This window comes from Loxodonta africana, chromosome 7 (assembly GCF_030014295.1).
Source record: "Loxodonta africana isolate mLoxAfr1 chromosome 7, mLoxAfr1.hap2, whole genome shotgun sequence".
In the NCBI taxonomy this organism is placed as follows: Eukaryota; Metazoa; Chordata; class Mammalia; order Proboscidea; family Elephantidae; genus Loxodonta; species Loxodonta africana.
The window spans coordinates 1,561,667-1,694,124 of NC_087348.1; the positions used below are offsets into that span (position 1 = coordinate 1,561,667).

At 56.1% G+C, this 132,458-nt stretch overlaps 2 protein-coding genes across 7 annotated transcripts; one reads left to right on the forward strand and one right to left on the reverse strand.

Moving 5' to 3' along the window:
• The first annotated feature begins 1,490 nt into the window (after positions 1–1,490).
• Positions 1,491–36,606, forward strand: BRSK2 (BR serine/threonine kinase 2). 4 transcript variants are annotated; one of them, XM_064287559.1, is made up of 20 exons: positions 1,491–1,996; positions 5,973–6,067; positions 9,181–9,266; positions 12,326–12,466; positions 13,369–13,485; positions 14,726–14,759; positions 14,919–14,987; positions 15,528–15,674; positions 17,473–17,504; positions 17,857–18,021; positions 18,606–18,703; positions 18,801–18,951; positions 22,788–22,848; positions 23,649–23,856; positions 24,422–24,470; positions 29,336–29,459; positions 30,884–31,064; positions 31,150–31,239; positions 34,153–34,200; positions 35,207–35,466. In XM_064287559.1, the coding sequence occupies exons 1-20, from the start codon at positions 1,858–1,860 to the stop codon at positions 35,464–35,466; spliced, it is 2,295 nt and encodes a 764-aa protein (XP_064143629.1). In that variant the 5' UTR covers positions 1,491–1,857. The 4 variants fall into 4 exon arrangements, with proteins under 4 accessions (XP_064143629.1, XP_064143626.1, XP_064143627.1 ...); XM_064287556.1 differs by lacking the exons at positions 1,491–1,996; positions 5,973–6,067; positions 9,181–9,266; ... (1 more) ...; positions 34,153–34,200; positions 35,207–35,466 and adding exons at positions 31,401–31,495; positions 35,685–36,606 and having other exon boundaries at positions 13,211–13,485; XM_064287557.1 differs by lacking the exons at positions 1,491–1,996; positions 5,973–6,067; positions 9,181–9,266; positions 12,326–12,466; positions 35,207–35,466 and adding an exon at positions 31,401–31,495 and having other exon boundaries at positions 13,211–13,485; positions 34,153–34,210.
• Positions 36,607–45,333: 8,727 nt separating this feature from the next.
• On the reverse strand, positions 45,334–104,943 carry MOB2 (MOB kinase activator 2). Of its 3 annotated transcripts, none has more exons than XM_010601667.3 (5): positions 104,869–104,943; positions 49,783–49,943; positions 48,446–48,539; positions 47,151–47,275; positions 45,334–46,403 (listed from the first exon to the last, which is right to left on the reverse strand). In XM_010601667.3, exons 1-5 carry the CDS (start codon positions 104,883–104,885, stop codon positions 46,090–46,092), a joined length of 711 nt encoding a protein of 236 aa, XP_010599969.1. In that variant the 5' UTR covers positions 104,886–104,943; the 3' UTR covers positions 45,334–46,089. The 3 variants fall into 3 exon arrangements, with proteins under 3 accessions (XP_010599969.1, XP_010599968.1, XP_064143630.1); XM_010601666.3 differs by having other exon boundaries at positions 49,783–49,982; positions 104,869–104,900; XM_064287560.1 differs by lacking the exon at positions 104,869–104,943 and adding an exon at positions 57,644–67,566.
• Between the last annotated feature and the right edge of the window lie 27,515 nt (positions 104,944–132,458).

Consider the following 132,458-nt stretch of genomic DNA (forward strand, 5'->3'; position numbering starts at 1 on the left):
TGTGTGTGTGCAGGTGTGGAGCCTCTGTGTAGGTATACACGTGTGTACATGTTGGTGTGTTTTACCCTTCTAGAGTGGCTGCGGGCTCTGTAGCCACTGTTCCCCGCTGCCGTCCGGCAGGCACACTCCTTCCTGGGCCTGCGTTCAGGTCGCCCAGTTGTTGAACTGGCTGCATGGACCCTTTGCCATAATTACTTGTCGAGCCTCCTGTTTGGGGACACGCAGGCTATTCCCTGCATCACACTGAAATGATCAACCATGCAGCATGGGGCTGCAGGTCATGTGCGCCTGTCCCCCAGCTGCACAGCCCAGGTCCCCAAGGGCATTGACCCAACACCCCATGTCCTGTCACCAGCCTGCCTGTGGCTGCAGCCTGGGGACAGTGGCAGCGCTTGTTCTTTGAGAGCCTCGCTCTGGACGGTGGTCTGGGGGTCGTGAATGTCCTTCCTTTGTGACCTGTTCCATGCTCTTGGCATTCGTCTTTTTGGCCCCTGTGGAATGTCATGAACTTGTCCCCCTTCAAGGGAGGAACCTTTCATCACTTCCCACAGCTGTTCCCCGGATTTCTCACTCGCCGTTCAGCCTTGTTTTGGAGGCTCTTTGCTGGATGGAGGTTTTGCTTCTAAATTGGTCTTGCCCTTCTCCATCTCTGGACCCAGCGTCCTGCTGGGCAGGTACCTCCTGACCTGGGGTATACTGAGCCCCTGTGCCTGGGGGGGACGGGGTGGCAGCTGGCTAGCCAAAGTCCAGGCAGTGGGGAACCCTGAACAGGATACCCTCAAGGGGGTGTCAGGAGCAGGGAGGGTGCCAGCCTCCCTCCTGGAGTTAGGGGGAGAGTTGCTGGCTCACGGCCCTTCCTGCACCCTCAATTATAGATGACAGCACTGTCTGTCTCCCTCTCTGTCTTCCCTCTCTGACCTGGATCACAGGGCTCCCGCGCGGGATCAAAGGCAGCCAGCGAGGGGTGGCCCTTCCCGGGCAGGAGCAGCTGGGAGTGTGGCTGGCATGGTGCACCCTGCTGAGACCTGGGCCCCATCTGTCCTTGCTGTCAGCACAGGGAGCTGCATAGAGACACCCTCCTCTTCCTGGGGTCCTCTGCTTCACCTCTCCTGCCTCAAGAAGGCACAGCTTTGTCCCCCGGGGTCCCAGGCCTCAGGACAGCCTTCCTGTGCCCAAGCCTTGCGTCCAACCCCTGAGCTACAGCAGAGCTGCTGTGTCTGCCCCGCTAGCAGAGCTTGAACCCCAAGTAGGTCTCTACCCACGTGCAGCTTCCTGGTGGGTGCTCATCCTCTCCCAGGGCCTGTGTGGGGCTGGTCCCAGTAGACTACCAAGACCCTTCTAGGCACACCACTGTCAGACCCCTTCAGCAGGAGTGAGTCCACAGTCCAAGGGAAATCAAATTTGGCCACTGGGTCTTTATGATGGCCCCTCTGAGAAGGTGGTCAGGGCTAACCTCGAGAAGACTGGCCACAGCAGGTGGGTGAGGGCCTCGGAACCTTGCAGGCAGCAGGGTCAGGAGGGTGGCCGATGGAGTGGGGGGCGTGGAGGTCCAGGCAGGGACGCGTGGGTCAGGATGTCATGCAGAGGCAGGCTGGCGGGAGGGTAAAGCTGTCCGTCCCCGGAACGCTGTGGGTCATCTGGGCACTGTGCCCAGATTCATAGCAATCCCATTTGACAGAGTAGAACTGCCCCATAGGGTGTCCTAGGCTGTAATCTTTACAGGAAGGAGCCCTGGTGGCACAGTGGTTAAGCGCTCAGCTGCTCACCAAAAGCTTGGTGGTTTGGACCCACCAGCCGCTCTGCTGGAGAAAGGTGTGGCATCCTGCTTCCATAAAGATTTACAGCCTTGGAAACCTTATGGGGCAGTTCACCTCTGTTCTGCAGGGGAGCTATGAGTCGGAGTCGACTGGACGGCAATGGGGTTTTTTGTTTTTTGTTTTTGTTTTTAATTTTTACAGGAGCAGATCGTCAGGTCTTTCTCTGGTCGAGCCGCCAGGTAGGTTGGAACCATCGACCTTTTGGTTGGCAGCCCAGCGCGTCATCATTGTTCCGCCAGGGCTCCTTCACATAGCCAATGAGTATCTGAAAGGATGTTCAGTGTCATGAGTAAGGAAATGCCAGCTGGTTTAGCAGCGGGGCCCGGGCCACAGCTGATGGGGGGCAGAATCCTGCGGCTGACAGGACCCTGAGCAGAAGTGTTCATGGCTTCGGTCAATAGGCACATCAGCCACGCTGTGAGTGACCACCGTACTGGCTAGATCTGGGTTGTGCTGCCTTGTCCTGGGGCACCCTGAGCTGCTATAATGGGACACGGGACACCAAGATGGAGTGGTTCACAAAAAACAGAAGGGAAGCAGGCGACCCAGAATCCCAGAATCGCGATGGAGCGAGCACTCCTGCAGATGACTGCTGCTCCGTCCTGCTGCTCTGTCCTTTGGCTGCCAGCTGCTGGGGGGTGGGCCGGGGCAGGTGGGGCAGCGTTCTGGTTCCTGACGGCAGGGGGCAGGGCCAGGATAGGTGGGGGTGGGGTTCCAACTCCTGAGGGCAGGGAGCGAGGGGCAAGTGGGGGCTGGGTCTGATTCCTGGAGGCAGAGGCAGGGGACCCGACTGAGGCCCATTTCTCTCCTTGGAGCTCGCTGTTCAGAGCGCGTTTGGCAGCCCCACAGTGTGCGTGTCCCTCCCCATCATTGTGAGCCTCCATTCATGATTGGGGTGTCTGCTGGACCCAGCAATGACCCAGCTCCAGGCTGTAGGAGGTAACTGTCCCCCACCTGGGGGTTCCTGGAACCCCCATGGAGGTCGCCCATCAGACAGCAGACACGTGTCGTCTTGAACGCTGGCTTCGGTGTTTAAGAGGATGTTGGGGTAACCCGGGTCCCTGCCACACTCGGCAGGTTTACAACACATTCTGTGCATGTGGTGCGCATATGAGAGCTTAGGGAGAGGAGCAAGCGGCAGCCACCCAGGTGGTCACCCAGGGTGTGAGTTCCCCATGGCTGCTGGAACAAAGCACCACAAAGCCGGTGGTTTACAAGGACAGAACTTGATTCTTTCACGGTTCTGGAGGCTGAGAGTCCAAATCAGGGTGCCGGCCATGTCATTTCCTTCTGGAGTCTCTGAGAATCTGTTCTCCGCCTCCCTTCCAGCTTCTGGTGGCCGCCAGCAAACCTTGGCGTTCCTTGGCTTGTAGACACATACCTCCCATCTCTGCCGCCATCTTCCCTCTGTCTGTGTCTCTGTGTCTGTTTTCTTATAAGAACACCTGTCATTGAATTAGGGCCCACCCTACCCTGGTAAGACCTTATCCTAACCAATTACATCTGCAAAGACCCTGTTTCCAAACAAGCTTACGTTCTGAGGAGATCTGTTGGCATAGTGGTTAAGCGCTCGGCTGTTGACCAAAAAGGTTGGTGGTTCAAACCAGCTGCTGTATGGGAGAAGCTGTGGGAGTCTGCTTCTGTACAGATTACAGCCTTGGAAACCCTAGGGGGCAGTTCTACTCTGTCCTGTAGGGTTGCTGAGAATTGGAGTCAACTCAATGAAGTGGGCTTGGTTTCTGATTTTATCCACCCCGCAACCTTCAGGCTCCTTTTGCAGCACTGCTTGCTGCAGCTTTGGTGTTGGTGTTTACGAGGCACAGGCGTTATCACACACCCACCCTCTGAGCCAGCCCTTGTGTCCTCCAGGAGGTCAGAGGCTCTAGCCATCCACACACGGACCATCAGCACTGCCATGGTGGATAGGAAGTGGGGAGGAGAGTGACGGGTCATGGAACAGCCCATAAAGTTGTGAGTGCAGCTGTGACCTGCCGTGCCTGGCGTGGCAGTGCAGGTGTGTGCACCTGTTTGTGGAAGAGCGGGGACAGGACTGGGGGGCACTGGTGACCCTGCACCACGATGGGGGGTGTTGCTGTTGGGACCACGGTGTTCTGAAAACAGAAATGGCTCTTGCGGGAGTTTGAGTGAAACCTTCTGTATCTATTAAAATCCAGCAAACTTGTTGCTCGGTCTCTGGGGTGCAGCGCTTAAGACGATCATTCCACCCATGTGCCTGGACACGGGGAGATTGAATTGCGTGGCCTGTCATCTGCATTTTGCCAGGCGCTGCCCCAAAATGTCAGAGGGGACCCCCACCACTGTGAAATCCAACCCCCAGCAAACTCCCAAATGCCCCGCCGGGAAGAAGGATGGCAAGCAAGTCTTGGAGCAGTCTGGTGTGGGGGCTCGGGTGGGAAGTGAGGCAGTCCAGCTCCAGGGCAGCTGCTGGCCCGAGTGGGTGACCGTCCTTGAGGGAAGGGCTCATGGACGCGAGGGTGAGCCCAGGTGCCAAGGTGGCGGCGACCAGCGCGGTGGATCTTTAAGGAGTTTGGCCGCAACCCTGTGTCTTGGTTATCTAGTGCTGCTATAATGGAAATACCACAAGTGGAGGGCTTTAACAAACAGAAACTTATTTTCGCACAGTTTAGGAGGCTAGAAGTCCATATTCAGGGTGCTGGCTCTAGAGAAAGGCTTTCTCTCTATATCGGCTCTGGAGAAGGTCCTTGTTCCTTGTCTCCTTGGAGATTTCCATGTGGCTTGGCATCTCTCTTCCCTCATCTCTGCTTGCTGGCTTGCTTGTTTAATCTCTCTTATATCTCAAAAGAGATGGGCTCAAGACACACCCTACGCTAATCCTATCTCATTAGCATAACAAAGACAACCGATTCCCAAACGGGATTATAACCGCAGGCATAGAAGCTAGGATTTACAACACATATTTTGGGGGAACACACCTCAACCCATAACACCCTAGGCGGTGGAGGCTGTGGGGCTGGCCAGGCAGTGGCCGTGGGGTTGCCCTGGTGTCCTGGGGAGCCATGTGTGCACGTGTGTGTGTGCGTGTGTGTGTGCATGTATATGTGCATGTCTGTGCACATGTGTGAATGCACGTGTGTGTGCGTGTACACGTGTGTGCACGCATATTTGTGAATGCACTGTGTGTGTGCCTGTGAATTCACATGTGTGCATGTGTGTATGCGTGTGTGTTCATGCATGTGTGTACGTAGTTGTGATGCACTGTGTGCATATGTGTGAATGCATGTGCGTGCCTGTGTGTGAATGCATGTGTGCCTGTGTGTGAGTTCACATGTGTGTGCATGTTTGTGTGCATGCATGTGTTCGTGTCTGTGTACATATGCATGAATGCACCTGTGTGTGCATGTGTGTGCATGTGTGAGTGCATATGTGTGTGCATATGTGTGTGCGTGCATGTGTTCGTGTGTGCGTGCACGTGTGAATGCACGTGTGTGCGTGCATGTGCATACATGTGTGTGCATTCGTGCATGTGTATACAGGGAGCCTCTGTCCTGGTCTGCATGGCTGGGGGGAGGAGGGTGGGTAGGAGAGGCCTAGCAAGTTGGGGCTGCTGGGTGGGCAGAGAGTTGCATCCTGGCCCCAAAGACACCCTGGCTCCCAAGCTGCAGACCTAGCGGAGGGCTCGAGTGCCCGAGAGACCACTGTGGGTGTCAAGGGCCACGTAGGCCTGGGACCCACGCCGGGAGGGCAAGAGCCCACCAGAGGCCCGAAGGGGCCAAAGGGGAGGTTTGTGGGAGGAAGAATGCTGCTGGGGTGGAGGCAGTTTAGAGTGACGCACAGCCACCCAGCTGCTCCGGGCAGTGACGGGGGAGGCAGACAGTGGCTGTGGGCAAGCGGCAGGCTTGGGCAGGCGGGCACGGAGGGGCATGGGGAAGGGGGTGCTGACGGGCGTAGCACCCAGGGAGGGGGAGTTGGAGCTGGACCCTTCCCTAGGGTTCTGAGCGAGGGGCCAGACCGGGAGCAGGTGGGGTCCCAGGGCTATGGGGAAGGAGGTCGCGGTTGCCCCAAGTCAGGAGAGCTCTATGCAGCTAGGGGGCTGCCTGAGGGTGGGGGGCTGCATCCTGGGGGCGGTGTCGGGTGCCCCATGGGGTCTGAGCCACCACCCTCTCTCCTCTGCAGGCCTTGTGAAGCTGGGGATTCACTGTGTCACGTGCCAAAAGGTCGCCATCAAAATTGTCAACCGGGAGAAGCTCAGCGAGTCTGTGCTGATGAAGGTGAGAGGGAGACCTGGCCAGGCTTGAGGACAGCACTGGTGGGGGTAGGGCCAGGGCTCAGGGGTAGGGCCTGGGGGTTTGTTAAGTGTTCCGCAAGTGGTTCTGCCCCTTTCTGCTGGACACCGACAGGGCTGCTTCCTGGGCTTTGCCCACTGCCCCTCCTCTGCTGGCGACCCCGCCAGGCCTCTGGTCAGCTGCAGCCAGGTCCCCCTATTTTCCTGTGGATATGAGCCAGGCACACCCTGGCATGGGGGTACAGGCCCACGAGGTGGGTGGCAGGAAGCCTGTGGCCCAGTGTTGGTGCTGCTTGGACCTACTGGGCAAGCTGGCTGGGCCTCAATTTCCCTAACCAAAGTCTGGAGGAGCGCCTTGCCTCTGAGGGTAGAAAAGAGGAAATGAAAAGACTGAAGGACTCCACTCAGCCTCCTCCCCCCTCCCTGATATCTCTCTCCTTCCTACTATTTTTGCCTCCCTCCTCTTCCCTCCCGCTAGAGGGCAGACTTGGCATCGAGGAGGCCCAGCCTGTCCCAACTCCTCCACTGGGGCCTGAACTCATGTGATGGGCAGACCACAGATGGGATGGGGACTCCTGGAGTCTGCCCAGACTCCATAGGGAGGGACCTTTAGGGCTTCTGGGGTTCCCAGTCGGCAGCCCTGCTCCCCTCACCCTGGCACCTGGGCTTGGGGTCAGCTGAGACCTCTACAGCCTGGGAAGCCCCCCTGCCCCGTCTCCTCCAGGGGCAAGGAGGCCGGAAGCTGGCCTGACCTAACCTGGCCCTCACTGCCTCCCTGGTGGCAGAGTGGAGGCTCTCCTGAGCCCCCTGCCCTTGGGGACAGTGCATCCCTGATTGTTCTCTCTCCCAGGCAAAACTGGGGAACCAGCTGGCTGCAGAGACTAGTGGGGGAGGGGGCTGTTGCTCTGTCTAAGGTGGGAATGATGTCCTCTGACTGCTGGGGACAGGGATAGACTTGGGTGTGCCAAAGATGGGAAGCTAGGCACCCGAGGGGAGACAGGCAGTTTTAAGAGGAGGTGACAGTAACTTGGATGGGGTGGGGGCTGTGTAGGTGTGAGGGGCAGGTGGGTTCCAACGTGGCCTTGAAGCTGAGGATGTGGTGCGAGAAGGGGGGGTCAGGGACAGTGCCTGGCTGGGGGGACAAAGGGAGGGTCTGCCAGGGGGTGGGGGACAGGGACTCAGTGTTCAGTGGGGGTGCCTCAGGTTCAAGATGCTGCGAGGGACCCAAATGGGGAGACAGGAGCTTGATGGGGGGCGGGGGGAGGTAGATACGATGGGAGTGCCCTGCGAAGGCCTAGAGGCATGAGGGGCTGCAGCCAAGACCCACGGTGTCCCTGTGTCCCTGTGTCCCTGCTAGGCTCCACCATGACTCACGGGGACTCCTGGGCCTGGCCCCTCTGCAGCGACTGGCAGGGCCACTGACCCAGTGATTAGATTGGGGGCTAGGGGCATGGTGGAGTCCTCTGACTGCTGGGGACAGGGATAGACTTGGGTCTATCAGCTGCCACAGTGGCCTGTTGAGAAGTAGGACAGTCATTTGGGTCTGAGTGTCCTTGGTCCAGGGTGCTCCCAGAGGCTGGGGAAGGGCAAGGAGGCTGTGCTTGGGGCCACTTCTGCCCCCCGAAAGGTCCTGGGACATGCTCTACCCTCCCCCCTCAGGAGCAATGCCAGCTGGAGGGCTGTGGATTTTGGGGGGGCACACACTGAAGGGTCTGCCCGTGCCCTCACACCCTACAGCACACTCGCACACATGTGCATATGGGGCCCCACATGGGCATATGCCCTCACACGTGTACACACGCACAGACACGGGCACACATATGTACACATACATGCATGTACACGTACATGAGCACACACATATATGGGCACACATAGGTACACATACACGGGCCCACACAGGCATACACACATACACAGGGACACACATATGCACACACATACGGGCAACCCACACCACACCAGCACACTGCATGCCTGCAGCTCTGCCTGAGGCCTGGCCTCGCCCACAGCTGCTCTGAGCCAGCCCCTTGGTCACCAGGCCAGGCCAGGCCAGGCCCCTGCCCTCCCTGGCTCTTGTACAAAGCGGCACTGTCCAGCATGGCCTCCTTGGCTGTCCTGCTTTATGGAGGGAGAATGCACCCCATGTCAGTTGGCAGAGGAGCTGCCCTGCCCTCTGGCGGGAAGCCCTTGGAGACCACCTCCCCAAATCTCTGGGCACAGGCGCTGAAGCCAAGACTCAGATGTGAGGGGCAGCTCAGGGTGGCTCAGGCCCAGGGTCTGGGGACGGGACAGGCCACCTGGCTAGCACCAGGCTTTCCTCATTTCCGGGCAGGTTAGTGTGGTGAGGGGCTGTGGCTTCAGGGGCTGCCCAGACCCCACCTGTGGATGGCCTGCCAGCTGGGCATGGAGCCCTCACCCAGGCCTCACCACTCTCTCGGTGGTAGAGGAAGGCTGCAGGCAGGCGTAGCCCTGGGGCCCTGGGGCCCTCCTCAACCTCAGCCCCTGCAGGGTTGCACTGCATCTCTGTCTCCTCCACCAAGTGAAGACCCTGTGAGGGCAGGACGAATGGCCCATGTCCCTCTCTGTTCCCTCACACCCCACACCCACATGAAAGTGCCCCACCTGTGGCCCTGGCAGCCATGCCCCTACACCCACACCCCTCCTGCTGCACCCCTGCACCTGTACCCTGGCTGCCACATCCCTGCACCTGCACCCTGTTGGCCATGATCCTGTACCCACACCCTGGCTGCCACGCCCCTGCACAGCACCCTGTTAGCCACGACCCTGCGCCCACACCCTGGCTGCCACGCCCCTGCACCCGCACCCTGTTGGCCATGATCCTGTACCCACACCCTGGCTGCCACATCCCTGCACCCGCACCCTGTTGGCCATGATCCTGTACCCACACCCTGCCTGCCACGCCCCTGCACAGCACCCTGTTAGCCACGACCCTGCGCCCACACCCTGGCTGCCACGCCCCTGCACCCGTGCACTGGGCCCCTGTACCTGCGTCCTAGCCGCGACACCCCTGCATCCCTGCCCTGTGCCGTGACACCTGTGTCGGGCTGCAGCCCTGAAGCTCTGCTCTCTCTGCAGGTGGAGCGGGAGATAGCCATCCTGAAGCTCATAGAGCACCCACACGTCCTAAAGCTGCACGACGTTTATGAAAATAAAAAATATTTGTAGGTATTGCTGGGTTTGGAGAGCTGGGGTGGCCGGAGGTGGGGCTGCTCAGATTGCTGGGTTTGGAGAGCTGGGTGGCCGGAGGTGGGGCTGCTCTGACGGGGGAGAGGGGCTGGGGCAGGCAGGCACTGGGTCAGGGACTGCAGCCCCCACTGGCAGGACCTGGGTCTTGGAGCACCCACTGCTGGGGGCAGGGCTGGTGAGTGGTATCCATGGAGGGCCGGGGCAGGGGTGGAGGGACTCAGCAAAGGGGACGGAGTCTGATGGGTGAGCACCAGTCTGCACCGGTCCCTGCTTCTTCACCAGACCCCTGGCCTGCTCTATTGAAGCCTTGTAGAGCCACCAAGGCTGGGAGCTCCCTCCCACCACTACTGGGTTGAGAGGCAGGGGCCACCTGGGCACACCTGGCCCCAGAGAGCCTTCTGGCCCTCCCCCCACTCTCCCCAGGGCTGGTACTGGAGGTCCTACAGACCTTCCCACACTTCCACTGAGCCTGTGCGCCCTCTGCCCTGTCTGTTCCTCTACCCTCTGGCTTGGGGTCCCTCACCCCTGTCTGAAGTCCTGCACACCTGCTGGTCCCACCTGGGGACACCCCTGCTTCTTGGCTTTCGCCCTGGGCTACTGAGCCAGCAGAGGCCAGTGGGACATATTGCCTGCCCCCTTCCTGGCAGGACTAGGGGTTCAGCAGGCATGGTTGAAACCCCAGCTCCACCCCCTGCTCCCTGTGTGTTTCCAGGCAAGTCACCTGATCCAGTGGCCTTGGTACTCACTCTCCTGGGAGTGGGGTGGCAGTGGGGGAGTGGGATCACAGAGCAGGAATGCACCCCAGCTCTGCCAGGACTGTGTGTGTGGCCTCAGCAAGGCCCTTGTGCCCTCTGTGTGTGTATGTGGGGGTGGGGGGGTGGGGAGGAGCGGATTCAGGGGTGACTGAGTGAGTGAGGAGAGGCACACAGAGTGCTGCCCTGGGAGGCCCTCCTGGTCCCCGACTCCAACTCCTGTCGCTCAGCAGGAAGCTTGGCCAAGGGTGGCATTCTTGATTTCTTCAGTGCCAGGGTTCTTGGGCCCTAGGGTCCTCTGTAGCTTGTGTCCTGAGCCCTTGAGTCTGTGAGTCCTTGAGTCCTGGGTCCTAGGATCCTTTGATCCTTAGGTCCTAAAGTCATGGAGTCCTTGGGTCCTTGGGCCCTAGAATCCTTTGTTCCTTGGGTCTTTGACTCCTTGAGTCCATGGGTCCTTGAGTCCTTGGACCCTAGGGCCCTTTGTTCCTTGAATCCTGGGGTCCTTGAGTTCTTGGGTCCTAGGGTCATTTGTTATTTGTGTTCTTGAGTCCCTGGGTCTTAGGGGCTTTAGGTTCTTGAGTCCTGGGTCTTAGGGTTCTTGGGTCCTGAGCCCTGGGTCCTAGAATCCTTTGTTCCTTGGGTCCTTGGACCCTAGAGTCCTTTGTTTCCTGGGTCCTTGAATCCTTGGGCCCTAGGGTTCTTTGTTTCTTGGGTCCTGGGATCCTTGAGCTCTTGGGCCCTGGGGTCCTTTTTTGTGTCCTTGAGTCCTTGGGTCTTAGGGTCCTTGAGGCCTTTAGTCTGTGGATCCTTGAGTTCTTGGGTCCTGGGCCTTAAAGCTTTGTTTCTTGGGTCCTAAAGTCCTTTGTTCTTTGGGTCCTTAGACACAAGGCTGAGCTGCCTGCCTTGCTCGGTATCAGTGGCCAACACCAATAAGGTGCCTGCTGTGCCACGCAGGATAATATTACCTCAGTGGGGATGAGGATGCATGCTAGCCTTGTCTTACAAACCAGGAAATGGGCAGGAGCATTAGGACTAGTAAAGGGCTGCGCAGCTGGTTGGCACTGAGCAGGGCAGATGCTCAGCCTGGGCTGCCTCTCAGAGACACCCCAGGGGAACCTGGCCCCCTCTCCCCTGCTGTTCCAGCTACACACAGCAGGGCTTTGCTCTCACCCTCTCCCCTCCCTGGATCCCTGGCAGACCTGCTCAAGTGTCACCTCCCAGGCCATTCTTGGCCCCCACCTCCTGAGCCCCCTGTCTTGAGCTGCTGGTTGGGGCTCCCTGAGGGCTGAGGGTGTGTCTGATTCAGCCGGTACCCAAGAGCACAGCCTGGGCTGGTGTGTTAGTCGCCCAGTGCTGCTATAACAGAAATACCACAAGTGGATGGCTTTAACAAAGAGAAGTTTATTTTCTCACAGTAAAGTAGGCTACAAGTCCAAATTCAGGGTGTCAGCTCCAGGGAAACAGTTTCTCTGTCGGTTGTGGAGGAAAGTCCTTGTCCTCAATCTTCCCCTGGTAGAGGAGCTTCTCAGGCACAGGGACTCCATGTCCAAAGGACGCGCTGTACTCCTGGTGCATCTTTCTGGGTGGTATGAGGTCCCCGCTCTCTACTTGCTTCCCTTTCCTTTTATCTCTTGAGAGTTAAAAGGTGGTGCAGGCCACACCCCAGGGAAACTCCCTTTACCTTGGATCAGGGAGGTGAGCTGGGTAAGGGTGGGGTTACAATCGCACCCTCATCCTCTTAACATAAAATTACAGTTGCAAAATGAAGGAAAACCATTCAGTATTGGGAATCATGGCCTAACCAAGTTGACACATATTTTGGGGGGTATACAATTCAATCCATGACAGCTGGCTAGGGAGGGGCTTGTAGGGCAGAGACAGGAGGTGGGCCAGTGACCTCACTTCTCCATCAGCAATGACAGGGCCTGGCACTTTCATCTTTTCGTCTTTGGACTGGCTGTTTCTTGCTCCCAGGCCCCGGGCACTCATAGGACTCCTCTGCCGCTGCCCTGCCCCATCCTCCCAGGACAAGTCCCAGGGACAGGAGGGTGCCAGGATGGGTGGGGTTAGGACACCTTACAGGCTGTGACAATGTGGAGGTGGGGCAATGGCTCTTTGTACTGGAGGCTGGTGGGTGCTGGGATGTGGTGACATGAGGTGTTGGGGTGGGGGATGGGGTAGTGGCCGTAGCCTCTGGCTGGCACTGTGCTGGCTGGTGGGACGACCTTGAGAAGCTGCGTACCCCGTGTGCACCAGCCTGATGTGCCTGCTGTCTGTCACAGATACCTGGTGCTAGAACACGTGTCTGGTGGGGAGCTCTTCGACTACCTTGTGAAAAAGGGGAGGCTGACCCCCAAAGAGGCCCGCAAGTTCTTTCGGCAAATCATCTCAGCGCTAGACTTCTGCCACAGTCACTCCATATGGTGCGTGCCCCCAGGTGCTCCCATCCCCTCTTGCCCCCTTACCTGCTAGGTGTTCCTTGTCCCCCACAGATGCCCCATCCCCTGATGGCCCCCAGGTGCCCCTGTCCTCCTAGGTGCCCACTATTTGTGAGATGCCCAGTGCCCCCTTCCAGGTACCCCCCATCCTCCCAAAGTGCCCCCTCCCTTCTCCAGTGTCCCCCCAGCCTTCCCGGGTGCTGTCTTCCCCCCAGGTGTGCCACCTGTCCTCCCCTCCCCACCCTGACCCTGTCCTCCAGCCTGCTTGGAGCAGTGCCCCTCCCCCCGACCCCTCTCCAGGTGCAGGAGCCCCCTCTCAGCTTTTACAGGAGGCCAGGCCAAGGAACCCACTCCCGAGTGTCTGGGGGCCTCAGCTGTCTTTTGGGGCAAGTCAGGTGTTCTGTGAGGCCCTGGGCCACAGCAGGGCAGGCGGGGGAGGCGGGCGGGGGGAGCGCAGAGAAGCCCTGCGTTTCAGGCTGAGGAGGGCAGGGTGCAGGCCCACCAGGCTGGGGAGAGAGCCGGAGCCACTGGGGAGGGCGCGGGAATGCAGGGCGAGCCAGGAGGCAGGAAAGCTCCTGCACCCGTTTCATCCCCAAAAGACCGAAAGTAGAGCCGGTCCACGCCGGCAGGCCACTTCTGATTGGCTGGCTGTGACATCATCAGGCTGGGCTGCTATTGGCCACTTCTTTGTGTATATGGAGTTGGGGGAAGGGGAGGCAAGCTCTCGCAATGGTGCGGGGAGGGAAGGGGGTCGCCCTGGGGCTGTTAGAGTCAGGCTTTGAGCCCAGGGCCCTTGGGGCAAGGGGCATCTCCGAGGCCCCGGGGCTGCGGAGGGAGAGGCCGACACGCCCACCCGTGACGCAGCTTCAACCCGCCTTCCTCCCCAGCCACAGGGACCTGAAACCAGAAAACCTTCTCCTGGACGAGAAGAACAACATCCGCATCGCCGACTTCGGCATGGCGTCGCTGCAGGTTGGCGACAGCCTGCTGGAGACCAGCTGCGGGTGCGTGGGTGCGCCCGCTCTCTGCCCGGGGCCAGCCGGCTGACCGCTGAGAACCTGCGGAGTCTGCCCGCGTGGATGGGCAGCCACCCGTGGCCTCCCCCTCCTGGCCGCTGCCGGTGCTGCAACCCGGGTCCAGCCGGGGAGGAGGAGGTGGACGTACGGTCCAGTGCTGCTGCTCCCGCGGATCGCCCGTCAAGGCCAGGGCTGCGGGGCTCGAAGCTCCCAGCCCAGCCCTGGGGATGCCTCTACGAGACGGGCGGGAGGTGTCCAAAGCCAGACTGAGAAAGCTGCTAGTGGCTTTTGCAGCCAGGGAGACCCTGGGGCCTTTACTGCCCGCCCAGTCATGGGGCCCTGAAGCCAAAGGCCACCTTCTAGCCAGCCTGACCTCACTGGGGTTGGAGCTGGGGCTTGGACCCCCTTCCAGCACACAGCCTGGGCTCTGAAGCTGGGGGAGGGAGATGGGCCCGGCGGATGCCCTTGCCAGCCCGGACACCCTCGATCTCTTCCCCAGTTCTGCAAGGCTACTCTGCCCAGGTCACTACTCGCCCTGCTAGGGAGTGAGAGCTGGCGTGTAGGCACCCGCTCCGTGCAGACTTCTCCCTTCCTGAAGGCCCATCCCCTCAGGGCAGGCCTCTCCTCCATGCATGCCCCAGCCCCTCACATAGGCTCCTCCCCTCCGTACAGGCCCCTCCCTTTGCAAAGCCCCCCACCCCATACAGGCCCTTCCTTCAGCAAAGCCCCCTCAGGTGTCTGCTCTCAGTAGTGCCTGCCCCTACCCAGTCCCCATGGGGTTAGGACCCAGGACAGCCCAAGAGAGGTCTGAGCAGAATGCGGACAGCCTTGAACCCTCCCGTCCCACTCCCCCCTCCCCAACTCCGGCATCCAGGACATGGTCTTCTACGAGCATGCAGGGGGTTTGGGTTGTGGTGAGTTTGGCCCAGAGTCCCTGAGTGCATCCTGGGCAGCCGGCCTTCTCGGGGTCAGCGGGCTCGACGTCAGCCCGCGGCCCCACACTGGCGCATCCGCCCGGGGGGAGCGTGTGGGGGAAGGTGGAGGCTGGGGAATGGGCAAGAGCAGCACAGGGCCAGGGAGGGGCTTCGGGAGGCTGTGGGGAGCAAGAGGCACCCTCTTGTCAGTCTCCGCCCAGGTGGTCCGGGGGGTGGGCCCGGAGGCCCAAGCTGGAGGGTGCTGGAGAACGAGTCCTGCGCCTCGGCCGCTGACCTGCTGCTTTTGTTTTCAGATCACCCCACTACGCCTGCCCCGAGGTTATCCGGGTGAGTAGCTGGCGGCCCCAGCCCTGCTCCGGCCAAAGGGGCCTCCCCGCCCCCGGCCTGGGCACTCACGGGCCCTGCCCCACCCGAGCCCACCGCACCCGCAAAGACCCCAGGCTGGGCCCTGGGCCCCAGCCAAGACTTGGCGGTTGCCGTCCGCAGGGCGAGAAGTATGACGGCCGGAAGGCGGACGTGTGGAGCTGTGGCGTGATCCTCTTCGCTCTGCTGGTGGTGAGGCTCCGCCCGGTGCCACCCGGTCCTTTTTTTCTCTTCCTCTTCCTCTCTGCACCTCACGCATTCCTTCTTCCCCCACCCTGCCCCGTGCCCGCCCCCTCCCCGCCCTCCACCCCCTCCCCGCCCTCCACCCCCTGGTCCTCTCTTCTATCGCACTTCTTCCCCGCCCACTCTTCCGCCCCGTTCCCCTTCTCCGCTCCTCCGCCCCCTTCTTCCCCTTCCCTACCTTTTCACTTCCTCCTGGCCCCTTTTTTCCTCTCCTTTCCCTTACCGCCTTCTCCCCATCCCCTACCCCCTCCCGTCTCTGTCCTCTCCCCGCCCGCCCCTCCCCCGGTGGCCCGCCCCTCCCCCGGTGGCCCGCCCCTCCCCCGGTGGCCCGCCCCTCCCCCGGTGGCCCGCCCCTCCCCCGGTGGCCCGCCCCTCCCCCGGTGGCCCGCCCCTCCCCCGGTGGCCCGCCGTGCGCGGAGCCGTGCGCGGAGCTGTCCGCGGTGCTGCCCGCAGGCCGGTCCGCGCTGACGCTCCCCTCGCCGCCCGCAGGGGGCGCTGCCCTTCGACGACGACAACCTGCGGCAGCTGCTGGAGAAGGTCAAGCGCGGCGTCTTCCACATGCCGCACTTCATCCCGCCCGACTGCCAGAGCCTGCTGCGCGGTATGATCGAGGTGGACGCGGCGCGGCGCCTCACGGTGCGTGGGGACCGCGCCGCCCCGGCCCGGCCTGCCTGGCCCTCGCCGGGGAGCCCCCTCCTGCGCCCCCGCGCACAGCCTGGGCCCGTCCGCGGTGGGCGCTCCTGCCTCGCCCTCCTCCCTGCCTGCCGCTCCCCTACACGACCCACCCAGCTCAGCCTTTCCCGGCGCTCCGAGGCCTCCCAGGGCCCCCCCCCCAGTGACAAGCGCAACTGCCACCGTCACCGGCGCCTTCGCCCAGGCACCCTCCTCGGGGGAAAGGACTTCCGTGCCTGCGGGCAAGGGGCGGGGAATGTTGGGGGTGTGAAAGTGTGTACCGCTGGGCGCAGGGCAGGCCTCTTCGTGCGGAACAGGGGGGATCATGATGTGTGCACGTGTTTGCAGTCGTATACACAGGTGTGTGTGCAGTTACGTGTGAGTACACAGGTGGGCGGCAGGGCAGACCTGTGCCTGAGTGTGGAAGAAGGAGAATCACGATAGGTGCACAAGTGTGTGTGCACATGTCTGTGCGCATAGGTATGTGTGCACGTGTGTGTATAGCTGCGTTGTACATGCAGAGGTGTGCGTACGTGTGTGTATACGTGTGTTGTACATGTACAGGTCTGTGCACATGTGTGTGTGAGTGCACATGTGTGTGAGTGCACAGGTGGGCAGAACAGGTCTGTCCCTGTGAGTGTGGAAGCAGGTGGATCATGATGTGTGCACGTGTGTGTGCACTCTGCATGCATAGTGTGTGCACAGAGCAGGTCTGTGCCAGTGGCTGTGGAACAGGGGTCATGATGTGTGCACTGGTGTGTATGTACAGGTGTGTGTGCGTGTGCACAGGAGGGTGATAGGCCCATGCCTGTCACTGCTACAGAGGAGGTCATGCACAGGTGGTGGCACAGGTATGCCCAGAGCTCTGCGTGTGCACGGGAGGCATGTGTCCACCATCCAAGGCCCAGGTGTGATGAGGCTGCCTGTGTGGTGTTCTGGTGCAAGCCCTCCATAGTCCCTACAGCCGTGAGCGGGGCATTGGGGGAGGGTTTGAGCGAAGCCACCAAGGCAGGGTTTACCCCACTCACACCCCGCCAGATAGGCTGGGGCCAGGATATTTGCCACAGGCTAAGGGCTCCCTGTGGGCTGGCCTTTCCGGGATGTGGGAGCTCACTTAGGGGCTGCCCTCTTCCCCCTCCCCAGCTGAGCTTGCCCTGTTCAGGGAGGAGAGGATGTGTCTGTGTGGCTGGGGCTGCCCTCCGAGCCTCCTGCTTGCACCTGCATTTTGGCCCCCGCCCTGCACACAGGTGGACCAGGCCCTCCTGCTCCCTGCCCTCCTCCCTCCAGGCCTCTCCCCCAGGACCACCAAGGGGGAGGCCAGGCCTGGCAGCACAGCAACCCCAGGGAGAGGTGCTCCTGCCTCCTGCTGCTTCCCTCCCCTCCTTCTGGCCCCTGCCCTGCCTGGAGCCCTGCCCCCAACCCCTTTCCTTCTCTAGGTTTGCTTTTCCTCTCCACTGGGGGATGCTGGCCTGGAGCCTCTGGGAGTGCAGCCACTCCCCAGCCTTCTCTCTCCCACCCCATCCCCTCTTCAGGCTTCTCCCTCTCACCCTCCTCCCTTCCCACCTTCTTCCCTCTCTTCTCCTCATTCTCCTCCCTCCTCCTCCCCACCCTCCTTCCCCTTCCCTCCTCTCCTCTCTGCCCTTCTCCTTCCTCCCCCTCTGGGGCCTCCTCCCCCCTTCCTGCCCCATCCTCCCCCTTACACCTTCTAATTTGGGCTCCTGTCCTTCCTCCGTACTAACTCCCTGTTTCTCTTTCCTTGTAGCTAGAGCACATTCAGAAACACATATGGTATATGTAAGTAGCTTTTCCACCCACTAATAGCTTGCTTTGCCTGTTGCTGTGGCCAGAGGACCTGCTAGGAAGGGGGGAGGGCACTGGCCCAGGGCAGGCCCTGTCCTGGCCCCCTGGGCTGCTGGCAGTGCTCAGAGGGACCCTCGCTGGCCTGCAGTGGTGCGGGCAGGACACAGGAAGCACGGGCAGGACACAGGAAGCACGCAGGGGCCGGGCACAGGGAGACCAGCAGGACCCCGGGTCCCAGGCCAGGGCCGGGCCAGGCCTCCCACCTTCCCCAGCCGCCTCAGGGTAGGGGTGGAGAAGTTGTGGGGGCCCGGGGGCAGTGACCATGGCGACACCCTGTCGTCCACAGAGGGGGCAAAAATGAGCCAGAGCCAGAGCAGCCCGTCCCCCGCAAGGTGCAGATCCGCTCACTGCCCAGCCTGGAGGACCTCGACCCGGACGTGCTGGACAGCATGCATTCCCTGGGCTGCTTCCGAGACCGCAACAAGCTGCTGCAGGACCTGTTGTCAGAGGAGTACGTGGGGGGGTGGGGGGGCAGGACCCGCTGTGGGGAGTGAATCTGCAGACGCAGGACCAGGACAGGACAGGCTGGGGTGGTGGGCAGGGCCTGCCATTGAGGAGTGTGTCTGTAGGTGAGGGGCCACAGTGGGTCAGGCTGGCCAGGAGGGGCTCGGGGGCAGGACCTGCTGTTGGGGAGTGTGTCTGCAGGTGAGGGGCCACAGCGGGTCAGGGTGGCCAGGGGTGGGGGGCAGGACCTGTTGTCCGGGAGTGCGTCTGCAGGTAAAGGGCCAGAGGGAGCCAGGAGGGCTGGGGCTGTGGGGCAGGACCTGCTGTCTGGGAGTGCATCTGCAGGCGAGGGGCCACAGCAGGTCAGGCTGGCCAGGAGGGCTGGTGCTTGGGGGTAGGTCCCGCTGTGGGGAATATGTCCAAGGATGACCCGAAAGCAATAGAGCAAGGGGGCCAAGCCGCATCTTCTGCCTGTGAGGACCCTCCAAGAGTCAGGAGGAAGAGGCCTGGAGAGCTGGGGTGTGGCCCTGGGAACTGGGAGCCCACCCACCACCACCACCCTCCTCCCTGGTGACTTTCTCTCTGCTGCAGGGAAAACCAGGAGAAGATGATCTACTTCCTTCTCCTGGACCGGAAGGAGCGGTACCCGAGCCACGAGGACGAGGACCTGCCCCCCAGGAACGAAATAGGTACGAGGTCCAGGGGCAGTCCGTGGCTGGCCCACTGCCTACACCCAGAGCCGGGTGCACAGGCTGAGGGTGCGGCCTGATCCCCATCTGTGCACAGACCCCCCCCGGAAGCGTGTGGACTCCCCCATGTTGAACCGGCACGGCAAGCGGCGGCCGGAGCGTAAGTCCATGGAGGTGCTCAGCGTGACGGATGGCGGCTCCCCCGTGCCTGCTCGGAGAGCCATTGAGATGGCCCAGCACGGTCAGAGGTACATGCTCCTGGGAGGCCTGGCTGGGTCTGCACTGGTACCACCCACGGCCAAGTTGGTCACCGGCTGGGCTGGGCTCCACTGGCTCGGGGTCTACTAAGGCCGGCGTGGAGGGGCATGGCTCTGGAGGGTTGGGCCGAGCTGAGCCGGGTGGGCTAGGCTAGGCTGGTCAGTGCTTGGCTTTGTTGGCCTGGTTGAGCTGGGCTGGGCTGGGCTGGGCTGGGCTAGGCTGGGGTATATAGGGTCAGGCTGAGCTGGGCTTGGCTGCACTGGGCTGGCCAGGCAGAGTGGGGCTAAGTTGGACTATCTTTGCTTTTTTGGCCTGGGTTGAGTTGAGCTGGGTTTAACTGAGCTGGCCTCGGCCATTCAGTGTAGCCTTGGGCTGGGCTAGTCTGGCTGTGGCTATTTTGTTGGGAGGCCTGGGCTGAGCTGGGCTGAGCTGGGAGGCCTGGGCTGAGCTGGGCTGAGCTGGGAGGCCTGGGCTGAGCGGGGCTGAGCTGGGAGGCCTGGGCTGAGCTGGGCTGAGCTGGGAGGCCTGGGCTGAGCTGGGCTGAGCTGGGAGGCCTGGGCTGAGCTGGGCCGGGTGGGTGGACTGGGCTGAGCTGGGCTGAGCTGGGAGGCCTGGGCTGAGCTGGGCCGGGTGGGTGGACTGGCTAGTTGGGCAGGCTGAGCTTCACTGAACTGGGCTGGACCAGTCCTGTTCTGCCTGGACCCCATGAGTGGCCTGTGTGTCCCTGGGATCCAGAGCAGCTGGCCAGGCAGGGCCACCCCCACCCCAATGCCATTCCTGCCTCTGGGTCACCTAACGTGGTGTGGGGCAGGTGGAACACAGCATGCTGGGGGAGTGATGACAGATCCACTGGGGAAGGCAGGGTGTTTGCCCCACAGAGCTTCCAGACGGATTCTGAGCAGGGCTGGGGACGGGTGAACCTGGGTGGGCACAGGCCCTCCTCCCTGGCCGGCGGCTTCAGTCACTCTGAGGACACAGTAGCCGCTACCTTACCCCCGTACCAGGGGCTGGGGTGCAGGATCAGGCTTGCCCCTAAGAAATTTGTTGGGAAACTCAGGGAGCCACAGGGCACTGACCACCCTCACAACAGCCAAGAGTGCTGGGTCCAGCTGCCTTGGGCTGGATCCTGATCCTCAGGCCTGTCCAGGTGGCCCCAGACCCTTCCCAGGGAACCAGGCCATGGCTCAGGCCACCCTCGGCTCCCAGAATGGGGCAGGGACACAAGGGGACCGGGAGGAGGTCCCTCCTGAAGCATTCTGGCTCGTGCCTGTCTTGGGCCCTATGGGCCCCAAGGAGGCACCCGCCCAGCAACCCAGGCCCATCCTGTAGTGGTCTGTAGACCCCAGCTCCATTTCCAGAGCCTTTTCTGGGGCTTCTCACTGGACCCCAGCAGTCAGGTCAAGTGCTGGTTCTGAGCCCCTCCCCACAAAGGCACCCCCTGCCACACCCACCTGCCGGGGGCTTCAGGGCAGGGGGACAGGAGACCACACTGCCCAGGCCCTGGCCCCCTGTGTGACCTCTAACCACCAGTCCCCTGGCTGCCCTGATCTAGTCTCCAGGCCCCATTGCTTCTAGGGTATGTGTACTGGTCTGGAGATGGGGTGTAGACCACAGGCTGCAGGCTGACCCTAGGCTACGGCCCACCCTGAAAACCTCTCTGTTTTGGTCCATCCCACCAGAGCTCCTCCCGAGTTGCTTTGCTTCCTCCTGGTTCGACAACATGCAGCTCTAGGTCCCCTGGCTGCCCATGGACGGCCACAAGGGGCCACCTACAGGGGCTGGGAGAGGCCCAGGGGCTGATGGTAGCGTTGATCATCTTCCAGGCCTGGCCAGCCACCCTGCCCGACAGGTCCCCCGTGCAATGCCCTCTCTCTACCCAGCTCCCTCTTGCCATTCACCGGCCTGGGGTCAGGTGGGCTCTGCCCCCCACCCCACTGCCCCTCTCAGCTGTCCCAGCCTCAAAGCCCTGGCCCATCCCAGACTGCCCGGCGTGGCTGCATTGTAACTCTGTTTTCTCGCTTTGTCCCTGCTGCAGTAAAGCAGTGTTCAGTAAAAGCCTGGATATCGCTGAGGCCCATCCCCAATTCAGCAAAGAAGACAGGTACACACCCTGCCCACCCGCCCCCACTCCCTGCCCACAGACGCTGTCCTGCTGCCCGGCATGGTGCAGCAGACGCGGATGGTGGGGGCTAGGCCCGGGGCCCCTTCCTGCCCCTCCCCCTCCCCCCTACAGCTTTGGGTCTGGGGTCAGGAGAGCTGAAGCCGAGGACCAGCCCGAGTGAGGGACACCCACCCCATGGCCCCCACAGCCCAGGGCTGGAGACCTGCACGGCTCTCCCTGCCCAGGACCCCACATGGCAGAGTACCCTTGGGGGCATGGCTGTGGTCTTGGGGTCATCTTGAAGGGCAGCCCAGGCAGTTCAGTGTGACCTGTGGCTCCTGAGAAGGGTGGGAGGAGGGGGGCCAAGGGTCTTACTTGGGCGATGGTGCTGATGCCTGCTCCTCCGGCCACTGGCAGGCCTCCCGCTGCTGGCAGTGGGGTCCTACCGAGCTCCCTCTACCTCCCATGCCTGCTGCCCCCCTCCCTCCCCTTCCCACCTGCGCCTACAGCGTAGAGTCCCAGGGCCACCAGGCAGACAGCGAGGGGGGGTTGTTTCCCACCCCCTCTTCATCCTGCTCCCCACATTGCCCTCCCTACCTGGGCCTACAGCTTAGAGTCCCAGGGCCACCAGGCAGATGGCAGAGGTGGGCGGGGGGGGCACTTCCTACCCCCTTTTCCTCCTTTCCTTTTCTGTTTCATGGAGGTCAGTGACAGGCTCCTGCCTCGGGCCCTGGGCGGCTGGGGGCTTCTTCTCAGGCCCCCACAGGAAAACCACAGGGCACTCAGCCACCCTCAAGACAACGCATGGGGTCCGGCTGCCCTGAGCTGGCTCCTGGCCTCCGGGTCTACATTGGGAGCTTGGCCGAGGGCTGAGGGCCCCTGTGATCTGCAGCAGGGTGGGCGGGGGTCACTGCCTCCTTCTCCAGCCTGCATGTTGGGTAGGGAGAGGTGTCACCTTGGGCAGCCCACAGGGGCCCAGGGTTCTGGCGTGGATTCGGGGGCCGGGACGCAGTGGGGGCGGCCCGTGGTGCCGATCACGCTCCTCTGTCCTCTTCTCTCCCACGGCTGCTGTGGCCCCTCCTGCTTCCTCTCTCAGGACAGCGGGTGCTGGCACCCAGGGGTGAGCAGACACTTGCTTCTGCTCCTCGCATGGCAGAGGGACAGCATGCCCAGGTCCGGTCTGGGTGTGCCTGGCCCCACCGTCCTGCCGGCGCCCACCAGCTTGCCCAGGCTCAGCCCAGGCTTTCATAGGACGGACTCAGGCGGCCATCGTTGGCAGCTTCGGGTGGGGGCGGGGTGCCGTGGACGTGGTCGGGCACCAGGATGCGAAGACTTGGGCCCTGGCCAGGCTCAGGGGCCAAGCTCGGGGCAGCAGGCTTGGGGAGAAAGGATTTGGCCTGCCTGGACTGGACAAGGCCCATGGGGGGGCGGGACCTGCCTGGGTCCAGTGCACAAGCAGCCCATGCCTCATCCTGGGTCCTTCTGTCCATCCTGGGCTTTTGAGTGGGGGAGGAGGGAGCCAAGACTGGCCATGCTTTGGGGGGGCTCTAATAGCTCCTGTATGCCCCGGGTGCTGGTGAGACTGGGGCATGGCCAGGGTTCTGGTTGGCCTCGGGGCTCTTGGTCAGGGTTGAGGCCTCCTGGAGGATCCATCTGGGAGGGGAGGAGGCAGGAGATGGCTGCCCCGCGCTCCCCCTGACATAGCCTCTCTGCCTATACCCCCAGGTCTCGGTCCATCAGTGGCGCTTCCTCCGGCCTCTCCACAAGTCCGCTCAGCAGCCCCCGGGTGAGTGACCCGACCCCCAGCAGCCCCTCAGCGTGCGGGGTGGGAAGGGACCCCAGGTGCCGTCACCCCATGACACTTCCCCTCGCCGGGGGATCCCTGGCCCAGCCCCCACGCACAGGCAGGCAGGGCCTCCACACCCCTTGCCCAGGCCTGGGACAGCCTGCGCGTGCTGCTGGGGGCCCCCCGGCTGCTGTTGCTGCACCCGCGTGGAGCTCTGCTAACTGCACGTTCTTTTGTTTTGTTTTCTCGTGTGTCTCGTGTTTTTTGTTGCACACCCGCCCCCGCCTGCCCTCCCCCCACCACTTGTCCCTGTGCTTGGGTTCCTCTGGTCTCCGGCTATGTGTTTGCATGCTGGTGCACGGGCATGCGGGCGCGCGCGGGCTGCTCGCGGCGTGGGCCCCCCTCGTGCCCCTTCGCGTGGTTCCCTTCCCCCGTAGCCTGTTAGGAAATTCCTCTTGCCCCTCCCGACCCCTGATCCGCCTCTCCTGGCTTGCCCCCTGGCCGCCTCCGCGGAGCCCGCAGCCTGTCGGAGCACCTCACGGCCCGGACGCGCCCCCCCAGCACCGACCCCGCGGCCTAACCCCCGGACTCAGACCCTGCCGTGCAAGGGCGCGCGTACCGACCGGCCGCTGCAGGGCGCCAGGTCCCACCCGCCCCCGGCCGGCGCCCAGGCTCGGCGCCCCATGGCCGCCGCGGGGCTCCTTGGGCCCCCGCCGGCCCCGCCCCCCGGCCCGCCGGCCCCCGCCCGGCTTCCGCCGCCCAGGACCGATCCAAACGCCAAATCTGTCCCTGCCATACAGGTGACCCCTCACCCCTCACCGAGGGGCAGTCCCCTCCCCACCCCCAAGGGGACGCCAGTCCACACGCCAAAGGAGAGCCCGGCGGGCACGCCCACCCCCACGCCACCGTCCAGCCCCAGCGTCGGGGGCGTGCCCTGGAGGACGCGGCTCAACTCCATTAAGAACAGCTTCCTGGGCTCGCCGCGCTTTCACCGCCGGAAACTGCAAGGTGGGCGGGGCTCGGGGCGGGGCGTGGGCGGGGCCCATGGCCGCGCACCTTCCCCAGGTCCTGGTTGTTGGCCCTGGGCCAGCTGTCGTCAGCGCCCTCGGTGCTTATGCGTCCCGGGGTCCGTGTGAGCGCACAGCAGAGCTGGTCTCCAGGGGCGCGGCGAGGCTCTCCCGGTCCCTTGACTCTTCTGCCCAGGCTCCCTCGGCTGCTGAGTCCGGGGGGTGGGGGGTGGTGTGGAGAGTCGGGAAGCCGCAAGGTCAGGGCAGCGGTGGCTAGGGGCCCACCGGCACCACAGCACGGCGGACTGGGCGCAGGGGACGCAGCGGGGCTTGTGCCTAGGGGCCAGAGAAGGCTTCAGCACCGGGGACGGGACAGCTCCATGGCCCCAGGCTCCTGCAACTGGGTCTCTCTGCCTGGACTGGGCGGGCTCTGCAGCAGGGACTGGAGGGAGCCTCTGGGCCAGTCAACCCCCAGCGTGCGGGGGTGGGGCCGGTGGGTGTTTTGGTCAGCCCCCGCAGGGTTGGCAGTCAGCACGCTTCTCTCTCCCTGCCGGTCCCACGTGCAGTCCCAACGCCAGAGGAGATGTCTAACCTGACCCCGGAGTCGTCCCCAGAGTAAGTGCCCCTGGTCCGCTGAGCCTGGGTGCCTCACTGGGGTAGGGGGGCATGTGGGCTTACACTGTGCGGGCTGAGTGATCAGCCGAGGGTTCTGAACAGGGGTGGCAGTGCCTCTTCACAGCCCCCTACCTGCCCTCCTGGGTCGCTCCCTGACACCTCCCCCCAAGGCCAGCTGCCCTGTTGCTTGGTGGGATGATGGGGGTGGGGGAGCAGCAGGGTACGCTGTGGGAGGGAGATGCTCAGGAGGGGAACGTCTGTGCTCCTGTCTCTGCTGAGAAGCCATGGTCCTGGTGGGGGTCCTGGTGGGATGCTTGGGGTCATCTGAAGGTGGGTGAGGGGAGTGCAAGAGGAGGTGCTGGGGGAGGGGAGGGAAGTGCGTGGCGTGGGGGGGTCCCTCACAGCCACACTTTCTGATGCTTGTCACACACACCCCTGCTGTGGACCCCGGAACCCCAGACCCCAGCTGGCAGAGCTGTGCTGACCTCCAGCTCTTCTGGCCAGGCCTTCTCATTTCCTTCTCGGGACACACACACAGCCAGGAGGTGGCACTGTCCAGACTCACTCGGCGTGAAGGGACCTGCCTCATAGGGCTGCTGCATTTGGCTTCCTGGAAGGGTTCTCTGGGCAGAAGCAGAGCCCCCCGGCTTCCTGAGCCTCGGGGGTCGGCAGTGGGCTGAGGGGAGGGAGTTCTCAAGGTGAAAACATAGTCCTGCCTGAGGAGGAAGAGCAAGTGGTGGACTGCCCAGGAAGCCCGGCACAGACAGACAGCCTGGCACGGAAGAGGAGCTGCCCAGGAAGCCCGGCACAGAACTGTTCAGGAAACCCAGCATCAGCAGGAGGGAGCCCAGGAAGCCTAGTACCAACACTGGCAGAGAGCTGCCTGGCATGGACACAGAACCACCAGCAAGCCCAGAACCAGCACAGAACCACCAAGCACTGGCACAGAGGAGCCCAGAGAGCCCAGCAGGGACAGTGTACAAGTGAGGGTGACCTCGGCAAAGACGGGTGCAGACGGAGCCATGGGCCAGGAGACAGTGCCGCCTTCTGACACCCTCAGCTCCCGAATGTGCAGGAGAATAGGAGGGCCACAGGAGACCTGCAGTGATGGGGACACAGGGCTGCTCTGGGGTCAGCATCTGCCATCTGGGGTCCCACACCCGGCCGCTCTAGGGCTGGGGGGGGTCTCATCCCCACAGGGGGCCGTCATGCGGATCAGAGTTCCCCATCCTGGAGAGACACTGCTGAGCACAGCCTCCCCCGCCCGTAGTGGCCTCTGTAGGTCAGTTGGTGTCCTGGAGGGTGATGATGCCAGGGCCAAAAGTCCAGTATGGACACGGGGCAGGGGGACAGGTGTGGATTGGGGAGCTGCAGGGTGGGGCTGCAGGGGCGAGGGCAGGCGGGGAGCTGCCACAGCCATAGCCAGCTGGCTCTCAGACGATGCTGAGACCCGTCTGCAGCTGAGAGAGAGAGAGCGGGCCAGGAGGTGGACCCAGCCCAGGTGCCTGTCCATAGGGGACGGACAAATGAGAGGTGGTCCATCGACACGATGGAGTGTTACTCGGGCATCAGAGAACTGAAGTGCCGACACACACCACGCTATACGTGGACCTTGAACATGTGCTGAGGGAAAAACCAGACGCAGAAGGACAGATGGTGTGAGATCCTGCTCGTGGGTAACGTCTGGAATAGACAAACGCATCCGGACCAGCATCACTAGTGGTTACCAGGGGCTGGGGGCAGCGGCAACGGAGATTCAAAAAAAGCTTTTTAGAGAGGAGTGTGTCGGAGCCACGCGGAAGCAGCCTGCTCCACACAAGCCCACCAAGCACGGCATCTACAGCCTGGAGCTTGCACGCTCAGGTTCTCCCCCGTGGCGATCCCACCCAGCAGAGCATGCCTGTTGCCTGCCCTGTGACCTAGGTTCAGGGAACTGTTTTAATCCTGCTCTCGCTGTTGCCGGCTGCCACCGAGTCCACCCCAACTCATGGGGACCCCATGCACAATAGAATGAGATGCCGCCCGGTCCTGCACCAGCCCCATGATTGGTTGTGGATTGGACCATTGTGATCCGTAGGGTTTTTGTTAGCTGATTTTCAGAAATAGATTGCCAGGTTTTTCTTCCTAGTCCGTCTTAGTCTGGAAGCTCTGCTGAAACCTGTTCAGCATCCTAGCAGCACGCCAGCCTCCGCTGACAGACGGGCAGTGGCTAGGCATGAGGTAGATTGGCCGGGAATCAAACCCGGGTCTCCTGTATGGAAGGCAAGACTTTACCGCTGAGCCACCACTGCCCCAATCCTATTTCGAATGTCCCTTGTTGTTGGGTGGTGTTGAGTCAGCTCCAACCCATAACGACATTACGTGACAGAGCAAAACTGCCTCATAGGGCTTTCTGGGCCATAATTTTTATGGAAGCAGATTGCCAGGTCTTTTCTCCTGTGGAGTTGCTGGTGGATTTGAACCGCTGATGTTTTGGTTAGCAGCCAAGCACTTAACCATCGTGCCATCAGGGCTCCTTGACGGTCCCTTAAATTGCAATTTTCTGCTATTACCGAAAGCTTTTGTGAATACAATTATTGTATTCTTCCAAAACGTTAAAAAACAAAAAAAACCTTGCAGTGGTAGAGGCCAGTGGGATTTGCCTGCAGCCTTTTCTCCTTTTGGTTCTGATCCTTGAGATCCTGCAAGAACTTGTTCTGCTCCTGAGGGGCCTGGCCAGCTCCTGTCCACAGGTGTGGGGTGGCCCAAGGCCTCCTCCTCACTTCAGTGTTGCTCCCATGGCCACTGGCAGCCCTGTGACTGCTCCCCATGGGCCTGTCTACTGGGGCCACCCAACCAGGGTCCCCAGCACGGAAGCCCCGCTCATCAAGCTCCGACTATTTCTGTCCTTCTCCAGGGAGGAGAAGCAGAAACACCTCATGGTTCTCAAAAGCACCTGACCACCCCACCACCTGTCAGCAGACATCCCTGAGCACCACCTGGGCTCCAGCTCCAATGTGGGCATGGGATGTGGGGAGCAGGTTGGGCGGGGCCTGCCCCCCAGAGTGTAAGACACAGGGCAGGTGCCTGGAGCGAAAGCTAGCAGGGCGCTGGGAGAGCATTGGTACGGTCAGGGTTCGGGGGGACCTCATTGGTGCTCCTCGGCCAGGATGCCAGGGCGTGTGAGATGTCGGCTGATCCGGGCAGAAGGGCTTGGTCGGAAGGCTGCGGGTGGCTCACGAACGGCCAAGGTGGCCAAGGAACCAGCCCAGGTGGTGGGCAGGAATCAAGGGACTTTACCAGCCAAGAAAACTGCCAGAACTATGCTTCAGAGAGGACACCCCGATCGTCAGACCCTGCAGCACCAGGCCCAGACGTCACATCGTGGCTACGCTCTCCTGTCCTCCACCATGAGGGCACATGTGCCTGGGGAGCTGGGGCATGTATCCACACCCTAGCTGCGAGGGAAGAAGACAGAGGCCGCCTGGTTGTACAAGTCATCTCCGCTGCTGCATAACAGATAGACCCAGTGACGGCTCACGTTTCTTTGGATCAGGGCCCAGTGGCGCACCTGGCCACTGCTCAGTCTCACGGATGGCCATCAGTGTTGGCCTGGCCCACCACCTCAAGGTCCAGTGTGACTGTTAGCCACGTCCGGGTCCCTGTGGCCCCCGCATGTCAGCTTCATCAAACCACAACAGAGAAGCTGCTCAGTGTAGTTGCTGTCAATAAGTTGTACACCTGTAAAAAGCTGAATAACAAAACTACCACTGAGAGAGTCCGCCAGCCAGACAGAAGCCACCACCTTTGGTAACGCAGACCCAGAAGTGACACCCTCACCACCACGTGCTCTGTGGGTTGGAAGTGAGTCGCAGGCCCCCACACTCAGGGTGGGGACCACACAGGGCATCAGTCCTGAGATGGGGACCAGGGTCATCTCAGGAGCCTGCCTCCCACGCTGGCGTCTCCAGCTTCTACAGGGCAGGAGGGCTCCCCTGGGGATGTACCAGGCTTGGGGAGGGCAGGAGGGCTCTCCGGGGGACATTCCGGGCTTGGGAAAGGCAGAAGGGCTTCCCTGGGGATGTACCAGGCTTGGGGAGGGCAGGAGGGCTCCCATGGGGGATGTACCAGGCTTGGGGAGGGCAGTGAGACCAGCAGCATGGCTGAAGTGGGCCTGCCATGGGGTGTGACCTAGAAGGAGGCGGTGTGCCCAGCCAGAGGGTAACAGAAGTGGGGTCAACAGGGGCGGCTCTTCTCTGAGAGCAGCCGGGGGCGCTGCTAGTACCTAGCAGCCTTGGGTGACATAAACACTGCTCTGCTGTGCTAAACGGAGAACAGGATGTCTGTCCCAGGAAGAAGGTAAATCCCTGGAGTTAGGGCTGAAACCAGCTCAGGCCCCATGCGGGGAACCCGCTGCCAGGTCATCAGGGAACATGGTCAGTCTGGGACCCCCCAGCAAGGTCTGACACAGCCGGGGCGGGGGGGATCTGTCTGCATCCACAGGTGATCTCTGCTGGGGCCGGTGGGCACAACGCAGCTCTGTGTTCCAAAGAGTGGGCCACCGCAGCCCACCTGCCCACCCAGGGCTCTCTGTGCCCTAGAGGTGGCGGGGCTGTGGGTCCTGGTCCTGCTCTCGGAAGCCGCAGCCTCTCTTATCTCTGCTGCCCAGAGAATCACCAAACGCAGCGGCTCCAGTGGAGGGGGTGGGGGGGGGCAAGAGGGCAGGGAGCCCCCACCCTTTGTTCTCGCCTTCCCCAGAGGGCACTGCCCAGGCACAGCTGTGGTGCGCAGGAGGAGGGGCCGGGCCCAGAGGGAGGCAGAGAGCTGGGCCTGGGCCCTGAGGACCGCCCTGAGCATAACCGGCCGCCCTCCCCGCGTGCCCCCAGGCTGGCCAAGAAGTCCTGGTTCGGGAACTTCATCAACCTGGAGAAGGAGGAACAGATCTTTGTGGTCATCAAGGACAAGCCGCTCAGCTCCATCAAGGCCGACATTGTGCACGCCTTCCTCTCGGTGAGCCCCGGCCCTGGGGACTCAGGACACCGCCAGGGCACAGGCGGGATGCTCAGGCCCATACCGTTCACGTATTTAACAAGCACACGACTGCCTGGCTGGGCAGCCCAGGAGGCCCCAGGCCCTGGAAGGAGATGCACTTGTGCTCGTTAACATTCGCTCACATTCACTCCCTTGCTACTTGTGGCTGGGAGCCCTGTTACCCTCCTCGAGGGTCCTCCTGCAGCCCTGGCTCCAGGCCCCCTCCCCACCCTCAAGCACACAGGCCAGGCTTGCTGCATGCTTCCGCTCATTCATGCAACCTCTGCTCCCTTGTGATCCCTCGAGCCACCACCACCCCTGCCCCCCACCTTTAGTCCCCAAGATGGAGCCTGTGCTGGGACTGGGGCAGAGCTTCATACCCCAGACACCTGCCCTGTGTCCCCTCGGCCACGCAGCCTTCCCTCGGCCACCTCCCCCGCCACAACAATCCCATGCTGGGCTCCCTCCCAACCAGGGCGCCCATGCCCCATGCGTAACCCCAGGGCATCTTTGCACTCTGGACTCCCCCACTGTGGTCCGCCCTGTACTGGGGCCTTGCTCAAGGCAGCGGCTGAGCCAGGGGCAGCGGCTTCTCAAGCAGCAGAGCCCCTCCTGGGGGTGATGCCCTCAAGGGCAGAAGCTGCTGCCAGCTGTGTGAAACTCCCCGCACAAGCCCCCATGTAACTGGAACACAGCAGGGCCCACACGGCACAGGCCTGAGCTGGCTGTTCAGACGCTTCTGTTAATCAGACCAGCCGGAAACGGGGTTCAGACAACTCCTGGGTCCACAGTATCCAGAACCCCCAAGCTGGCCTGCACTCCCTAACCCACAGAAAACGCCTGCCATCCCTGTTCCTCCACTGGCTCTCAGGGCCTATGTCCCCACAACCTGTTCTTGCTCCTCTATGCGCGCCCCTCCCTTCTCCGCCCTGATGTGTACGGGTCCTTGATCACAAGGAAACCCTGGTGGTGTAGTGGTTAAGGGCTACAGCTGCTAACCAAAAGGTGAGCAGTTCAAATCCACCAGGTGCTCCTTGAAAACTTTATAGGGCAGTTCTACTCTGTTCTATAGGGTCACTATGAGTCGGAACCAACTCAGCGAGAACAGGTTTGGTTGGTTTTGATCATGAGCCCCACCTGCACACCTCGTTCTCTGTCGAGAAGCCAACGAGTAGGGTTTCCCTCAGCTGGTGGGGGCCTTGGGTGGGGGGCTGAGTGCTCTTCTCTCCCACCTTGCTGGTTTTCATCTGGCTTGTGCCCATTTCTCAGATAGCAAGCTGAGGCTTGGGGCTTGCACTGCTGGTGCACGGCAGAGCCGGCCTGTCCTGGGCCACCTCTGGGGGGGTGTGGGGAGCCAGCCTGGAGCCAAGGCCATGACTCAGCCCGCCTGCCACTCCCACCAGATCCCCAGCCTCAGCCACAGTGTCATCTCCCAGACGAGTTTCCGGGCCGAGTACAAGTCGACGGGGGGACCAGCCGTGTTCCAGAAGCCGGTCAAGTTCCAGGTGGACATCACGTACACGGAGGGTGGGGAAGCACAAAAGGAGAATGGCATCTACTCCGTCACCTTCACACTCTTGTCAGGTGGGCCAGCGACGGGCGGGCGGGCCAGCGACGGCGGGTGGGGGCCCAGGCGGCCTGCGCGGTGTGACCTCCACTCTGTCCCCAGGCCCCAGCCGGCGCTTCAAGAGGGTGGTGGAGACCATCCAGGCCCAGCTGCTAAGCACACATGACCAGCCATCTGTCCAGCAGTTGTCAGGTGAGTGGGTGCGGCGTGGCATCTCTGTGGCCGGCGTGGCTCCGATGGGGGGGCGTGAGGACCTGGCCCCCTCAGGCTGCTTCGGGCCTGGTGGCCTCTGCACACCCAGGGGCGTGAGGCTCAGCTGCTCGAGACTGAAAAGAGCCTCTTGTCCACTGTAGAGACGCCCCCGCCAGCGCCAGGACTGAGCTGGGGCGCTGTGCTTAAGGGCCAGAAGGTGGCCACCAGCTACGAGAGTAGCCTCTGACGCTGGCAGGTAAGGTTCCAGCCCTGCCGCTGGGCGGGGAGGGCTGCGGGCAGGTCTCTGGCCCGAGAGGTGCCCTGTGCCTGCGCCACGTCCTGTGCTGGCTCCAGCCCTGCACAGGCTGAGCCCCAGACCGCCGTCTGCTGAGCCAGCCGCCCACAGGTGCAGCCTAGCCCGGCACCCTGCCTCAGAGCCCGCCTGCCGGCACTCAGGCGCCCCACGCGAAGCATCCCCAGGGGCTGTGGGCCGACGCCAACGCTAGCTCCACACTCTGATCGTCTTTTTCCTGATGCTGGAGCCCCACCTTGGGCAGGACAGAGGGGGCACTTGGGGCTGCCCGGCCTGAGCTGTGGGAGGCCCAGACCTAGAGCCTAGGGCTCGTGAAGTAGCTTCTGGGAGGAGAGGGCTGCACACATGTGTGGGCCCTATGTATTGAGGGGCACCAGGCTGTCGGGCCTGCGGGACCGCGCGTGCACGCCTTTTAGTGAGGGCCAGAAGGACAGGTGCCTATCTGTCTGCATGGGCATGGCTGGGTTTGGGGACACGAGATGGCGCCCAAGCCCAGTGTACCGAGCCTGCTGCCCAGGTTACAGGAGGCGGCTCGTCAGGGGCTCCCGGGTGCTGCTGTGTGGGGTCCTGGGGGCCAGAGTGGGCCCTGCCCTGTCCACCCTCTGCTTCAGCCATGCTCGTTCCATTGTGTGCGTCACCCACCCCACACTTCATGCTCCTCATCACCCCATCTGCAGGCAGGGGCTGGGGCCCACTCTCCTGGGAGTCTGGTGTGGGGACTGGGAGAGATGCACTCAGGTGGGCTCAGGTGCACTTAGGTGGGCTCAAGTACATTCAGGTGGACTCAAGTGTGCTCAGGTGTAGCACTTAACAGGGTAGGAGGAGCCCTGGGATAAGGACACACACAGGCCGGCTGCCACTGCCCTGAGTACTACAGGGGCTGTGGGCACCGGGGTGCCACTGTCAGGCCTTTGGCAGTCTCACAGGGCCCCGAGGCCTCCTAAGGCCTCCATTGACTGGCCAGGCCTCTCCCAGTCCCTGGGAAGAGCTGGGCAGCCTTGTCAGAAGCAAGGCTGGGCAGCCTTGTCAGAAGCAAGGCTGGGCAGCCTTGTCAGAAGCAAGGCTGGGCAGCCTTGTCAGAAGCAAGGCTGGGCAGCCTTGTCAGAAGCAAGGCTGGGCAGCCTTGTCAGAAGCAAGGCTGGGCAGCCTTGTCAGAAGCAAGGCTGGGCAGCCTTGTCAGAAGCAAGGCTGGGCAGCCTTGTCAGAAGCAAGGCTGGGCAGCCTTGTCAGAAGCAAGGCTGGGCAGCCTTGTCAGAAGCAAGGCTGGGCAGCCTTGTCAGAAGCAAGGCTGGGCAGCCTTGTCAGAAGCAAGGCTGGGCAGCCTTGTCAGAAGCAAGGCTGGGCAGCCTTGTCAGAAGCAAGGCTGGGCAGCCTTGTCAGAAGCAAGGCTGGGCAGCCTTGTCAGAAGCAAGGCTGGGCAGCCTTGTCAGAAGCAAGGCTGGGCAGCCTTGTCAGAAGCAAGGCTGGGCAGCCTTGTCAGAAGCAAGGCTGGGCAGCCTTGTCAGAAGCAAGGCTGGGCAGCCTTGTCAGAAGCAAGGCTGGGCAGCCTTGTCAGAAGCAAGGCTGGGCAGCCTTGTCAGAAGCAAGGCTGGGCAGCCTTGTCAGAAGCAAGGCTGGGCAGCCTTGTCAGAAGCAAGGCTGGGCAGCCTTGTCAGAAGCAAGGCTGGGCAGCCTTGTCAGAAGCAAGGCTGGGCAGCCTTGTCAGAAGCAAGGCTGGGCAGCCTTGTCAGAAGCAAGGCTGGGCAGGGATGGGGCTTGTCTAGGGAGGCCTGGACCTGGCGTCTACTCAGGAGGCTCTGGGTGAGGTGACCACCTGGCATGAGGCTCCTTTGCTCCTGGCCAGCTGTGGCCCCACTCCCAACCCGACCCCATGTGGTGTCTGGCCGTCCGTCCTTCAGCAAGGACCGCTGTCCCAAGTCTTGGGCCCCACAGTGACCAAGGTGGACATGGCCCTGTCCGCAGGGCTCCATCCTCCAGCCGTCTCTCTTCCCCAAAACAGGGGATGCCGTGCCGGCCCTGAGCCTGGTTTAGCCTGAACTGCTGTCCCTGGAGACCCTTGAGATCCACCCCGGCCTTGAGCCTGTCTCCCCAGCCTCCTTCCCTAGGAGTGCAGAGATGTGGGAGCCCAAGCCAGGGCCCCGCTCAGCCCAGCACCCTCCTCCTACAGCCCACAGCCCTCCAAGGGACTGGGGACCTCTCCCGACAGCACCCCCAGTCTGCCCAACAAGGGGAGGCTGAGAAGCCCCAAGCAGAAGGTGGAGAGCAGGAGAGGAGATACATCCCACACTGCGGAAGCCCCCACAAGGGCCTGGAGGGGCAGCTCCCACCCCCAGCAGGAGCCCTAGAGGGTAGGGGTGCCAGGGTGAGTCACAGAGACCCTGAGCAGGGAGTGAAGGGGCAGCACCCAGGTGAGGACTCGGCCAGGGCAGACCCCAGCTCAGCCTGTGTCCTGGGCCCAATGAGAGGGCCAGAGGGGAAGCAGGGCCAGGCCTTGTCCTGTGGACGGCCGGTAACAGAGACATCGCGCCTGCCGCCTGCCCCGCCCCCCCGCCCCTGAAGCCGTTCTCATGCTCTGCCCTCCTCTCTCCACCTGCGTCCAGACACCACGCACTGTACGGATATGCTGAAGGGGAGGCTTTCTAAGTGCGGTAAGAGCCCCACGCTCACCTCCCACACCAGCGCCCGCACCGTATTGCACCCCGCCCCCACACGCAGGCACACCACGCCTCACACGGCACCGGCAGCAATTCGCACTCGCCCGCTGGGTGGTGCCAAGGGCCACCCTGCCAGCCTAGGACCCTCCTTCCCCCCTCCAAGTCCTATCACCCCATCACGCACCCAACCCGCCCGCTGGGCTTGATGCTGGAGGTGTGCACATGCTCACATGCCCCAAGTCCGGTCTGGCCCCAGAGGGACCCCCAAGCCTCAGAGAGGAGGGGTCCCCACACCCTGAGGGCCCATCTGTGGCCCTGGCTGGTCAGGGCGAGTCCTGGTTGTAACCTCCCAGTGTGCCCTGCTCAGTGCTCAGGGGGGTCTGAGAGGAAGTAGAGCCAAGGAGCCACCTGCTGGCTCACCTGGGCAGTGAGCACAGCAGCAGCTGCCCCACCCGGGCTGTCCCCCCACCCTCAGGACGTTCCCTCTGGGACCAGGGCCACCCCCCACTGCCTCGCCCACCCTGCCTTCATGCCTGCTCACCCATTTGCCATCTTTGTCTGTGCTGACCTCTGTCCAAACTGCCTGCCTCGCTTCCCTGGGGGATTGAGGGGGCTAGCAGCCATGCCCTCTCCTGCCTCTGGGTGGGGCGAGGTCCCAACTGCCCCGTGGCTTGTGGCTGGCCCTGGTCTTGTTGCTCATCTTGGGGGTTGGAGTCAGCCTGGCTGTGGGGCTGGTATAGGGAGCCTGGCACGTGACTGGGGGGACAGGGCCTTCGGGGCCTGCCGGTGAGGGGCAGGGGGCCTCATCACGTGCCCATGTGGTCATCTCAGAGGCCTGGGGACCCCGAGCTTCCTGCTGCCCGCTACCCCACACACGCCCTCCACCTCCCTGGCCTCCCTGGTCCTTCTCACCAAGGCCTCTGTTCATTTCTGTGTTCTTTCTCTCCTTCCCTCCCTGCCTCTTTCTTTTTTCTTTTTGTCTTTTGTTCTGTGTACCCAGGCAGCCCATTGAGTAACTTCTTTGACGTAATTAAACAACTTTTTTCAGACGAGGAGAATGGGCAGGTGGCCCAGGCCCCCAGCACGCCCACCAAGCGCAGTGCCCATGGCCTGCTCGGTGACTCGGCGGCCGCTGGCCCCGGCCCCGGCCCCGGCCCTGGCCCCGGCCCCGGCCCCGGCCCCACAGGAGACGCCGAGCACCCGAAGGGCAAGGATGCGGCCAGGACGGGGCCGCCCGCCACCCGCCGCAAGCAGCCCTAGCCACACTAGCCCCCCGCACAGCACTGACCGCGCCGCCTGCCCGCCCACCGCTGCCGCCCCGTGGACCCGGCTGTGCCGGCTCTGTCCCTCTAGACTGCTGTCTCGGAGCCTGGGAGGAAGGAGAGGGGCGGGCGGCATGCCCTGCACCCTCTTCCTCTCTTGCTGTCTCTGTCTCTGTCTGTCTCTGACGCCGTCGCTTGTTTCCGCTCTGATACCAGGAATTATCCCGAAAAGTTAACATGTCACCTCCACGAAGCCACCCTCTGCTCCACGCTGGACACTTGTGACGGAAGGCAGCTGCTGCGGACCCTCCCTCCTCTCCTCTCCTGCTGCTGCCGGCTGTGTGGCGAGGCCCTGACCTGCCCTCCTGCCCACCTGCCTGGCTCTGCTTGACTCACATGGCAGCCCGGCTCTGGGACACCTCCATCCCACTGGCCCCAAGTCAGACTTCTGGCAGGACTGACGGCCCACAGTGCCGAAGCAGCAGAGACAGACCTGCCCCACCTCCACACCGTGCCGGAGCAGCAGACAGGCCCAGCCAACCGCCACACCATGCTGGAGCAGCAGAGACAGACCCTGCCCCACCTCCACACCGTGCCAGAGCAGCAGAGACAGACCCGGCCCGCCCCCACACCATGCCGGAGCCGCCTCGCCTCCGCGTTCACTGTTGCTTTGTTCCAGCGTGTGCCGGAGCCACCTGCCCCGTCTGGTCTGCGCCCCATCTTCCTGCTGCCTCGTTCTGGGGTTTGGAGGTGGCACCTGGTTTGACGATCTTCGTGGCAGAGGTGGAAAGAAAGAGACCTGGAGGTGCTAGAGCAGGAAGAGGGCGGCACCTGCCCACCAGGACCCCGCCAGCCAGACGCCCGTCCGTCACCCAGGGCCCGTATCCTCCTCCCTGGCGGCCGTGCTTCAGGCGGGCTTGACCAGTATTGCTCACTCTTGATCAGAGTTTCTTCCCTGTCAGGGAAGGGGCAGAGCAGCACCCTCCTGCCGTCTATCTGTCTGTCTCCATGTCACTGGCGGGTGGGGTCTCAGGCCGTGGGGCCTTGGCGGCCGGGCGGGCAGGGAGGCAGGCCGGTGAGCGCAGCGCCGGCAAGCTACTGTAAACTTTAAAGAATTCCTGCAAGATATTTTTATAGACTTTTTTTCTTGGTTGTTTTTGGAAAAGGGAGCGGGGGTGGGGAGCCGCTGAGCAGGACGGATTTGCGTTTCAGTTCCCCCCCGGTTATTTCTATACGCACATACATATATATATATTTAAAAGAACGACGCGGTTAGCTCTCTGGGGGTCCGTTTCGTTGCTGCGTAGACACTTCTCCAGCCCCCGCATAGGGGTGGGTAGGAATGGCACCGCCGGCCGCTCTGCCCAGGCACAGGCTGGGGACGCGCTTGGTTTCGTGTCCAAGAGCTGTGGGGAGGGATAGGGGGAGGCCAGGGCACCGCGGAGTTTTTTTTATTAAAATGACAAAAAAAGAAAGAAACTTGAGGCGCCCCTCTGCAGAGGTTTTTCTCTTGTACATAGCAGGCCACGGGCACTGCCTGCACACCTCCACCTCCGGCTTCTGTTCGCGTTCCTTTCTGTCGGCACCGCGGGCCCGGCTGGCCACCAGGTGCCCTGGTGCACACCTGGGGGTGGCTGGGGAGGCAGGGCTGCAGCTGGTGGTCTCACCTGCGTGCCCCTGCTGTCCTGCCCTGTTGCCCGCCGCATTTTAATGCTTCTGTTACATTGAACCTCCACCACAGGCTGGATCTCGATCCCAGAAAGTTCCACGCCTGCAACAGTGAGATCCACGCGGTGCAAGCAGGAGGGCTCACCCGCAGACAGGCGCTCCCGCCCGAAAGCAATACCTCCCTTTAGCCTTCCTCTTTTGTACTTCGGATACACACGGACACCACGAAGCAAACGGACAAGCCCCACCCAGTGTACCCTTGTCAATAACTGTGAGCAACCTGAGTTCCGGAACAATAAACCCCTTCATAAAGACGCCCCATGCACAGTCTGCGTCCGGGCGGGCGGGCTTGGGGGGACCACTGGGCCGGTCTCATCCCCAAGGGACTGTCCCTGCTGGGGTTGGACGTGCACCTTCTGCCCTGGCTGAAGAGGACCCCACACAGGGTCAGAATCCATTCTCAGTGTGTCGGAGCTGTCCCCCCAGGCAGCCCCAGCCTGAGCCAGGATCACATTTAGGGCTGGGGCTCGGGCCGGATGGCAAGGCCAGGGCGCACTGAGGCCCCAGAGTACTGCAGGGGACAGCAGGCAGGGCAGGACAGAGCCTCCTCACCACAGCTGCCGCCACCCTGAGATGTGCGTGGGATCACCCTGGCAGGGGTTTGTTCCTGAAGGACAAACCTGCTCTCTGCTCCTTTCTTGGGAAGAGGCTGATGGGCACCTGAGCCTGGCCCTGGAAGCAAGGGGCCAGGGTTTTGGCTGGGCAGCTGGAAGACAGCGAGGATGGCCTTGTTCGTGCCCCGTGCAGAGGAAGCCCATGGCCCTCAGGGCTCTGGATCCTCTGCTTCAGCCCCAAGAGCCACAGGGCCTCAGCCCCCCATTGTGTGAGAAGCAACCTTCCACGAGGGGTCTGAGAAAGACCCTCTCCGTGCCCACAAAGTCCACCCCTTGGCCCAGCTTGCTGTCATGCACAGACACAGGACCCCTTGGCTGGGCTCTCTCACACAAGCACAAGGGTCCTCATACACACAGACGCTGAGGCAGTGTGGTCCCACGGCCCGTGGCAGTGCCAGACTTTGCACCTGACCGTCCATCTCTGCGGTGGGGTTTCTGCCCCAGCTCCACTGGCAGTGGAGCTGATTTCTTGTGTTAGGGGCTGTCAAATGTCCCCGTGTGGAGAGCCTCTGCTCTGGAGCCAAAGGAGAGCCGAGTGCCCCACGCCTCTGGCTTCCTCACAAGCAGGAGGCTTCACCAGAAGGGCAGCTGCTCAGGTTCAAGACATGGAGGTCTGCTGAGGTGAGGCCAGGCTCCTCCTCTGCCCATCCTTGAATGTGGCCCTGCCCTCAGGAGGTGGATTCCCAGAGGTACTGTGGAGGGCCAGGGGACAAGGGACCACAGAGTTGCACCACAGTTTTCTAAAAATAGGTCGAAGGGTAGAATCTGGCTGCTACAGTCCAGCCAGGCACATGGTTCTCTGGTACTTGGGGTCCCAGGCTGATAGCCATGGGGAGAAAGAGCTCTTGACCTGCTTTACTGAATGAACACATGGCATACAGAGACCTCATCTTCCTCTATTTGGCCCTCTAAATATTTGGAGTCTAAAATGTCAGCTTTAATGGGCTCATGATTATAGTCCCACAAGAAAACAGAAATGGTTTGCCCAGTAGACCTGCCAGCTCCCTGCCTGTCCACCATCACTCCTCTTTGGCTCAGGAACTTCCATATGACGGACAATTTCTCACAATCCCACTTATGACACCAAGCTCTTGCTTGGCTATAAAGTAACAGAAACCAAAAACACACACACATAAGGGCTTACTATGTGCCAGATACTATTCTTAGCACTTCACAGGTATTGAGCCAATTGGTCCTTACACCATTCCTATGGAGTAGGAACTAAAATGGAGGCTTTAAAAAAAAGGATAAGGTAGTGGGTCCAGATGCCCAGTTAAGAGAACAAACCTCTCAGCCCCAATTTTCAGTCCTGCGTAGCTAAATGACTGGCCTATGAGCTGGGTCCTGGGGGACAGGTTGACCTTGGTGCACCCCCTGATGTAATCATGGGGATGGGTGGTGGAGGAAGACGATCTGACACACATTCCCACAAGGGCTCTGAATGGTGGCAGGTGATACAGGGCTGATTCAGGGCACACACTGGAGGGAAGAGACAGATCAGAAGCAGGCTGGCCTGAGCTCTGCTCTACCAGGAGCCTGCCCTGGGCCTTGTCCATGGCATCAGCTGATGGTGGAGGCAGAGGGTCCCACAGACTTGCAGGCTGTAAGATGGGGCAATTCCTGGAGTCATGAGGCTGCAGAGCTTGGGGGAAGGCCAACTCCAGGGTGGATGCTGCAGCAACCTTGCTTGCACACCTCTCGTACCAGGGAGCACGCCAGTAGAGAAGGCCCCATCCCTGCTGACGGTGCTGCCTCCTCGTCTTTCCCTCCCTTACTTCAGGCCCCCAGGGGTTGGATTACCAAGTCCAGCACTCACCCACCACCCCCACACTGCATTAACTTTTCCCCTACTCTTCACACCTTCCCTCTCCTGGTTCCACCTCACTCCCACAAGTCTCCTTCGCTGTGATTCAGCAAGGGGTGGAGTTTAGCAGGGAGCCACAGAGAGGATGGCCAGTGAAGGGATGAGGGAGAAACAGCTGTGAACTTCACGGCAGTGAGTGATGCCTGCTGGAGTTGGACTGTGGAGTCTGTGCATCAGTCTCTCTCACCAGGGCTGATGTCCGTTGCACCATCCTGGGTACCGGGTGAAGTACTCTCATGAATCATCTCATCATGGCCTTGAAACAACCCTGTGAGAGCACCACGGCCCATTGTACAGTTGTATTAGTTCCCTGTGGCTGCCATAACAAGTTGCCACAAACTTCACGGCTTTAAGTATGATAAATTTGTTATCTTACAGTTCTAGAGGTCAGAAGTCCAGAATGGGTTCCACTGGGTGAAAATTAAGCCATCAGCAGGGCTGTTTTCCTTCTGGAGGCTTTAGGGGAGAATCTGCTCCCCTGCCTTTCCCAGATCCTAAAGGCTGCCTGCATTCCTTGCCTCATGCCCCACCCACCCACCCCCCACCATGTTCAAGGCCAGCAAAATCAGGGAGGCCAAGTCTTCATGCTGCTATCTCTCTGGTTCTCCCTCTTCCACTCTTAAGGACTCTTCTAATTACAGTGGGCCAACCCCTCCTCAAGGTCAGCTGATTAGGAAACTTCACCTTAACTCCATCTGTAACGTTAATTCCCTTTGCTATGTAAGGTAACATATTCACAGATTTCAGGGATTAGGACATGGGCATCTTTGGGGGGCCATTACTCTGCCCACTACAGTCTCCCCTCTGGCCCTCAAACATTGACATCCATCCCACATGCAAAATACACTTACTCCATCCAAAGGTCTTCCAAAGTCTCAACCTGTCACAGCATCAACTCCCAAATCTCATTACCCTAAATTAGGTATGGGGCAGGCTCTGGGTATAAGCCATCCTGGGATAAAATTCCACTCTATCTGTGAACCTGCGAAACTAGAAAACAACTTATCTGCTTCCAAAATACAATGGTGAGACAGGTGTTGGATAACAGTCACAGACATTCCCATTCAAAAAGGGGGAAAGTGGAAGGAAAAGAGGAGTTACTGGTCCCAAGCAATTCCAAAATCCAGCTAGACATACTCCACTAGGTTTCAAGGCCTGGAAGTAACCCTCTGTGTTCAAGGCTCTGACCTCGACACTCATGGCTCCACCCTCTGAGTCATCCTTCCTTTTTCATAAAAAGTAGCACGTGTTTACAGCTGAATGGTTTCACCTGCCTATAGAATTTTGGGGTCAGCCTTTCATTTTGTTCTCTGTCCCTTTCAGCCCAAGCTGGTAGGGTTTCTGCTGGTTTAACATGCTCAAGAACCTTGTGGGTCCCCTGCGTATGTCATGGGAATTCATTCCATTACACAAGAGGCTTGTCCACAGATCCTGCCAAGATAATCTCTTCTCTATTTTCAGCTTTTGCTGAAATGACTGAGAGGGTCTATTAGTCATACACTTAATCTCTTCAAAGCATCTTTTGTGTGACTGAATACTCCTTTGGGATCTTTCTGAGGTGTTGGCATAGGACTGCCCATCCACGCCCTCAGCTGCTTTTCTAGAGCACACTTTCCTTAGTCTGTTAATTTTAGTGTCTTTTGCCATCTGGATAGTCCAAGAATTTCCCAAACCATCAAGTCCTGGTTCCTTTTTGTTTTAAGGTTCTTCCCTCAATTTATCTTGAATTTTACTATAAGCAAGGAAAAAAAAAAAAAAAAAAACAGGCTGCACCTTCAATACTTTGCTCAGAAATCTCCTCAGTTAAATATCCAAGTTAATTGTTCACAAGTTCTTCTTTCCACGTAACTGCAGGATATAATTCTGCTAGGCTTTCTATATAACAAGGATCCCCTTTCCTTCAGTTTCCAACAGCATATTCCTCATTTCCTTCTGAGCCTTCACTGGCAGTGCCTAATCCATAGTTCTACCAAAAGTCTGTTCACCACAAATATAAGTATTCTCTAAGGCATTGTAGGTTTTCTTCACCATGCTCCTTACTGCCTTGTGAGTCCTCATTAAACTCGTTGCCGTTGAGTTGATTTCAACTCATAGTGACCCTATGGGACAGGGAAGAACTGCCCCATAGGGTTTCCAAGGAGTGCCTGGTGCATCTGAACTGCTGACTTTTTGGTTAGCAGCCATAGCTCTTAACCACTTCACCACCAGGGTTTCCAAACTAGCAGTCATCATTCTTCCAGGCTCTGCCCATTGTCCAATCTCAAAGCAACATTCACATTTTTAGGTATTTGTCACAACAGCACCCCACTCCTGGTACCAAAATCTGTATTAGTTTCCTATTGCCACTGTCACAAGTTGCCACAAACTTCATGGCTCAAAGTAACATAAATTTGTTCTTACAATTCTGGAGGTCAGAAGTCCAGAGCAGGTCCCGGTGGACTAAAATCAAGCCATCACCAGGGTTGTTTTCCTTCTGGGGGCTTTAGGGGAGAATCTGCTCCCCTGCCTTCCCCAGCTCCTAGAGGCTGCCCACATTCCTTGCCTTATGGCCCCTCCATCTTCAAAGCCAGCAACACCTGGCCAAGTCTTTCTTACAATGCCATCTCTCTGGTTCTCCCTCTTCTGCTTCCCTCTGCACTTTTGGACTTTTAAGGACCCTTTTTTTTAGTGATGACACTGGGCCCACCTGGGTAACCCAGGATAATCTCCCCCTCTCAAGGTCAGCTGATTAATAACTTTCACCTTAATCCCATCTGCAACCTTAATTCCCCTTTGCTATGTTGACAAAGAATACTGATTAATGAATATACCGTGGACTGCCAGAAAACAAATCTGTTTTGAAAGAAGTACAGCCAGAGTACTCCATAAAAGCGAGGATGGCAAGACTTTGTCTTGCTTTCTTTGGACACGTTATCAGGAGGGACATTATGCTTGGTAAGGTAGAAGCTCATCAAAAGAGGAAGACCCTCAATGAGATGGACTGACAAGTGGCTGCAACAATGGGTTCAAACAGCAATGATTGTGAGGTTGGCACATGACCGGCAATGTTTCATTCTTTTGTACACAGGATCGCTATGAGTTGGAACTGACTTGACAGCACCTTATATCAACACGTAAGGTAACAAATTCATAGGTCCCCGCGATCAGAATGTGATCATCTTTGGAGGGACATCGTTTTGTCTAACACAATCAAGATAACAGAGACTGGCTGAAACCAAGCATGGGGAGGGGGTCCAGTAGGTGAGCAGATCATCAAGAGTAGAACCGGGACTCATCCCTAGGTCTGCTTGCCTTGAGCTGAGCCCTTGACACTGGCCTACCACCTCACTGTAAGTGGAACCCACTGAACACCACAGCCACCTCCATCTACAGGCTGGGAGACTGAAGCAGAGGCAGGAAGGCTTCAAGGCCCCTCAAGTTGGGCTCCCAGGACAGAACTCTGTGGGTCCTGTAGCAAGGGGACAGCCAATTGGTGGAGTGACTGCCATTCAGCATCTACCACTGAATTGCAACTCCCAGTGTCCTGGTACCTTAACTCCCCACCCACTGGCCAGCAAGTCTACACAGGGCCCTCAGCCTCTCCCTGTCGGCCACCTGAGTCTCCCAGCCAGTCCACAGGCCCTCAGCCCTCTCCCTGTCGGCCACCTCAGTCTTCCTACCCTAGGCCTCCACTCAGCAGCCCAAACACGTTCCTAAACACATGTCGGACATAGGCTGGGTGCCCAGTCTACTCCCTGCAGGCCCCAGAGCCCAGAGCTCTGAGTTCTGGCCAGAAAGGTCACCCTGCACGCTCCTCTTTCAGTCTCCCCCCCTCCCAACCCCCACCTCCCTAGGCCAGGGCAGGTCCCTAGGCCAGGGCAGGTCCCCGGGCCAGGGCAGGTCCCTACCTTCATCCATGCCCAGCCCCCCAGTGACCGCTTAGTCAAGTTTCCTCACGTGAAGGTTGGTGTCCCTGAAAGGTGGGAAGACACACAGGGGGTCAGCACCTCAGGCAGGGTCCACGGCAAGACCCAGATGACAGAGAGGAGGGGATGACAGGGATTGGGGGGTAACCCGGAAGCAGCTCCAGAGTGGGCCTTGCCTGGAAGAGGCTCAGCCTCCCCAGCCAGCCACAGAGCTCTTGGCTGAAGGGCTTGGGGACTATGCCAACACTAGCCTGGAGCTCACCCTCGTTCGAGAACGCCTGGTGGTGCAGGGCTGTGGAGGGGTTGCATGAAACATCCCCAAGGCCTTACCCTGTGGACAGTTCTGGAGCCCATGCTGGGGAATGGACAGAAAGTAAAGCACTGGGAGGGCCCCCAGCTGGCATGTAGTCAGGCCTGGACCCATACCCTTCCCTGGACACTGTCAGGCAAAGGTCAGGAACAATGAGCTCCGGCCCAGGTGGGGACAGGAGGCGACAGCCAGCTCTGAGGGCAGTGCAGGGCCCAGGGGCCTTCCTGGGGTGGGGGTAGGGGGATAGGGAGTGATATGTATGCCAAGTGCTGAGCACCAGTCAGAGATCACCAGATGACACAGGAGGAACCTTCTGGAGCAGTGCACATCCAGTCACCTGGGCAGCTCCTAAAGCTATTCTTATGCCAGAGATGGAGTCACTGGGCTTAGGACTGATCCCAGCACTGGGACCAATAAAGCCCCCACTGACCCCTCTACAGTTGGGGTGGAGCCTCTGGAGGAGGGAGGTGGGGGAGGGAGATGGGAGACGGCGTAGACCTTGGGAGGTGGGCAGGGCCAGGCGGCACACCGGGTTGTGTGGGGCACCCCCGAGGGTGTCGGGCAGGGTGGGCAGGTCAGAGGCTTGTCCACAAGACCTCTCCAGGTGGGTGTGCTGGAGGCTGCTGGAAAGGCCAGGGATGGGGAGCCAGAGGCCCCTGAGAAAGGCTGGGAAGGGTCGGGTCCTGGGTGGTGGGAGAGAAGGGCCTGCCATTTCCACTGGGCCACTGGGAAAGTGGGAGGAGCCGGGGAAGGCTCTGCGGGCACATCTGGGAGGGCCGTGTCTCAGGAGCTTCGAGGAGACCGCGAAGGCATCAGGGCACATAGCCCTGGGATGAGAGGGCAGGAGATACAGGATCCAGGGAGACCCTGGCAAGGGTGGGCATGAGCCGAGGGCACTAGAGGCAGAGAGCAGGGTACAGTTGCACAGGGGAGAGTCGGCATCACAAAATCCATGACTGGAACCAGCAGCAGCAGTCCTATGAGGGTGACTGCGGTCTCATGGCCCCAGGAGCAGAGCAGCCGTGCCGGCTGGCTGCAACTGCAGATAGAGCCCCCCAGAGAGAGCACCCCAGTGAGGCAGCACCAAGGGAGGGGCTGGGAAGCCTGGCCCACAGTGCTGAAGCCTCCTGTGACGTGACCCCAGGCATGACCTCCATAGCTGCCTGCTGTTGCCAGCCCCTCAAAAAGAAGGGGTGCTCTCTCTCTGCTGATGGTGCCTGCCCTACTCTACTACCACACCGGCTTGGCCTCGCACATCATGGCTGTGCAAAGGAAGCACCTACTCTGGCCCCAGTGGGTGCTCAAGGAGCCCTGTGGGACTAGGGGCAGATGGCGGCTGCAGAGGGGAGTCCTTGGCTGGACCCAACCTGGGGAGCCCTTCAGAGGCCCCATCCTCCCTCGGCATGGCCCGCCCAAGACACCAAGACACATACTGAGGCTCCTGCCTGAGAGAATGTGTTTTATTTGACTCGACAGACAAACTAAGAAGCGGAGGCTCTGCGCGACAGCAGTGGCGGCAGCGTCTCCTCTATGGGCTGCTCAGCCCTCCCGCGTGGCCCACCCGGGAAGCGGCAGCTCCTGACCCCACTGGTCTCAGGACTCCTCCCTGGGCATCTGGGAAGCAGGAAAGGGGACAGAAGCGACAGCTGGGACCCCTATGGGGTCACTTGGGGCCTTGTTCCACCTCCACTTGCCCCACCCACTCTGGGCCACCAACAGCCACCATCCAGGCGGGGCAGGAAGGGGGGGAATCTCTCTGTAAAAATAAGCCCCACCCCCAAAACCAAACCAAACCCAGAGTCTACAAAGGAAGCCTTTCAAGGGGGGAGGGTCGTTTCCTGTGTCTGTATTTCTTTAAAAATGGCAGAGCTGCCAGGGAGGGGGGCTGCACGGAAGACCAAAGAAGGGACCCCACAGGAGGGACCCCAACACCAGTCCAGAAACGCGTGCTGAGCGAGCGTGCACTCACACGTGGGTCCCTGCACACGTGATGCCATCGTCCACCAGGCGCCGAAGAGGGACAGCAGGTTCCACCACGCACCCAGCAGCATCTGCTCATCCCGCCCGGCACGCCTGGGCACCCTCGAGTCCAGGGCGGCTTGGCGTGCCCAGCCCTGTGCACACGCACACGCAGACGCACACGAGGCCCTGCGACGCCGCTCCTTCCTCCCCCGTGTGCGTGTCCATCCCGCCCTCGGGCTCATCTCTCCTTCACGTGGTTCTGTGCTCCGCCAGCCCCGCCCCCGCTGGCCCCATTGCCGCCGCCCCCACCGGCACAGGCACTGCTGCACAGGACACCCGTGAGGTCGTCCATGACGGCGGTCTCTTTGGAGTCGACCAGGTTGAACTCCCGGACGAAGAGGATGAAGTGGACGTAGAGAGTGTTCAAGTGGCCGTGCAGCTCGAGGGCCAGCGTCTCCTTGAAGTGTGACGAGTAGATGTGTGCCAGCACGTGGAACAGGTACCTGCAGACCTTCTTCACCAGCGCCTCGAAGGACGGCGGGAAGTCCCGGCCTGCGGGCCAGAGCGCGTGATGCCGGGGGGGCCTCTGTGACATGCGGTAGGGCCTGCTCGGGGCCCGGCTGCCACAGGGCCAGCCCGAGGGCTGGCCACGTCCTGGCCCCTCTCCCCACTGCAGCCCTCACTGGGTGGCCACCTTGAGGGCCCGCCATGTCCCAGCCTCTATGTCCTCCGCTTCCCACCACCGGGAGGAGTTGGGCACCATCCTGCTGGCTGGTGCACTGAGGCAGCTAGAGCCTCGTCCCATGCACGTAGAGAGAGCCTGATCCCCTCAGGTGACACTTCAGGCTCTCCTGGGCTGGGGCCGGAGAGGATAGGAGGCTGGATGCGTGCTGGCACTCTCCGGCCAGGTCCTGTCCCCATGATGGCTCACCTCCCCTTATGCCCTGCCCAGGTCTGCACACACCCACGGCTGCTCACCAGCCTGAGGCCTCTCTGTGCAAGGGTGGCCTGTTAGGCCACCACCCCAAGTTAGGGTGGGTGGGCACATACCCCAGGCCAGGCTGACTTGGAGTTCCCATGGGGCCAGACTGCCTTTTGGGGGGTGTCCAATCCACTCTGCCACTCAGGACAGGCACGGCCAGGGCCACCAGGGTGTGCCCGCCCACCACCCACATCCAGGCTCAGAGCCCTGGCCACCTGCACCCACTGCCAACCAGCTGGCCCATCAGCCCAGTCAGGCCTGCTCTCCTCCGCTGCCTAGCTGCCCAGGGCACAGTGCCCACTGCTGGGGGGACATACCATACTTGGTGGGGAAGACGTCCTCATCCGTGACCAGCTTCTGAACAGAGCTCATGACAAAGTCCACGTACTGTGGGGCCGTGCACTTGACCTTCTTGCCCCGCTCATCGTACCAGTAGTACTGTCTGTGGAGGCGGGAACATGCTGTCATCGAGGACACCAGGGGGCCCGTAGAGAGGGCAGCCACTCACTACCCAGGCACACGCCCCCTGGCAGCCCCCACTTCCAGCCTATGCGCAGCCTGCTCAGGTAGAAGGTGGGCTCACAGCTTCATGGAGGCCCAGCCCGGGACCTGCGGGGTCCGCCCAGCCCACCCACCACGCCTCAGCAGTCCTGAATCGCAGCACCGGTCATGACGATGTCCAGGAGGCACTACCCGGGACAGAGCATGGCCTGCATGTCTGAAAACACCTGCAGAAAACCCTCGAGTATGCCCCAGGCTGAACGCACACGCTCACAAGGGCACCTTCACCTCCCCCAAGGCGGCAGACCTGAGCTCTGGGCTTTCAGATGTGTGTACACTGGGTTACACTCCAGAGGTGCTGGAGGTGCATCCTCTTGCTGCAATGTCCCCACCCCTCCTGGGGGCAGTGCTGTGACTGTCAGCCTGGCCTCCACCCGCCCCACAGAGGCGGCCACACCTCTGGGGGCCACAGTGCCATTGCACCTGAGACAGCACCCCACCCAGCATCCCTCACTGCCTGGTGGACCCAGGAAAGCCCCTCACCAGCCCCTCCCTTCCTGAGACCTGAGAACTCCTCTCTGCAGGTCTGGAACATGCTCCGCCCCTTGCCCCACTCCACCCCTTACCCCACCCCTCACCCCACCCCTCACTCTGCTCCACCCTTCATCCCACCCCACTACCTACTGCCACCCTGGGCCCAGGGACAAGGGTGTGGCCATGACTGGGAAAGAAGCGCTTGGGTCAGAGGGCCACTGCACAGAGCAGACCAGCCCCCAGGCCACCAAGACCACAGCCCTGTGAAACCAGTAAACCCAGGACGCGGGCAGTCTTGGCCCTCCCACCCCCGTGCCAGTCTTTCTCCCTCTCACATCAAGGGCCGTTGCCAGACTGGAAAAAGAACTCAAACAGAAATGCCTCCCACCCACAGCCAGGCTGCCCTGAGACCCAGCTGGTGTGTCCTTAGGGGCATCCCCAGAGCAGAGCTCCAACAAGGGCCTGGACAGCAGGGCCAGCCCCCACCCACTGAAGCCCTAGGGTGGCCAGCCCTGGACAGCAGGGCCAGCCCCAACCCACCGAGGCCGTAGGGTGGCCAGCACGGGCAGCTACTCACGTGTTGCAGGCAGCCATGGTCTGGCATGTCTCTCCCGTGCAAAACTCCGAGATTGTGCTGTACTGCAGGTTGATGTGATGGAAGAACGTGGTGGCTGGAGGAAAGGGGTCAGCTGTGAGGGCTGCTCGCCACGGCTGTCCACACCCCACGCCCCACAGAGGAGAGGGGACCAGGCGTGAGGACCACCCGCCACAGCTGTCCACACCCCACACCCCGCAGAGGAGAGGGGGCCATCTGTGAGGACCGCTCGCCACAGCTGTCCGCACCCCACAGCCCGCAGAAGAGAGGAGACCAGGCGTGAAGACCACTCACCATGGCTAGCCATGCCCCATGCTCCGCCCAGCTGGGAGGAGGCAGCACAGGAAAGGGTCTCCACCCTCAGGCCCTGGGAACCCGCGCTGTCAGGACCAGACCACTGGCCCCCGGAGGCAGGCTGCCACCAATCACCACCCCAAAGGCCCAGGCAGTGCCCTGGCTGGCTGTCTGTCCAGACAGAGTCCCTTTCCGTGAGAGGATAGGGTCAGATGCCGCTTCCCCCCAGCCTGGACAGGCAGACAGCATCCCTCCCCTCAGCAGGACCCCAGGTACACCACTTACAGGAGGACCGTATCTATCTCATGCAAGTGTTAGGAAAGGCCCCACACCATGCGGGCTGGGCCCCTCAAGTCAAGGACCCTGAACGTACAACCTGAGGCACCTGCAGGGACCCGCTGAGGCATCATGGGTGCAAACAGTGACTCTGGGCCCGGGGCCACGACGCCCACAGCCTTCTCGAGGCTGGCTGTCCTGTGGAACTGCGCCACATGCCCACCCACCTTCCACATGGCCCAGGATGGAGGGGTGGGCAGGTGGTGCTTGGCAACAATCCCGCTCCTACCTGGTTGGCAGGGGAGAAGTGCTGGCCCTCCCGCAGGCAGCATCCAAGCTGTACCATGCCTGACCCCCCCAGCGTGACACCTGGCAGCCATGTGCCCGTCCCGTGCCCCCTCCTTAGCAATGGCATCACCTGCCAGCCCACCAGGGACTGTTGCAGAGTCCCCCGTGTCTGCAGGGACACTGAGCACACTGCTGAGACTGGCCCCCCCAATGTCTGACGCTGGCCACCACATGGGCCAAGTTGGAGCAGGGGGAGGCCTGTCTGCGGTGTCATTTAGAGACGCACGCACCCAGCCATGCACAGGGAAGCCTCTGAGGCATGGAGGGCTTCCAGAGGGAGGAGTGGGTGTCTGCAGGGGGAGGCCACGTTGCTGTCCTCAGCGTCCTTGTCAAGTGCAGCCGCCTGGCTCCCACCTCCTCCCAGGCATGAGTCCCGGCCTCAGCCCCTCAGCCGTACGTACTGTTGCTGGCCAGCCACTCATTGAGGTCGATCTCCCGGGGCAGCATCACCAGCTCCTTGAACTCAAAGTCGGTGATTCTGGACTTGGTGTACTCTGGCTCCAGGTAGATCTTCTTCTCCTCTGGCGCCGGCTTCTTCCCATTCGGCTTGGTTTTGGACTTCCTGCCCAGGAGGGGGGAGAGCAAGGTCACCCACGTGCACCTGAGACGGAGACGCGACCCAGGTCAGCCAGTGGGCGGAGCAGAGAGCGCAGCCTAACCCAGGAGGCCTCTGCAGAGACACCATCTCTGCTGCAGCCCCCCGCCCACACACACAGATGTGGAGGCTCCAGGGGTGGGAACAGGCCTGAGCCAGCACAGTGACCCATCCCCTGAGACAATGCCCACAGGCAGGCGCTGGATGCACAAGGTATCTCCTGGAGATGTGGCGGAGGATGCCCCCTCCCAGGACCCAGTGGGGGCAGGGGTGCCCTGGAGCAGTCTTTGAGGCCTTCCAACAGGAGTGCCAGCCTGCCGAGCCACCCCAGAGGGTGCTGTCATCGGGCACAGCAGGCGCAGTGTACCACATGGCTGTCCCCACGCCATGACAGGAGTACCATCCTGCCGAGGCACCGCAGAGGCTGCTGTCACGGGGCACAGCAGGCGCAGTGTACCACATGGCTGTCCCCACGCCATGACAGGAGTACCAGCCTGCCAAACCAGCCCAGAGGCCACTGTCACAGGGCACAGCAGGCACAATGTACCACACAGCTGTCCCCATGCCATGACAGGAACACCAGCCTGCCGAGCCACCCCAGAGGGTGCTGTCATCGGGCACTGCAGGTGCAATGCACCACGTGGCTGTCCCCACACCATGCCTGTGGTCTCCCACAGGACCGGACCTGCAGTCATCACTTCTGGCCATGTGTCCAGAGGCAGGACCACCCAGAAGGATGCACAGGGACGGGGTATCCCCCCAACTTAGAAGGCCTAAGCTGGAACGTGGTATGTCAGCCAAGGCTGGCAGCAAGGGGCTGCCCGCTGAGAGGGTACGTGTCAGGCAGACCTTGACCCTCCCCATCACTCCCTCAATTGCTGGTCTGATGGGTCAGAAGGCTGACAGCTCTATCCACCCTCCCGAGGGCAGGGCTTCATAGGCCCCCAGCCCGCACACACTAGCCCGCCACAACCACCGCCACCAGGCTTCAGGGTCTGACACAGCCCATGATGACAGTATGCTCATCTGCACAGGGTGGGCTGCTAGGACCTCATCCACCCCCACGCAGCTGCAGTGGCGTTCTGGTCTCCGTTGGACGGTGGAAATCAGGGCTGCTTCTACAGTGACACTGAGCAGTGAGGTGCCAGGGTGGGAGAAGGCCCGCCTGTGATGGGCCCTGTGCTGGAGCACTTGCCCCCAAGAGCCCAGAGCACAGGCGCACCACGCCACCCTGACTCTTCTACCCACTGTTTTCACTAGGTGGCTTTCTCCTCGTGGAAAACAGCTACCTGTTACCCACAGCTACCCGTTACCGATCCTGACTCACAGCAACCCTATAGGACAGAGCAGAACTGCCCCATAGGATCTCCAAGGAGTGCCTGGCGGATTCCAACTGACCACGTTTTGATAAACAGCTGAGTTCTTAACCACTGTGCCACCAGGACTCGGGGAAAACAGCTACTTTTCATAAAGCATGTTATTACTGTTGACATACAGTGTTACCATTTCAAATGGGCTGATACATGTATCCTGTATTTTAAATGTCTTAGTTTTAATACACTAAATATCAACTACTAAAACCCTCACAGACAAATGCTCCTTGGTCCTGAGACCCAAATCTGAGGCCTGCTGTGCCCGGACACAGGGGCCACAGGGTCTAGGGCTGCTGACACTGGAAGAGGTCACCCCAGTGCCAGGAGCGAAGCCAGGAGTATGTGAAGGTGTGAAGCCAGACGTGCTTGGGGCCTAGGGACAGCGTCTGCCGGGGCTGCTGGACAGCAAGTGCAGCCGGGCAGGGGGCTTAGGGTACCAGCTGTGGCCACTGCTCAGCACCCTCCACTCCTAGACCTGGTCTCCTGCTGCCCCAGGGAGGGCGATTTGAATGCAATGAGAGGGGCCCCTCAGCCTTGAGCCCCATTCCTCCCTGTGTGGTTGAGTCACGGGTCCTCACAGCCCATTCCCTCCTTGCATGCCTGCTCTGGGGAACCACCACCCTCCCTGACTCAGTTTCCCCACTGGCCACAGTAGGCTGGAGATACCTGCCTAATCTCCTCCCCTCAAAGCAAAGCCTCTGGCCTCTTGCAGCTACAGTCTCAAGAGGGGCCCCAGGGGGACAGAGAGGTGAGCAGACATCTGAGGCCCCCCTGCCCCTCCCGCCACAACTCACCTGCTGCAGGAGCCCCACCCCACAGGCCCAGCCCCACCCTGAAAGCAGCAGATGCCCAGGGTCCAGCAGGTGCTGGGGGCCCAGTGCCACCGCCTCTGCAGGACCCACCTAGGCAGGTCGTGAGGGCTGTGAGGCCAGGCCTGTGGGAGCCTGCTCCCTCCCAGACCCTGAACGCCGCCAGGCTGGGGGCAGCCAGACTCCGGGCAGGGGACGAGTGGGCGAGAGGTCTTTGCAGGGCCCGATCTTGTGTTTCTTTCTTTCCTCTGTTTTGAAAAGTTGGTAATGGTTTATTTAAGAGAAAGGGGAAGGAAAAACGTTCCCTGAATGCCAGGGAGATTCTTCCCTGCGGATTCTCCCAGCAAGCTTGGCCTTAAAAGGCGACGGACGTGCACTCAGACGTTGGTTGCCACTGGGAGTGCCTGGGCCAGGCAGGCTTTGCGTCCTGGGGATGGGGGCAAGGACAGAGTCCCAACCTAGGCCCTGGGACACAGGCACTGGGCACCCTCCAGAGACGGGGTACTTCAGAGGCCCAGGGTAGACTCAAGCCCGCTAGGAGGGGTCCTTGCCACCATCTGGGGAGAGGCCTGGTGGACAGGGCTTCCACTGCCCCAGCTCTTGGTGGCACAGTGAGCACTCACCCGGACAGCTGTGGCAGAAGGTAAGAGAACCCTGCCGGGACTCGTTCCACATCACGACACCTCACACAGATGCCCTGGACATCACCACTGCTGGTCTTGCCCCCTCACGTGACCGCAGGTGGCACGCGCCATGACTGGGAGGCTGACCAGCCTCCGGCCATCAGCCACTCTGAACCTTGCCCCCACCCAGCACTGAGGCTCTGAGGCAAAGACAGAGCCTCCTGGTCACAAAGGGCCTGTCCAGAGGGCAAAAGACGACAGCTTGTGTACACCAAGGAGCACACAGCCGCTGCCTCCCCATGCCGGGTCTGTCCTGCCGTTAACACAACTGGCAATAAAGGGGCCAACAGGTGCCCCTCTGTCCCCTACCCCATAACAGGCAGGGGAGAGCCCAGACAGCAAGGCTGCTGCAGAGGAAGTGCCTACAGCATCCTTTCTAGGGGCAGAGCCCAGGCTCCAGCCTCTCCACCTTGGTGGAAAACGGGGCCCCATGCCAGTTGCCTATGACGAGGGCTGCATACACAGGCAAACACGTCTCTTGCGGGGGAGGGGTGTCTCAGTGGGCTTGGTGTGGACGACAGCCACTTCTGCCCACGTTCCCCACTCGCCTGTCCTCTGCCCACAACCCACAGCCCTTGCTCCAGCCCAGGCAGATGCCAGTTACCCTGCCCAGCCCAGGCCCTCACGCCTGCTGTCCAACGTGGTCTCTGGCAGAGGAGTAGGTGTGAGCAGGATTGGGGCACACCAGGGAGGCCGACCCACACAGGAACAAGACCATTTTAGGTGTCACTCACAGCCCAGGAGAGAGTCAGGAGGGGTGAGGGGAGCCGAGAAGGGGGGCTGTTTACACCACGACCAGAAACAAAGACAGGAGCCGCGGGAAGGAGCCTGGGCCCACTGCCCTCACAAAGCTCTGCTCCCTGAGACTGTCCCCTCGTAGGTCCCAGAGCAGAGAGACGGGAAGAGCAGACAGGCCTGGGCCCCACCTGGCTCTAGGATGCTGGAACCATCCCTGCCCACTGCTCCCCCACATGTAGGGAAGCACCTGCAGCATGGCCCCCACCGACTGGCACAGCCTATCCAGGGCCACTCTGCCCCCGTGAGGGCATGGCAAGAGGCTGAGGCAGAAGGCTGGGAAACTCACCCACCCCAGGTCCCGCCACTCTCAGCCCTGGCATAAGGTCTGTGGAGTGGAGGAAGCCTCTGGTTAAAGGAGTGCTCCCCCTCTGTGCAGCGGTCACCCTGGCCAAGCGGGCTGGCTACTTGGCCCTCAAGGCTGGTGCCCCTGCCTCTGCCTGCACCTGGGTACCCCCATGCCTGCTCGCCCCCAGCCCTGCCTATGCTCAGGCACTGCCCCCCGCCCGCTCCCTACCCCCATCCCCTGCTGCCATAAAAGGGGCAGGGAGGAGCTTGGGCAAGTGCTGGGAGTCCAAAAAAGCCCTGAAAGCAAAGAAAACACAACTGAATGTTAAGCACTGATGCGACAGCATTTAACTCCATCACCATCGTCGTCAAGAAAGTAACTCGGTGGACCCCACTGCACAGCCCCAGGCAGCTGTCCCTCCCCAGGCACGGAAACCCCCGCTTGCCCAGTGCACAATCGCTCTGCAAGCCCACCGTGCCCGCTCTCTGGCTTCTGTGCCCGTGACCCCCACTCTTAAAGTAGGCTGAGCTCCCACGATGCCAACAGTGTGGAGCATGGGGAACGAGGAGAGCCCGAGAGACGAATGCTGGGACCACACCTGGCCCACAGAAGGGTTTTGGAAAATCAACTGAGAGCCTGGAGGGGGAGGGGCTGCTGCCACCCCCCTGCCCCCACCGGCCCAGACTGACCCGCTGCCATGGATTACATTGTGTCTTCCCAAAATATGTGTCAACTTGGCTAGGCCATGATTCCCACTATTGTGTGACGGTCCACCATTTTGTCATCCGATGTGATTTCCCTATGTGTTGTAAATCCTACCTCTAAGATGTTAATAAGGTAGGATTAGAAGCAGTTATGCTAATGAGGCAAGACTCAATGTACAAGATTAGGTTGTGTCTTAAGCCAATCTCTTTGGAGATATAAAAGAGAGAAGACAGCAGAGAGACAGGGGGGACCTCATGCCACCAAGAAAGCAGTGCCTGGAGTAGAGTTTGTCCTTTGGACCCAGGGCTCCTGCGCTGAGAAGCTCCTAGACCAGGGGAAGATGGATGACAAGGACCTTCCTCCAGAGCCAACAGAAAAAACCTTCCCCTGGAGCTGGCATCCTAAATTCGGACTTCCAGCCTACCAGGCTGTGAGGAAATAAACTTCTGTTGACGCCATCCAATTGTGGTATTTGTTACCGCAGCACTAGATAGCTAAGACACCTGCCATCCTGCCGAGGCTCGGGTTGGGATGCTCCCGGAGGTGGTGTGGCCCCCACCACACCCACACCCCTGATTCAGCAGATCAGGGTGGGGCCTGAAAAATGATTTCTAGCAAATTCCAGGCGCTGCTGCTGTTGGTCTTGGCCACTCTGAGAACTCAGCTAGTCGGCGTCTGTGCTGTCCTACCTGGGCCTGGCCACCTTGCACCCCCTTCCTACCTCAAAGACACGGAAGCCAGGAGTGGGGAGCACCCAGGAACCCAGCCCATGCCCCCCAGCACTGCCCACACCTGGGCCCAGGCTTCAAGCAGCAAATAGCAGCTTCAGACAGGGGCACACACAGTGTTTCTCTCCCTGTGTGACCCTGTCTGGGTCAGCATCCCCAAACAAAGCATGCTTTCATCAGCTCTTGTGTCTTCTACAAAATAAGAGAGCGTTGAAATGGAAAAAGCCAGGGCAGGAGGGGACAGTTACACAGACACCTCAGAGCCGACGTCACCATGGTCCAAGGGTGTGAGGCTGCAGGGCCGAGAACTCCCACTGCACGCTGCCATCACTCAGAGCAGTTTTTACTTTCACAATGCAACCTGTTAATGATCTCACTTTCACACTTGCCTAACACATCCCCTCCTCCAGGAAGCCTTCCCAGATCCCTAACAAAACCAGCATTCAGCTCTTTCCCACCGTGTATATACGTTCATACATGCACACATACACACAGCAGGGTGCACACGCCATGTACACATGTGCACAGAGTGCCTGCACACTTACATGCATGCACACACACACTTGTGTGTGCACACACTGTCGAAGGCAGTCCTGGGTGCTGATCTGAACCAACAACCTGGCAGAGCGTGGCACTGCCAACTTTCCCACAGGTTTTCAAAATCTTACATCCAAACATGAAAAGGGGTGATGTTGGCAAGCTCACCAGCCAGCCCCCAGAAACCCTCCCATGGACTGCATGGAATGACCGGTGGGGGAGAAAGCGTGTCACAGATGGACCGCACGACAGGGACCCAAAACAGCCAGAGCCCAGAGGTACTCACACATTCCAGAACCTGCAGGGCATCTGAGGATAAGCACAGCCCCGGGGCCTGCCCACAGCCCAGACCCTCACCGGGAGACCACTTGATCTGGCTGCAGTTACAGGCAGCGCTGGGAAAGCAAGAGAGGGTACCTTTCTATGACAAACCTGGGACCTGGGGAAACCGCATGCCAACGTGAGATTACTAAATGAGGGGACACTGAAGCGACACTCCATTGGACGTGTTTGGAGAGGCAACTCTGCAAGCCTTGCGGACTCCAGCGACCATGCTCGCTGACCTCTGTCCTCACGGCCGGAGTGCAGGCAGGGGCCAGCTCCGTTCCGCCAAATGTTGCATCCCAGGTCCCCAGGAACCATGGCCAACCAGGGCTTCCCTGAAGGGACCATGGTACCGCTGCCTCTGAGGGCAAGAACCCACCTCCCTCCTACACTCACACGTGCACACACACTCACAGAGACATACATTCACACACACTCGTGTACACACACATGCACTCACAGATACTCAGACACGTGCACACACACATTCACACTCACACGTGTACACACATGCACTCAAACATACACTCATACAGAGACACACATGCACACACACTAACAGACACATACCCACACACATAGTACCACATACACAGGTGCATACTTGAATGCCTACTCACACAATACTAACACACTAATGTAAACACTCATACCCTCAAGACTCTCACACATGCATACGTATACCCACATACACACCCACGCAATCACAAACTCACTGACACGTGCACACACACTGCACAGTTACACGCTCTCACAAGCTTGCCAACTCTCCAAAGTGAGTTTCTGTGAGTCCCTGTTTTTGTACACAGGGGTCGCAGGAGGGAGGGACCTGGTAGCAGGTGAGAATAAGGGGCAAGGAAACTTCTAGAAAGGGCTTCTCTGCGAGCAGACACTGAGGTGCCCAGCCTGCTTCTCTCAAGGACGCCTGGACCCCTGGAGACAAGCAGCCACTGACCAGTGACAACAGCTGGATACACCTGGTGTTGAAGAGCAGACCAGTGGGCTTGGAGGCGGGGGGCAGGACAGAACCCCATGGTCAAGGGATCAGGTAGCTCCAAAAAGCAGGACAGTCACTCATTCAGGGCTCAGTCTTCAGCTTGTCCCTCTACCCCGCCGCCCCCATGTGTATGAAGCTGCCCACTGAGCAGCTGCCCACAGTCCAGCTCTGGATGAAATCCACGGGCTCTCTGGGAACAGGGAACACGGGGAACGAGATGCCGGCCAGGCTGGGGCACACACAGCTGCCGCCTCCCTATCCTGCCGGAGGTCCACCAGGGCCTGGCACTGCTTAGCCACCAGCTAGCTACTGGGCCTCGGGCAACACAGTCAATGCCCCCAGACTGACTGCCTGGGGAGAGGGACAAGAGCCAAAGGAGCCCTGCCCCACCCCCGCCCCTCCAACTCGCAGGTCAGGGGGCTGGTACCTGAGAACTTTGCCGACGGCCCGGAGGACCATTTTGCAGCTGAGTCCTGTTTTGGGGGCAGGGCTGTACAGACCTCGGTCTGCAGGCAGAGTCCCGTGGTCGCCAAGCATGGTCAGGAGACTGTGGGGCTGGGAGTGGGGGACGGGACACTGGAGCCAGTCGCTCTGGCTCCCCCCCTGCGGAGCTGACAAGTGGCCCCAGTGCTGGGCCATCCCCTCCCTCTGCCCCCAGCCAATGAGGACATGGCAGAGGGAGGGGCTCTGGCTGAGGGCACACGGACAGCTGTGCCTTCCTCAGCAGGAGGCAGGGCTGGGCTGTTGAAATAAGGGCGTGTCCCAGCCAGCCTTTCAGGCCAGGTGGGTGGGAGGATAGAGCTGGCTGCAAGCCCTAGCCAGCCAGCACCGGGAGGGTGCTGGCTGAGCCCACCAAGGCCCTCTGAGCACAGCAGCCCCTGATGCAGGCTCCAGCGAGGACAGGGAAGCTCTGTGAAGAGGACAGGCTGGTGGGTGAGGAGATGGATGCACTGCTCAAGGCAGGCCCCGGGGAAACCGGCGACTATGTCTGCACTCAGTCCCTCAGCCTTTCTTCAGGGCCTGCACCTCCCAGAGTTCACACCCACCACAAAGTCCATCGCGGTTCCAGGGGGCCCAGCCATGCCGATGGTGAAGTGACAATGCACTCAAGTCTGTGTGAGGCTCTTGTGCAAGCCCAGGACACCGGCTCTCGAGGGTGGCAGGGGGTCTTCTCTGCAGCTGAGCGCACAGGAGCAGGAAGCACCGACAGTCAGGACAGTGCCCCTCATCCTGCCCAGCTCTGACCCCACTGTTTGCAGGAGCTGTTGACCTGGGGTGAGCTCCCCTATGTGCCAGTCACCATCGGACACCACTGGACCAGGCGCCTCATGCATCTATGTCGTGGGGGTGTGCCTGCTGCCCCTGTTGATGCTGCAGGCATAGAACCCAGATCCCGGCAGCACGGTGGGCAAGAATGACCAGCAGAGAAGTGAGAGGGGGTGGGGAGGGGGCGACAAAACACCCCAAGTGCTCTGCTCATCCCCCACAGCAGGGTGTCCATCTTACAGGTGCACACACGCAGAGCAAGCAGTCACAGGAGACAGACAATGGGCCTGACTTCCAAGTAGGTGCTTCCCAGGACACCTTTTCACACCCCACGACATTCAATACGTGATCTCTGAAGTCAGAGGAACCCATCCAGGCTTGGAAAGGGCTCTGGGCCCAGACAAGGTGCTAACCGCTGGCCAGAAGGGATGCAGGTATCGGGAAGGTGGTGTCCACCCTGGAGCTTCCTGTCCTGAGGGCCTGGCCTGGGTGGACACGTGTGTGGCCACCAGCCGGCAGAGACCAGTGGGTAAGATAGGTTGGGTAAGCCAGGATGGGGCTGCAGCCTAGCACTTCTGACAAGAGCACACCCACCCCGGGTGGCTCTGCTCAGCCCTCCCACCACACAGGTGCCAAGAGACTCAGGCAGGAGTCAACGGCCTTGGGTGCGAACAGGTGGAGAGCCGACCTGCCAGGTGCTCCACAACACACAGGCGTGGGCAGGGCTGTGGGGCCCACAGAGCAGCCATCTAAGATCAGGGCCTCCATCCTGTCTATGCAAGCACGCCGAGGGAACAAGGAAGGTAGCGAGGCCTCCTTCATCACTGAGTTACGTTTACAGAAAATGATTTCTCACGCTAAAATAAGGCCCTACCAACACAGCCACTGAGCACTATTCTTAGAATACTCTGCAGCTAAAACAGCACCAGGCACTGTGCCCTGAGACACGGCAAGCCCTGCCCCGCTCTTCTGACAGCAGCACAGATCTCGGGACCCACCCAGCACACCACGTCACATCTAGTTGGATCTCGGGACCCACCCAGCACACCACGTCACATCTAGTCAGATCTCGGGACCCACCCAGCACACCACGTCACATCTAGTCGGATCTCGGGACCCACCCAGCACACCACGTCACATCTAGTCGGATCTCGGGACCCACCCAGCACACCACGTCACATCTAGTTGTCGTGTCTCCTTCGGCTCCTCTGGGCTCGGATGGCTGCTTGAATTCTCCTTGTTTTTGATGCTCCTGACTGTGCTGAGAAGGGGTCAGGTATCTTGCAGACTCTGCCTGCAGTAGGGTTGGTCTGAACCTTTTCTCACGGTTAGACTGAAGTTACGGGTGTGCTGGAGGATGACCCCAGAGGTAAATGTCCTCTCATCACATGTGAAGGGCACAGGCCAACCACATAACCTCACTGTGGGTGCTCACCTTGATCACCTGGCTGAGGGAGTGTCTGCCAGGCTTCTCCACCATAAAGTTACCCCCACCCTTATCCACTGGCCTCTTTGGAAGTCACTCTGTGCAGCCCAGACTCGAGGACTGAGGACTTGCCCTCCCCCTCCTTAGGGTGGATTATCCATATAAATGACCTGGGATCCTTCTGCAGGGGAGATTTGTCTCTTCTCCCTTGAGTATTTATTTATTCAAACATTTGTTTATGTCAGTATGGGTTCTCAGACATTCATTTTATACTTTGGGTTATAACCCAGTACTACATCATGTATTTTGTTAATCAAATTGTCCCAGTTTTGGCCACTGGGGGCTCTTTCAACTGGCTCCTGTGTCCCTTTGACATATCCCATCATTGTGGGGTTTGTTTGGGGGTTTTATGTCTGTCTGCTGTTTGTCTGTCTGTCTTTCGCTGTCTCTTTCTTTGCACTTTCTTGCATTCTCACATTTCACGAGGTTCCAGGCTCCTCTTGTGAGTTTCCTGCCCCAGCCCCCAGTACAGCTATTTCTTCAAGGTGCCCTGGTTCCTTTACTGGAGAACAGTGCAGAGATCAAGACCTGGGCGCTGGGTGTGCTCGTTGCCACTGGAGTGTCACTGCTTCTAGGTCCTCTCAGCTGACAGGGCAAGGTGATACGTGTGTACACTAACCCCATGATATACACGTATTTATAAATTTTCCATATGTAATCGTCTGTATCGATATCAGGCTAGTGTCTCACTGCCACATAGATGGTTCCAGTCTCCTCCCCCAGCTTATCCGTAAACTCCCATGCCAACAGTCAGAAGCATGGAGGGGCCACCTATCTTTTCATCGCTTTGTGAAAACAACCGAGGTACTCCAGAGCTGCGAAGTCAGCACAGTGATCCCCAACCAGCATCCCTCCAAAGGGTGCAGGGAAACTCACTTCACTTGAGAGCAAGCATGGCGGAATCCCTTAAGGAGTTACTACAAGAGAAGAGAAGAAAGAGAACACTCCAGTGACAACAACTCCAGAAAGACACGTGCATAAAAGAGGTGAAAACCAACCTGATAAAGAAGAATTAAAAAATCTCAGGAATAAAGTGATTTAAGAAAAGCTTTGAATAGAGAGGCAAAAGAACACAAAATGGAATAAGATATAACAGATAAACTGTTATTGAAACGAAGTCTGGACTCGAAGGAGCACAACAAGCTCAGTGGAGAAACAGACGTGACAAAGGAGGAACTTTCTTTGGTAAAAACGGAACAAAGAGATTTCCACTTCAGCTCACGACAGAACCACCATCTACACCTATGAACTGGCCAAAAGGCTTGAGCAACTGCTCTCAGACGCTGGGCGGGACCTAAGGGGGGCGTATGAGCGATCAGCACTGCCCTGGCCTTCCAGACCGCGGTGCCGGATGGGGAGATGCACCCAGAGCACCGTGGTCTTCCTAAGCAGAGGAAGCCAAAGTGGACGCCCAGGGCTGCTGACTGCAGAAGCGTGCAGGCAAGGTACCCAAAAGGATGGAGCTGCACAGAAAAAAAAACCTGCAACACGACCATGGATTCACTCATGCCGGCCACCGAGCTGAGCATGTGCAGAGTGAATTGCCACACAACCTGGCAAAGAGGAGCTACACAGGAGCCGCGAGCTGAAGGGAAATTCTGGAGGCTACGTAAGACAAGAGGACATGGGCACTCCAACTGTCAGGGCGGAGAGCCGTGGGACATTCAGGAACACTCCACAAAAGCCATGCCGGGGGAGTAGGGCTACTGCAGCCCCAGAGCTAGGGTTTCCCTAGACCTGCCCCACTAAAGCTTAAACCAACCCACCGAACCAACAGTAAATCCACCTTCTGCCAGAACGAACAGTGCTCTTTAAAGGAGGACAACAACACTGAGAATTTCAACAACATGGTCTCCACAGTATCTGGCATACCAAAAAAAAAAAAAACAAGCTTGATGTGTGAAGAAGCAGAAAAATGTAACCCATAACCCACAAAACTCTAAGAGTCAACAGAAACAGACCCAGAGATGACAGAGATGCTGGAAGTGACTGTCAAGGACTTTAAAACAACTGCTATAAATATATGAAAGGATTTCCAGGAAAAGATGGCCACAATGAGCAACAAGATTAGTACCCTCAAAAAAGACATGGAAACTACAAAAAAGAACAGAAAATTCTAGAACTTAAAAAATACAGTATCTGAAATGAAAGTTTTATGGGATAGCCTTAACAAAAGATGAAACCAAGCAAAGAAAAGGTGAAAATAAAAACATAACTTATCAAAATTTGTGGGATGCAGGTAAAGCAAAGCTCAGAGAGGGAAATTTATATCTATAAATGTTTATATTGTCAGAGAAGATTTAAAATCAATGAGCTATACTTCCATCTTAAAACGCTAGAAAAAAGGGGTGCATATCAAACCTGAATTAAGTAGAAGGAAGAAAATAAAAAACGGAAATCAATGAAATAGAAATGGGTAAATAATAAAGAAAAATTCATCACAAAGTTAGCTCTGAAAAGGTCAGGAAAATTGACAAATTCCACAGCTAGATTAGACTGATGGGCAGGGAAGACGGAAAGACATAAAATGACCAATATCAGAGATGACAGAGGGGACACAAAACTAAGATCCTACAGACATTGAGAGGATAACACAGGGCTATAACGAAAACTATATGCCAACAGAAAATTTAGATGAGGTAGACAAGTTCTTTGAAAAACACAAGTTACCAAAGCTGACCTTCTTAGAATAAAGAGAAAATATGAATAGCCCCTATCTGCCAATAAACTGAATTTATAATTAAAAACCTTCCTACAAGAAAATGCCACATGCAGGTAGCTTTACAGGTGAATTCTATCAGATACATAAGAACGGGAGCCCTGGTGGCACAGTGGTTAAGAGATTGGCTGCTCACCAAAAGGTGAGCAATTTGAATCCACCAGCTGCTCCTTGGAAACCCTTTGGGGCAGTTCTAGTCTGTCCTATAGGGTTGCTATGAGTCAGAATCGATTCGAAGGCAACTTTTTCTTTTTTTAAATATATAAAAGAAAGATAAAGTACCAACCTTACACATTTCTTTCAGAAAATAGAGAAAGAAGCATTTTCCAACTAATTCCAGGTGGCTAGCAGAGCCCTAATGCCAAAATAAGACAGGGATACTAACTAAAAAGAAAATTTATAGACTAACATCCTTTATGAACATAGATGCAAAAATCCATAACAAAATACTTGCAATTCAAATCTATGTTGTTGTTGCTGTTAGGTGCCGTCAGAGTCGGTTCCCATCACAGCGACCTCATGTACAACAGAAAAAAATACCGCCCAGTCCTGCGTCATCCTCACAATCTCGTTGCTGTATCTGAGGCCATTACTACAGCTACTGTGTCAATCCATCTTGTTGAAGGTCTTCTTTTTTGCTGACCCTATACCTTACCAAACATGAGTCCTTCTCTGGGGACTGGTCCCTTCTGATAACATGTCCAAAGTACGTGATAGAAGTCTTGCCACCATGACTTCCAAGGAGCACTCTGGCTGTACTTCTTCCAAGACAGACTTGTTTATTCTTCTGGCCGTCCACAGTATATTCAATATCCTTCGCCAATACTATAATTCAAAGCCATCAATTCTTCAGTCTTCCTTATTCACTGACCAGCTTTCACATGCATATGAGGTGACTGAACACATCACAGCTTAGGTCAGGCACACCTTAGTCCTCAAAGTGACATCTTTGTTTTTCAGTACTTTAAAGAGGTCTCCAATGCAATAAACCATTGGATTTCTTGACTGTTGTTTCCATGGGCATTGATTGTGGATCCAAGTAAAATGAAATATTTGACAACTTCGACTGTTTCTCCATTTATCATGATGTTGCTTATTGGTCCAGTTGTGAGGATTTTTGATTCATGTTGACGTGTGATCCATACTGAAAGGTTGTATTCCTTGATCTTCATCAGTAAGTGCTTCAGGTTCTCTTTGCTTTCCGCAAGCAACGTTATGTCATCTGCATATTGCAGACTGTTAAGAGTCTTCCTCCAATCCTGATGCCCTGTTCTTCTTCATATAGTCCAGCTTCTCAGCTTATGTGCTCAGCATACGGATTGAATAGGCATGGTGAAAGGATACAACCCTGACGCACACCATTCCTAACTTTAAGCCATGCAGTATCACCTTGTTCTGTCCAAACAACTGCCCCTTGGTCTATGTACAGGTTCTTTATGAGCACAATGAAGTGTTCTGGAATTCCCACTCTTCTCAATGTTATCCATAATTTGTTATGATCCACACGGTCGAATATCTTTGCACAGTCATTAAAACACAGGTAAACATCCTTCTGGTATTCTCTGCTTTCAGTCAAGATCCATCTATCAGCAATGATAACTCTCATTCCATGTCCTCTTCTGAATCTGGCTTGAATTTTTGGCAGTTCCCTATCGATGTACTGCTGCAACCACTTTTGAATAATTTTCATCAAAATTTTACTTGCCTGTGATAATAATGATATGTTCGATAATTTATGCATTCTGTTGGATCACATTTCTTTGGAACGGGCACAAATATGGATCTTTTCCAGTCGGTTGGCCAGGCAGATGTCTTCCAAATCTCCAGGCATAGGCGAGTGAGCACCTCTGGCACTGCATTGGTTTGTTGAAACATCTCAGTTGGGATCCTGTCAATTCCTGGAGCCTTCTTTTTGTGCCAGTGCCTTCAGTGCAGTTTGGACTTCTTCCTTCAATACCATCAATTCTTGATCATACGCTAACTCCTGAAATGGCTGAACATTAATCAATTCTTTTTGGTACAGTGACTCTGTGTATTTCTTCCATCTTCTTTTGATGCTTCCTGCATTGTTCAATATTTTGCCCACAGAATCCTTCAGTATTGCAACTTGAGGTTTGAATTTTTCTTCAGTTCTTTCAGCTTGAGAAATGCCTAGTGTGTTCTTCCCTTTTGGTTTTCTAACTCCCGTTCTTTGCACATTTCATTATAATACTTCGTCTTCTCAAGTAGCTCTTTGAAATCTTCTGTTCAGCTCTTTTACTTCATCATTTCTTCCTTTCATTTTCACTACTTGACATTCAGGAACAACTTTCAGAGTCTCTTCTGACATCCATTTTGGTCTATCCTTTCTTTTTAATGACCTCTTGCTTTCTATATGAATGATGTCCCTGATATCATTCCACAACTTGTCAGGTCTTCAGTCATCAGTGTTCAGTGCAACAAATCTACCCTTGAGATGGTCTCCAAATTCAGATGGGATAAACTTAAGGTCGTATTTTGGTCCTCGTGGACTTGAGCAAATGATGCTCTGTTCTGCAGGTGGCCCCTGGCTTTGTTCTGACGGATGATACTGAGTTTTTCCACTGTCTCTTTCCAGAGCTGTAGCTGATTTGATTCCTGTGTTTTCCATCTGGTGAGGTTCACATGTACAGTTGCTGTTTACATTGCTGAATAAAGACATTTGAAATGAATAAGCAGTTGGTCTTGCAAAATTCTATCATGCATGTAGTTTCTATCACCATGGCCATATCTCCCAAATACAGATCCTTCTTTGTTTCCTACTTTCGCATTCCAATCTCCAGCAATTATCTCTGCATCTTGACTGCACATGTTTGATCAATTTCAGACTGCAGAAGTTGGTGAAAATCTTCAATTTCTTCATCTTTGGCCTTAGTGGTTGGTGTGTAAATTTGAATAATAATCATATTAAATGGTCTTCCTTGTAGGCTTACAGATATTATCCTATCACTGACAGCACCGTACTTCAGGATAGATCTTGAAATGTTCTTTTTGACAATGAATACGACACCGTTTCTCTTCAATTTGTCATTCCCAGCATAGTAGATCATATGATTGTCTGATTCAAACAGCCAATACCAATCCATTTCAACTCACTGATACCTAGGATATTGATCTTTATGCATTCCATTTCATTTTGACAACTTCCAATTTTCCTAGATTCATATTTCCTACATTCCATGTTCCGATTATAGTTTAGAGCTGTTTCTTCTCACTGTGAGTTGTTCCACGTTGGCAAATGAAAGCTTGACTCCATCCATGCCATTAAGGTCTACTCTACTCTGAGGAGACAGCTCTTCCCCAGTCATCTTTTGAGTGCCTTCCAACCTGAGGGGCTCATCTTCCAGCACTATATCAGACAATGTTCCGCTTCTATTCGTAAGGTTTTCACAGGCCAACTGTTTCAGAAGTAGGCTGCCGGGTCCTTCTTCCTAGTCCTAGTCTAGAAGCTCCACTGAAACCTGTCCACCACGGGTGACCCTGCTAGTATATGAAATACTAGCAGTATAGCTTCAAGTTTCACAGCAACACACAAGCTACCATAGTACAACAAACCAACAAACACGTGGTGGCTTATAATAAATAAAAAGGATAATACATCATATCCAGAAGAGGTTCATTCCAGGAATTTAAGCTTAGCTAACATTTGAAAATCAGTCAATGTAATTCACCACATCAACAGAATACAGGGGGAAAAAAATTATATGATCATCTCAATTAGATACAGAAAAAGCACATGGCTAAACTGAATACCGATTTATAATGCAGAGTCTCAAAAAACTAATCCAACACCCATGTATAATATAGAGTCTCAGCAAACTAATCCAACACCCATGTATAATATAGAGTCTCAGAAAACTAATCTGACACCCAAGTATAATATAGTCTCAGAAAACTAATCCAACACCCATGTATAATATAGTCTCAGCAAACTAATTCGACACCCATGTATAATATAAAGTCTCATCAAACTAATTCGGCACCCATGTATAATATAGTCTCAGCAAACTAGGAATAGAAGGGAACATCCTCCACAGATAAAGGGCACCTACAGAAAAATCTGTAACTAACATCAAACACGTAGCTGAAAGACTGAACATTTTCAGCTGAAGATCAAGAACAAGGCAAGAATGTTTATTCTCACTGCTTCTGCTTAGTATTGTACTGGATGTCTTAGCCAGTGCAAATGAGGAAAAAAAAAGACAAGACATAAATATGGAAAAAGAAAAGGCTGCCTTGTTTGACAAACAGCATGACTGTGTGTATACAAAATTCTAAGGAAACTACGAACTGGGGGAAAGGAGTCTTTTCAATAAATGGTGCTGGGAAAAGGAAAAAACAAAATAACAAAACTCAACCCCTATCTCACACCATACACAAATTAATTCAGGATAGATCAGAGAGCTAAACAAGGGCTCACCCTTGTATGTCCTTTCCTGTGGGTGCTGCTGGGGAGCTCTGACGGGCTCCCAGGAGGTGTGAGCTGAAGGTTACCTCCCGTGTTACCTCCACAGACCCTGTGCAAAAGGCATGAAATCCCTCCTTTCCCCACCCAAGAAATGGGGCAGCTGGGAAATGGCAGAGCTAAAACTCAAACTCAGGAGCAACGGCCCTGAGCGCAACCACAGAGACATTCTTCCGAGTCACGTAGGTGGAAACGGCCCACGGTGGACAGACCTCAGTATGAGCAGGGCTGCTAGACATGTTGCACCTGGTGTTCACAAATGCTGACTGAATGCTTCCTATGACGGAGAAGCAAGCCAAGCCAGACGCTTCACCTACCACCCTGCTCAGAGCTTCCAGGGCTCCTGAGGATAGCAACAAGCCCTCAGGAATTTTGTAAATATTTATAAATACATTCTTTACAACATATTTACCTATATTTATCCTAAGCAAACATCACTGTTGTTTTCTCCTTCATCCCCAGAGCTTCTGGCTCTCAACAGGGTGGGTGTCTCTGTGTACACATGAGAACATGCAAGGTGGGGATTGGGATTACAAAGTCAGCCATCTTCCAACTAAATATTAACGCGCTGGAGACCCGACAACATTGGTTTTCCCAACAAAACACAGGAAATGAGAACTTTTCATGTTACGTGTCTATTTTTAAAAAGAAAGTTTACACCGTAACAATTACTGATGGCTGTAATAATTTAAAATTCCAGGAAACTGCTAGGCAAGGGGGATTTAACTATTTAAGATGCCATATTTAAGATACATGTTTTTAAATGGCAATGAGAAACTGGTCTTCAACTTTCTGCACGCCTGCCTCCTGCCTTGGTGACGACACATCGCTACAGGGCACTGCTTGCTCTCCTGCTCTTTGATTTAGTGCTGCCCCCCAAGGCTCTAGAAACTTGTCAACTCTGACGTTTGAGGGGCGCTCCATTGGCCAGCACACACCCAACATGGTTAGCTGTGGAAGCACAGCTGCCCTGCCAGCTCGTGGCAGCTTGTTCCCCGGGAGGGCAGCAGTGGTATTGGTGCTTATGTGTAGCCATGTGCGTACCCCCCCAGGTGAGAGCCCTGACACCAGCTGGCTCAGATGCCCCGAGAACCCCTTCCTCAGGTACAGGCTCAGCTCCCCGCGTTACTGGGCTTCCGTGTGACTGTGCCCATAGCCAACAGTTGCCAGACATAAGGGCCCAGCAAGCTGCACTCAAGTGTGTGCACTGTCATCATTTGGCCACTGAGTCAGGTACAGGTGTGACTTCACTGTGGTGACAGCCTCCAGAGTGTCCAGCCCCTGAGAACACAAGCACCCCCTCGACAAAATGCCTGCTTGGCTGAGGGAGCCCCACAATGGGACCACATTCCTAGGCTAGATGCAGCCAGGCCCGAGTGCAAATGGGGGGTAAAACAGCCCCAAATGCTGTCATCACCAACACAAAGTCCCCAGGTCCTCAAACAATGCCAGTGAGAACACCCAGTAGCCCTTGTTTCATAGTCAGTGTTGGTATGGCTAGCCTTGCTGCTCCCTGTCTACACCTGGGAGGAGAGGAGCAGCTACAGCGAGGGCACATGTACCTGGTCAGGGGGCACACCTGGTCAGGGTGCGTACCTCATCAGGGTGTGTACCTGGTCAGGGAACACACCTGGTCAGGGTATGCACCTGGTCAGGGAGCACGCCTGGTCAGGAGGTCAGGACATAGGAGCCATTCCTCATAAGCCTCAAGCCTGGGGAGAGGACTCTCAGAAGGAAATCCAGGATGACTATTGTCACTGGGCCCTCCTGGCTGGGAATCGCACCCCTCCCCCTTCTCAGGGGCCTGTGCGCAGGGAAGGAGGTGCCTCTGGGCAGGGGCCAGCAGCGGCTGGGGAGAAAGGAACCACTGGCCCGCTGCCCCTGAGGAAAGGGCTCGGGGGGGTGGGGTGTGGGACTTCAGGAGGCTTTCCTGGGCAGACTGGCAGGCTGGAGGGCAGTCCTCCCTGTGCTTGCCTGGACCACACACTCGCTCCTCTCTCGGTGCCCTCTGTGAGTGCCTGCCGAGGAACTGCTCACAACAGGCTCCAGCACAACTCCAGCTGAGGCTCTGCCCACACAGTGAGGCCCCCTGCCCCGGGATCATGTTCACTCAGCACAGGGCTCCCTGCTGGCCCTACAGCCCCCGGTAGACGGGAGGTTACTGATCTCACTTATGAACCCAGTCCCAGCGGCTCCCTGTGGAGCAGACCCTTGCACCCTAAAGGAGAGGATGGGGGCAGCAGGTGAAGGTCCCCTATGTCCTGCTTACTGCCTATCCTCCCCAAAACCACACAGAGCCAGGAAGCAGGAAGCCCATGGGGGGACACCAAGCTGCCCCACCCCCCGCCCACACCCCCAGCCCATCCTTGCATGGGACCCCCAGAGATTCAGAGAGGTCCTAGGATTCAAACCCCAGGTCACCTTACTCTAAAGCGCAGCCCCACTGCAGAAAAAATAAAACAGAAAAAACAAAACCTTTAATTTCTACTTAAAGCAGTCGTTTCCCTTGTACGTCTTCTCTTGAGGAAATGTGCCCTACAGAAACAAACATGCACAGCTTGCCACCTGGCTCAATGGCCCCTAGCAGGAGGGCAGTTCACGGCCTAGAGGCTGGGCACCAGCCAGGAGCCAGTTCAGAGAGTCCTCTGGGCAGGCCCCAGCCTGGCCGGTGGAGGACCCAGGGAGCTTGAGGGCCCCAGGCAGCCCCCTGCACTCCTTGAACCCTGCCCCCACAACTGAAGGCAGGCAGGCGCAGCAGACTGTTCCTCTCAGGGCACTGGCTGCAGAGGGCTCTTCAGGCCTAGAAGGAAGGCCTCTGGAAATGCTGGAGTTACCAGGGGAGCTCCAGCCTCCTGGCCCACAAAGCCCTGGAGGCAGACAGCCAGGACCCGTTTGTCTCTGTAACAGCACGCACAGAGCTGGGCCGCAGGAGCCCAGGGTGCCACGCAGAGTGCCTGGTGCTTACATCCCACTGGGTCCGCCCAAGCCTGCCAGATAATCATGCAGGGCTTTCATACCCATTTCAAACCTAGGAGACTGAGAGGAAAAGAAGCGCACAAACCCCTGCCGCTCCCCAAGTTCCTTCATCACCTGACACAGGGCTGTCACCACATATACGTGTATGGGCGGACGGACACACACAAACACGTAAAACAAACTCCAGAGGAGTGGTCAGGGGGAGTGTCCAGCTGCTGATGGCCCTCACTTATTACTTCTCTCTACACACACAAGCCTAAGGGAACAGACAGAGTGGCCCAGCCCCACCGGCACGAAGAGAGTAGGGTCCTAAGCGGGCACTCTGCTACTGCCCTGGCACAGGGCCAGTCCTGGCGACGCACCTGGCCCCGCTCAGCCAGGTCGGTCACCGGTGGAGCCTTTGTTCCCTGCAGATGGCCCCTTGGTGGCCCGTGCTCATTCAGCATCCGTCCTAACATGTAGCCAGGAGGCTGACAGGAGCCCAGCAAAGCCTTCGTGTGGGCAGATGGGGGCCACGTGGGAGCAAGACTTGGACAGAACACCCCAACAGCCTGCAGCCACAGCACGGGAGGAGCTGGGCGAGGATGCCTAGAGAACCGAGAACAGTAAGGATGGGCTGGGGCCGTGGGGAGTGGGGGGGCATGGCCAGCTAGTGGGCTCTCAGCAATATGTGGAAGGCAGAGGACAGCCCCTCCATGCCACCAAGCTACTGCGTTCCACATTAGCATCGGGCCTGGAAGGGCTGTGGGCAGTGCCTAGTCATCCCGTCTGACCACTGGCCACAGCTGCAGCAGGAAGAGGGCATCCAGCAGTGCCAGGCCTGAGCTGGCCAGCAGGGACACTCCCTCCCTGAGGCCTACAGGGCCTGCCAGGCTCCTACTTCTGCCCCAGGGACAGAAGGGCCTGCCCAGGCAGGAAAGAGGCCAAGGGACAGGCCAAGGGGCATCTGGCACCCAGCAGAGCCAAAGGGAAGCTAGAGACCTGGTGGTTTAAAAACCAACAGCCCAAAAGCAGGGTTCAAACAAACAAACAACAAACAAGCCACTGAGTGCCCGCCCACCCCTCCTGGCAGAGCCAGGTAAGAACTGCCTCCCTCCAGCCTCTGCAGCCAGCATGAGGTAACTGAGGCGGATGCAGGCTCCCGCTGCTGAAGAAAAGGGTGACTGTGGGCCTGCCAAGTCGCTCTACCCTCCCCAGCTGGTATAAAAACCCTGCTGCAGAATTTAGACCAGGCTGAGTCTCAAAGGCCCGAGTCCAGGGCCGCGCACAGGGAGGAATAGGCAGCCCCAAGGAAGCCTCTCTGAGGGAGCAGCTGGTTGGACGGCCCAGGCTGCCCCATAGAACCCCCAGGCCAGTGGAACCACGAACCTGGCCAGTCCCAGTGCCCGCCCCCCCAGGGGTGCCTGGTGAAAGCCCACTCCCACTGTCTGCAGTACCCAGAGACAGGGGTTAGTGCTCCTTTCAAAACACCAGACATCCAGGGGGGACAGAGCAGGGGGAGGTGACACTGCACCAGGAGGGACAGAGCAGGGGGAGGTGACACTGCACCAGGAGGGACAGAGCAGGGGGAGGTGACACTGCACCAGGAGGGACAGAGCAGGGAGAGGTGGCACTGCCCCAGGAGGGAAAGAGCAGGGGGAGGTGACACTGCACCAGGAAGTATAGAGCAGGGGGAGGTGACACTGCACCAGGAGGGATAGAGCAGGGAAGGTGACACTGCACCAGGAGGTATAGAGCAGGGGGAGGTGACACTGCACCAGGAGGGATAGAGGAGGGGGAGGTGACCCTGCACCAGGAGGGACATCACTTCAAAGAGTGCCACAGGTGAGAGGCCCTGCCGGGGCAGAATGGTTTTCCATCAAGAAACCCCAGAGAGGTCAGTCCCACCCTCACTCCCATGAGGCAGCTCTGGTCCCCACACTCTCCCACTTGTGGCTGTTTGGGGGAGAGCTCGGGGTGACCCCTGGGGAAGTACAGACCCTGAGAATGCCTTGCCTGAGTGTAACAACCCTGATTCTGTGCACACACGCGCACACACACACACACAATTTCAAAAAAGAAGACCACACTGGGCCACACGGTAAGACAGAACTGAGGGTCAGAACTCACAGTCCACCTGTTGGCACAGCGGGGTCCGAGCCTGACCCACCCCGCAGTATCCTGCCACAGACACGGGCATGTGGCCACAGAGGACCCAGGCTGTCTGCTAGGGCCTGTCTGCTCCTGGCTGTCCTGTGCAGGCGGCTGGGAGGCTGGGTTAGCACACGGGAGGTCGCATGTGGAGGGGAGGCCCATAGGCTCCAGGACACATTCCCACAGTGAGAGGCCCACAGGATGGCACATCTTCACAGCACACATTCTGCTCCACTGGAAATTCCTCTTTCTCTTTTAGGGACTGTGTGGCCGGGGTGAGCACCCGTGTCTCCCGAAGGTGAGAGGACACAAATGGGAAGCCCAGAGCATGAACTGCTGGCTCATTCCTCAGATTCCTCTAGGGAGGCCAGCCAGCACCGCTGACTGCCCACTCAGAAAGAGGAAGCCTGATCCTCTTCCTTGCACGACACATGTACGCACGCACGCACATTTACACATGCAGGTACACAAAAGCACACGCATATGTACACATAAGCACACATGTGTGCAAACGCACACACACAAGTGCAAACACACGCGCAGGCGTGCACACACAGTCCTCCCCCAGCCAGCCCGACCTGTGCTTGGCCCTCTCCGAGCCCATCGCTATCACCACCAGTGTCCCACCTGAGGGTGTAAGGTGCTCCCGTTAGCACAAGGACCCCAGAGCCTGCTCCTGCCCTCTGATGGGTAGCAACTGTGACCAGCTGCCATCAGACCCGCTCTCCTGGGGTTCTTCCTCCCACCCCGTTCATCTCTCTTTGCACTGAGTCTCCTTGGAAGCATCCTGAAAGGGGGCGGGAAGTCATTTATTTTTCAGAACCTGATTGTGAGGGAGGCTGGGCTGACACCGGGTCTCCCCTGGAAGACTTGGCGGCAGCACCTTGAGTCCACTCCCTAGCTTCCAGGCTGGAGTCTGTGTGTCAGCTGCTGGAAAGAGGAGGTGACCAGGGCGTTGGCGTTTTGCGTGTTTTCTCTCTGGAAGTTTGGGAATACTCCTTTTGTCCCTGGTGTTCTGAAACCTCAGTCGTGCTCCCTGCTATGGGTCTTTTGTCATTCACTGTGTTGGGCTCTGGGTGAGTCTACCTAATCTGAAAACCCATTTCCTGTGATTCCAGAAAACATCTGCATTCTTTAAGGACCCCTCCCTCTGTTTCCTGCTCTGTCTCTGGAGCCTGCATGCCACCCGCAAACCGGCCCCCCACCCCCCATCCTGTCCAGCAAATCTCTGTACTCCTACAGCCCACCCATGACTTCTGCTCAACTTTCTGGGAAAGGCCCTCAACTTTATCTTCAACCCTTCTACTGAGCTTTCCATTTCTGTCAGCACATTTTTAATTTCTACTAGTTCTCTGGTCAGCTCTCTTTTGGAGCCATCCGCCCTTACTTTTCATGGCTGCTATACAGGCTGTGTCTCTGAGGAGACAGATGAGAGCTATCTCATGTTGGGGTAGGTTGGGGGGTGCTTCTTCCTTCATTTGCTTTGGTCCCTGTGTTTCCTGTGAAGGCTTCCACAAACACCGGGGGAACCATGGCTGTTCATGGACATGTGAGTGGGGCGCTAAGGAGCCCTGGTAGTACAAACCATTAAGCACTCAGCTGCTAAACAACAGGTCGGTGGTTCGAACCCACCCATTGGCTCTGTAAGAGAAACGACCTGGCAATTTGCTCCCACAGAGATGACAGCCAAGAAAACCCTGTGTGGGAGTTCTGTGCCATCACATGGGGTCCCTGTGAGCCTGAACCGACTCAATGGTACCCAACAACAACCAGCACTCACAGGCTGTTCTCTGTGCACAGGTGGGGTCTTGGGGAGGGCGCCACTGGGGGATCTGGTTCTATGGGAGGGAGTGATGGGATAGCCCCTCCCCAATGCCGGTGCCTCCTGGTCTCCTTCCTAGAGAAGGATCGTGGTTCTTCTGCTAGGCGCAGATCTACTACCAGGGACGAGGGTGGCAGGATCCAAGTGGGTGGGACTGTGGCTGTGGAGCCTAGCGCAGTGGGTATCGACTGTCCTTCATTTGCATGATGGCTCCTCACCTCCACTGTGTCCGGTGTTCCCTGTCTAGCACCCTGTGACTCACCCTCTCTGGAGGATAAATCTCTAGACTCAGTCAGACGGGATGCTGAGGGAGTCCCCCAACTAAGTCTGCCATCCTGAGCTCCCTCAGCTCTGGAGCTGTCGGAGGCTCCCTGGTGCCCGGCCCCTTGGGCTCAGATTTTAGCTTTTTGGAGTCTCATCCCAGCCTCCAACACGGTTTAGCTGCTATCTCCTCTCCCACTCTTTGCTCCTGTGGGTTTCTACCTTCCCCAAATCCCCTCAGAGTTCTCATCACGGTGGGGCTGCAGAGAGTGCAGAGATACAGAATTTCCATTCGAATCTACCAGGTGCTCCTTGGAAACTCTATGGGGCAGTTCTACTATGTCCTACAGGGTCGCTATGAGTCGGAATCGACTCGACGGCAGTGAGTCGAGTTTAGCTAGAAGCCCACTCTCAGCAGTTTTAGGGAGGCAGGAAGAACTGGGGGCCAACTTGAGCCGAGTGGGCAGCCTCTGCTTCCCTCCCTCCCCTGAGCATCCCCTTCCTGAGGGCCCCTCAGACACGATGACTGACTGAGGTCCTCGATCCTTCTCTACCTCAATCTGCCACAACAGGCCAAAGGAGGCGTGCCCTGATGTCGGGGAACCTGAGCTACAAACACTCGGCCTGGTGCCGGTCCTACGCCCCAACACCCTCACTTGGTCACACGCAGGACTCATCACATGCAGCCCAAGCGTGACCCCATGTCTCTGTCATGGGGTGTCCTGTCACAGCTCGGTGGGCTCAGGGAAGTGGGTCCTTCCCCAGCCAGGTGGGCAGGACATGCTGCAGTTGGGTGTAGCCTGGCCTGAGTCTCCAGAGGCCACGTGTCCTGAGGAGGGAAATGCCTCCGGGCAAGCCCGCCCTTCAACGCTCACCCCCAGGCCCAATCCCCAACATCTCTTGCCAATCCAGTCCAAAAAGTCTGTGGCCCTGACCCAACCCTGAGAGTCAGTGAATGGCTATGGACCACACCCCAAATTCTGGCCCAAGGCTTCAGAGCTGATGCCCCTGTTTCCATGGAGATCTGCTCAGACCAGGAGCAAAGGGGCACAAGCCTGTCACCCCACAGGTCTGGACTCTAGGTCATGGTCCCCAGCCTTGATGGCATGCAATGCTTCAACTTTGCATGTGAGGGCAGGGCACAACCCGGGCTGGGACACACAGGGACAGGTGTGCACACGCCCTCACAGAAAGGCTGATGGAACACCACCTCCTTGTGAAATTATAACCCCCCCAACGCCAGCGGAGAGCTCGACAGTGTTGTTCACAGCAGGCCAGGCACAGAGTGTCATGGTGGACACAGACTTCAACACAGTTGCTGTTTCCATAAAGAGAACACTTCACTTGAGGTCAACCACGTAGCAAAACGCAGGCCCCTGTTCTGTGCACCTGGAGAAAGGTACTCAAACACTGGCATCGCCATCTGGGCACAGAGCCAGCAGGGGCAGACGCCTGCTGCCCAGAGCTCAGAGGCTGGATGGAACCCCATAGCACACACAGGGCACACCTCCTCTGAACGCCATGGGCATAAAGGGCACACTCCTGCTGTACCCCACCGTGCACGCGGGGCACGTTCCCACTGGACCCCACAGCGCACACGTGGCATGCTTCCACTGGACCCCACGGTGCACACAGGGCACAATCCCCAGTGGCACCACCCGACAGGTGGTCACAGGCTGCCTGAAGCCCCTCAAATGCAATGGTGACATGGGAGGGTATCTCTAGAAAAATAGCCAAAGTGACTCAGTGAAGCAAGGAAGAGCCTCCTTTCACCTTTGGGCCCCGAGTTCTCTCACAGGCTGCTGGGCAGCACCCAGCCCACTGCTTCACAGGGTACACAGGACAGGAGTAGCCCTGGCCGGCACTTCCCTTGGAGCCACAGCTGCAGTCACATGGGCATGCTGCGCAGACACGTGAGGGGTCCTGCTGTGGCCTGGGCAGACCCCCTCCCCACCAGGCTCTGGGCTTGCCCCCAGTGAGCCACTCCCACTGTGTTCCCTTGAGCCCAGTGCTGCCCCCATCCCCTCAGACAGACCCATCACCCTTGCTTTGGCCCCAGGTGGTGCCACTGCTCTGCCGGTTCACAGAGGGGGCCTTACACTAAGAGACTCCCACCCAGAGGCCAGGCCCAGTGTCTGCCCTCCTAACCACCAGGGGTTCTGTCTCTTACAACTGTAACGGCTCATTTCAGAAGCGGTCAGCTAGTCACGTAGCCACACAGCCTGCTGTGGTCAGCACCTCCGGCCGGGAGCAGCAGCTCCCCCTGGTGGGCAAAGGCTCCACAGACACTTCTCCGCTCAGTTGTTTCAATGCCAGAAACAGAGAAAGAACAAGGAAGGGCCCTTCCAAGTCCTAGAGGGCCTCAGACCCCCGCTCCCAGAAGCCCGGCCAGGCTCCACTGCAGGCCGCCCGTCTGCCCTTCCAAGTCCTAGAGGGCCTCAGACCCCCGCTCCCAGAAGTCCGGCCAGGCTCCACTGCAGGCCGCCCGTCTGCCCTTCCAAGTCCTAGAGGGCCTCAGACCCCCGCTCCCAGAAGCCCTGCCAGGCTCCATTGCAGGCCGCCCATCTGAGCCCCTTCTCAGCAATGACCACTGAATCAAACGCACAGCACAGAGACTGCACTACACGGACCACGGAAAAGAACTCATAAATGGTGATAAGGCTACAAGTGCTCAGCCCCTAGTGAACAAGGAAGTGCAAAGGAGGATGGAATCCTGCTCACCCGATGCCCTGCAGGCAGGAAGGGGACCGTGTCCCTGAGGAAGGCGATAAGAAAGCCTGACAAAATGTAGCACCCACTGCTGGGGGGCAGGCAGGGTCCTCTCCCAAGGATAAGCTGGGTTCCCTCCTAAGGACAGGCAGGGTCCCCTCCCAAGGACAAGCAGGGTCCCCTCCCAAGGTCCATCCTCCAGAAACAGTAGGACAAGAACTTAGACAGAGATGTGTCAAGACAGGCACTGTGACACTGTTCATGACAGCTAACCACAAAGTGGAAACATGTAACAGCAACCGAAGGAGGGTGTGGGGAAACAGAACTATGTGACCTTCAGCCCCGGCAGGAAAGAAGGTGTAGTCCCTCGACCACGCGCCCCCAGAAAGAGGTCCACAGTTCATTTCAGCAAGATCCAGATGATGGAATAACCTCGTTTTTGTTTCAAAGAAAGAAAGAAATGAAACTGCAAGAAAAGATGCTGGGTGTCCAGGTGCATAGGAGCAGCAAAGGTGGGGCGCACACCCCCGGGAGGGGCCGGGAGAGAAAGTGAGGCTGTGGTCTCATTCTTCGCTGTTCTCATCGGAACATACTTTACAGCTACAGACTCCTTTCACACAATGAAGAAAAACATTACACAAAAACAGGAAAGAAAACACCAGCCCATGAGAACCTCTCCAGGACGGACATGGCACCCACACCTCCGGGGGACCACTTCCCAGGTTGATCTACAAGTCTAAGGACAAAATGCGGAGAGCCAGCTGAAGGGCAGAGGACTCCCCAGTAAGCCAGGTGTCTGTGCGACTGGGCTGGGGGCATCTGACAGGGCTGGGGCCATGGGACAGGGCTGCCCCACACCAGGTCTTCCTGGCTGGAGCACTGATCCAGAAACCACCTCCCCACCCCCACGACTGTCTCCTCTACTCTTTAGAGCCAACCTTCTGGAAAGCTTTGTCATCGCCCATGGCTCCTCTTCCACACCTTCCATCGGGGTTCAAACGTACACCACCCCTCCACCCACCACACCACACCACAGAAACAGCTCTCACGAAGGCCACCGCCCTTGACTTCCACGTGCTGAAATCTGAGAGCGTTTCCCCTGCTGCGGTGTTACAGGCAGGGACACCTGTGGCCGCTGTGCGGGCACCCTCACCTTCCCACCGCTCGGGGGACCCTCCTCATCTCTGCCGCCAGCTCCTGGGGACTCTGGCTGCTCTCTTCACTGTCCACCCCCTCGGCTTTGGTCACCACAGCTGCCTCACCAGGCCAGGCTGGAATGGGCCTTGAAGGTGACACAGAGCCCCTTGGGCATGATGCACAGGGACAGACAGGGCCATCTGCCTGTGCAAGCGTGCTCTGGGGAGGCAGCGGGAGCAGTGGGCCGTCAGGAGCCACTGTAGCCTGGGAGGATCGCATGTGTGACCAGCAGGAACGAGTTGGGCTAACCAACATCGTGCTGGAGGGCCAGAAGGCATCCATCAGGACTTGCGGCCATGGCTGTGCAGCCAGACTGGCATGGTGGCACTCACCGAGAGGAAAAGGCCAGAGAACACAGGAGCTCATTTTGGACACCTGGCATCTGAACCAAAGATGAGCCATGCAGGTAGCACTGGAGTGGGCAGTGAGGCCTAGACAGGGCCAAGCACACAAGGCCTTGGTCCAGGCAACGGGACACGTTGGGAGGGGAGGTGAGGGGAGCCAGCGTGAGCTCTCCAACTGCTCCGGAGGGTGCAGAAGGAGCCCTGGAGATACTTCTTAGCAAGTCGCTCCTAGATGTCTCAGAGAAAGAGGAAGAGTATGACTCTCCTGCTTGTTTAAATCCCTGCAGGTAACTCCTGTAAAAGGCTTTCCGTGTATCCCCGGTAAGAAAAAGTCTTTCTCTGAGAGTGGAAACAAAGACTCCTTCCTACCCGACCCGTTCCTGACTAATATGCTTCAATCTGGTCCTCCGTCCCTCCAGATGAGTCAAGGGCCAATGGGCACATGACACATATAGGGGAGTTCCTTCCCAAGCATGTCTCCTGCACCCTCAGCAGGACGGGGAGTGGCTGCTGTGGATCCAGAGGTCACGGCCATGTGGCATGTGGGGGCTTGGGTGTCCCCCAGAGACAGGAGGAGGACTGGCCGAGGCTACTGCTGCGCTCTGCCCAGCTCACCCTTGGTCATGCCCCCACAGCACCCCCCAGGCCCCAGTGACTTTCCAGGTGTCAACATCCAGGTGGGTGACGCGGACACTTTGGCGAAGGACTCCAACACACGCAGGGACAGCAGGCAAGAGCTTCCTGTCCTGAAGCAGTCTGAGCTCGTTTGTCTGCACTCAGGCTCCTGGATGGAGCAACCTGCAAGAAGTGCCGTGCCGTCAGAGTGCCTCTGCCTAGACCCACCAGCTCCTCAGTCACCCTGGACCTGCCAGGTGGTCCCGAGGCCCCTTCCCAGAAAGCAAGAAGTGGCGGCTTCCAGAGGCTCTGGGAGGAGGGACAGACAGCACAGCCAGGCCCAGAGACAGAGGGCAGAAGGACACGCCCATGCCCCAGCACCCTTACCCCACTGAGGGAGAGCCCTGCCAGGGGTGCCTGGGGAAGACTGCGGGGAGGGCAGCAGCCTGAGGCCAGACCACCCCAACGCAGCACGGCAGGGCCTCTCGCGCTTCTGCCCTCCTCATGCACCACACACTCACCATACACATCACACAAACTGCTCACACACCGCACACGCCAACACCCCACACACACATAGCATATGCCATGTACACTGCACACACAACATACACACACCGCATACACACTGTGTACACACACCATATACACCGCATGCTGCACACACTGTGCACACCCCACACAGCACACAGCCCATGCACATCCCACATTGTACACACCTCACACACACAGAAACTCCCAGTCAGTGCTCAGCAGGCTCTACTCCCATCATCCTTAAACCTGTCTCTGCCTTTACAGGCACAACTTCCTCTTCTGTCACGAAGCAATTCAGAGGTAGTAAGCCTGAGTTTTTCTGCATTTTAAGGGATCTCTCCTTCCCTTTCCACAGGTGGGTTTTCTTCTTATTTTCAAAATGTGACTTCGCAGTGTGTTCCACGCACTGTAAGCTAGACCCACTAGTATGGGGGATGAGCAATCTTTCATTTCTTATGAACAAGCACAGGACAGGAACAATCAGTGCACAGCACATGCAGGTCATCTCAGACACACGTACACTCACCCTGACACACACACAGTATGCACAGCACATGCAGGTCATCTCAGACACATTCACACTCACACACTCGTCATCTCACAAACATGCAGGTCGTCTCTCACACACACACAGGTGCACAGTGAGTACAGGTCATCTCAGACACACACACACACACTCAGGTCGTCTCACACACATGCAGGTCATCACACACACACGGGGTACACAGTGAGTATAGGTCATCTCAGACACATTCACACTCACACACTCAGGTCTCACACACATGCAGGTCGTCTCACACACACACGGGTGCACATTGAGTACAGGTCATCTCAGACACACACACTCACACACACTCAGGTCGTCTCACACACATGCAGGTCGTCTCTCACACACACATGGGTGCACGGTGAGTACAGGTCATCTCAGACACACGCACTCACACACACACACAGACGCAGCCCTGCTCTGTGGGTTCAGGGTCACGTTATGACATGAGCCTCTCACTGCCACTCCGGATCACAGGTTTCAAAGGCAGCTCCAGCACAAATGGCCGCTGTCTCAGGCCCTTCAGTGGGGACCCTGGCGCCAGGCGTGGAGCTAAGCAATCTGCAGACCGAGTGGTGGCTCCCCACAGTGTCTACTGGAGGGGTCTACTGACACACGGGTGGGCCCAGACAACGGCGCGTTCTGGGCACAAGTGTGACATGCCTTCTGGAGCTGCGTTCCACGTGGGAAGGGCTAGTCCGCGTGGTCCTGGGCAGCAGCCCCGCGGGGTCAGCAAATGGCCAGGCTGGAGAGCAGGATGGCAGAGGCGCATACAGTGCACCAGGGCGCTCTGAAAAGCCAGCCAACGCAGTCTATCACTGTAGGCTCTGCTCGAGACAGTGCTGTTCCAGGTGTCACTGGAGGAAAAAGGTCTTCCCAAATATCTCCTTCCACAACTACTACCCCAGCACCCCGGAGCCTGTAGCCACCGTCTGCCTTCGTGGCACCGGGGCTGCTTCCCTGGGCCACTTCCGGCCTCCAGAGCTCTGCTGTGACTGCATTTCCCAAAGCTCTCCAACCCAGCAGGTTCCGTGGAGTTGAAAGGAAGGCTTCCTGGTGGGCCTGGTCCTCGGGCTGAGCCAGCTCTCTGGCTTGGTGGGGGCCGTGCGGCACAAGGCCCATGGCACCTGGGACATGGTCTCCTCCTCTTTCCCCGGGAGGAGCCCCGGTGACCCACTGACAGTGAACACAGGGGCAGAGGAACATAATGACTGGCGATCCCGACAGCGAGAGGCACCACAGAGCAACAGACTGGGTTTCTGGGACAAAGAATCACAAGGAAAAAGAGCAAGATAAAGAAAAACCAAATAGGAACTCTATAAGTGAAATAAACCACAAAGTTAGAGGTCCGCAGACAGGTTACCGAGCAGGTCAGACACTGGAGAAGACCGACGGACAGGCCGGAAGACATCCTAGAGAACGCCATAGGGAGAGTGGGGTGGGGCAAAAGCAGATCCGCAGAGAGAAAAGCTAGCTTGTATTTCATGGAAGACACAGAAGAACAGAAGAAAGAACGGGGCTGAGGCATAAGCAACAACAGCTGAGAATTTTCTAGAACTTACCCAAAATATTAATTCACAGATTAGGAAGCCCATCCCAAGCAGGATAAATGAAAATAAACCTACTCTAAGACACAGCACAGAAAAACAGCAAACAACCAAAAAGAAGACAATGCCAGGCACCAATGGGCAAACACCACAACGATCACTCAGGAGCCCTGGTGGCGCCATGGTTAAGCACTCGTCTGGTAACTGAGAGACTGGCGGTTCGAATCCACCAGTGGCTCTGTGGGAGAAAAGTGTGGCAGTCTACTTCTGTAAATATTACAACCTAGGATACCCTATGGGGCGGTTCCATGCTATCCTGTAGGGTTACTATGAGCCAGAATCAGCTCGAAGGCACAACAACACAGTGGCCACTGTTGCAGGCAGGAGTTGCCAACAGCTGCTAAAACAAAGGGACAAAAGTCTCAAAGTGTCTCCTCACAGATACTTATCAATTATAAAAGGGAAAACAATAACTTTCAACAAGTGAACCCTGGTGGATACCACTTCAACCTAGGAACTGAAGTTACCACCACCAGGAACGGACGGACAGACAGACAGCATGTGCCGCCCACTACGAGGTGCTGTCCTGCCAGAGCTGGGGAGCCTAACTGTGAAGAAACGTCCAGCAAGCCCCTGTTGAGGACACACTGCACAGTACAGGGTCCGTACTCCTGGCAGAGAGAGAAGATGAGGGTAGGCTACATCCAGGAGACTGGAGGCAGCCTGCTGGAGAGCACCATGTGTCACTGGGTTGGTTCCTGGACAAGGAAACACTTTCTTCTTTTGCTATAAAGGACATTAATGGGACAAGTGGCAAGGCTTGACTAATCTGTGGATCAGCTCATAGTGCCACAACCACGCTAATTTCCTGACTGTGATGGTGATGATGTGGCCCTTGCTTTTAGGAAATGCACACAAATATTCTGGGGTAAAAAAAGAGGCAAGCCACTCTCAAACTGTTAAAATATATATATATACACACACATACATATAAATATACACACATATGTACCTACATAGAAAAAATAATAAATGCGATAAAATGTTGCCATTTGAGGATCTGAGTGAAGGTACACAGGAATTCTTTGCAGCATCTTTGCAACTTCTCTGTAGGTTTGAAATTATTAACATCAGAAGTGGGGGGAGGGGGGAGTGTAAGGGTACAGGTTACTTCCACAGGAAAAGCAGCTCGCCTGACCACTGCCTTCTCAGCAGTGACGCTGGGAGCCAGATGGCGGAAGTCTGACATCTTCAATGTCTTCAGTGGGCTGAAAGAAAATCAACCAGAAACTCTCTACCCACAAACATGCCCATCAAACATGAAGGCAAACTGCACAAGACCAGAAGAACTGGATGGTGTGCAGCTACCTTTACGGAATGTTTTGATGGATCTATAGAAGAATATTGATCAAAAGGAGGAAAAATGCAGAACAAAATTCCAAATTCTCATAGAATTCAGACTTTCTGGAGCCATGGAGGCTGGATGAATCCCCAAAACTACTGCCCTGAGCTAATCTTTAAACTTGAAATCTTCTTAAAAACCAAACAATAGTTTAGCTTAACTAGTAAAAAATGTCTGCCTTGGGCACTGTGCTCTTTTAAGAACTATCTATATGGGATCAAATTAACAACAGCAATTCAAAAGATTAGACAGGAACCTTAGGGGGCCATAAGTGAATGTTAATGGAGAACGAACAACTTGGAAAAGGAGGGTGAGAATGGCCGCACCACTGGAACAATGTGGTCAATGTCACTGAATCATACACGTACGAACTGCTGAACTGGTGGTGTGTGTTCTGCTGTGCAGATTCTCAAAAACAAAAATAAATAAAATAAATTTTAAAAAGAATTAAGGCAAACTGAAGGCATGTTCAGACAGACAAACGGAGAGAATGCAGTGGCGGCAGCAGCAGCCCACATTAGAGAAAATGTGCAAGGATGTACTTCAGGCAGAGGAAACTGGCCACAAAGAGAGGGTCGAGAGACCGGGACCGAGTTGCAAAGACAGTGACAAATATACAGAAATTTATATACACACACTGTAATACTACACAGCCGTAAAGACAAATGAAGTCCACATACACACTACAACACAAATGAACCTTGAAGACATTACGCTGAGTGAAATAAGTCAGTCACAAAAGGACAAATACTGTGTGAGCTCACTTCCGTGAAATGACAAGAACAGGTAAATATAGAGAGACCCATGATTATTCGTAGTTATTTAGGGTGGGAAGGGGAGGGAAAGAAGGGATCATTCTCTGGGGAGCAGTGAGATGTCTATGGTGATGGAAAAACTGGAATCAATTAAAGGTAGTGGTTACACAACTTGACTGATGTAACGGACATCGCTAAGATGAACATCAGAAAAAAGGCAAAATGGAAAATGTGTTATATATAATTTTACAACAACAATGTTGTTGTTGTTAGGTGCCACCAAGTCAGTTCCAACTCATAGCGACCCCATATACAACAGAACACAACACTGCCTGGTCCTGCACCATCCTCATGATCGCTGTTTTCCTTGAGCCCACTGTTGCAGCCACTGTGTCCGTCCATCTCATTGAGGGTCTTCCTTTTTTCCCTTGACCCTCTACTTTACCAAGCATGATGTCCTTTTCCAGGGACTGGTCCCTCCTGATAACATGTCCCAAGTATATGAGACGAAGTCTCATCATTCTCTATTCTAAGGAACATTCTGGCTGTGCTTCTTCCAAGACGGATTTGTTCATTCTTCTGGCAGTCCATGGCATATCCAATATTCTTCACCAACACCATAATTCAAAGGCATCAATTCTTCTTTGGTCTCCCTTACTCATTGTTCAGCTTCCACATGCATATGGGGTAACTGAAAACACCATGGCTTGGGTCAGGCACACCTTAGTCCTTGAAGTGACATCTTTGCTTTTTTAACACTTTAAAGAGGTCTTTTGGAGAAGATTTGCTCAATGCAATATATCATTTGATTTCTTGACTGCTGCTTCCATGGACCTTGATTATAAATCCAAGCAAAATGAAACCTTTGACAACTTCAACTTTCTCTGTTTATCATGACGTTGCTTATTGGTCCAGTTGTGAGGCTGCAAAAATAGCAACCAAAAAAAAAAAAAAGAGGCTGCAGTTGCTGATACTACTTAGGTACAACCGAACACCTAGTGGATTAGTTCTCTTAGCTCAAAAAAAAAATATATATATATATATATAGGGTAATGGCTTCATGGGACAGTCCAGTGGGACAGTCCAGTCAATTAGCCTAATAATGTTTTCAAAGTTTCGGATCTACCCACTAGTTTGGTGAGTAGCGCCTGGGGTCTAAAAAGCTTACTAGCAGCCATCCATTGATCTCTATTTGCCTGGAGCAGTAGGAAGAAGGAGACCCGGGAATTGAACAAGGAAATGGACCTTCCTTCAAGTCTAACTGCCTCCATGAACTACTCCCTCCTCTGCCTTCAGATCAGAAGACCTGGATGGTACCCAGCTAGATCATGAACTTCTTTTGTTTGTTTGTTTCACTCTACTGGTTATGTATTTTTTTAATTTATTTATTTGCTGTGGTTTAAGTGAAAGTTTACAAATCAAGTCAGTCTCTCATACAAAAAGTTATACACACCTTGCTATGTACTCCTAGCTGCTCTCCCCCTAATAAGACAGCACATTCCTCCTCTCCACCCTGCATTCCCTGAGTCCATTCAACCAGCTTCTGTCCCCCTCTTCCTTCTCATCTCGCCTCCTGAAAGGAGTGGCCCTGTATCTACTTAAGCCAAGAAGCTCACTCCTTACCAGTATCATTTCCTGTCTTACAGTCCAGTCTAATCCCTGTCTGAAGAGTTGGCTTCGGGAATGGTTCCAGTCTTGGGCTAACAAAAGGTCTGGGGACCATGACCTCCAGGGTCCCTCTAGTCTCAGTCAGACCATTAAGTCTGGTCTTTTTATGAGAATTTGACATCTGCATCCCACTGTTCTCCTGCTCCATCAGGGATTCTCTGTTGTGTTCCCTGTCAGGGCAGTGATTGGTGGTAGCCGGGCACCATCAGTTCTTCCAGTCTCGCTCAGGCCGATGTACACTCTGGTTTACATGGCCCTTTCTGTCTCTTGGGCTCATCTTTACCATATGTCTTTGGTGTTCTTCATTCTTCTTTGCTCCAGGTGGGTTAGACCAATTGACGTATCTTAGATGGCCACTTGCTAGTGTTGGAGACCCCAGACACCTCTCACCAAAGTGGGATATGAACATGTTCTTAAAACATTTGTTTATGCCAATTGAACTAGATGTTCCCTCAAACCATGGTCCTCAAACCCCCGTCCCTCCTACTCTGGCCTTCGAAGCGTTCGGTTGTATTCAGGAAACTCCTTTGCTTTAGGTTTAGTCCAGTGGTGCTGACCTCTCCTGTATATATTGCGTGTTGCCTTTCCCTTCACCTAAAATAGTTCTTGTCTGCTATCTAATTAGTGAATACGCCTCTCCCGCCCCACCCTCGTAACCATTAAAGAGTATTTTCTTCTGTGTTTAAACTTTTTCTCGAGTTCATGTAACAGTGGTCTCATACAATATTTGTCCTTTTGCAACTGACTAATTTCACTCAGCATAATGCCTTCCAGATTCCTCCATGTTATGTTTCACGGATTCAGCGTTGTTCTTAATCGTTGCGTAGTATTCCATTATGTGAATATACCGTAATTTACTTATCCATTCATCCATTGGTGGGCACCTTGGTTGCTTCCATTTTCTTGCTATTGTAAACAGTGCTGCAATGAACATGGGTGTGCATATATCTGTTTGTGTAAAGGCTCTTATTCCTCTAGGATGTATTCCAAGGAGTAGGATTGCTGGATCGTATGGTAGTTCTATTTCTAGCTTTTTAAGGAAGCACCAAATTGATTTCCAAAGTGGTTGTAGCATTTGACGTTCCCACAGCAGTGTATAAGTATTCCAGTCTCTCTACAACCTCCCCAACATTTATTATTCTGTGTTTTTTGGACTAATGCCAGCCTTGTTGGGGTGAGATGGTATCTCACCGTAGTTTTGATTTGCATTTCTCTAATGGCTAATGATTGTGAGCATTTCCTCATGTATCTGTTAGCTGTCTGAATATCTTCTTTGGTGAAGAGCCTGTTCATATCCTTTGCCCATTTTTTTTACTGGGTTTTTTGTCTTTTTGTGGTTGAGTTTTTGCAGTATCATGTAGATTTTAGAGATCAGACGCTGACAGGAATTGTCGTAGCCAAAAACTTTTTCCCAGTCTGTATGTAATCTTTTTAATCCTTGGCTGAAGTCTTTGGATGAGTACAGGTGTTTGATTTTTAGGAGCTCCCAGTTACCTAGTTTCTCTTCTGGTGTCTGTGCAACGTTAGTAATGTTTTGTATACTGTTTATGCCACGTATTAGGGCTCCTAGCATTGTCCCTATTTTTTCTTCCATGGTCTTTATCGTTTTAGATTTTATATTCAGGTCTTTGATCCATTTTGAGTTAGTTTTTGTGCATGGTGTGAGGTATGGGTCTTGTTTCATTTATCTGCAGATGGATATCCACTTATGCCAGCATCATTTGTTAAAGAGACTGTCTTTTCCCCATTTAATGGACTTTGGGCCTTTGTCTAATTAGATGGTGAATATTTTGATCATGAACTCAGAGGATGAATCTCAATCAAAAGGGGGAGGGGGAAATGCAGAACAGAATTTTAAATTCCTCCGGAACCCAGACTTACTCGATGGACACATTGTGACTACAGGAACCTCCAAACCTATTGCTCTGAAAAATCTTCAAACTCTGAACCAAAACTGTTCCCTGAGGTCATCTTTAAACAACAGTCTAGCTAAATTAGTAAAGAATATTCCCCTTGGGCACTGCGTTCTATTAAGAAATTATCTATGTGAGATCAAAGATCTCTAAAGCATAGATGAGATCAAATTGAGAAGGGTAACTCTAAAGCATAGAGAAGTTTAGAGGGCATTAAATCTAAGTCTATGGGGACAGTTCTACTCTGTCCTATAGGGTCGCTATGAGTCGGAATTGACTTGGCGGCAATGGGTTTTTAAATCTAAGTCAATGGCAGTGAAACAATATGGGTAGGGATAGCAAGAATGGTGATAACAACGTGAAGAACATAACCAATGTCACTGAGCTGTACACACAGAAATCGTTGAATGGGCCTATGTTCTGTTATGTATCTTTTCACTAAAAAATAAAATTATAAATAAAAGCCAGCATACTCAAAAATATACACAAGGAAATTTTACCGAAATAAAATGGGTACATCTAAATAAACAGTGCGTGTATAAAACAATGAAAACACTGGGAGCGTAAAATGTGCAGAGTCAAAAACAACAGCAACACCACCACACCAACAACTGCAGGTAACTCCAGGAAGACGATCCTTGGGTGCTGCAGACTCTGGTGAGCTCGGGTCGCAGCCACAATGCCTAAGGCAACAACCTCTAGAAGAAATGGAAGTGAGTGTGTACCTTCTGAAGCAGCAGCCAGAAGGACGGTGAAAGGGAAAACAGAAGCTGGAAGGAAGGACAGAAGAGAAAAAGAAACACAGAGCAGGTGAAGGGAACAGAGAGCAGGAAGCCAGATGGAAGAATTTAACCTAATATGTCAACGATCACATTACACTTTAAATGCAAAAGGACCAGAAATTCCAGTTTAGAAGGAAAGATTATTTTACAGAAAACCCAGCCTTTGCCCAAGACCCAAGCATTGAGGTGTGCAGTCCTCACGGGAGCTTCCTGCCTGCACCCTCCTAGCAACTCCTGTGGCTGAGCGCTGTCCCCAAGTCTGTGGCTATCTGCACTTCCTCTTTTGTGAAGAGTCTGGCCACCCACTCCCCTGCTTCTCTATGGGGCTGTCTGTCTGTCTATTCTGCATCTACTGAGCTCTTGATGTTGTCTGAACCTGTCATGGCTGCCTTTTCACCAGGGCCCAGGGGCTTGGAGAAGCTGCTGTGTCCCCCACGGCTGGCAATCTGCAAATGGCACACCTTGTATGCATCCAGGCCTTCCGCCCACTGGCCCACACCGGGGTCAGTGCTGCAGGGGAGATGTTCACACGGTATTCTCGGAAGGCCCCAAGGCAGCCTCCCAGCTGAGTGCCCAGGCAGCTTCTCTCAGGCTTGGGCCTGGCCAGGTGCACCACACCGCCACCCATCCCCCTTGGCTCACCCAGGGTAGCCGGACCTCATCCTGCCAGCTCCCAGCCCCTACTGCCACCCCACGTACAGCAAAGGCCTGGCGTGGGTCTGGGAAGAGAAGAGAGGCCACACGGGAGGGACACGCCCACCAGGGCATTTCACCGAGGCAGCCGGAAGCCTGTGCAGCAGGGAACACCCTGCATGGGAAGGCAGCAGCCCAGCCTGCACACCAGACGTCAGACACAGCCTTGATCAGCCCACGGCAGCCTTGGGCCACACAGCCCCTGACGGCTCTGCCCAGCCCTGGACGCCACATTGTCTTTCAATGATACGGATAGAGAATCGCAGAGTGCGAAAATGCCCCGCAGTCCAGGTGCCCAGACCCTCCGGGAGAGAGTAACCTTGCACCCCACCGGCAGTGGGAGCAGGAGTGGACGGACAGAGGCAGCCAGATGCCCACGGCCTTTTATTTTTCCTGCTGACCACTTTCTGGCCACCCAGCAGCAGTTGAGAGTGGGCAGAACAGCACTGCCCTTCGTAGGCAGACGGCGGTGGGAGTGTCACGAGGGAAAGCAGGCACAGAGTCCGGAAGCTCGGGAACCGCCACTAAACAGAGCTGACAGCGTTGTTTTATTCTAGATTTCCGAGTTTACTGAACTTCCAAAAGGCTCTGGACGACCCAGCACTGCCCACACCCATCGGGTCACTCCAAAGGATGCAGGCTACCAGGAGGCACGAAGGAGCCCAGCAGCACGCTCGCAGATGCCCTCTGCCCACCGCCTCCCCAGAGATAGACTGCGGCCCCAACAGCCAGCACCTGCCAGGCCTCCAGAGTCTGAGACACCGGGTGCCAACGTGAACCCCACGTCTTCATAACCAAATGAAAAAGCTGTATGGTGGCAGGGGTGACAGGGTGATAGTAGAGGCTGTGAGAGAGCATGCCACGTGCAGCCAGCCAGGAAGGGAAAGGGTAGGGTGGGTGGGGAGGGGGATAAGTTCCGGTGTGCTCTCAGGCCCCATCAAGGCCCCCGGGTGCCTGTGGCCAGGTCTGCCCCCTTCACTGTGCACACTCACCCATACGGCTTCTCTCTCACCCACCACGGGCTGCTCAAGGGCCTTGCTCCCTGTGGTGTGCCTGTCACAACTGGGTGCTGACACGCACGCTCCGCGACCCTCTGCGGCAGAGCAAGCCAAGGCGGGAGCAGGTGGCCACCCCTCCCAGGTCCCTGTCACCTCCCACTGTTCCTCCCTTGTGTTTTCACCTGCCTCTTCAGGAATGAGCTCTGAAAGAGCTCTAAAATCGTAACACTCAGGGTTAATGCCCAGAAGACACCCAGCGCAACCCAATCCCAGCACCCTAGAGCACCCCAAGGGTCAAACAGGCCCAGACCAAGACGGCAGCCCACAGGAGAAGCCTATAGCCCTCACAAGAGCCCCGTGCCCGCGGTCAGATGGCCCGCTGTCACCTGGCGCACATGTGGCGTGGACTTCTGTCATAAGAGAGTGACATGGAATGCTGGGACTGACGTGGGGAGGCGAGGGGCACAGACGCTCCTGGACGCTGAGCAAGGAGTGCCTTCCAGGGAGCCTCTGGCAGCAGCAGGAAGACCCTCTGAGGCCCTGCTCTCTGAGCTGTGGGTCCCCTTCTGGAACTCTAGCCTGAGGCAGCGTTGACACTGGGGATCATGACTGACTACAAGAGTCACGCAGCCTGGACGCAGCTTGAATGCCCGACAGGAGGAACAATGCCACAGGCAGCCGCTGAAATCTCGTTGTCACAGGTCATTTGCTGGCTCGGGAAGGTCTGCACCTGGTAAGACACCACTTTTACTTTAGGTGCACAGCAGTCGCCTCTCGGTGGTGGGGATTACACACTCTTCTCCTGAGCTGTATTCTCCATATTTCTACTCTCTGACAAGGAACACGTAGCATCCAGGTTCCCAAGAGCAGGGGCCCCTGAATGCCATACTGGTGGTGCTCAGTAAACGCTTGGTGAACGAATGGACTCATCAATTCCATATTCAAACAATTTAGGAACTGCCTTAACAGCGAGCTGGGGGCTGGCAGACCCCCCGCCCAATTAAAGGCAGTCTCCTCCCTCTGGGCAGGGGACCCCACCTCATGTGACCTCACCTCTGGACTGTCCCTGGGGCTCCACTCTCTCCTCCCTGGGCCTCAACAAGCCCTTCTGGGCAGAGAATGATACGTCAGTCCCCAGAGGACACAGCCACTCAAAAGTACCCCAGCGACCTGGGACCAGCCAGGCACCAGGCGGAGAACAGAGGTGGTCCCAGCCAGCCCCTGTGTACCCTGCATGCTGGAACACCCGCACTCTCACCATCCCCACACTGGCGGGGGGGCAGCTTGAGGACAGGCATGGGGGCGAGTACACCATCACCCCACTTTCTGGCTGTGGAAAAGAGCCATTTATTTTTTGTGTGGAAAGAGGCCTCTTCCCATTGTCAGTCAGAACCCCAAGTTCTCACTAAACCGCCTGCTGATAAGAATGGAGACGTCACACCCAGCGGGGCAGAGCCCTGGCCTCCTGGCTGCCCACTGGGGAGGGCGCACTGGGTGAAGGGCGGCGGCCCTTCCTGGAACAGGCCACTGGGAAACCCGCCCCTTTCACACTTGGCCTGAAATCCTGCCGCTGCCACTGCCTCTCATGCAGCCAGCCCCACCCACCCTCACCCTGTGGTGGAAACCCAGACAGAGGCGCCCAGGCCTGCGAGGCGGACAGCAGAAGCTGGGTTGCAAAGGAAAGCTGCACACCAGAGAGTAAACACTCCTCCATCCCCCGAGAAGCTGCCGGTATGCTGAGGACCAGCCTGAGGACAGGCTTTGTGCTTAGGAAGGGCTGTCTTCAGAGCAAAGGCAGGCTCCCACGGACCACGTGCCTCCAGAGGGCCATGGCTAACCACGACGCAGTCCCAGCACCATGGCCTGTCAGCGCTGCCCGGTCAGGCTCAGACGTCTTCCGGGGTCTGGAAGCACCGCCATGTGGGACAGGCCCCCTGGAGTGAGCTGTCTCCTTCCAAGGCTGACTATCTGGAGGTGGGGGCTCCCCTGGGGCCAGCTCTGTGGCCCTGCTGCTCACACACCTGATTCCCCCACCAGGACCTGGTGTCACCACAAGGACTGTAAACATGGAGTGAGAGCAGGAAAGCGGGGCGGGGGGGGGCGAGGGTGAGTAAAAGCCAGGATGAGGCAAGTGACACAGGAGCGGGGCCACCGCCCATCCAGAAGTTAGGGGAGAAAGGCAGGATCACAGAGGGGCCGGGCCTAGGGGAGAAGCCCAAGGGTGGCAGGGCACCGCAGGAGTGTGGCAGACAAAGGCAGCCAGCAAAGGGAAACAGGTCTGTCTGCAGAGAGCCTCACATGCCTGGCCGTAAAGACTCCCCGTGGGCAGGTAAGAGGGCAGCACTATTTTAAGATGATGCGTTTCAGAGCTCTGCTGCGGAGAAAGAACCCCACAAATGGGACTGTAGGGAGAAGGGCAGTGAAAAGGGTGCTACATCAGCCCGCGAGAGAAGGGGAGAGGGGAACAAGACTGGTGTAGGCTGAGGACATTCACTTTAACCTATGATTAAAAACAACCCATTGACAAGTCTGTCTCGGAAGTACAGCCAGAAAGCTCCTTAGAAGCGAGAATGGCGAGACTACATCTTACATACTTTGGACATGTTATCAGGAGGGACCAGTCCCTGGAGAAGGACATCATACTTAGTAGAGAGTCAGTAAAAAAGAGGAAGACACTCAACAAGATGGACTGACACAGTGGCTGCCACAACCAGCTCAAGCATAACAAGGGTTGTGAGAACGGTGCCGGACTGGGCGGTATTTCGTTCTGTTGTACATGGGGTCACTACGAGCTGGAACTGACGCGACAGCATCTAACAACAACAGCAAATTGGGAACAAGCAGACAACACGGTGAAGGCAGGGCCAGGACAAACCACCAACTCCCCACTCTTGGTCCAGTGCTTTTCACCCTCAACACAGCCAACCCCACTAAGCTCCCCGCCTGGCCCAGGGAACACACTTTCCACGAGGAAGGCAGCAGGTCACAGGCCAATCACCAGAGCACCCCAATCTTCCAACTGAAGAGACAGTACCTCACCCACCCAGGGACATCGACAAAGAGTCAGCACAGGCTGGGGACATGACCCACAGCCACTCAGCACAAAGGGTGCTGAAATGCCAGGCCACGCAGCCCCCCGGCACAAGGGGCGGGTGGGGCAGTGGCCCTGAGACAGCAAGCCCCGAGGACAACGCTGTCAGTGAGCCCAGGGCAGAGGCAGGTGTGCCAGCGCCCCTCCCATCACTCCCGGGAACCCAGCCGCGGGGGGTGAACAGGGTCAGGTTCCAGCGCTCTTGGACGAATGTGCAGTTCGGACTACGTGGTGTGCGTCCTTTGTGTGTGTGTAAGACTGTGTACTGGCACGTGTGCACAAGGGGGCATGAGCACATATTCTGAAGACAAAAAGAGTGGCAAAGACATCCTCGACTTCCCTCGGCAGGTTTTTGTGAGAGGTAACAAGCCTCATGATTTGGGAGCTACCGCACAACTACTGTAGCTGACAGCAAACAAACACATTAATGTCACCAGAAACCAAGGCTTTTATCATAAAAAAGAGACACAGTGTAAAATGGAAGAAACAAACCAAATCCCCTGTATAACACTCAACTGGAAACAGTGCCACAAACTCATAACTGTGTGCGCGTGTGTGCGGGCACCCCAGCCAGCTCTGTCCACTGAACAAGCCCACAGGCAACGCCACGGCCCCTCCCCGCCCCAGGGGCACGTCAGCTCCCAGATCTCAGTTTCTAAAAAACATTTCCGACCCCAGGAATCCGGGCCCTTTGGAGAAATGGCTGCTTCCAGGGCTGAAGCAGGGAGGGGAGCAGGTGGGTCTGGGACGGCTTGCTGGGTCAAAACATAAATTCTTTTGTTCGAAGAAGGTGGGGACATGTTCAGAGGAAACAGGCACCAACTCAAAGGGGCTCTTGCTGGCTAAGTGTGGGACAATACACACCTCAGGAATAATAAAGCCTGTAACTGGCTGTAAAACATTCAGTAAATAAAAATCCAGGAGTCCACTGTGAGAGAGAGCGAGGGGGGAGGGAGAGGCCTGGCTGGCTTCCCTTTACGGAAGAGCGCCAGCTAACCGAGTCTCCCTCCTCGTGTCCACGTTTTTACCTCTTCGGGTGTCAGCTCAAATGTCATCTTCTCAAGAGGTCTTCTGGGGCCTCCTACTGAAAAACTCTCCCCCTCACCAGGCCCTTAGTGTCCTCCATGTGCACCACTTCCTGATCTCCCATCACCCTGGTTGGACTGCACACAGATGGCCTCCAGGGCTACTCGATGTGAGCTCAGACCCTCTAGCATCGGACAGGCCCCTTATACTCCATGACACCACTATTCATGCCAACTGCCTGTGGGCACCAGAAGGGCCGTCCCAGGCCAGAGCTGGGCAACGTATGGGAAGAGAAGGGAATGGCCTGGTCGCCAGATCCCCCGCGCCCTGCAGAGGCCTCGCAGACAGAGGCAGCAGGCTGGGCAGCATCAGGGACCCACGGCCCAGACCAGCTCACAGGCAGCTCCGGCCACGCCTGTGCTAATTTTACCGCCTGAGCTCACTGCCAGCTCACTCAGATGCCTCCCAGGGCCAGGCACCTGGGTCCCCCGGGCACCTGGAACTGCTGGCCTCTCCACAGGCTAGGGACAAGCCCCGGCAGGGCAGAGCGGGACTGGGAACATCCGGGTGCAGGGCAACTCCGGAAGGCCAGGACCGTGAAGGCTGGAGGGAAGGGGCTCCACCCCGGCTGGAAGGCCTCCACCCAAGCCAACAGGAAGGGAATGGCAGTGCTCTCCGGCTTCCCGGCTCAGGCCTGCTTCTGCTAGAGGAATGCACACCTGTGTGAGCCTCCAAACTGCTCGATTAACTGGCCACCACCACCCAATACAGCAGCAACAGCCAATAAAAAGACGGGTACTTCTTAACTACGTCACCACCTCCCAAGGACGGGCACTAGGCAACTGCAGGGAGGAGAAGAACTCACACCCCAACACAGGCAACAGTCTGCATCCGCTCTGAGGGGCCAGCAAAGGAAGCCTCCAAAGGAGAGGGAAGCAGAGGCAATGCCGGGAATGTGGCTGTGCAGGCAGGACATATGGGTCCATTCAGACATCGCAGGAATCAAAACTAGGCCCAGACTCTGGCATGGCGGCCTTTTTTTTTCTCTCTGAGCTCTCACGTTTTCTTCCCTGGTTTCCACTGTTTCTACTTTCTGTTCACAGGCACTGTCTTCTGAGCTGCTGCACACCACTGGGTGTGCCCGGCCACAAGAAATCCTGTGCAGAAGGAAAAGCAAACACAAACGAGGCAACGAATGACAAGGTGTTTCTGCCAAGACAGAGAGGTCTGACACTGGAAGGAGGGACAGACCAAGGCCCATTGCCGTCAAGAAACAACAAAGCCTCCCCGAGAGCTGCCGCCAACACTCACTGACCCAACACGAGTCGCAGGAGCCCCGCCGGCTTCCGAGCAGCCTGCCACCCTCGCTGAGGTGGTGACCAAAGCCAACGCTGCCTCATAAGCGGCATCACTTACGTGCCACACACGCAGGGCCACGGAGAACAGAGGATGGGTTGGCTGTTGGCAGCTTCCCTTTGCAAAGTCAGTTTAAGGAACGCAGGGATACCGGAACATCAATGTGGGCATTCCCATGATACGGTCTCCAACACCCACCACCTTCCCAAACCAGAAGACAACAGCGAGGCAGAGGTGGTCTTCCAGCCAGCAGAAGCCTCACCATCCACGCCAGCACCAGGGCTGGCTATGCGACACTGGTTGGCGTGCGCCTCTGATCCTTCCCCAGCACTTGTGAAAAACAGCCAAGGCCAACTGGCCAGCGGTCTGGCTTTTCCGGCAGACGACATCCCCCAAGCCTGGGGCCGAGGCTTGGGGAGCAAGGAGGTGAGAGTGCCAGGGCAGGGAGGAGGGGGAGCCACTCACACACTCCTGGTGGGGGGTCCACAGCCGGTAACATCTCACACACACCTGCAGTGGACCGCAGCGGCTGACCAGCAGCCCCCTCCCCAGCAGAGCTGCTGTGGATGCTCCAGTGGGCACACAATCTGCCGTCTCCCCCAGCAGCGCAGCTTGGAGGACCCTGAGTGAGGCAATGCAAAGTACCGTGCTGGTGAGGGTGTCCAAGGGCGCAGGGCTCCCCCTGAAAGGGCCCTGAGGGCTGCTGCGCTCTTTAGCAGGAGTCAGCAGAGGGCACCCCAACGAACAGCTCATCCTACCCCGTCCTGAACCATGGCCCGAGCAGAGCCCTGCAGGAGGGCAGCACTCAGACGGCTGGTTCCAGAGGGTCCTCGCGATCAGAAGCGGCGGGCTGCCAGCAGGGAGGGCTGGTCTGAGAGGCCGGCTCACGCCTCTGTGCCTCGGTCCACGCCAATCCTTCCTCCTTCTTACTTGTCAAATCTCGACTGAGCTGCCCACTCTGAGTGGCCTTCCCCCACCCCCAGCACAGACTCTGTTGATGCCCACCGCCCTTAGCCATGCCTCCTTCTCAGGCCTGGGGACCTGCTGAAAGCAGAAAGAACGTCTTGTGGATCTCAGCGTTCCCAACCCCAAGCACAGGGCCTAGAACCCGAAAGACTGAACTCACAGCAGCAGGTTCGTTGAGGTCCCCGCAGCTGAGGACATCAGCTTCCTCCCCAGAAAGTCGGTCACTGCAGCACTATTCACCATCACCGAAGGTGAAAAGGCCCAAATGTCCATCAACCGGTGAGCAACAAACACAATGAAAACCCATTGCCGTCAAGTCAATTCCGACTAACAGCAACTCTATAGACAGAGTAGAACTGCCCCATAGGGTTTCCAAGGAGCACCTTGCAGATTCGAACTGCCGACCTTTTGGTCAGCAGCCCTAGCTCGCCATAGCTCTTAACCACTGCACCACCAGGGTTTCCCTAAACACACGGGGTCCGTCCATACAACAGAGTATCATTTGGCAATAAAAAAGACCAAACTATTGACACACGCGACAACAGGGATGGACTTTAAAATCACATTCAGTGAAAGCAGCCAGCCACAAAAGACCACATACTGTACGAGTCCACTTACACAAAATCTCCAAGATGCTAATGGATACAAGGTTTCTAAACTTAAGTTAAGCTTAAAATTGGATTGAGGCGATGCTTACACAACTCTGTAATTTTACTAAAACTCACTGAATTTCATAGCTAAAACAAGTAAGCGTCAACAAAAGAGAAAACAGATAAACTGGACTTCCATCAAAATTAAAAACTTTTGTGCATCCAGGAACTTTATCAAGAAAATGACTAGCTGACCTGCAGAATGGGAAAAGTATTTGGCAACTTTATACTCTTTAAGGGTTTACTATCCAGGATATACAAAGAGCTCCTACAACTCAACAACAAAAAGACAAACAACCCACTTTAGCCCTTTCATGAACCAATTATTTTCTGCTTTGAATTTTTGTTGATACCATGTATCTTAGGGGAAACCCTGGTGGCCTAGTGGTTAAGTACTACGGCTGCTAAGCAAAAGGTCAGCAGTTCAAATCCACCAGGCGCTCCTTGGAAACTCTGTGGGGCAGTTCTACTCTGTCCTCTAGGGTTGCTACGAGTCGGAATCGACTTGACAGCAACGGGTTTGGCTTTTCGGGTTTTACATATCTTCATTAATGGAAGCATGCTGAATCACTGAGTGTGTCTAAAATCTTGGCAGGCAGTATGGATTTTTTTTCTTGGCCCCTCACACAAGCCTATCCTAAGTGTTTAGTAGTGCAAATGAAGCACCACTAATTACACTCGAGTCCCCAACAGGGTCTACTGGTACATATGTGTAACAAATAAAATTTTTCAAAATTTCTATTTCTCCTACTGAAAATTCAGACACCCCACACACTACCCTGTAAAAACAGTAATCAGCAGCACACGCCCGTTGTGGCGGCGTGCACTGTCACTGATAAAGCGCTTCCCAATAAACCTTCAGAGACAGAAAAGATACTTTGACCCTAGAGGTAACTGTGAGCAGGAAAGGGTTAAAAATGAGCAAAGGAAATGAACAGACATTTTTCCAAAGAAGATACACAAACAGCCAACAAGCACATGAAAAGATGCTCAATGTCACCAGTCATCAGGGCGACGCAAATCAAAACCACAATGAGATACCACTTCACGCACCCTTTCAAACCAAACCAAACTCTGCCATTCAGATTCCACTCAAAGCGACCCTACAGGACAGAGCAGAGCTGCTCCATAGGGTTTCCAAGGAGCGGCTGATGGATTTGAACTGCCTACCTTTTGGTTAGCTGCCGTAACTCTTAACAATGCACCATCAGGGCTCCAAGTGAAATCAGTCAGTCACAAGAGAACACATATCATACGATCCCAGTAAATGAAATACCTGGAATAGGCAGATGCACCACGGCAGAAAGGAGACCAGTGGTTACCGGGGACTGAGGTGGGGGCACTGAGATTCTGTCTGGGGTGATGAAGAACTTAGACAGTGGTCATGGCTGCACAACACTGTGAATGTAATTAATGTCACTGAATTGTACTTTTAAAATGGTTTAAACGGCAATTTTTTTTTGTTACTTATATTTTACAAGAATAAAATAAAAAAATAAACAAAAGCAAGTAAATGTTTTGGTATACAAATTGCCACGCCTTGAAAATAGGTGGGGCAGTTCTACTCTGTCATACTGAATCCCTATGGGTTGGAATTAACCTGACAATGGGTAAAGCTGTTTAAAAAAAAAAGTCTAGAGATGCCAGCAAGTTAGGTCTCGGGGTCCCTGTAATCGGACTCAGTAACACTCTCCTGAAAGCCAAAGGAAGAGGAAAAACAAATTCATCACCCCCAGCAAACCTCTGCAGAGGCAGCTCCAGCCACTGGATTTCATCTACCTCTCCTGAGCGGAAGACACCTGCAGGCAGCCTGGTGCCCTGAGCAGTGCTTTCAGCCGCCGAGACTCCCGAGGGAGCAGGGAGCAGGCCTCCCGCTCAGCCGCCATTTACCTGCTGCCACCTGAACCCAGAGCTCTGGACTCCTCCCCACCCGACCTGCCTGCTGCTTTGAGATGAAGAGGAAAGCCACGATGTCAAGGACCAGGCAGTCAGGAGGAGCCACCCGGGGAGCAGGGGGCAGGGGGCAGAGAGCCTACAGACAGGGTGCCTGCAGGCAGGGTGTGGGCGGTGGGTCCCTACAAACTCACCTGCGCCCCGCCCCGCCAAGGAGGCTGTGCTCCCATCAGTCAGGGTGGGAACGAGTGCGGCTCCCCTCCTGCCCTCCCAAGGGCTCCAGCCCTCCACGGCCACCCCACCAGGTCAATCACCCCACGTCTCGATTCCACTGACTACACCTGTGGCTGCCAGGCCAAGGAGAGAGCGCTCTGGCCTACAGCAGCAAACAGGGCCAAGCAGGCTGTGTCTTCCCAGGCCACACACGTGGGATCTAGTGGCTGTGCAGACTCTCTGGTGACTACTGACTTCCCAGTGGCCACAGGGAGCACCAGCATTGCAGGAGCCAAGGACTGAAAAGGCTGACCAGGCCCGCAAGAAGCGGTGACCCTTTTCAAGTTAGAAACTGCCCTTAGGTTGCACAACTTAAAGATGTGACCAATGATACCGAACTGTACATGTAGAAACGTCTAAATTGGTGAATGATCTGCTGTGTGTATTTTCACAACAATAAAAAGACAGTAAATAAAAGAACCTGCTGTTTGTAAGAACATGAAATACCCAGGCGCCCACCTCAGTGGTAAGCTCAGGGCCATGCCAAGAAGAGAACATGCAGTGACAGAGATGAGGCGAGGTGCACACCGCAAAGCCTTCTCCCAAAGTCCCAGCACACCCGCAGATAAGTCCTGACACGCCGCGGCCGCGCAGGCTTCCTGCCGGGACCTCCCTTTCCTCAGGAGCCGGCAAAGCTGGAGATGAGGCTGCTGGCATTACTCAGCACGCCGCTGGGCGTTTCTCTTTCAGCGACAGGAAGACAGGACTCTGCCTTGCACATCTCTGAGCAGCTCTGCTAAACCGTGACCAGAGGGGGCGCGGTGAGCGCTGTGGGCTGCACAGCCACGCGCAGGCTGCCGTTTCCTGAGGTGCACTAACGCCAAGAAACCCTTCCTTAAAACAAAACAAAACACTTTCAAAGCATGAGAACTGTGCTCCAAAATACCTAGTTAACAACAAATGGTTTGAATTCATAAAAGTACCAAGGAATAATGAAAAAACACCACGGTGCCCCAACTCCTCCAGCGGGAGCCCGGGTAAAGGATCAGCGGCCCAGCACCTAGCGGGCAGGAGCCCACGCCTTGGCACACTGCCGGGGCCCCCAGGGCAGGGGCTGGCTCAGTGGGAAGTCAGCCAGGGTGGGAGCTCAGACTGAGCCGGCGGGGTCTGGGGGTCTCTTGGTATCGTCACACTGGAGAGCAGACTGTGGATAAACCGGCGAAAGGAGCGGAGGCATGGAGGCCCAGGAGGGCCTGAGGAGCACCAGGCCTCGCAGGCCTCATGTCCCGTGTCTCCCCAGTGGAAGCAGGATGTGGAGGGAGAGCAGTCCTCGACAAGTGAGAGCCACCCTTTCCAAAAAGGAGAGGGTTCACATTGAAGGAAAGTGAGAGAATTCATGATCCAGAAGGTCCAATATTCGATCCGCTAAAGTAAGAAATACATACACAAGGATAACCAGACTCCAGCCCGAGCCCTCTTGTAAAATCTCTTCTGGAGCCGCATGTTCTCCCAGCCAGGCCGCGGCTACCGCGCCTCCCTCCCCAGGGGCCGCCAAAGCAGGAGCTCCAAGCCCCGTCCCTGTCCCTTCCCGCGCTGTTCGCAGCAGCCTGCAGCAGCTTTCCCAGGACCTGAACCCGCCGCCCCACGTGGGGCCCGAGGGGAGGGCTCCTGCTTACCCGGACCAGCCAGGGTAAGCCTGACTTTAGCTAATTGCTGGGTCACAGTGGCGCCCCTAAGCACGACGTCAGTCGGTTTACAGACTGGACAGTGGTCATTTTCCAGCCACCAAGTCCCTGCTACTTATGCAAAGGGGCAGGTCAGAGTCATACACACCACCACTGCCAGCTGCCTCCTCAGCAGCCCAGCCGATAGGGCCGGACCTTCCGAGAGAAAGCCCTGCGGCCCTGACTCGCCGATCCAGAGTTTCCTGCCCCGAATCAGCCGCTTTCGGAAGCCAGGCCACCTCCGACAGGTCTGTCCCAGTGCACACGCACGCACGCAAGGAAGTGTCTCTGGCTTGGAAGAGTCAGCACGACTCCTTGCTTTTCAATTCCAGGAGCTGCAGGTTTTAAAGGCCGCCTACAAAGGATCTCTCCGCACAGCTCCCCCGGACGGCGACCCCACACAGGTGCCATCGAGTCGACTCTGACTCACGGCAACCCTATGTGTGCAGAGCAGAACTGTGCTCCACATGGTTTTCAATGGCTAATTTTTCAGACGTAGATTAAAAAAACGCCAGGCTTTTTTCCAAGGTCCCTCTGGGTAGACTCGAACCTCCAACCTTTCTGGTTAGCAGATGAGAGTAGAGCCGCCCTCCACAGGGTTTTCGTGGCTGTAATCAGATCTCCAGGCCTTTCTTCCCTGGCACCCGCCGGCTGGGTTTGAACCACCAACCTCGAGCTTAGCAGTGAAGCGCAAACCACTCGTGCCAGCAGGGCCTTCCGCCCTGCAGCAGCCAGCACTCGCCACGTGCCAGCGCCGCGCTGCACATGTTCTACACTAGCTCAGCTGATCCTTCCACCAGACTACACTGCAGGGACTGCAGCTTCCACTTCGCACAAGATGAAGAGGGCTGGGGGCAGGTCCAGAGAGGGGAAGCGGACAGCCAAAGTCACACAGCTGAGAAGCGGCACAGCTGCGACCGGAACCCCGGCCTTCAAGGCAGGCTGCCTCCTCGAGAACCGAGGTTAGCTCCCACCCGTGACAGCGACGGCCCTCCTACCCCAGGGCTGTCTCTTGGTCACCCACACACGCCAACTCCACTCTCCGCCTGTGTCCAGCCCTGCCGTGCTCAGCACTTCTCTGTGGCCGCTCTACTCGTCCCCTTGTGCTGCTTGTCCTCCCTGGCCTCCCCCTGCACTTTGACTTTATGGCACTTGCAGGCAGACAATGTCACCGCCATCTCCTCCGCCACCTGGACAGCACCCACCGCATCTCCAAACACACTACAGGGGTTGCGGGACACCGAATGTAAACTGTACATCAAACCTCCCACCTCACTCGAGGACTTAACGTCTAGACGAGACTTCCCACTAGCCCAAAACCGACACCAACACCTCCCCAGGCCCGCAACCCAGAGCAGCGCAGCTGAGCGGACCCTGGTTCATGGCAAACCCACGTGTGCCTCCAAACGGTTTCAGTGACTGCTTTTTCAGGGTGGCTACTCAGGCCTTTCTTCCGAGGTCCCTCTGGGTGGATCAAGCCTCCAACCCTTTGCTCAGCAGATGACTGCGTAGCCATGTGCACCCCCCAGGGGCTCTGACCCCACCCCAGACCTCTGCAGCACGACCCCGGCTCCCCAGGGGCACGACTCAAAAGCACTGGGACAGCAGAAGACAAGGCAGATGACTTCGCTGAGAGGAACTGTCCACTCTGCTTCTCTACAGTCTCCTCCCCAGCTGGCTGAGCACAAGGGCACGCAGCAGGGGAAGCCGGCCGAACGGAGCAGCTCCTCCCTACCCTTCCTCCCTCCCGGCGACCAGGCCACCAGCCAGCGACGCCCGGCTTTGAGTGGAAGATGCTCCAGGAGCGGCCGGCGGCTCTGAGGGGAAGGTGCTCCCGGAGGGACCCCGGCTCTAAGGGGAAGGTGCTCCAGGAGCGGCCGGCCGCTCTGAGGGGAAGGTGCTCCCGGAGGGACCCCGGCTCTGAGGGGAAGGTGCTCCCGGAGGGACCCCAGATCTGAGGGGGAAGGTGCTCCAGGAGCGGCCGGCGGCTCTGAGGGGAAGGTGCTCCCGGAGGGACCCCGGCTCTGAGGGGAAGGTGCTCCCGGAGGGACCCCGGCTCTGAGGGGAAGGTGCTCCCGGAGGGACCCCAGATCTGAGGGGGAAGGTGCTCCAGGAGCGGCCGGCGGCTCTGAGGGGAAGGTGCTCCCGGAGGGACCCCGGCTCTGAGGGGAAGGTGCTCCCGGAAGGACCCCGGCTCTGAGGGGAAGGTGCTCCCGGAGGGACCCCGGCTCTGAGGGGAAGGTGCTCCCGGAGGGACCCCGGCTCTGAGGGGAAGGTGCTCCCGGAGCGGCCGGCGGCTCTGAGGGGAAGGTGCTCCCGGAAGGACCCCGGCTCTGAGGGGAAGGTGCTCCAGGAGCGGCCGGCGGCTCTGAGGGGAAGGTGCTCCCGGAAGGACCCCGGCTCTGAGGGAAACGTGCTCCCGGAGGGACCCCGGCTCTGAGGAGAAGGTGCTCCCGGAGGGACCCCGGCTCTGAGGGGAAGGTGCTCCCGGAAGGACCCCGGCTCTGAGGGAAACGTGCTCCCGGAGGGACCCCGGCTCTGAGGAGAAGGTGCTCCCGGAGGGACCCCGGCTCTGAGGGGAAGGTGCTCCCAGAAGGACCCCGGCTCTGAGAGGAAGGTGCTCCCGGAGGGACCCCGGCTCTAAGGGGAAGGTGCTCCCGGAGGGACCCCGGCTCTGAGGGGAAGGTGCTCCCGGAGCGGCCGGCGGCTCTGAGGGGAAGGTGCTCCAGGAGCGGCCGGCGGCTCTGAGGGGAAGGTGCTCCCGGAAGGACCCCGGCTCTGAGGGAAACGTGCTCCCGGAGGGACCCCGGCTCTGAGGAGAAGGTGCTCCTGGAGCGGCCCCGGCTCTGAGGGGAAGGTGCTCCAGGAGCGGTGGGCAGCTCTGAGGGGAAGGTGCTCCCAGAGGGACCCCGGCTCTGAGGGGAAGGTGCTCCCGGAGCGACCCCGGCTCTGAGAGAAAGATGCTCCCAGAAGGACCCCGGCTCTGAGGGGAAGGTGCTCCCGGAGGGACCCCGGCTCTGAGGGGAAGGTGCTCCCGGAGGGACCCCGGCTCTGGGGGGAAGGTGCTCCCGGAGAGACCCCGGCTCTGAGGGGAAGGTGCTCCCGGAGAGACCCCGGCTCTGAGGGGAAGGTGCTCCCGGAGGGACCCCGGCTCTGAGGGGAAGGTGCTCCCGGAGGGACCCCGGCTCTGAGAGGAAGATGCTCCAGGAGCGGCCGCGGCTCTGAGGAGAAGGTGCTCCCGGAGGGACCCCGGCTCTGAGGGGAAGGTGCTCCCGGAGGGACCCCGGCTCTGAGGGGAAGGTGCTCCCGGAGAGACCCCGGCTCTGAGGGGAAGGTGCTCCCGGAGGGACCCCGGCTCTGAGAGGAAGGTGCTCCCGGAGGGACCCCGGCTCTGAGGGGAAGATGCTCCCGGAGCGGCCGGCGGCTCTGAGAGGAAGGTGCTCCAGGAGCGGCCGGCTGCTCTGAGGAGAAGGTGCTCCAGGAGCGGCCGGCGGCTCTGAGGGGAAGGTGCTGCAGGAGCGGCCGGCGGCTGAGGGGAAAGTGCTCCCGGAGCGGCCGGCGGCTCTGAGGGGAAGGTGTTCCCGGAGCGGCCGGCGGCTGAGGGGAAAGTGCTCCCGGAGCAGCCGGCGGCTCTGAGGGGAAGGTGTTCCCGGAGCGGCCGGCGGCTCTGAGGGGAAGGTGTTCCCGGAGCGGCCGGCGGCTCTGAGGGGAAGGTGATCCAGGAGCGGCCCGCGGCACCCGGCGACCCAGGCGCTCTCCACCCCGCCCGGCCGAGCCCGCGCCGCGTCTCCTGGGCCGGACCTCGAGGGAGCCCCGGTGCCCCCGGCGCCCCGACCTCCTCCCGCCGCCCTCGGCCGGCGCCCGTCCACGCGCCCGCACTCACCCCATGAGCCAGTCCATGGCTGCGCGCCCCGCGCCCGCCCGCCAGCCGGCCGCCCGACACGCTCGGCCCTCAGCCCGCGGCGGCCGGAAGTAAACACTCGCTCGCTTGCTCCTACACGCGCGTGCCGCCCGCCGTCCCGGCCGCCGCCGGAAGTGACGCACCGCGCGCTGCCGCCTGGGAAATGTAGTCCCTGCGGCCCTGCGGCCTCGCCTGCGGCTGTGCCGGAACCGGCACCCCGGCTCTCCCGCTCGGGTCCACGGTTCCCTCGTCCGCTCTGTCCCCTAGTGCCCGGTGTCCCCTCGCGTCCCGGCTGTCTCCCCGCCTCCCCGGTGTCCCCTAGCTCCCCCGGTGTCCCCTAGCTCCCCCGGTGTCCCCTAGCTCCCCCGGTCTCCCCTCGCGTCCCCGGTGTCCCCTAGCTCCCCCGGTCTCCCCTAGCTCCCCCGTCTCCCCTAGCTCCCCGGTCTCCCCTAGCACCCTGTCTCTCCCCTGCGCCTTGGGTCTCCCTGCCACCCCCCCCCCACCCCCGGCTCCGCTCACGTCCCCCGGTTTCCTCTCACGTCCTTGTCTCCTCTGCGCTCAGGGGTCTCCTCTAACGCACCGTATCCTCCCTCGCATCCCGGTCCTCTCCTCGAGTTCTCCTTCTCCCCTAGTGCCCGGTCTACACTAAGCTCCAGGGTCTCTGTTCGCACCCTCGGCCTCTCCTAGCCCTCCCCCATCTCTCCCCTCGAGTCTTCGGTCTCCTCTGCACCCCGGGGTCTCCCTTCGCACCCCTGGTTTTCCCTAGAGCCTCGGTTTTCTCCTCACACACACACCCCCGTCTCCCTAGCACCCTGGCTGTCCTCACGCCCTCTGGTCTCCCCTTGCCTCTCCCACCCCCCTCTCCCCCCCACCCAATTCCTTGGTTTCTCCTAGCACCCTGGCTGTCTCCTGGCGCCCTCCCCCCCCCCTCGTCTCCCCTTGCTCCGCCTGGTTTCCCCTAGTGCCCTGTCTCCCCTGCGCTGGGGGATCTACCCTTGCGCCCGGATCTCCCCTCCCCCCGGGTCTCTGCTGGTGCCCCTGGGCCTCCCCTTGTGTCCTCCCTGCGACTTCCGACCCTGTGCGCTGTCTGTCCTGCTGCCACTCTATCTCACAGCCTGGCCCACGGCGGGCACTCACTGGCTACCTGTGAAACAACTGCACTCAGTTCCCCTACCTTAGAAGACGCTGCAAGGAAGGTAGACCTAGAGCGGAGGAGGCTGCACTGCCTGAGCCGCGGAGGCCGCCATCGGTCCCCAGGGTGGGTTGCCTGCCTCGCAGGAGGGTCCCAGCCCGTAGCACACCACCCAGGCGCCTCAGGTTCCTCCTTCAGGAGTGAAGGGCCAGGGGTCCTGCCCAGCCCTGCCCCACCCCAGAGGATGAAGACAGGTACCCAGCTGCCTGGCTCTTACCGGCTTTGTTGCTCTCCTTTCCTGCACTCATCAAAACCGAACTGAGGTGTGTTTGTGTAACTGCCTCTCCCTCTGGACTGTAAGCTCCCTGACACCAGGCCCCTGTCTGTCATCCACACCATTGTCTGCATGCAGAGACTGAGAAATGTGGGCCACCGTTGTCACCAGCTGTCCGTAGACCCAGGCTTCAGGAAAGCAGCAGTGCATACCACTCCCTCCTGTCCAGAGAAATGAACAAGTCCTCCTGTCTTCCCCAGAGAAGGCACATCCTGAGACAGGGCCACCCACCCTCCACCCAGTGTGAGCTCCAGCAGACTGCGAGGGGCGCTATACAGAGGCAAACGGGCCTGGCAGCTGTCAGGGCTGAAAGGAGCCTCAGAGCACAGACAGTTAGGAGACTCTCCCTGGATCCTATAGTATACTGGCCCTGGGTCCAGCTCCTTCACCTCCATTGCTTCCTCCATAACAGGACAGCTCTGCGGCCTGGGGAGGAGAATCCCCTACAGTGCAACGTCACAGGCAGGACATCAGACAGATGACCTCCTCAGGCCGGCTAGACTGCACCAGGGCCAGCTCAGCTCATCCTCAGACAGGGGGAAGCAGCCACTCCTCACACATCCAGGGGAGCCCCCCTGGCCTCATGTGAACTTGTCCCAACCTCCTCCAGGTCCCCTCCTGCCCACCCTGCCTTCTCTGTAGGCCCAGGAGGTTTAAGTACCAGGCAGGGCTCAATGTCGCCACCAACAGAGAGGTTTAAAGTGAAGGAATATATTAATGAGTGTTGGGCAGCCTGCAAATTCCAGGAGAACCAGGCTTCTGAGATCTGCATCCAGTCACGATGCTCTCTGTTCTGAGCCCTCTCCTGTACCTTCCTGCAGTGTGATAGATCACTTTCATGTGGCCTTTCTCACCCTGTACTTGTAACCATGCAAATAAGGTGCTTGTGTCCCACCAAGAGGATCGAACAGCTTGCTAGTAATGCAAATGAGGTGCATGGTACCCTTGTAGGGATGAGACCACGCAAATAAGGTCTGTGGAACCCTAATGAGATTGGCCACTTTTGCCACCTCGCTAGGCTTAAAATGAGCCACCCCAGAGGCGGACAGGCAGATCTGACTGTCACCAAGAAGAAGAGATGCCAGCGGAGCACATCCTTCGGACTCAGGGTCCGTACCCTGAGAACCTCCCAGACCCAGGAGACAGAGAGAGAGCTGTGACGCTGAAGACGGCAAGAAGCAGCAGCAGAGAAGCAGCAGCAGCAGAATCAGGAGACCAGCGAGAGATGGCATAGTGTACTTGCCAGCCCACAGAGTGAGAAATTGAGCGCATTTGGGCAGGAGGTTTGCTGGAGGAGCAGGGTGCCTGTGGGCACATTATCGGTGGAATTAAAGGACTTTGTGACACTTGCCCGAGTAGGGTAGATGCCGAGCTGGCCCGAGAGGCCCGAGGGGCTGATGTCTGAGAGGCCGAGGGCCAGAGAGAGGCCTGCCTGCAGGCATGGCTGACAAGAGGCTGTCCAGATCAAAGAACTGTGTCCTGAACTATAGCTTGTTACTTCCCTAATAAACCTTATAAGTATGGTTTATGAGTTTGTGGCCATTGCAATGAATTATTGAACTCAGCAGAGAAGTAGAGAAAGCTGTGGGAGGGACAGCTGGTGTCAGAATTGATGAAGAGGCTGGTGGGTGGATGTATGTCTGACTTGCACCTCACAGGAATCAGCTTTGGGCTGACGCTGATGGTGATTCTCTTTCCTCCTCGTTAAGTTGGGCGAGGGGCTCAGATGATGCCACCACATCATTTTAGACTTCCTCTGCGGGAGAGGCTGGCATGGGACATGTCCCAACCCCAGCCTCCCTTTGTAGGCACCAGGCCTGCGGCACAGGAGCCATCTTGGGGCCACAATGGCGGAAGTCACTGGCTAAAAACAAGGAGGGAAAAGGCAGGAGGTGTTTGGAATAAGGATAACTGTTCCAGTCCGGGGCTGCCTTCCTCCTGAGTTCTTGAAGCAGGGGGGGATGCAAACCCCTATGGGAATTTCTGCTCCTTACAACTAAAGGCCTTCTTACCCAATACAGGCACTACAGAGCTGGGATGGTGAAGACTCTGCTGTCACTGGGTAGCAGTGCTAACCCTGGACATGCTGCTGCTGGCAAAGGGACGGTTACTACTGCTGCTTCCTGCTGTCACTGGGTACCGGAAGCCAGTACTCTTGAGTGCTACCCCTTGGGATGCTGCCCCTGGAAAAGGGAGGCAGCTGCTGCTGGAATGGATTCTGTGCCATCCTCCCTCCAGCTCAGTCTTGGGTGGGGACTGCTAACCCGGAAGCCTAGGTCACTGCCCACATCCTGGCTGCCTGAAGGGCTGGCAACTTCCAGAGTGACAGGCAGGTCTGGCCTCATATGAAGGAATTCACAGGAAGGAAGTTTAGATGCTGAAAGAGAGGGAAGAATAGAAACTGCCCACTGCAATCCACCATTTTGCAGCTTTACACTAACAAATACCATTCTATGCTTTGTATACAAATAAACCATTCTATATTAACAAACACTCTACCTATACTCAAAAAAAAAAAAAAAAAAGACTTGAGGGACATCTATGTAAACTGACATAACATAGTGCATAAAAACAGTGTTCAACATCCTACTCTGGTGAGTAGTATCTGGGATCTTAAAAGCTTGTGAGCAGCCATCTAAGATACAACTAATGGTCTCTTCCCTTCTGGAGTAAAGGAGCGTGAACAAAACCAAATACTCAAGGGACCAATTAATCCAAAGGGCTAACAGACTATATGCACCACAGCCTACACAACCCCGAGACCAGAAGAACTAGATGGTACCTGGCTACTGCTACTGCCTGCTCTGACTGGGATCATGATACAGGGGCCCGGACAGAGCGGGAGAAAAATGTAGAACAAAAAATCAAATTAATAAAAAAAAAAAAAAAAGACCAGACTTACTGGCTGATAGAGGCTGGAGGAACTATGGCCCTAAGACATGACTCTGACTTGGAACTGCAGCCATTCCCGGAAACCACCTTCCAACCAAACAATAGACAGGCCTATAAAATAAACAATAACACCCGAAAAGAACATGCTTTATAGAAAGGACAATGACACGAGACCAAAAAGGCAACATTTGCCCAAAAGTACAGATGAGAAGGCAGGAAGCATTAGGAAAACCGGATGAAAGGAAACAGGGACCCCAGGGAGGAACTGGGGAGGGTGTTGACACAGTGTGGGGATTGTAACCTATGTCATGGAATACTTCATATACAATTTCTTCAGTGGGAAACTAATTTGTAAACTTTCACCTAAAACACAATAAAAATATTTAAGAAAAAACAGACAGAACCAAAAAGAAAAATGGTGCTGCCCACCATAACACAACTGCCCCTTCTATACTGGAAACCATGCTCACCTCTCACTAAAAGGGGCCAGCCCCTATACACTAGGTAATAGTATTGTATTGATGTTAATTTCCTGATTTTGATTATTGTGATGTGTTTATGAAGGAGAATATTTTTGTAGTTAGGAAATACACACTGAAGTAGCTAGGGACAAGAGGCCAATCATGTCTGCAACTTATTAAAATGAGGGGTGGGGGGCAGGGAGAGGGGGCAATAAAGAAAATGTGATAAATTTGGGGGGAAAAAAAGGGGGGGCCAGCCCAAGTCTCATCAGCTACTGCCGGTGCTGGGAGATGCCCCTTCCTCCTTTATCGCTGTCGTACTGGTAGTCCTCCCATTCATGAGTGCTGGTGGTGCAGTGGTTAAAACTCAGCTGCTAACCAAAAGGTTGGCTATTTGATCGTCGAACCCCATATAAGACTGATCCAAAAAGAAAATCACCAAGACATATTATCATCAAACTTGCCAAAACCAAAGATAAAGAGAAAGTTTTAAAAGCAGCCAGGGATAAAAGAAAGGTCTCCTGCAAAGGAGAATCGACAAGGATAAGTTCAGACTACTCAGCAGAAACCATGCAGTCCAGAAGGCAATGGGATGACATATACAGAGCACTGAAGGAGAAAGACTGCCAGCCAAGGATCATATATCCAGCAAAACTCTCTCTCAAATATGAAGGTGAAATTAAAACATTTACAGATAAACACAAGCTTAGACAATTTGCAAAAACCAAACCAAAGCTACAAGAAATACTAAAGGAAATTGTTTGGTCAGAAAATCAGTAATATCAGATACCAACACAATACAAGGTCACAGAACAGAACATCCTGATATCAACTCAAATAGGGAAATCACAAAGACAAATTAAGATTAATTTTAAAAAGAAAAAAAATGCTCAAAACAGGGAATTCTTGAAGTCATTATGTAAAAGATCACAATAATCAAAAAGAGGGACTAAATACAGGAGGCATAGAACTGCCTATGGAGAGGAAAACAAGGTGATATAGGATGATACAAGTTAGGTTTTTACTTAGAAAAACAGGGGTAAATATTAAGGTAACGACAAAGAGGTCTAACAATTCCATAACTCAAAATAAAAACCAAGAAAAACATAACAACTCAGCAAACATAAATTCGACTACTATGAAAATGAGGCACACACAATTTACAAAGAAAAACGTCTCAGCACAAAAAAGTAAGGCACAAAGAGGCCGCACAAGAAGGCATCAAAATGACAGCACTAAACACATACTTATCTATAATTACGCTGAATGTAAATGGACTAAATGCATCAATAAAGAGACAGAGAGTCACGGACTGGATAAAGAAACACGATCCGTCTATATGCTGCCTACAAGAGACACACCTTAGACTTAGAGACACAAACTAAAACTCAAAGGATGGAAAAAAATACATCAAGCAAACAACAATCAAAAAAGAGCAGGAGTAGCAATATTAATTTCTGACAAAATAGACTTTAAAGTTAAATCCACCACAAAGGATAAAGAAGGACACCACATAATGATTAAAGGGACAACTGACCAGGAAGATATAACCATATTAAATATTTATGCACCCAATGACAGGGCTGCAAGATACATAAAACAAACTTTAACAGAACTGAAAAGTGAGACAGACACCTCCACAATTATAGTAGGAGACTTCAACACACCACTTTTGGAGAAGGACAGGACATCCAGTAAGAAGCTCAATAGAGACACGGAACACCTAATTGCTACAATCAACCAACTTGACCTCATAGACTTATGCAGAACACTCCACCCAACAGCTGCAAAGTATACTTTTTGTTCACGTGCACATGGAACATTCTCTAGAATAGATCACATATTAGGTCATAAAACAAACCTTTGCAGAATCCAAAACATCGAAATATTACAAAGCATCTTCTCAGACCACAAGGCCTAAAAGTGGAAATCAATAACAGAAAAATTAGGAAAAAGAAATCAAATACTTGGAAACCAAACAACACCCTGCTCAAAAAAGACTGGGTTATAGAAGACATTAAGGAGGCAATAAAGAAATTCATAGAATGCAATGAGAATGAAAACACTTCCTATCAAAACCTCTGGGACACAACAAAAGCAATGCTCAGAGGTCAATTTATATCGATAAACGCACACATAAAAAAGAAGAAAGAGCCAAAAGCAGAGAACTGTCCCTACAACTTGAACAAATAGAAAGTGAGCAACAAAAGAATCCATCAGGCACCAGAAGAAAACAAATAATAAAAATTAGAGCCAAACTAAATGAATTAGAGAACAGAAAAAGAATTGAAAGAATTAACAAACCCAAAAGCTGGTTCTTTGAAAAAATTAACAAAATTGATAAACCATTGGCCAGACTGACTAAGGAAATACAGGAAAGGAAACAAATAACCCGAATAAGAAACGAGATGGGCCATATCACAACAGACCCAACTGAAATTAAAAGAATCGTATCAGATTATTACGAAAAATTGTACTCTAACAAATTTGCAAACCTGGAAGAAATGGATGAATTCCTAGAAAAACACTACCTACCTAAACTAACACAATCAGAAGTAGAACAAGTAAATAGACCCATAACAAAAGAAGAGATTGAAAAGGTAATCAAAAAACTCCCAGCAAAAAAAAACCCTGGCCCAGATGGCTTCGCTGCAGAGTTCTACCAAATTTTCAGAGAAGAGTTAACACCACTGCTACTAAAGGTATTTCAAAGCATAGAAAATGATGGAATACTACATAACTCATTCTATGAAGCCACCATATTCCTGATACCAAAACCAGGTAAAGACACCACAAAAAAAGAAAATTACAGACCTATATCCCTCATGAACGTAGGTGCAAAAATCCTCAACAAAAGTCTAGCCAATAGAATTCAACAACATATCAAAAAAATAATCCACCACGACCAAGTGGGATTTATACCAGGTATGCAAAAAAGGCTGGTTTAATATTAGGAAAACCATTAATGTAATCTACCATATAAATAAAACAAAAGACAAAAACCACATGATCTTATCAATTGATGCGGAAAAGGCATTTAACAAAGTCTAACACCCATTCATGATAAAAACTCTCACCAAAATAGGAATTGAAGGAAAATTCCTCAACATAATAAAGGGCATCTATACAAAGCCAACAGCCAACATCATTCTAAATGGAGAGAGCCTGAAAGCATTTCCCTTGAGAACGGGAACCAGACATGGATGCCCTTTATCATCGCTCTTATTCAACATTGTGCTAGAGGTCCTAGCCAGAGCAATTAGGCTAGACAAGGAAATAAAGGGCATCCGGATTGGCAAGGAGGAAGTAAAATTATCTCTATTTGCAGATGACATGATCTTATACACAGAAAACCCTAAGGAATCCTCCAGAAAACTACTGAAACTAATAGAAGAGTTCAGCAGAGTATTGGGATACAAGATAAACATACAAAAATCACTTGGATTCCTCTACACCAACAAAAAGAACATCGAAGAGGAAATCACCAAATCAATACCATTCACAGTAGCCACCAAGAAGATAAAATACTTAGAAATAAGTCTTACCAAAGATGTAAAAGACTTATACAAAGAAAACTACAAAGTACTAGTGCAAGAAACTAAAAGGGACCTACGTAAGTGGAAAAACATACCTTGCTCGTGGATAGGAAGACTTAACATAGTAAAAATGTCTATTCTACCAAAAGCCATCTATACATATAACGCACTTCCAATCCAAATTCCAATGTCATTTTTTAATGCGATGGATAAATAAATCACCAACTTCACATGGAAGGGAAAGAAGCCTCGGATAAGTAAAGCATTACTGAAAAAGAAGAACAAAGTGGGAGGCCTCACTCTACCTGATTTCAGAACCTATTATACAGCCACAGTAGTCAAAACAGCCTGGTATTGGTACAACAACAGGCACATAGACCAATGGAACGGAATTGAGAACCCAGATAAAAATCCATCCACATACGAGCAGCTGACATTTGACAAAGGACCAATGTCAGTTAATTGGGGAAAAGATAGTCTTTTTAACAAATGGTGCTGGCATAACTGGATATCCGTTTGCAAAAAAATGAAACAGGACCCATACCTCACACTATGCACAAAAACTAACTCCAAGTGGATCAAAGACCTAAACATAAAGACTAAAACGATAAAGATCATGGAAGAAAAAATAGGGACAACCCTAGGAGCCCTAATACAAGGCATAAACAGAATACAAAACATTACTAAAAATGACGAAGAGAAACCAGGTAACTGGGAGCTCCTAAAAATCAAACACCTATGTTCATCTAAAGACTTCACCAAAAGAGTAAAAAGACCACCTACAGATTGGGAAAGAATTTTCAGCTATGACATCTCCGACCAGCGCCTGATCTCTAAAATCTATACGATTCCGTTAAAACTCAACCACAAAAAGACAAACAACCCAATCAAAAAGTGGGCAAAGGATATGAACACACACACTTCACTGAAGAAGATATTTAGGCAGCTAACAGATACATGATAAAATGCTCTCGATCATAAGCCATTACAGAAATGCAAATTAAAACTACGAAGAGATTCCATCTCACTCCAACAAGGCTGGCATTAATCCAAAAAACACAAAATAATAAATGTTGGAGAGGCTGCGGAGAGATTGGAACTCTTATACACTGCTGGTGGGAATGTAAAATGGTACAACCACTTTGGAAATCTATCTGGCATTTTCTTAAAAAGTTAGAAATAGAACTACTATGCAACCCAGAAATCTCACTCCTCGGAATATACCCTAGAGAAATAAGAGCCTTTACACCAACAGATATATGCATACCCATGTTTATTGCAGCACTGTTTACAATAGCGAAAAGCTGGAAGCAACCAAGGTGTCCATCAATGGATAAATGTTTAAATAAATTATGGTATATTCACACAATGGAATACTATGCATCGATAAAGAACAGTGAGGAATCTGTGAAACATTTCATAACATGGAGGAACCTGGAAGGCATTATGCTGAGTGAAATTAGTCAGATGCAAAAGGACAAATATTGTATAAGACCACTATTATAAGATCTTGAGAAATAGTATAAACTGAGAAGAACACATTCTTTTGTGGTTACGGGGGGGGGGTGGAGGGAGGGTGGGACAGGGTTATTTACTGATTAGTTAGTAGATAAGAACTGCTTTAGGTGAAGGGAAGGACAATACTTAATACAGGGAAGGTCAGCTCAACTGGACTGGACCAAAAGCAAAGAAGTTTCTGGGATAAACTGAATGCTCCGAACGTCAGCGGAGCAAGGGCTGGGGTTTGGGGACTATGGCTTAAGGGGACTTCTAAATCAATTGGCAAAATAAATTCTATTATGAAAACATTCTGCATCCCACTTTGAAGTGTGGCGTCTGGGGTCTTAAATGCTAACAAGCAGCCATCTGAGATGCATCAATTGGTCTCAACCCACCTGGATCAGAGGAGAATGAAAAACACCAAGGTCACATGATAACTATGAACCCAAGAGACAGAAAGGGCCACATGAACCAGAGACTTACATCATTCTGAGACCAGAAGAACTAGATGGTGCCCGGCCACAACTGATGACTGCCCTGACAGGGAGCACAACAGAGAACCCCTGAGGGAGCAGGAGATCAGTGGGATGCAGAGCCCAAATTCTCATAAAAAGACCAGACTTAATGGTCTGACTGAGACTAGAGGAATCCCGGCGGTCATGGTCCCCAAACCTTCTGTTGGCCCAGGACAGGAACCATTCCCGGAGACAACTCATCAGACATGGAAGGGACTGGACAATGGGTAGGAGAGAGATGCTGATGAAGAGTGAGCTACTTGTATCAGGTGGACACTTGAGACTGTGTTGGCATCTCCTGTCTGGAGGGGAGATAGGAGGGTAGAGAGGGTTAGAAACTGGCAAAAATCGTCATGAAAGGAGAGACTGGAAGGAGGGAGCGGGCTGACTCGTGAGGGGGAGAGTAAGTGGGAGTATGTAGTAAGGTGTATATAAGCTTATATGTGACAGACTGACTTGATTTGTAAACTTTCACTTAAAGCACAATAAAAATTATTATTTTTTTTTAAAAAAAAGGTTGGCTATTTGAATCCACCAGCTCTTCCTGTGACACCCCATAGGGCAGCTCTAGCCTGTTTTATGAGGTTGCTATGAGTCTACTCGAGAGCAGTGGGTTTGTTGGTTCAGTCTGCTTTGGACCAACCATACTTACGACCGTCCCTTTTTTTGTACATCTTAGCAATATGGCTACATACAATGTTGCTACAGATATCAACGTTCTCAGATGTCATGTCTCCAACCCCCAAAGACAAATAAAGATCAGATTTATAAACATACTGATAATAAAAGGCAAAAATAATGAAAACTAAAAAAAAAAAAAAAGTATGAGGTATTTGCCTTGCATCGGAGCTGACTTACGAAGGAGTAGCCTTTGGAACGGAACACTTCTGAAAGTCAGGGACTACTAACTGTAAAGCTTGTGGGGAAAAATTGTGACCACCTGAGATAGTCAACAAAGAATAGCAAACTCATTTTATACACAGTGGCTCAGGAGGGAAGACCCTGGTGGCAGAGTGGTTATGAGCTATGGCTGCTAACAAAGAGGTCAGCAGTTCAAATCCGCCAGGTGCTCCTTGAAAACCCTATGGGGCAGTTCTGCTCTGTCCTATAGGATCACTATGAGTCTAAATTGACTCGACAGCAAGGGATTGGGTTTTTTTTTCTTTGTTTTGTTTTTTAAATCTCAGGAGTCCCTGGGTAGTGCAAATGCTTAACACGCTTGGCTGTTACCAAAAGGTTGGTGCTTCAAGTCCATCTGGAGATGCCTGGGAAGAAAGGCTTGGGGATCTACTCCCAAAAAATCATCGGTTGAAAACCCTATGGAGGCAGGTCTACCCTGATAACATGGGGTCGCATCATTCGAAACGGACTCAACAGCAGCTGGTTTAGGTTTTTGTTTTAAACTCAGGAGGGAGGAAAAATACAAATATATGCTAGGGTCTTCATTTCTACCACTGGCTGTGTGGCCATGGTCCTTGTTTATGACTTTCCTTCTCATTCCATGTTTCATGTTGCCTTTAGCCAGCACCTCACTCAGCAGGTCGCATTTCCGCATCTAGTAAGGTGACCCAACGCATTGATCCTGAGGAGTCTGAGCCCTTGGTAATCCTGCCTGCATTGGGATGCAGCCCCCAGTTTCTATCTATACTCCATCCCGCCCTCAGTTGTTGTTGTTGGTACATGCTGTATTGGACGCAAGCCACATCGCCAAGGAAATTCCACGACAACTGACTGGCTACTCAGAAGATCCCATCATGGAAGGGATTACTTTAGATCAGATCTCTTCATGGAGGTGATCACATCATTACACAACTGCCAAACTACGTCGCAACTGCCAAACCACTGAGGATCATAGCCCAGCCAAGGTGACACACAGCCTTAACGATCACACCACCCGATATCCATTTTATCTATTTTCTCATTCTTTAGTAATGAAACCCTGGACAATAGGATCATGTAAAACTTTATTACTAGCCTTCCATGTTGGCAGGGTGGGCAATGAGATGGAAGTGGAAGTTGTTGACTAGGGCTGCCAAGAAAGCTTTTTTTGGCCTCCCTCCCCACCACCAACCCTTGCCCGGTCTCCTGCTTCCTGCCTAGAACAGGAAAATAATGGCAGGAGCTCTTGAAGTCATCTTGGACCACAAGGCAACTTTGAGGATACTTCTGATGGCAGAGCAGAGAGACAGGATTCCGGTTCCTGCTGAAACCCTGAGGCCGCTACAGCAGTCTTAAATGTCTTACCCTTGGACTTCTTTTAATTGAGAGAATTTTTTATTAAGTCAGCATTGTTTCCAGTTTCTGTTGTTGTTAGCTGCCAAGTCAGCCCCCAGCTCATGGTGACCCCATGCAGGACAGGAATGAAACACTATCCCGTCCTGCGCCGTCAGGGTGACCAGTAGCAGATCAGCCTGCTCGAATCCATAGAATTTTCATTGGCTGATTTTTGGAAGTAAATCACCAGGCCTTTGTTTCTAATCCGTCTTAGTCTGGAAGCCCTGGTGAAACCTGTTCAGCATCAGAGAAACACACAAGCCTCGCCTGACAGCTAAGTGGTCGTTGTTGAAGTGCATTGCCTGGGAATCGAACCCAGGTGTCCTAAATGGAAGGCGATAATTCTACTCCTGAACCACCACTGCCCACCTCCCAATTTCTGTTGTTGTTGTTGTTGGATGCTAGCAAGTCAATTTCTACTCATAGAGACCCCATGTGACAGAGTAGAACTGCCCCATAGGGTTTTCTTGGCTTTAATCTCATGGAAGCAGATAGCCAGGTCTCTCTCCTGTGGAGTAGCTGGGTGGGTTCAAACCATCAACCTTTTGTTTAGCAACCAAGTGCTTAATTGTTTGCACCACCAGGGCTCCTTCAATTTCTGTTACTTTAAACTAAAAACGTTTCCTAATTGATACACCTGTCAAAATGTACATCTTCCTAACGGTAAGGGGCTCCAGGTGTAACAACTTGTTTTTCATTTTGGAGGAGGCGATCTAATGTTCCCTGGCCACCAGACCCCCAAAACTTCACCTGGGTAGCAAGTTCCTAAAATTTTATGGGATATACCCCTTCGGCAACTGTAGGTCTTATTTTGGTGTCTGGAGATTCCCTACTTGCTGGGCTCCGGTGTTTATCAGCATGACATCATCCATACAAGGGAATGGCTTAAGGCCTTGAGGCATGCTGAAACAATCAAATTCTGTGTGGACTAGCTTGCGAGGAGACCAGAAGAGTTGCTATAACCCTAAGGCAAGGTGGTGAAGATCTACTACTAATCCTGCCAACGACGGCACACTGCTTCTGGTGTTCTGTGGGGATGTTTAATCGTCTGTGTCAACTTGGATGGGCCATGAGGCCTAATGGTTTGGTCAAACACTAGTCTAGATGCTGCTGTGAAGGTGTTTTGTAGATGTGATTAGCATCTACAATCAACTGATTCTAAGTAAAGGAGATTACCCCCAATCATGTGGGTGGGCCTCATCCAATCAGTTGAAAGCTTTAGCTTCACCAAAACCAAAAATCCATTGGTTGAGTCGATTCTGACTCATAGCAACCCAGGAGGACAGAGTAGAACTGCTTCATAGGGTTTCCAAGCCTGTAAAACTTTGCAGAAGCAGGCCGCCACATCCTTCTCCCATGGAGCGGCTGGTAGGTTCAAACTGCCCACCTTCAGTCAGCAGCCGGTGCTTAACCAATGCGCCACAGGGGCTCTTTTAGTTTTCCAAGGGAGAAGGAATTCGGCCTCAAGGCTGTAACATAGACAGCCTGCCTGAGTGTTCAGCCTGCTGCCTGGCCGACGAATTTTGGACTGGCCAGCCAACACAATTGCGCGAGCCAACTCCTGAAAATCACTCGTCTCTCTCTCTGGAGGAAAGGAGGATGGGAACGGGAGACAGAAAGAGAGACAGAGAACCATGACTACTCCATCTGTTTATTGGGACAGAAGGACAAACTGGTGACCTGATCAGTAGCTGACTTACCACTAAGGGTACCACGTCTGGAAGACGAGCTGCAGTTGGAGTCACCAAGTCTTCACACTTAGAAGAACCCACTGCCATTCACCACACTCCTACGTCTTCTGCACAAACATAGGAGTAAAATTGGAATGCTCCAGGGATCGTTAGCTCAGCATACTGCAGGTCTTTGATGGAGGCATTAATCTCTGTGATACCTTTGGAGAAGGAGTTTTGCTCTGGGTTTGCTATTTGGGCAGGGAGGTCAAACTCCTCCATCCACTTGGCCAATAGGTGTTGAGGGCCCGCCATGAACCAGGTACCTACAAGGTGCTTGGAACAGTACTAAAACAGACAAAAATCAGCCCTCAATGTGGCTTGCAGACTAATGGGAGTAGACAGACAATGAAAAAGAAAACGTATCGTATGTTAGGCAGTCACAAGTACTATGGAGAAAAATAAAGCCACTAAGAGGGATAATGGAGTGAGTTTCCATTTTAAACAATGTAGAAGAAGTAAAATGGTTTTTATTTGCAGACAACATGATCTTCTGCCTAGAAAACCTCAAAGGATCTACAGAAAACCTACCAGAGCCAGTGAGTTTAGCAAGATCATAGGACACAGATCAGTGCACAAAACTTCATTGTTTTTCTTCTCTATACCACCAGTGCATTTCTGCTATATGCTTTCGATTGGAAAGGGAAATTGAAAAGAACACTACTTACAATAGCATCACAAAACATGAAGTATTTGGGGATAAATGTAACAAAATATGTGTAAGGTTAGTATGCTGAGAACTACAAAATATTGAGGAGAGAAATTAAAGAATCTTCACCTTCCAGGTAGAACTGGGCTCAATACCCAGCCAGTACACCTCAAATACAGTCATCACCCATCTGTCTGTGGAACCTTGCATGTTGCTACGATGCTGAACAGGTTTCAACAAAGCTTCCAGACTAAGACAGACTAGGAAAAAAGGCCTGTTGATCGACTTCCAAAATCAGCCCCCGAAAACATTACAGATCACACAGGATTGATCCACAACCCATCGTGGGTACGGCACAGGACTGGGCAGTGTTTCACTCCATCATGCAGAAGGTCACAACAGCAACAAGCTTCCCGTGCCCCCAGATCACGTCTGTTGGGGGCAGGAGGGCAGAGAGGTGGGTTTGGAAGCATCTGAGGGGAAGGGGCTTGTGTGTCCCGTCTGCAGAGATGATCTGCCAGTTATAGCGGCCTGGCCCAGGGCCAGTGTCACAGGTTTTCCAACTTTTCAAAACAAGATGAAAGCTCAAGCGTGTGTGTACAAGCTCTGACTTGCCCCAGCAGCTGGTTGGCCAGGTCTGGCTGCAGCCTTCTCTCAGTACCAGCAATCCCTGGCACAAAGGAGTCCCGGTGGTGCGATGGTTAAGCACTCGGTTGCTAATGGAAAGATCGGTGGTTGGAGCTCACCCAGTGACTCCACAGGAGAAAGACCTGGAAATCTACTCCTTTAAAGATTCCAAAAACCAAAGCATTGCCACTGAGGCAATTCTGATTCACAGCGACCCTCTAGAACAGAGTAGAACTGCCCCATAGGGTTTCTGAGACTGTTATCTCTACAGAAGCAGATTGCCACATCTTTCTCCCAAGGAGCAGCTGGTGGATTAGAACTGCTGACCTTTTGGTTAGCAGCCAAGTGTTTAACCAGTGGGCCCTCAAGGATTCTTCCCCTAATGATTGTTTTTGTTGTTGTTGTATTCTCTTTGTTAAAGCCATCCACTTGTGGTATTTCTGTTATAGCAGCACTAGATGACTAAAGCGGAATTTGGTACCGGGAGTGGGGTGCTGCTCTAACAGATACCTAAAATATGGAAGTGGTTTTGAAACTGTGAATGGATAGAGAAGTGGCAGAGGAAGAGAACCAGAACAAGCAGCAGCAGAGAACCTGCAGTGGCAGAGAAGCTGCAGCGGCAGAGAACTGGGAGCAGCAGAACCAGGAGACTGGTGCTAGAGCTGACCCACAGAGTGATACAGCTGAGTTCCTGTTCACAGGAGGCTTCCTGGTGGAGTGGATTTCCTCCAGACACTCATTGGTGGAGCTACAGAGCTTTGAAACACATGTCCCAGCAGGGCAGATGTGGGCATGAGGTCTGAGGAACCAAGAGGCCAAGAACCAGGAAGCAGAAGCTGAAGAGACAAGAAACACAAGAAGCTGAGCTGTCTCAGTCTCAGAAAGGTATGGCCAGAGCCTCTGGGGTTTCAAAGGGTGGAATCATGGCCTCTAGCGTCTTTAAGTGTGGAGTTACCACTCAGATGGACTAGGAGAATGGCGCCTAAAGCCGAGGGAAAAGAGTCGCTGTCCCAGTGGGCCTGGAAGGCAGAGCCGAAGCCCAGGGCCAAGGGGCCTCCTCTCAGAATTCAGGGAGTGTGGCCAATACATAGAGTTTGGAGGGCAAGGCCATTGTGTAAATTGGCTCAGAGAACAGAGGATTATTTGCAAAGCCTTGAGGGCTAATGTAATGTGTTCTGCTAACTTGCTTGGTGCCTGTTATGCCTTCTTTCCCTCCAATGTCTCCTGTTTGTAATGGAAATGTCTACCTTGTGGCTGTTGCACCATTGTGCTTTGGAAGCAGATAACTTGTATTCTAGATTTCACAGATGAAGAGGAAGTTTTGGATTTTGGACTTGAAGTTGATTTAAGACTTTTGCTGTGATATGATGGGGTGAATATTTTTTACATGTGGCAAGGATATGAATTGGGGGGGCCAAAGGGTGGAACGTCATGGGTTGAATTGTGTCCCCCCAAAATATCTGTCAACTAGGCTAGGTCATGATTCCCAGTGTTTTATGATTGTCTACCATTTCGTCATCTGGTGTAATTTCCCTAGGTGTTGTAAATCCTATCACTACGATGTAATAAAATGGATTAAAACCCGGTACCCAGTGCCGTCGAGTCATTAGCGGCAGTTATATTGATCTACAGGATTCGATAGTGTCTTAAGCCAATCTCTTTTGAGATATAAAAGAGAAAATCGAGCAGTGACACGGGGACCTCATACCACCAGGAAAGCAGTGCCAGTGCTGGGAGGAGAGCATGTCCTTTGGACCTGAAGCTCCTGCACTGAGATTCTCCGAGACCCAGGGAAGACTGATGACAAGGACCTTCCTTCAGAGCCGACAGAGAGAGAAAGTCTTCCTCTGGAGCTGGTGCCCTGAATTTGGACTTGTAGCCTAGCCTTCTGTGAGAGAATAAACCTATCATTGTTCAAGACATCCACTTGTGGTATTTCTGTTACAGCAGCACTAGATGACTAAGACAGCGTCGTCAAGTTGGTTCTGGCTCATAGCGACCCTATATACGACAGAATGAAACACTGCCCAGTCCTGTGCTAGCCTCATGACCATTGCTATGTTTCAACCCATTGTTGCAGCCGCTGTGTCAATTCATCTCAACTGAAGGTCTTCCTCTTTTCTGCTGACCTCCTACTTTACCAAGCATGATATCCTTCTCTAGCGACTGGACCCTCCTAATAACATATTCAAAATACATGAGACGAGGTCTTATCATCCTCGATTCCAAAGGAGCGCACTGGCACTCCACTGTATATGCAATATTCTTCGCCAACGCCATAATTCGAAGGTGTCAGGTCTTCTTCGGTCTTCCTTATTCTTTGTCCTTGCCTTGGGTCAGGTGCACCTTAGTCCTCAAAGTGACATCTTTGCTTTCCAACACTTTAAAGAGGTCTTTTGCAGCGGATTTGCCCATTACAAGACATTGTTTGCCCATTCCAAAGAAAGGCGACCCAAAAGAATGTGGAAATTATTGAATAATATCATTAATCTCACCCACAAGTAAAATTTTGCTGAGATAATTCAAAAATGGTGGCAGCAGTATATCAACAGGCAGCTGCCAGAAATTCAAGCCGGATTCAGAACAGGAGGTGAAAGAAGAGATATCATTGCTGATGTCAGATGGATCCTGGCTGAAAGCGGAGAATACCAGGAGGTTTACCAGTGATTTATTTACTATGCAAAGGTATTCAGCTGTGTGGCTCATAACAACTTATGCATAACATTGCAAAGAATGGAAATTCCAGAGCACCTCATTGTGCTCGCGAGGAACCTTTACACAGATCAAGAGGCAGTCGCTGGAACAGAACAAGGGGATACTGAGTGCTTTAAAGTCAGGAAAGGTGTGCATCAGGGTTGTATTCTTTCACCATACCTATTTAATCTGTATGCTGAGCAAAGAATCCGAGAAGCTGGACTGTATGAAGAAGAGCGGGGCATCAGGATTGGAGAAAGACTCATTAACAACCTGCATTATGCAGATGACACAACCTTGCTTGCTGAAAGTGAAGAGGACTTGAAGCACTTACTGATGAAGATCAAAGGCTATAGCTGTAAATATTAAAGCCTAGGAAACCCTGTGGGGCAGTCACTTGGGGTCTCTTTGAGTCAAAATCGACTCCATGGTACCTAACAACAACTGCAGAGAGCAGTTTCCTGACCTAGGATTCCATGGAGAAGACCGACAGGGAGCTCAATCATGGGCTGGAGGTCACCGAATGGTGTTTTTGACCCGGAGTTAGTCGCAGGCAGGGCGCAAACCCACAGAAGCGCTCGCTGTCCGGGTCGTGGTGGTGCTCGAAGCTCCTCTCTGGCCTCATCCTAGCCCTCCCCCTGGTCTCTGGACACCCATTCCAAACCAGTCAGGCAGGGTGAGCACCGGAAAGGCGGCGGCTGCGCCCCTGATGTCGGCGCCCTCCCCGCAGCCCTAGGCCCCAGGCCTGGCGCCGCACTCCCTGCACCTTCCTGACTTGCGTTCCCGGGCGTTTCCATTCTCCTCCCCCTAGAAGGCAAGAGCCAGTCTTGTTCTGGTCTCCATGAGGGTCCTGCCCACTGCGGTGGAGAGGAGAGAGGGAGAGTGATGGGGAAAGGACCCTCCCTCCCTCATCGTCCTTCACTCGTGGGAGGGGCATCCAGGCAAGGTGTGCTCTGCCCCTACCCCCCAGGTTCCTGCGGTGAAGTGGAGAAGCTGGGCCCCAGGGGACAACCAGCAGCTCTGGAACGTGAGGCAAGTGATGCGGGCTTCCCCAAGTATTACCAGAACCCCGGCGAGCCCTGGTGGCAGTTAAGAGCTATGGCTGCTAACCAAAAGGTCGGCAATTTGAATCCTCCCCTACCCCCTTGGAAACCCTAAGGGGTAGTTCTACCCTGCCCCCTAGGGCCACTATGAGTCAGAATCAACTGGACTGCGACGGGTTTGGTTTTGGTGAGCCCAGGTGCCAACTCCTGGAGAAGCTGTCGAGCTCCACTGTCCACCCCTATGCACACGTATCTCTCATGAATCCTCAGAACAGCCTTGCAAGGTGGGCGCTATCTGCAAACTCAGGCTAGGGTGGTGGGCCACCTGCCAGGGGTGGGACAGGTGAGTGCAGGAGGGCAGAGTCTCTGCCCCCTGAGGGAGAGTTCAGGGCAGGCAGTGGCTCAACCACCTAGACCTTCAGAGAGTGCCCCCTGAGGACAGACCCCACAGGATCACCTGCAGGCCAGACCCTAGACGAAAGAGGTCCCTGACACTCTGGGTTTGGAATTGCCCTCTTGGTCCACACCCAGCACCCCTCTACAGTGGAGAAACCACCCCTAACGGCCCTTTCTAAGGCACTGACCTGACCCAACCACTCCCATCGCCCCGAGGACAGAGTCCTAGCTGCCCAGATGGTGACCAGCCCTCCTTCTCCCCAGCCTCTGCCCTCCTCTGGGTCCTACTCTGGCCTAGGGTGGATGCCTGGCCAGCCGTTGACTCTGTGTGGCCTTTGCACGTGCCGCTTCTGCTGTCTGGGATGCCTTTCCTCCTGGGCAACTCCTACTCATCCCTCAAGGTCTCTCTCAAATGCCCCTTCCTCCAGGCAGCCTTCCTGCTTGTCCCTTCCTCTGGGCAGCGTGCCCCCTGCACAGGAACCACTGAGCTCACAGTGATGGCAGGCCTCGTGGCTTGTGGTTTATTTTCCACTGCACTGCAGGCTCCTGGGGGACTGCCTTGTGTGAACCTCCAGTGCCATGAATCTGGCTGGGGGCTAGGTGGGAGCCAAGGGATCCGCATTTTCGGACACTCCTTTGGTGGTCCCGAGCATTCCTGGGCCAGATGGTCCCTAAGAGAATTTCCTAACCCAGCTCACACCTGCTCTGGGCTGTGGAGGCCCTGAAAAGGTCGTCTGGGAGGCCCTCTGCAGAACCCCCCCTCCAGCCTGGGTTCCCAGGGCTGGATACGTGAGTGAGGTGGGGGGAGAGCTCCCTAGTGAACCGGCTGGTGGTCCCAGAGCTCGCGGCCTCCCACCCTCCGCTGGTGCCCTAGCACGGACTCGCAGCGCCTGGCCCTGGCTTGGCAGTTGGGGCCAGAGACAGACCCCCAAAAGGACAGGACAACTGCGCACGACGGTGCAGAAATGCAGGGCCGGGCGGGGGAGGGGGGTCTGAGGTCGGCCCTGCACCGGGGGCGGGCGAGGCCGCTGAGGAGCCGCCGGGCCCAGACAGACAGGGGAGGGCCGCCTTGCAGGAGCGGAAGGGGCCTGAAGGTCGGAGGGGGGCACTTTGCGGGCGATCAGCGCAGGTGGGTGGGGGCAGCGGTGGACTGAGGCTCCGGGCTGGGAAACCGGAAGTTGGTGTCACCTGCCAGCAGGGAGATGCGGTGTGATTTTTGGACGGTATGGTTGGGGTTGAGTCCAGAACGATGGCCAGGTTTATAGCTACCGGAGAAGCGGGCGTGGGGTGGGGGGGCAAGGGGCGGTCAAGGAGTCGGGGTGTTGGAACAGGGATCAGCCAACTTCTGTAGGTGGCACCGGGCAGCCGTGGCGTTTCCGGGTCCGAAGGTCGAGGAAGAAATCCGGCTGGAAGAAGAGCTGGGGCAGCTGACAGCACAGAAGTGACCCTGAGGCCTCTCCGTGTGCGGGGAGGTGCAGAGCAGGTGACGGTCGGTCACAGGCAGGACGATGCGGGTGAGACCGGGGCTGGGAGTGGGCCGCCGGGAGGGGCTCGGAAGGAGGCTGGGCGGGCGCCGCGGGCCTGGACTGCAGGGGACCCGACCCCAGGCCTCGCCTCCTCCCGCCTGCAGGCCCGGCGGTGGGCAGTGCGCGCGGCGGGGACACCGGCTCCGGCTGCAGGTGGCGCTGCCGGCCGCTCTCTGCCCTCGGGCCCGGTGCGCGGGGCGGGCGGCCGGCGAGCCCGGGTCCGAGCCGGATGGGAGGGCTCGGGCACGCAGCCCCCGGGCAGGCTGGCGGATCTGGGGCGGCGCAGTCCGGGGCGCCCGCACCCCGTGCCCGGCCAGGTGTTTGCCCACCTGGGCCAGGCCGTGGGAGGTGGCCGTGCCCGGGGCGCGGAGCAGGTTCTCCCCCGCCCGGCCCCGGAGCCCGCTCGCGACTCTCGGAGGCGGCAGGCGCAGAGGGGCGCCGGCTGCGGGCTGGGCGTCCGGGGCGTGGGCGCCGACTTCCCGGGTGAGGTCCTAGCCGGCGGCGCCCCCGCGCCCGGCCCTGCGGCCTCGGGGCCCGGAGCTATCCCTGGCCGGCCACGCAGGTTGTGCGTCTGCGCGGGGACGGGCTCGGCGGATCTAGGCTACCCGGGAGCCGTGACCCCTAGGGCCGGGGTGTGATGCGGGCTCCTCGCGTCCCTTCACTGATGACCACCCTCCCCCGGCCACACACGGGGACTGACGTCATCGCCCAGCCCGGGCGGCCCCTCCCCTTCTGAGTCCTGGGCCTCGGGGAGGTGCGGGGCAGCCACCTACCTGCCGGGAGAGGTGAAGGCCCCATCCGTCTCCTCCCCCATCCGCCCTACTGCCCTAGATCCCGCCCCTCCCGGGATTTCCGGCTGGCGTGACTCACGGGAAGGGCCTCATCAGCCTGGGCCCGCGCCATCCACTTGTTTTTCACTAGCCCTAACGCCAGCCTCCCAGCCACCAGCCTGCCGGCTCTCCTCCCTACTGGTTGCCCACCAGTGAGATGCAGAGATGGGCTGGCAGCCTGGCACCTGGGTGGGAGACCTCAGAGAGGGTTGGCCTCTGGGGCAGCCCGAGCTGAAGTCGCTGCCTGGCTGGGGGTCTCAGGAAGGAGACGCTGGGTCCTCCCTTTGATTCTGGTTCCCAGTGCTTGGGGTTCCCCACCCCATGGGAGCTCTCAGTGCCACTCCCTGTGGTCGTCTGGGCTGGGCGTAGGTCCAACCCCCACCCCCCAAGAGACAACAGCTGGGGAGAGGAAGTGGGGGCTCCCTGCCTTGTAGGCTGGATCTGGGTGTCACTTCCTCATTTCCACAGTGAGCCCTGGCAGGTGGGTAGCCTCTCTGATCTTGGCTTCTGCATCTGACCTGGAGGAGGTTCAGGTGAGATGCTGCAAGTAAGCCCAAGAGCAGGGAGGCTGACTGGCCTGGTTTCCTGTGACCCTGCGTCCCTGTGGGTGTGTGTGAGCGATGTTGAATGGGTCTCCTTGTGCCAGGGGCTTGGCTGGGGATGGGGGGGAAGGAAGGGGAGGAGAGGAGTGAGAATCTTCTTTCTGCAAATCCTGGGAGGGGTCAGGAGGAGGGTTGCAGACTCAGGAGCCAAGGCAGAGAGAGCTATAGGGGCAGGTTGCCATTCCCCGACCCCCGCCCCACAGCCCAGCTGGATGGCTGAGTTCCTGCACCCTGCCTCCTCACATGTTTCTGGGTGGATACACCCAACTGAACTGGGGTGGGTGGGGTGGAGTGGTGCCCTAGAATGGGTCTTTGTTTTGCTGCTCTGGCGTCATCTGCTGGCTCAGGCCAAATCTCCTCAGGACCTGCTCTGGGATTCGACCCCTCTGTCCCCCCTTTTACCCTTACCCCCAGTTCTATTTCAAGCTCTCTTTGGCTATTTATAGCTATGACTGCCAATTGCGTCAGGCCTAGTCTGGTTTCAGCTGGCCCTGGTGCCAATGGTGCCACTGCCCCTGTTCCAAACAGTCACCTTCTCCCCCTCCTGGGTGGTGGCTCCAGGTGTGGATTCTAAGGGAGCGCCCCACTGGCGTGCTCAGCTGGAGGCGTCCTGGCCAGGGGCCTGGGTGCCAGAGAGGAATTGAAGGAGCCGAGGTGCTTGGTGGGGGCGGATGGGCAGTGTTGGGGCAGCCCCACTTTCTGCTCCTAGAACTTCCCCTAGCTGTCCTCCCTGCAGAAAGGCCTTAGCTGCTCTAGTTCCGGCCTGAGGGAGATCTGCTGGCGGACAGACAGACGCCGCTGGGCTTTGCAGTGGCTGCAGGACAGCCTGGCAGGACCTCTTCATTGCTCAGCCCAGAATGGAGACCTCACTCTGGCCTCATCCTCCCCGCCCTTTCCTGAGTGCCTTCCCCTCCCCAGCCTTCTCACCCAACTCCAGTTCAGCTCCTTCCCTCCCTAAGACCATCCCCGTCACCCCCAGCCTCTGCCCCCAGCCCTCCTCTGAGGACCCCCAGGATGGGACATTTGAAGGCTCCCAATGCAGCAGAAAAGCCCTTGCCCAGGCTTCAAAGAGCTGGAGGGAGCTTGCCTGGCCACCACCTAGTGTTTGGCAAAGGCCTGTGCCTGGCATAACCCCACTCTGTGGGGTCTGTGTGTGGGGGCCCATCTCAGCCTCCTTCCCACCGGGAGCCTGCAGGGAGGGCAATGGAGACCAGCCCTGGGTCTCTTCTTGCCCCTGAGCCCCTCCTCCCTTCATGAAGCCATCACCCATCGTCAGAGCCTGGTGGCCACTCCTGCATACACGACCCCACATATCTAGAGCTCCCCCTCAACACTGGGGCCAGGAGTTGGCACTGGGACCCAGGTCTGGTTTCCTTGTCTACAGCCTAAAATGGATGAGTCATCTCAGAAGGTTGGCTTCCGTGAGCCCGTGCTGACCTAGAAGGATACCTGCATTTTCCCAGGTGTTCTGGCTGGCTACTTCAGCCCCCGACTGTGGAGCTCTGTGGGGAAACAGCCCCATTCGCCCGCCCATCTGTCCAGGGCTCAGCCCCAGCCCCTTTCTGGGAGAATGGGATACCAGCTGCCTGTGTCCATCCTTCAGGCTCTTCAACAGCTCCGAGCCTTCTTGATGCCTGAGGGCCCCTCCCCTGCAGAACAGACAGAACTCCCCCACCCACCTGCCTTTCAGAGCCATCCAGAACTGCTCCACTGTTCCCACTGCACCTCACCTTGCATGTCTTGGCCAGCCGAGGAGGTCAGCTTCCACACTGCCCCTCCGCCATGTTCACTCCTGCCCCTGCCCTTGCTTTCACTCTGTGGCCCCTTCCTGCACTCCCCTAGGCCTCTCCAAAGACAACCCAGCCTTAAAATGCCAATGGAAGTTCTCCCTCCTTACAGAAGCCTTTCCTCTTTGCTCTGCCCTGAGCTCCTTCAGTTCTGAGCCTCAAAAGTGCCTTCACAAATCCATCCACAGAAGTATGGTCTGAGCTGGAAGACGTGTGAGGGGCCGGTGTCCCAGGACACCTCCAGGGGCTACTCAGTAGAGCAGGAGTAGAGCCTGGGAGACTGGAGGGCCTGATTTCAGCCCCAACTCTGCCCCTGAATCTCTGGGGGATGCTGGACAAATCGGCTCCTCTCCCTAGACTTTGGAGAGGATTGAACTGGGTCTCCATGGTGGTTTTGAGCTCTGAGAGATTACCACATAGTGGTTTACTCGTTGGACACTCACTGAGCACCTTTTATATGCAAGGACCAACTACAAGTCTACAGTCCAGTGGGAGAGCTGAGGTCAGCGCACAGTTTTAATATAAGACTGACTCATAGAAGTACCCACCCGCATATCCACCCACTCATGCATCCATCTAACTACCCATCTACCCACCCACCCCCATCCACCCATCCATCGCCCATCCGTTCTCTCACCCATTCACACATCAATGCATTCATGCATCTACCTACCCATATAACCAGCCATCCATCCATCTACGTGCCTACCCCTCATCTACCCACTCATCCATCCACCTACCCACCCACCCTCCATCCATTCATCCATCCACCCACCCATCCACGCACTAATCCATCAATGCATTTACTTACCCTTCCATCTATCTACCCACCCACTCTCCCACCTACTCACCCATTCTTCCGCCCACTCACTCATTTATCTACCCACCCACTCTCCTACCCACTCATCCAAGACCCACTGAAGCCAAAAGCTCTTGTGCCAGGAGCTGGGAGATGCAGAGGAGGAAGCAGGGTACCCAGCCTTTAAGAGGACCCTGGGTTGGAGGTATCTGCTGTAGTAGAGTGTAGTAGTCAAGAGCAGTCGGAGAAATGCCCAACAGTGTTGAGCTCTTGCTCCAGTACTCACTGCGCAATACTTGGGCAAGTTAGCCTGGCTGAATTGGTAAATGGCATCACGCCACCCCCATCAGTCTTACGCTGCTCCCGGGGTCCTGAGACCTATGCACCCTCACCCTCACTGATCATCCTGAGAGCGGCCAGGCCACACACTCCTACAGCTGTATGCACCCCCACAGTGCTGCGTGAGACAACAGTCAGCTTTTTTCCAGTCCTGGGTTTTATTGACTCCCAGGGGCTGCCAGAGTTATAAATAGATGTTCTTGAGCTAAAAATAGCCTTGCCAGAGCCAGAGACCATAGTTCCAGCTTTGGGCTTCACTGAAGATTCTTAAGGATGCAGGATTCAAGGACCCCGCCTCCTTCCGCAGCCCCCCAAAGAGAGGACTCTTTCCTCATGCTGCCTCTTTCTCCTCCACCCATACACAACATACACGTTCACATGCACACACGCACACAACTGTGCACGTGTTCACACACGCACATCCCAGTGCATGGGTGCAAATACATACACAGGTGTGTGTGTACACATACACACCCACACACATGTGCACACATTCACACTCGCGGGTCTGGCCTTGGGAAGGGGCACGGTGTTCTTAGGATAAGTAGGCCAAACCTCCCAGAGGGGCCAGACCCCCTGCTTCAGCCGAGGGCTTTGGGGCTCAGAACACAGACCTGTGTGTGAACTGCAATTCCACCTGGAGCTGTGGGGATAAGGATCCCTGGAAAATCCCTAGCCGGTGCCTGGGCTTGGCACACAGTGAGCACTCAGTACAGATGTGCCACTGTTACAGCAGTGACCAGGCAAACTGTGCAGGGACCTAGAAAAGTTGTGTCTGAAAACCCATCCTGAGAGTGGTCCCACTTCACAGGCACAGGCTCACTGTGCAGCAGGCTGGGATCCCAAACCAGAGGGAACCTCCGTGCCAGCGGGCAGGCTGGGTTAGGACGCGAGCTGTGGGCGGCGTTCACACCTCAGGTCCCATGAGCCTTTTAGACACCCTGGCAGAGAGGGAGGGCTGGAGACCAGGACCCCTCTAGGGAGAAGAACTGGTGGCTGCGGACAGGTAAGAGAGACGTTCCCGACCGTGCTTTCCACCAGATAACCTCCTGTACCTTGGATCTTTGCACTGTGTGTGACCGCCTTAAATACACACTTTAAATAAAAGCTGGTTTAAATAAAAGCGGACGCTCTCTACGGCCAGGGCCACTTCTGTTGAAAAGGAAACACTGTTGTACTGTGATAGTACGTGTGTGTAAGCACACACAGACACAAGGTCTGGAGGGAAGCTGGGACTCCGAACAGTGGTCACTGGTGGGCAGTGGGATTGTGGGAGGGGGGAGGGGCAAAGCGGAGCATTTATTTTACACGGTTCTAAATCATTTAAACTTTTGCTAGTATGTAACAACCAAAACAGGCACTTTTCCCTAGGAGTGTGGCTGAGGGCCTGCGGCACACTCTGTCCAGTCCCCAGCCAGCAGAGGCCCACCAGGGGCAATTCCCATACCCCTCCCTGCCCAGCACCCCACCCTGCCCTCCCCACCCTCCTCAGAGTTCCGAGCTTGGCCCCAGGCAGTAGGTCTGCATAAGCTACCCAGACCCAACACACCAGGCCCCTGCTCCAGCGGGCCTCCAGGGCTTCCCCTGAACCCCCAAACTCCTTACCCCTTAAACTCCCCACTAGCCGGAAGAAGAGTCCACTGGAGTCAGGGGGAAAAACATCCATGTAGGATTTATTACAACACATTGTTCCCAAATACAAAAGGAAGGACCGGATGCGGAGCGGAAGGTGTGGCCTCATTGGGGAGGGGTAGGAGGCAGGAGTGGGCAGGGAGCAGCCAGCCCCAGAGAGACTGGGAGCCTGGGACCCGGGGGACCTGCATCCTCTCTCCAGCTGGACTTCCCAGCAAACCACATGGGGGGAAGGTCCTTTCTGGGGTGAGCCTCCATGCCGGCAGGCCAGGAC

Bases quoted from the DNA above. Each gene is read 5' to 3' on its own strand.
- BRSK2 (XM_064287559.1), top strand. From the start codon at position 1,858: ATGGGGCAGTTCACCTCTGTTCTGCAGGGGAGCTATGAGTCGGAGTCG. The intron at 6,068-9,180 runs GTGAGAGGGAGA...CTCTCTCTGCAG, and splicing joins GCGAGTCTGTGCTGATGAAG to GTGGAGCGGGAGATAGCCAT. The intron at 31,240-34,152 runs GTGAGTGGGTGC...ACCTGCGTCCAG, and splicing joins ATCTGTCCAGCAGTTGTCAG to ACACCACGCACTGTACGGAT.
- MOB2 (XM_064287560.1), bottom strand. From the start codon at position 57,855: ATGGCCCAGCACTGGGGCCACTTGTCAGCTCCGCAGGGGGGGAGCCAG. The intron at 49,944-57,643 runs GTACCAGCCCCC...CCTCCTGGGCAG, and splicing joins GCCGTCGGCAAAGTTCTCAG to GAAGTCCAAAACCAAGCCGA. The intron at 47,276-48,445 runs GTGAGTAGCTGC...CCGCCTCCACAG, and splicing joins ACCATGGCTGCCTGCAACAC to ACAGTACTACTGGTACGATG.